This window comes from Pleurodeles waltl, chromosome 8, assembly GCF_031143425.1.
Source record: "Pleurodeles waltl isolate 20211129_DDA chromosome 8, aPleWal1.hap1.20221129, whole genome shotgun sequence".
In the NCBI taxonomy this organism is placed as follows: Eukaryota; Metazoa; Chordata; class Amphibia; order Caudata; family Salamandridae; genus Pleurodeles; species Pleurodeles waltl.
In genome coordinates, this window is record NC_090447.1 from 12,569,298 (window position 1) to 12,713,476 (window position 144,179).

The 144,179-nt window shown below is 44.7% G+C and overlaps 1 protein-coding gene across 1 annotated transcript; it reads right to left on the minus strand.

The window, feature by feature from the left end:
* Window positions 1-11,836: 11,836 nt before the first annotated feature.
* LOC138249015 (extracellular calcium-sensing receptor-like) lies at window positions 11,837-99,410 on the minus strand. Its single transcript, XM_069203072.1, has 6 exons — window positions 99,295-99,410; window positions 65,586-65,877; window positions 45,290-46,132; window positions 43,633-43,851; window positions 27,081-27,201; window positions 11,837-12,780 (listed from the first exon to the last, which is right to left on the minus strand). The coding sequence occupies exons 1-6, from the start codon at window positions 99,408-99,410 to the stop codon at window positions 11,837-11,839; spliced, it is 2,535 nt and encodes an 844-aa protein (XP_069059173.1).
* Between the last annotated feature and the right edge of the window lie 44,769 nt (window positions 99,411-144,179).

Here is a 144,179-nt window from a genome sequence, read left to right on the forward strand (position 1 = left end):
GAGGGTTGTGTAACCCCTTCCCTCCGGATCTGTCTCCAGTCCTGAGCTTGTCACTTGCAAACCACTGATTTCATTTCCCAAAGGGAGCAATGGACACACACTCTGAACAGTTCCAGACACTCTAATGTGTTTAAGCCCTCAGACCATGATCTCCAGGTCAGAGGCTGCATGCTCTGCATATATTTCCTGCCAAGCTTGAGGAGGTCTTAGCACAGCAGTGCAATGTTTGTTCAACCACTCCAAACTTAGGCCCGTATTTATACTCCGTTTGCGCCGAATTAGCGTCGTTTTTTTCGACGCAAATTCGGCGCAAAACTAACGCCATATTTATACTTTGGTGTTAGACACGTCTAGCGCCAAAGTATCGGCAAAGAGCGTCATTTTTTAGCGTGAACGCCTTCCTTGCGTTAATGAGATGCAAGGAAGGCGTTCCCGTCTAAAAAAATGACGGCGACGCAAATGCGTCGTATTTATACTCCCGGGCAAAAATCACGCCCGGGAGGCGGCGGGTCAAAAAAACCCGCATTTGCGCCTGAATTTAACGCCTGGGTCAGGGTAGGCGTTAAGGGACCTGTGGGCTCAGAATGAGCCCACAGGTGCCCTCCCCTGCCCCCAGGGACCCCCCCTGCCACCCCTGCCCACCCCAGGAGGACACCCAAGGATGGAGGGACCCATCCCAGTGAAGTACAGGTAAGTTCAGGTAAGTATAATTTTTGTTTTTTTTTCTATTTTTTTTGTGGCATAGGGGGGCCTTATTTGTGCCCCCCTACATGCCACTATGCCCAATGACCATGCCCAGGGGACAGAAGTCCCCTGGGCATGGCCATTGGGCAAGGGGGCATGACTCCTGTCTTTACTAAGACAGGAGTCATGAAATGGCGCCTGGGCGTCGAAAAAATGGCGCAAATCGGGTTAAGACGATTTTTTAGCGTCAACCTGACTTGCGCCATGTTAAGACGCCCTAACGTCATTTTTTCCCCACGCCGGCGCTGCCTGGTCTACGTGGTTTTTTTCCACGCACACCAGGCAGCGCCGGTCTGATTGCGCCGTCTAACGCCATTCCATAAATACGGCGCCCGCATGGCGCTTCAGAATGGCGTTAGACGCGCCAAATTTTTTGACGCTAAACTGCGTTAGCGCAGTTTAGCGTCAAAAAGTATAAATATGGGCCTTAATATCCAAGATAAATCAGATCTTACATCTTGTGTGGAATATGACTTCTCTGGTGGATGTTAATGCAACTTATTCATTTGTTAGATAATTTGACTGGGTTTAATATTCAGCACTCATGCACATGAGTGGAGACAGGGCAAGCATTGCTGACTCCTGGTGTGACAGTCCAATGCTACAGGTGATGTTTTTTGTATTGAAGGTAGCAGACAATGTAGACTTTCTGCATAGGTGGTAGGTGCTGCGTGTCTCTTGTTCATGCTCATGGCAGTAAGAGCTTGACCTTTGAGTGGGAACCAACTGTTTGTTTGTGGCCAGGAAGCTAGTGCCCCAGTCTACCACTGATGACGAAAAGAGGCACCTTGGCAAGTGGAGCTTTTCTGGAGATCCTAAACATCTGGGTTTTTGGACTTACGGGCAAATTTATACTCAGTTTGCGACGAATGTGTGTCAAAATTTTTGACGCACAATCAGAGCAAACCCTGCCCCATATTTATACTTTGACGTCCGACCCCGCGGGCGTCAAAGTTCCACCATGTGCGCCATTTTTTGGAAGGGGGAACCAGCCTTGCGTTAATTATAGGCAAGGTAGGCGTTCCCTTCTAAAAAATGACTTTAAGGCCTGTGCGCCTTATTTATACTCTGACGTCATTTTGACGCACAGGAGGGGGCAGGCCTTAAAAAACGGCGCACAGCCTGATGGGCGCCGTTTTTTAACGCCTGGGTCAGGGCAGGCGTTAAGGGACCTGTGGGCTCAGAAGGAGCCCAGAGGTGCCCTCCCATGCCCCCAGGGACACCCCCTGCCACCATTGCTCACGCCAGGAGGACACCCAAGGATTGAGGGACCCATCCCAGGGAAGTTGAGGTAAGTTGGGGTAAGTATTTTTTTTCGGGGTTTTTTGTGGCATAGGGGGGCCTGATTTGGGCCTCCCTACATGCCACTATGCCCAGTGACCATGCCCAGGGGACATAAGTCCCCTGGGCATGGCCATTGGGCAAAGGGGCATGACTCCTGTCTTTGCTAAGACAGGAGTCATGTCAATGGAGGTTGGGCGTCAAAAAAAATGACGCAAATCGGGTTGAGGCCAGAATTTTGGCTCAGACCTGACTTACCCCATTTTTTGGCGCACAACCCCCATTTTCCCATACGCCGGCGCTGCCTGGTGTGAGTCATTTTTTTGACGCACACCAGTCCACAGCGCCAGCATGGCGCTTTGGAATGGCATTAGCCGGCGGTAAAAGTTTTGACGCACAACTGCGTTGGCGCAGTTGTGCGTCAAAAAGTATAAATATGGGCCTTAGTCCTTTTTGCAGGGTTATCCCGAAACCTTTTGCCTTCTTCCTCCTATTTTTTCTGACCAGTTTTCATTGGATTTAGGAGTCTGGGTACTTTACCACTGTTAACTAGTGATAAAGTGCATCTTCTTTCTGTCTAAATTGTATTAGTGATTGATTTCTCCATGATTGGCATATTTGATTTACTAGTATGTATCTAGGAAAGTGCACTAGAGCCCAGGGCCTGTGAATCAAATGTTACTAGTGGGCCTACAGAACTGATTGTGCCACCCACGTGAGTAGCCCTGTAAATATGTCTTAGAACTGCCACTGTAGTGTCTGTGTTTGCAGTTTTAAACTGTCATTTTGTCCTGGCAAGTAAGTCACTCCTACGATAGGCCCAAAGCAGCTCCATGGGCAGGGTGCAGTGAATGTAAAAGGTGGGACATGTGCTGCAGTGTTTTACATTTCCTGATAGGGAAATACTGCTGAATCTGGTTTTCATTATTGCATTGCCGAGCTTTCCCATAGGGTAAGATGGGGATGGCCTTGAAATATATTTAAGTGTAATTTCCCATTGGGAGCAGATGCAGATTGGAGTTTGGAGTCTCCAAACTCACAATTTAAAAATACATCTTTTGATGAAGTTGGTTTTTGAATTGCAAGTTTGAAAATTACACTTTTAGAAAGTGGGGATGTTCTTGCTTAACCATTCTGTGCCTCTGCCTGTCTGCTGAATACGTGTTTGAGCCAGGATAACAGTTGGGATGTTTGTGTATTAACTCTAGACAGTAACATAAAGGGAGTTGAGGTGTGCCCTGCATATCCTGATGGGTTTTCTTGAGCTAGAGTGGTGGGAGGAGCTGACACTTACATCTGCATAGGGCTGCGCCCATCCTCACACAAAGCAGTCTTCAACTCCCCAGAATGTGTGTGGGGCCCGGGCAAGGAAGTGCAGGGTCTTATGTGCTACAAACATTTCTCTTGGAAGTTTGCCTACTTTGAAGACAAAAATGGGAAGAAGTACTGGACCTCTGAAACCACATAGTTAGAATCCTTCTGGACTGAGGACATTCTGCCAGGAAGAAGAGCTGGATGCTGCAGGAGGGACTGCCACTCAGTCTGTCGCTTTGCTGTGCTGGCCTGCTGCTTGCTGATTCTATCCTGGGAGTGAAAGGACTGGACTTTGCTTTCTACATCCTGCTTCCAAAGGTTTTCCAAGCGCTTGGACTGAGCTTGCCTCTTGTTAAGAAGTCTCAGGGATAGCAAAGTTGTCACCTGCCAGTGCCCACGCTCTCTTACTAAGAGTCCTGACTTGCCAACTGGTGCCAAATCCAGTTCCTGGGCCTTTGGAAGTGAGTTCTGGTGTAACCAAGAAAAAACAAGTACATCGACTCCAGAGCAACTTTAGAACTGTTGCCGCAGACCAACTCCGTGCAGTTGCCTGCACTGGCGACATGGCCTCCGCTGAGCACAATGACTGCGACTGGCACTCCAGGACCAACTCCACTGCATCACCTTGATGTCCATGGCACCCAACTCTGACCCCACTGCAGCACCTGTGGCACCATAGTTTGATTAAGATACTTCAAAGTAGACGCCTCGCATCTTAACCTGCTGTATTCATCGACTGTGCCTTGTCATTAGGAACCGATGGCAGGCTGCCAATGCCGCATCACCTCCACTGCACCCATAAGGAACCAACGACTCACCTCCCCTGCCTAGCAGTAAAGAACTGATGCCTCACCCCCATGGTGGCAGTATGGAACTGATGCTGAACTGGCCCCAGTGATGCTTCACCTCCCCAACTCTGTGCAACATCTTTGTTTCTTTCTCATTTGCAAAGGTACTGTACATGGAGGTCCGTGTGACTCCGTGTCCAGCCCACACTCTCTTGAGTATGGTATCGGACTGTTGAAAAGACTCCGTCAAGATGTTCTGATAGCCCCATTCGGAGCTATTGTGTTTCTAAGCACTATACTAAGCTCTAATCTTGAAAAATCTGTATCTTTGCTTGTGTATGTTGGATTTGTTGTTTTGGTCTTGTTTTACTCAGATAAATATTGGCTATTGTTCTAAACTAATGTGGAGTCCTATTGTGGTGTTTTCACTGTGTTACTGTGTGTGTGTCTTTGTGTACAAATACTTAATACATTGTGTCTAGGTTAAGCCTAGCTGCTTGAGCCAAGCTACTAAGGGGGTGAGCAGGGGTTACCTTAGCTGTGTTACTTCGTTACCCTGACTAGATTGAGGGTCCGCACTTGGAGAGGCTGCAATTCACTGTCGGTTAGAGACCCCGTTTCTAACAGTTGTGGTAAATTTGATTTTGTTCTGTAATTGGTTATTATCTTTTTGAGGAAGAGGGATGTAGATCAGTGGCGGCCCATCCTTTAGGGTGGAGGGGCCACACCCCCCCCCACCTTTTGCCCCTCATGAAGAGTGTCTGTCAGGCTGAACAAAGGCTAGCCTGACAGACACTCTTCATTTTCAGCTCAGACAGCCAGGAGTGATCCATGCGCGATTTGCGCAGACTCCTGGCTGCCTGAGCTGAACTTTGCTAGGCTGAGGAGGTCACAGCTCCTATGAGCGTGACCTCCTCGGCTCAGCAAAGGTGCCTCGAGGCCCTCCCCTGGGTGACGAGGATATCGTCACCCATTGACACTCGCCCTGGGCGCTTCAGGTTTAAGCCCTGAAGCGCCCAGGGCAAGTGTCAATCAGTGATACTTTGTCACAGAGTGGGGTGGGGTCAGCAGTCTCACTGACCCCATCCCACTCTGTGACGAGGCTGGGAGGACTGCTGCCTTCCCTCATTGGCTGACCTGAGGTCAGCCAATGAGGGAAGGCAGCAGTCCCCTGACCTGAGGTCAGCCAATGAGGGAAGGCATCAGTCCCACCCCTCCTGGGACCTGGAGGCTGAAGGTAAGTGTGGGTGTATGTGTGTGATGTTTTAAATTGAATGTTTGGTGCGCGTGCGATGTTCGAGTGTTATGAGTGTTGTTAATGGATGTGCGTGCATGTGTGTGTGAAAGAAGGAGTGTGTGCGATCTTTTAAAATGAATGTTTGGTGCATGCGTGCATGTTTGAATATTATGAATGTTGTTAATGGATGTGCGTGCGTGCGTGTGTGAAAGAATGAGTGTGTGTGATGTTTTAAAATGAATGTTTGGTGCGTGCGTGCATGTTTGAATGGTATGAGTGTTGTTCATGAATGTGTATGCGTGCGTGCGTGTCTGTGTGTGAAAGAATGAGTGTGTGTCTGTGTGCCCTGCCTAATCCACCTTCCTCCTAAAACTGCCGGCCGCCACTGGTGTAGATGCACGGTAAGTGGTGAGGTCACTGGAGTCTAGGTTGGATTTTCTCAGTAGATATTTGTCCAGTTTTCAGTGAACATGGGAAATGCTGCATGCTAAGAAGGGATGTTGTTTCAGAGCATTTTGAGTAAGGCATTTCTCTGCGATCAGCGGCGTAGTGCAAAGTGATGGGGTTCCACTACATAATATGAAGAGAAGCACTGGTGTCTACCATATATTCCAGATATTTATTTGACTTGGGCTTAATTTAGCCCCGCTGATGGGTTGGGGGCCTATGAAGGGTCCAGAGTTGCAAGTGCTGGTGAGGCCATAAAGTCCAAAGTCACCTTGATAAGCAGTGGTTTTGGTCTGAAGTAGATGATGCTCTTCGTGGGATGGGTGTGTATGCGAGCACATGAAGGAGCCCTTTCAGAGTGCCAAGAGGAGGGCTGCGAGGAATATTTTGTTGATGTAGAAGTGATAAATTGTTCTACTCTAGTCTGTTTACGTAGCTGTTGACGTTAAAATATCAAGTTTATGGCTGCTTTCATAGAAATGAAGAGGACTGTTCTTCTGTTGGGTGCATCCTCAATTATTTACCACACTTTGTGGCTGAAGTGATTAAGGAAACATACAAAAGGTGATGGAAGGAACGCTCTCAGTAAGTCTAACCACTGACAACTGCTCGAGATAGCATTCCAAACCTTTGGTTTTTTGCCCGCCATACCACCTCAGTTTGGACCCTGTCATATGTAGATCACTTGTGACCCTGCTCCAAATACAAGCAGACCATCATGAACAGCTAGGCAAGGGTCTCCCTAAGCTGGACCACAGTTTGGCTAGGTCCAAACTGTATGGCATGTTGAGGATAACAGCACGAGTTGGAATGCAAGCCTGAGTGATTGCCACTGGGTAAACAAGTTGCAAACACTCCTCTCATCACTTTGTCTGTGTTTGAAGTCATAAAGCTCCTGCATGCAGAGTGTAGAACACTCAGATTTGCTGAGTCATTGTTTATTGTATCTTGAACTGTTTTCTTTTTTAGAGAGGGCTCGCTTTCAGTGGCTAGGTAGGCCATGGCTGCCTGATGAAGAGTGCACCTAGCTAAAGTTGAATGATGGTACGGCCATACTTGTAGTGAAATGCACCTCAAAGTACACCGTGATGGGCAAGGGTTGTCCTGTCAGCCGAGTGTGTGAGGTGCTGGGTGATTTGTAGAAGGTAAGTGAGGTGGCCCAACCTGCTGAGCACATCTCTGTGGTTCTGGCTCTTATGACTTTCCATGCCCCAATGGGGCTGAACTGAAATTCCATTTGTATTTCTTTACCACTATGCTCCACAGTGCTGGGTAAGTACCACTTAAGGGTTCTGTGAAAAGTCAAGGTTTAGTAGTAAGCAGATTTATTGGAGTAGCATGAGGTCAGGTGGAGGGTCAGATGTCACATGGCCATTCTAGTGCTGATTTCAGTTGTGCTGATGAATGTGCAAGATGCCTGAGATGGCCCATTTCAACAACCATGGGAGGATGATGGCAAGCATGCATTGGGTCATGGAGTCCCATAACAAGTTTGCTGCTTGCTAACCCAATACTACTAGTATGTGGTGGGGGCTAGTAGTGGCCATTTTTAAAGGCCCTTGTTGGCATAAATCTTGGGCCTGGTCTTGGCCAGAGTAGAAAGTCGCTGATCGATCAAGGGGCAGGGGCATACTACCAGCCTTGTAGTGTTCCTTTGTGGTGTGGGAAACAACTGGTTCTCTTCAATGTTCCCCAGTGGTAGGAAGGCTGTTTCTAGGCAGGGCCAAAGAAGCGTGTCCTATACATGGCGAAGCACATCACCGGATTACCACACACGTCATCCATGGTGCTGTTGTAGTGCATGCAGAAGAAGAGGTGCCAACAGACATCCTTTACTATGCATCTAAGTACATTTTTAACTATTGAATCACAGTAGTACAAGGTGAAATGAAACGAATAATATAAACATGCACAGCAGCTAATCAGTTCAGTCCATTTCAGTGCTATATTTGTACAACAATATTAAGCAACAATAGCTCCTCTTGGTTTGTTTATATACAAACTGAACATGGACTCTTTGAGGAGGAAATATCAAAATATGCCAAGTACTGACCCTTAAACATTAACAAACTTTCAAACAGTATTTACAGTAACTATAAGACAAGGTACTCAATGAGAATATAAAACACAAAAGTATTATTATAACTTTAAACATAAACAATTGGAAGGTGATGCAAACAAAGGTGATATGGCACGTTGCTCAAGTAGTAAAACATGGTAAAAAAGTGCCAAATTATAAACACACATAAAACTAAATAACTCAGAGGCTACACAGTGTTTATGAGAGAGACGCATTGTATAATTTGTCACTAAAGACTGAAGGAATAGTCCCATCAAAAGAGCCAAAGGCAGCTGTCCATAGAGCATAGGGTGTCAACAATTCAACCCCCAAAGGAGAGGTAAATACAGAGAGCCTTCATCAGGACAGAGTCAAAAGACATTTAATTTGCAGCAGCCTTAAGAGAAGGAAGAAATTATTCTTGTTCAATAAATGAAGATACCGATTTCAAAGCAATCAAGGCAGGGCACCCCCCCATCATGAGAGAAAGCAACCCAAAACAGTCAATTTCAACAAAAAGGTAGTACAGCCAATTTCAGTAGGAAGCTAGCACACATCATTGTCCTGTAGAGAAAGTCCACATCTTGGTAATGCAAAAAAGGGGGTCATTTTCCATGTTAGTAGCTCTTGAGTCAGTTGAAGTACCACAGAGAGAAACATCACTTTTTTATCCCTACACACATGCAGAGCCACAATGCTGCTAGGTGTACTTACATGGAAGAGATGATACTCTATGTTTAGAAAGAAACATATGCAGCCAGGCAAGGAGGGGTGATCTCAGTATGGACATTTCTAGAAATGCTATATTTGTTCCTCTGGTGTTTGACCTCTCTACCAGAGGTTAAAAGCAGAATTTGTCTGTGCGTCTGTCTGCCTGTCCATCCACCTACCTATCCATCTATCTTATTTCAACAACAGCTAAATAACATTTAGATCAGAAATGTGCTGGATAGCTTCTGGCACAGGCACAGAAAGATTAGATTTATTTTGCATACATGGCAACGGCGGACTGCTCATGATAAATTCCACCCTTATGTGTGCGTGATGGACAAGGGCACCATGCAGTTCTTGCTAAGGATGGATTGCTGTTCTAAACAGAGTGCTCCATGCAGGTCTGCAGAAGAGCAGCTGTTTGTAAACATCCTATCACTTGTAATAGGTGGTCTTGCAGCTCAGTTTTAAACTCCATGAGTCAGTCTGCGGTCCAATAACAGATGGCAAGAAGTTTCAAAGGCCCACAGGGTGGAAGGCATAAAAAGTGTAAAAGGCACAAATTGGCTTAGGCGTAGTCAGAAGTTTGAGATTAGAAAATCCAAAGGTTACATTACAGTGAGTATTGTAATAGTGTCAGCAGCATAGCTAGGCAACAGTTCGTGAATTGCTTTGTGTAGTAGTGTTTGTATTTTAAATACTGCTTTCTACTTGGTGGTGTGCCTAAGAACGTTGAAAAGGGATAGAAGCATAGTTAGGGAGACCATCAGGAAGACTATTAGAGGGAATTAATAAGTGACGTTTCTCTGTTAAAATAAATGAGGGAGTGTATTGTAATTATATTAATTATTGGAATTGTGGTTCTGTTACTGTGTTGGTAATGAATGCCAAATGTAGTAGTTGGTAAGGCAAATTGCATTGAGGACACTGTGACCACAACCAAGTGTCCATAACCTTGAGGACAGTACTTGGTGGTCAGGACTCACTTCTACAGCAGCCAGCAGAGGGGAGCAGGCTAGGTCTAGTTTGGGAAAGGCTTCAGAAGCTTGTTGAAGCCCTGCAGCTCAGTTAGGAGGTAAGCCAACTGACCCTTGGAGTCACTTCTGGGGTTCTGTGTTCAAGGCAAGTAGATCCAGTTTTCCTTGTGGTACTTCAAACTGCAGGACAGTCCTTCTTCTGATTCTTCTCAGGTCTAGGAGTGCTCTCTCAAGGATACACAGGATGCCAGATTTATGCCCAGACTGAGTCTGTACCCCTAACCAATGGGACAAAAGATACTAGGGGTGTCTCTACCCAATTGTGCAGCAGTTTCTTTGTCTTTTATTGTAATCCATCCCACAATATCCCTCACTTCATAAATCGAACATGGCAAAATCTTTCTTCCCATTATCAGAACTCCTTGTGCCCACATAGATGTGTGGCTTTGGAAATGGCAACCCTTTACCTGTGGTTACTGCAAACAAGTTCTGGGGCAGCTCCCTCTTCCTCTGGGTATTAGTGCAATTCTGACTGACAGGATAATAGAGGGGGAAGGCACAGGTATGAGCTATATCAGCCTGTGATAGGGAAGGGCCCATTGAAGCTTATCAAATCACTGGGCAGGGCCCCCAAGCCATCCTGTCAAGGTAAGGACAACACTTCCCCATACCTAATGCCCTTTGTTGCTGTCATGGGAGCAGTTCATACCTTACCACAGGTGAGCCATTATCTGTCAGGTGACAGTGGTAACACTTACAGGAAGGCCTTTTAAGGTTTTAGGCAGCAAAGTGGCAGCTTTTTAAAAGCCCATTAGTTAGACAACATCCAAATTTACTATTCAATTGAATTTTGTTTAACTATAAAAACAAGATTAACTTAAATATTGTTTTAGCGGCCACCAACCTCAATCTATCATTACAGGGTGTAATAAAGTGAATAAATGTTTTTCTATGGAAGCAACAGCTGTCCTGCAGTGAAAATAGCTCTTAGGAATTTTCACCCGAAGGACACTGCATTTTTGATATGCTCTACTTTCAAATACGATTGCCCCTACCTACCTTATGAGCAATAAGGCCCACTTTAAGGGTGACTTAATAAAATTTCAAATGAACGTTTAGGACTGTCAAAAGGTTTTACTTTGACAGGTTGAACTGGCAGTTTTAAAGTGCACTGACAGGCTACAATTGTAGGCCTGGGGTCGGGTTTGCTGTGTCATTGCAGTGAGGGGCACAACTGGGTTCTGCTGCCGAAAGATGACATTTAAATTACAGGCTCTGGGTGCCATATAGTAGGGACCTATGGGTATGATAAAGGTGCAAATCAGGTGGATACTAATTTCACCATGTTTAAAGGGGGAACACAGGCACTTACCAAATATTAGCAGAGATAATGTTTACAGGATTTTAAGGCCAATAGAAAAGTTGAGCAAAAAATCTCTGGTAATGCTATGCAAAAGATGTTAATTTTCAAAAGTTTGGGGGAATTGAGATGGAGTCAGCCAGCTGAGGTAGAACAAATGGAGCTACTGTTTTAGAAGACTACAGCATCTGTGACCGTAGACATAACCAGTGAGTTGAGGCTGTGAGACAGTCAGAGATGTATTCATGCATGTTAGGTTTGAACTATCAAAACAGAGCAACCTCTACTAACACCAGAATAAACATGATGTGAGAAAGAAAAAGACTAGAAGATGCCCAGGCACTGACCCTTGTGTGACACTCAAAGGGAGAAGAGTGGATATAGACTTCTATTGGGTCCGAGTAGCTGCAACGGAGTGTTTGTGAGTGATCAAAACTCATCCAGGTGTGCTCTACCTACTGAAAAGGAGTGGCTCAAGAAATAATGGGTGTTCCACGCATGCACTAAGCAGACGGTGTGAAATGAGTGAAGGGAGGATAGACGTGTGAGGCGGTTGACAGCATGAAAACAGAATCTTTAAAGCTAGAGGAAGGTATTTACTATTGCTAGTTCTAACAGACTCCTGCAACCTCATTATTTATATGAGATTTATTATGTGGCATCCACCTTTTAGTCAGTTACCTTTCATACATCTCATACATACATCTTATAACTGATATGCAAACAAGGAAATGTATCTTTCTATCTATGGAAGTCTATATTCTGCATTGTTCAATCTAAATGCCCAACTGCAATAAATACTGATATGTCCACAGATCACAAACATGATTTTAAAAAGAATTTGTTAGATTTCTGCTCTTCATGCTACTTCTTCGTAAAACTAAACCTCAAAGACTACAGCAGGATCCGTTGTGGATTTCACCTTGTTTGTTTGCTACTCAAAGTTGACTGTTTGCTACTATAACTTGTTTTACCAACGAGATGTTCTCTGGTATTCACCTCTGGCCTTAGCAGCATAATATAACACTTGGGTATGAATATACAGCCGAGCAGTCCTGCGCTGGAGCACAGGATGGCAAACACCTCCACGGCCACCATGTACTTCCCGCGTGTGCTCAGGTACGCTGGGATGAAGGAGATCCACACACTGACAAACACCAGCATACTGAAGGTGATCAGCTTGGCCTCGTTGAAGCTTCCAGGCAGATTCCTTGAGAGAAAGGCCACTATAAAGCTGACTGTGGCCAGGAGGCCCATGTATCCCAGCATGAAGTAGAAGAAGATGGTGTTCCCTTCATTGCACTCAAAAATGATCTTCTCAGTGTATGAAGAAAAATTAAGTTCTGGAAAAGGTGGGGATGTCAACATCCAAGCAGCGCAAATAAGAACTTGAACTATAGAACCTGAGAAGATTATATAACTTGGTGTCTTTGATCCCAGCCATTTCCTTGCAGAGCTGTTTGGATTTGTTGCCCTGAACGCAATGACAACAACTATTGTTTTTGCTAAAACAGCAGAGACACTAAGGGTAAAAATGACCCCAAATACAGTTTGCTGTAACATGCAGGTGAGTTTTTTAGGACTGCCGATGAATATGAAGGAGCAGAGGAAGCAGAGGAGCAGTGCAACGAGGAGCAGGTAACTGAGACCACGGTTGTTGGCTTTGACAATGGGAGTGCCTCGGTACTTGATGAAGACACAAAGGACAGCAGCAGTGATGAAGGTTAACAAACTAGCGGTGACAGCAAGTGTTAGACCCAGCGGCTCTTCATATGAGAGGAACTCAACTTTTTTTTCAATGCATTGATCATGTTTCTCATTTGACCACTGGTCAGCAGGACATTTTATACATTCATCTGCGCCTTAATGAGAAAAAAAAGAAAGTTATCTCAACAGATGTACAATCTTTCATACATAGAATTAACTCATTCAGTGGAACTGCAAAAATGCTCTTGGTAGAAAACATCAACTATTCTTATTTATAAAGAATTATTATTATTATGCTTTTCTTTTCTCCAATGATTTAGGAGTATTTTCTTTATAGTGCAAGTGTCTATCAATTACTATACAGCCCGTAAGGTCTCCTTCATTTAACAGGGAGAATTCCTGGGTATATGCTCTTTTGCCTAACACGCAAAACATTGAGGGCCTGAGGAAGAGTAATTGCTATTTTATTTCTCCTCCCTGTTTCTCGTTCTTTTCTATTATTAGTTTTGTATAATTATCTCTATAGATCCATTTTTCTTTCTAGGAATTACTGCCTCAAGATTCCCCTTTCAGTCTTGAGCCCTGTGGAAGGAACAACCTTAATGATTGCTCCAGGTAGTCACCTTATGATGTTGACAAATCCACTTGTCTATGATTAGATGTAATGATCTTAGAAGTTGTTCTAAATACATCACATTCACTATTTCCTCCACAGCGGAGTTTTCTGGATTTAACTACTCATCAACAAAGTCTCAAAGTCTGTAAAACAGGACCTGGGCAGCTTCTTTCATTAACCTTTTAAATCTAAATTGAATTCTATAATCATGTGCTGTTTATTTGTTCCCAGAGCAATTACAATGATTTCATCTCTCAAGGGGCCAAGCAGCACTTTGAATAATTCTTTGAAGATTTGTGAAGAGGTCATTTGGGTCTTCACTAGGATTCAATCACTCATTCATCGGACTTGTAAAGTGCAGCACTGTCATCCAGACACTGAGGGGGCGGAGTCTCCATCGAAAAAGCCACTTTTTGAGTCTCCTCATGAAGTCCGCCAGGGAGGGAGCTATTCAGAGGTGGAGGGGCGTGATGCAATTTACATTTAACCATCATTTGACCATCGACCCCCATGTCGTGTGAGAGACTCCATTTTGTGCCCTGTTGTATTTTCCATATACAACTTGTTTTTCTCTTTACTTACAAAGAATAAGACAGTGCTTGAACATATGTGGGGTGCAGACTTGATAAGAGTTCACAAGGCTGAGATTGTTTTCACCAGAGGAATGTATGAATCTGTCTCTGAACAAAGATTGGAAGCCCGGTCAGCTTCTATGGGTGTTTTTTACACAGATGAAATACAGCCAGCGTTTATTTTCATAAGAGAGAGCAGAGGGTTGCTAGAAGCTTCTTCTTGAGGTGCTTTGAGGTACAAATGAGGGGAAGGCTTGGTACCAGTTGTAAACTCTTCTGTCCATCAACCACTTGTAAACTCCCCTGTCCATCAACCACTTGCAAAGTCCTCTGTCCATCAGCCACATGCTGAATTAAGACTTTCAATGGTGGATCTAAACTCGGTAATCACCTTAAAATGGTTAGTTTTTATTATCTTCTGTTTTCCCGTTTTTTATTTAATTTCTTCAAGCATGCAAAGCTAGATTACCTTTTGATTTTTCATCATACTGATCTGGTTCCACTGCAGGAGTTCTTCACCTACCAGGAGGTTGTCCATGGAAGAGAACAAAGGTGAGCAGAAATGGAAAATTATAAAATCAAAAAAGGGAAGAAATACAAAAGAAATCTCTATTTTTGTTTTCAAAAAACACCTTGTTGTAATTTACTTTTTTCTTTCTTTTTCAACAAACCTTTCCTCTTATCTTCTTCTTATCCTACTCCAGTTTGTTATTTAATGCTTTTTACTTTTTAATGAGGCCTTAGTTATGTTGCTTTTTCAAAACAACCAATGTGAATTTCTTATCAAACATACTTTCATGGGTGTATTTATTGATCACTCTTTAGATATGCCATCATTTATAAACCACCCTGACAACCCTGTACCATTCCTGAAGGCTTGTTTGGCCCACGGCTCATCTGGCTGCCTTTCTTGCTGGAGGAAAATGTTGCCATCAGTTGTCTTCTTCTGGATCCTCCTCAATGTCTGAGTCCTTCAGTGTTACTCCCTTTCTTGTTGCAGAATTCGGTCTTCCTTTGACTTTTTTTAGGACTGAGGTCATGACTCATTGCTCTGTTGCACCAGTCCTGCTGAGCCATACAGGAGGCGTCCAGTTCTTCAATAGCTCTTCCATCCTCTCCGGGTTCTCTGGTTTTCCTGGTTGGGACTGGGACTCTTGGTCTTTGGCTTCATTGGCTTTTCAACGTGATGTCCTTCATAGCCAAAGAAAATTCTGTTTTTACCTTTTTCCTTTTCAAAACCTTATTAAATTCTACCCCATTCATATTCTACCCCACTCTGTTTTCCTTTTTAGGTTCTACCCTTGTCATCTGATCTCACAGTTGTGGTACCGCCCGCATCACCTGTGTGAGATAATCATCTCAGATGTCTCTCCTCATCACAGAAACCCCAAATTATGGACAAATGAACACAACAGCTGGCAGTGCATTTTTTTCTCAAACTTATAATATGGACTCCTAAGCTCTTTCTCATTGGAAGAAACCCGTAAATATTCAAATTTGTGCACCAGAAAAATCTAAATTTCCTTGAAAATGTCTCAAAATTACAAATTTGAATTGCTGGCATTTTACATCTTTTTTTTAGGGGAGGGGAAGCATAAAACATACGGGACATTGGTTCACACAAAAAACAACTCTTGTTCACATTGAAAATAACTCACAAAGACCCATTCTCTACTCAAGCTAGTCTCCTGCTGGCACAAGACTTTTTATTGAAAGGCATGCACTTGGGTAAACAAAGTTACATGAGATACAAACAGTTCACAATACACCCCAAAAGAATGATGTCAATGCACAAAATTACCATCAAGCCCTGACTTTGGGGAAAGGGTTGATCCACTTTGGGTGTAAGCAAGTTCAACTATAATAAATAGAGGTTTGCAACCTCAAGCCACATCATGAACATTTTGTGCACCTACACCATGATGTACAATGAAGATATGCATCAATTTTTTCTACAATCACACTGTTTATAGTGAAGGTACAGCATAGGTACTAACACAGTAATATGAAGGCCTGATTTACTAAACTTTAGCGTGGGGCATTCTCCATGGTAAGTGATACAAATAAAAAGTCTAATTAACTTTCATGTGTAAAAGTTTTTTTGTGTTGAAAGTTGACATCACAAGACAAAAAGACAAAATGCCAATGACTTATGTAATGCCACACCTCTGATAATCTATATCACTAGAGAAACAGCAAAAACAACTCTAGGATTCCATGCTGAGCCAAATCTGCCTGGCTTTAGCATGGCAGGCATTTGTGTGCAATCCTCACACCGAAAGAAACCAGGTGCAAACAGTGGGAAAGTGGGGTATGGCATGAAAGTTTCAGAATTTCGTGAAAAAACTATGTTGGTTGAGTAGACGGAGAGTGTGTTCATTACCAAGCCCACGATGCTCAAGGGGTCCAGGGGCCCAGGGGATGATGTGTTAAAAGTTTGAACTTTTATATCCAGCCTGAAGGCTGAAGCCACCCACATTCCTTGGGGCCATCCCTGCTGATTATATTTATTGAGTGGCCTTCTGGCATCACTACTGCTACAGTAAGATACAAGATCTCACTTGAAATTAGATGACGTATATCCAAGCAATACTCTGTCGTATATCTATTATTTAGTAAGGTGGAATCATTTACACAATCTTTTTTCACTCAACTCATGCAAATAGGTCTCATTTGAGAGAATGTAGGTGTTGTATACGTATTTAATGTGTGGCCTTTTGTGCCACTCACACTTGTATCTTCACCATATGTATGCAGCATGCCATCTGGCCCTCACTCACCTCATCGTCATGCATCTCTGCACCCTGACACTGGGGCTGTGCATCAGGTTATAAATAAAAGTGGTCTGAATGCACAGGCTCAGACCACGGTGGCACACCACTCTCACCTCTATGCCATCCTTGGTTGTGCCAAATGCTTGGAGCATACTGGAGATGAGCACAGCCAGACTGATCTCCGTTCTGGCACTGTTAGTCACAAGAGGTACACCAATGCTGCTTGCCTCCTCCTGTGCGGGCAGTACAGGATATGCAGGAGTCCCCCCGAAGTCCACATTACTGCTGCTGGGGTAGGTCCTCATCTGCAGGCCTTCAGAGAGAGATATATGAATTGCTCCAATCCTGACAGAGTTTACCTCGAATCATATGAGGCAACAAGGCAATACGCTGCAGTTTCCTGCTTGCACCAACAGGATACAGCAATGCCTGATATGTGCATAAGAGGCAGTACTTAAATGTACACAGTGTCTGCTGCAAGAACACAATGAATACGCATGATAGCATTAGCCATAGATTGGCCAAGTCTAGCCACAGTGTTTTAGGAGTTAGGGATGCATAAAATAGGTGACACTATCTGAAGACTTGAGTAAATCATATCATCACCAATATGAGTTTGGGAGATAATGACCATAGCAGGGCAGCTAATAACCTTGCCCTGACACCCTCAAACAGCTGCAGAGCAAACAACTTTGCAGGGGTTTGAGGGGATGGAAGTTGATCTAAGATATTCAAAAGACAGTCCCTGATCAGCTGCTGGCGACACACTGTGTCAAATGCAAGTGATGATCAAGCACTCTATTCCAATTGACCTCAGGAGGGCACCTTTTTGATGATGAAGTCGAAGAGGAGCTTGTTTCCCCCTTTCAGCAATGAAGCCGATACGAGAAGTTACCAATCAAATGTGCAGGTCAGACACAGGCGCTGACTATGATAGCTCTCATCAACACAGGATTGTTGCTCAATATTATGAGTCTGAGTCAATATGGTAAACTTAAAGCTTGACCCAAACAAATGTCCACCATGACGAGATCTGTAGGTACAAGGGTCGTTCACCCCCTCCCTTGTCAGGAATATTTACCACACACATCAAACATGGCAGCATCGACAAACCAAAAAGAACAGATGATGGACGGAATGCAGAGCAAGTCAAACATTCACCCCCAGTCAAAAAGATCTGGGTTTAATACATTGTTTTTTTGCTCACCACGCCACCCCAGGTTGGACCCAGCCATATGCAAATCAGTCTTGACCCTGTTCCTCAAGGGAACAGTCAAGCCCGAACTGCCAAGCCAGGTCCTCCCTGGACCGGAAACAATCATCCTAGGACCGGTTTCAGGGTATCACCCTTCATCAGCCAGGCTAGCTTGATTCCAGTGGCACAGTGAGCACGGGACCCACGTCTGGGCATACCATTCCCACTTGGGGTGACAAATGCAAAAAGAACAGATGATGGACGTAATGCAGAGCAAATCAAACATTCACCCCCAGTCACAAAGATCTGGGTTTATTCCATCGTTTTTTTGCTCACCACGCCACCCCAGGTTAGACCCAGCCGTATGCAAATCAGTCTTGACCCTGTTCCTCATGGGAACAGTCCAGCCGGAACCACCAAGCCAGGTCCTCCCTGAATCGGAAACAAGCATCCTAGGACTGGTTTCAGGGTATCACCCTTCATCAGCTAGGGTAGCTTGAATCCAGTGGTGCAGTGAGCACGGGACCCACGTCTGGGCATACCCTTCCCACTTGGGGTGACAAATGCAAAAAGAACAGATGATGGACGGAATGCAGAGCAAATCAAACATTCACCCCCAGTGATGAAGGGTGATACCGTGAAAACGGTCCCAGGATGCCTGTTTCTGGTCCAGTGAAGACCTCAAGAGCACTCCACAAAATGCATCTGAAGTTGGGAGATTTATAGGAGTGGCAAACTACTGCAGCAGACTTACCCCAAACCAGGAAACAATATCTGAGTTCCTAAGAGCAGTGAGCAAAGTGAAAATCCTTTAGTTGTAGGAAGAGTGGCAGTAAAATGCATTTGAACTCATAAAGGATTTTTTTTTAATTACTATGAAGGTTTTCAACCCTAATCGAAATACTAAAAACATCATATTTGACAGCCCACTCCTCATGTAGGAAAAAGCATGAGTGTATGGAGTCCCATTGCATTTTCAACAGAGCATAGCCCTGTCAGAGGCAATAAAGAAGTACATTGAAAAGGAGCCACCCTTTCTAAACAGACAGTACATCAATGAAGTCGCAGATCACAAATACTTGATATTCCTCTTCATAGGACCTGCTGCACTAAGAAATGAGTACTCCAGCTGGAAAAATGCGAAGTCTCCCTGATATACAAACCAGGGGCCCTATTATACACCAGGTGCACTTTCCCTGTGTCTGCCACTGCAAACCTTCAAACAGGTGCGCCCGGCACAAACAGGGAAAGTCCCCCCTACAACTTCTGTAATACGGCCCCAGGATGTAACAATCCTGTAGATTATTTGTCAAAGCACCCCACTCAGAACAAACTGCCCTGCCCCTTCACAAGTGATGATAAATAACAGTAAAATACAATGATTACCTTGTGCAGACAGCCTACTCCAAGGTATGTCTCCAGAAAGGAATATAAGCAGCCACAACAAATCCATGGAAGCCATTCCTTGCAGATACGCAGAACAGAGAAAATGCTATTCAGAACCCACTTCAAGAACTATGGAAGATACTAAAGATGATTTGCATCACTAAAGTCATCATTTTTTATGAAGATGCAAGATCGTCCTCCCCTACCACAGAAGACACCGGATTTGAACATTTGCCACAATAAAGCATTAGGGAACACATAAGATGAAGGTTAAGATCAAGGAGAAGATATGTTTCCCTGACATGGATGTCTTGGTAGAGCAGGCTGCGACTGATTGCAGACAGTGCTAAGCCATGGGAGGGGCAGAGTGCCCCCCCCTTATGCTCACTGAAGGAAAGAGCACCAAACCCAGGAAGGAAGTAATTATGGACGTTCTCCTGTTGCCAGATGGGAAATACTGCCTCATCCTCATTGATGCACGTACTATATTTTCTGTCATAGAAAGAGTGCTGTCATCAGCTGTTGAACATCTACATCCAAAGAAGTGAAGATCAAAAAAGGGCCAAAGGATAGAATGTCAAGAATATTTAGACTCTGTTGAAGCTCGGCACCAGATAACCACTTATCATCAGCTGCATGCTAACAAGGATTTCAATAGGTTTATGAGAACACTAAACAGAACACAATACTACAAACCAAAGGGAAAGATCATCAGTTTGAAGATTAGGCCCACTTGGGATTGAGTTACATATGCTAGTACCTCTTGCACCTTAACTCAAATTCTATATTCATCTCTTGCTCTCTGGCTTACAAAACAAAAACCCTAATGAAACAAACTGAGCTGGTGAACAAAAAAAAGAACATGGTCTAGTATCTGTCACAGTTCACAAGGTTGATGTTAAATGATGAGATACTGCATGTGATATTTGTTTGCAGACAACTTGTCATACAAAGAGACCTGTTGTGTAGTTGTTTCAAGAGACCCCAATACTTAGGCCATCATTTCAACATTGGCAGTATTGACCGCCTACCGCCACTTTGACGGCTGCCAACATACCGCTGCCATGGCTACCAGCCGTCTACCGGTATCATGAACGCCGACGCTAATTCCGCCAGAATGCTGGCAGAACAACGCCGACGGTCATGGCGGCTGACGACGGTAAGGAGATGCTGCTGTCAGCAGCCTCCGCCATGGCAGCAAAACACCGCCGACCGTATCATTAGCAATGATACGGCCTGGTGGTGTTTTGCTGGCGCACGCTGCTGCTGGCAGCAGCGCCGCAGACCCTCTCCAGCCGGAGGACCCTCTGTAAGCAGGTAAGTCGGGTTCTCCTACCGGAGAGGGGAGTAGGGGGAGCAGTGTGTATGGGTGGGGGGGTGTATTTGGGGGGTGTTGTGTGTATGTATTGGTATGCGTGCATGAGGGTGTGAGTTGCATAGGATGCATGCATGGATGAGTGATTGTGAGCGTTGTGTGTTGTGAATGCATGTGTATGACAAGGTATTTTGGTGTGTGTTGCGATGTGTGGGTATGTATGTGTGCATGCATGGGTGGTAGTGGGTATGCGTGTGTGCATGTGTGTATATGGGTGCGCGTGTGTTTATGTGAGGGGGCAAGAGAGGGAGGTGGGGCGGGGAGGGACTCTGAAGAGGTAGGCGGGGGAGACCCCTATCAGTGCCACGGAAGGGATTCCCTGGCACTGATTGGGCCTACAGCCATGGTTTTCGTGGCGGTAGGTTTGGCACGCAAACCATGCCGGTAGACCGGGTCGGAATCCCGAGGGTGGGATTGTGGCGGCTGCCGGGCTTGAGACCGAAGTCTCCAGCCCAACAGATGTTACCCCCCTGGCGGTCGGTGTGTTAAAGTGGCATATTTGGATGGTGGTAATGGCCGTGGTCCAAATGGCATTTTTTTTACCGTCGGCCTATTAGCGGTCTTACTGCCGCTTTAACACCGACCTCCAGGGGTGTAATGAGGGCCTTAGTTTCTAAACTCTAAAGAGTGACATGATTACCTTATATCTCTCACCAGTATGGATCAGGCCAATATTTAAATTAAAGCAAATTGTAACAACTTGAGATGCTGCAACTTTGTGAACCCTTGTCAAGTAATTGGATCTGCCTCGAAAGGTACATCTAGTAGCCAGTAAAATAAGTAACTATGCATCACAAGGCTAATGCAATATTACTGAATTATTCCACTTATGCTGGTGTAATTAAAATTAGGCCCATGCCTAGTAGCCACTTGAAGTATTGTAACCTTGTGAAAGTCATGTTAGGCTATTCCATTGGTCTTCAGAGGGCCAGCTAGTAAGAATTTGAGAACACTGCAACCTTGTGTATGACTTGTCAACAGCTGGCTCTGACTGCAGCATTGTGGACTACTTTTGAAGCTTCTCAATTGAGGGGGCCCTTTAGTAATGTCTTGTGGGAATTCAGCCTTGTTAAAGACTTCAGGTTGCTGCTTTTGATTCAGGAAGAACAACAAGCAATTTCTATAAATATGCAGCAATGCAAGAACCCAGACCTATTGGCTTTTCCAAAGCGTGTTTCAGAGTCTGGCCTACCTTGAGTATCTCATGCAATCCACCTTAATATTTCTCTCTTTAATGATGTCTCACCACCTAGCAAAGTGAACCTGGTTCCTCACCTGGAAAGGAGACGAGGAAACATTATACTCCCCCTCTACTACCTTAGATAACTGATCCATTTTCTTTTTAATTTCTAGTGAAATCACTTATGCTGGTTCTGCGCCTGCAGATAGAGGAGACAGGAGTCACTGCCTATTCCACCTTGGATGCCTGCTTGACAGCTCTCTCTCCTTCAGTGATTATATAATATTTACAGGGGGCCAAAGGGGGGATTTAAATGATTCTCACCTTCCTTGTCTCTTATTGCCTGGAGTTCCCCTGATTTCCCAGGATTTCATTAATGTTGCTATAGTTGTATAACCTAGTAATCTCTCCCAATATTACCTCCTTTCAAACCATAGCTCTGTCCTTCTGTCCTCAGGTCCTCGGACCATGAAAAATAAATGTTTCTTCCTCGGACCATGAAAAATAAATGTTTCTTCTATCTCTGGTAATGTTTCTCACATTCCCCTTTTTCTCTCTGAGTTTTTGTCAATAGAGCACCACCACCGTCCAGCCTCTCAACACTCTCCCTGACTGGCTGCCTTTCGTCCAACTGTAGTCAATATCCTACCTATGGGAGTCAACCATGAGTGCTCCATCTCCCATGAGAAGTGCCATTTGACTCTGACAGTTTCTTTCTACTGTGCTGATGTGTTTATTGTGTCTGCCTCTAATTCCCCAGCTTGTTGTTATTTGACTATCCTTGTCTCTGATATTATTTTACCCTGGCTTGGGATAACACCCTGGGTGAGTCTGCATGCGTTAGCAAAGCCCTGGGAAAATCATGCATTATAGTCCCTAAAGTACTAATGTTTGTGGGGATGCTGTGACACTAAGGCGAGGATTTACTAACTTGTCATGCAACGCAATGCAGTAAGGCACTTTGCTGTACTGCTTTGTTTGTAAGGTAGAACTAAGATATGTTGCACTTCTGCTCCCTCTTTGCTCTGGTGCATTTTAGGTTGCCTACCGCCACAGCAAGCAGCTTTGTGCCATAGTGCAAGGGAAGCGTGTTGCAGGCAGGGTAGTTTTAGAGACAAAACAATCTTGCTGCTCCCCTTCCCAGCCAAAGTCATTGAGAAGGTCATCAATGGCCAACTCACCAAAATCATCAAAACTAACCACAACCATGGACCCCTCACAATCAGGCTTCAGAAGCAACTGCAGCACCGAGACTGCACTTCTTGCTGCAACAGGTGACATCTGCACTCTCCTCAACCAAGGCAAACCCACAGCCTTATTCCTCCTGGACCTTTTTGCCTCCTTCAACACTGTCTCCCACCACACCCTGTGCACAATACTCCACGACTTCAGCATCAATGACAAAGCATTAGAGTGGATTCTCTCCTTTACCACCGGCTGAACCCAGAGAGTCAAGCTCCCACCATTCTCCTCAGAACCTATAGAAATCACCTGAGGAGATTCTTAGGGCTTCTCTCCTAGCCCCGCCATCTTCAACATTTACATGGCCCTGCTTGCAGACATAGGCCCTCATTCTGACCTTGGCGGGCGGCGGAGGCCGCCCGCCAAAGTCCCGCCGTCAGGTTACCGTTCCGCGGTCGAAAGACCGCGGCGGTAATTCTGACTTTCCCGCTGGGCTGGCGGGCGGTCGCCTTCAGACCGCCAGCCAGCCCAGCGGGAAAGAGGCTTCCACGATGAAGCCGGCTCGGAATCGAGCCGGCGGAGTGGAAGCTGTGCGACGGGTGCAGTTGCACCCGTCGCGTATTTCACTGTCTGCGCAGCAGACAGTGAAATACATGTAGGGGCCCTCTTACGGGGGCCCCTGCAATGCCCATGCCAGTGGCATGGGCACTGCAGGGGCCCCCAGGGGCCCCGCGACCCCCCTACCGCCATCCGGATCTCGGCGGTCCGACCGCCGGGATCTGGATGGCGGTAGGGGGGGTCGGAATCCCCACGGCGGTGCAGCAAGCTGCGCCGCCGCGGAGGATTCAATGGGGCCGCGGTACACTGGCGGGACCCCGCCAGTGGTGCCGGTCCGACCGCGGCTTTACCGCCGCTGTCGGAATCCCCATTGGAGCACCGCCGGCCTGTCGGCGGTGCTCTCGCGGTCCTCCGCCCTGGCGGTCAAAGACCGCCAGGGTCAGAATGACCACCATAGTCAGAAGCCACGGACTCCACATCGTACTTCTCCTATGCTGATGGCACCCAGCTGATTCGCTCCCTCACCAACTAACCTCCAGCCACTAAGAGTAACTTTCACAACAGGATGAAGGCAGTCGTCCGCAGGATGAAGGACAGCTGCCTCAAACTCAAGTCTGAAAAAACTGAAGTCCTCATCCTGGGCCTCACCCATCCACCTGTGATGACTCCTATTGGCCCGCATTGCTTGGAACCCCCCATTCCCATGGACAACGCACCTTAAATCAACATCATCCTCAATGACTCACTCTTGATGAAAAATCAAATTAATGCAGTCGCATCTTCCTGCTTCCACATGCTTCATCTGCTTCAGAAAATGTTCAAGTGGATTCTCACCGAGTCCAGGAGAATGGTCACCAGGTGCTCGTCAGCAGCATGCTCGACTGCTGCAATGCAGTCTATGCCAGAACCACCCAAAAACTCCAAAAGAAATTACAGAGAATCCAGAACTCCTAGGCAGACTTATCCTGAACATACCCCCTCGCAGCTACATCTCCGGGACCTTCATTGTCTCCTGATCAACTAAAGAATTACCTTCAAGCTCCGCATGAATGCCTACAAGTCCCTCCACAACATCGGACCTGCATACCTCAACCACCGCCTTTCCTACTATACACCCACCAGACATCTCTGCTCTGCCGACCTTGCCCTGCCACTATTTCAAATATCTGCAAAAACTCAACCTGAGGAGGATCTTTCTACCTCGCTTCGTAGACCTGGAACTCTCTACCGCTACATCTTAGGCAATCACCCTCACTGCCTCATTTCAGGAAGGACCTCAACACCTGATTCTTCGACTGAACAACCCCCCTCCAGTGCCTCGAGACCCTAACGGGGGTCAAGAACCATTGTTAGATTGATTGATTGATAGAGGCATATTCCTCTTTCTATATGTGCTGCAGAATGGAAAGAGAAAATAACAAGCAGAAAGTAAGATATTTCTCTTTGTCACAACTCTTTTAGGAAGGCACACCATTCTACAGTAGAGCAAACCCATGTTTACTGTCTTTAGTAAATCTGGGTTTGCATCAAAATGCATAAGTGGATGCATTTGAATGCCATGCTTAATCATGTAACACCTATTTGACACAGGGTAACGCAAGGCACGTCAATGCTTTATATATGTGACACAGTGAAAGATTTTTGGCCAAAGATCCTCTGCACTTTTTTTTTACTTTGTTATGTCTTTGATGTATGATGGAGACATCAATGACCCTGTCAAATACGGCATTTCACAAGTCATGCTTCTACCCTCCTTCAATGGAGTAGACTATGTTCTCCTTCAACAAACACCCACAGAAGGTAAATCCATGGATGGAAATCTCCATCCACATAGATGTATTCTTACACCTAGGCATCTCTAACTAAAATGTAATTCCGTATTCAGGAGATGCACACCTAGTAGTAGGAATATCTGTCCATCCACTCCCCTATGTAGGGAGGTGGGGACAGATGCAATTCAAAGTACAAGTATAAAGTTACCACTAGTAACTGTACAGACATTTCTATGTAGAACTACACATCTAAAAGAAATGGGAAATATACATCATATGGTAAAAAAATAAAAACTTGAAAAACATCACTACTTGAAACATATAAATAGAGGTCAAACCCTATGCTCTGATGTCTTGCCTCTTAACTGTGAGAGGTTGTGAATCCAGTCACCTTCTACAATTGTGTTGTATGTTTGTCTTAACATTACATGTGAAATGCATAATTTATTATAGTTTGTGAGTAATTTTCATTTGTGTAATTATTTATATGTGTACGACTGTTAAGGTTACACTTTTCTAATGTGATTTGCATAGGTGATTTGCTTTGGTTTGTATACTCAAGGTAACATATCATGCAGAGACCATACTCATGGTAGGGGCAAGGAAATGTGATCATATAACCCTTTTGCTGACTACACTAAAGTAGCTACAGTTTGAAGAAAGAAAAATATTCAAGCAAACATGTAGCACCTACAAAGTTATTTATAAAGGCACCCAAACTATTTTGGTGGCCAACACACTCTCAGACACTCACATATACTACAACTGGAGACCCAAACTTATACCTTCATCTGAGAGTTTGACCCAAAACAGGAGAGAAAAATGTATACAAGGGGGAAAAAGTGGAGGAGAAAGACCGAAAAAGAGTGACAAAGGGCTCCACATTTTAATTGTGATCAAACCCCACTGTCTGACCGCCGGAACTGCAGTTTGTTGCAGAGCGCCAGTCTGGCGGTGCCGGCGGTCTGAATCCTCTAGGGCAGCTCTGCAATCAGCGCTGCCCTGGGGATTACGACCCCCATGTCACTGTGACCATGCAAAGGCTGGCAGAGATGAGGTGCTGGGGGCGTGGGCAGTGCAGGGTCCCCTGAAAAGTGCACTGCAACATTGCTGCCGGCTCGATTACAAGCCTGTGTCACTGTTGCAGTGAGTTTCCTGCTGTTCCAGCAGGGCTAAACGATATTTCACCTGCTGGCCCAATGGGGAACTCTTGATATGGCCAGCGGGAGGACAAAGGGACTGGCTGTCTTCCATCCAAAAGAGTTTGGCCTCTGTCACCCGCCAAACTCTTAATGAGGCCAGAGTGTCTAGTGGTAGATTTAGGAGGTATACAGTAGACTGATGTCTGGAGTGAGATTCTGAGAGTTTGGGCCCTGATATTTAATACTACTTTCAACAAAGGAAACACTATAAAGCAACCATTGTCTGGAATGTCACTTAAGATCTGGCACTCATTTTTGCCCTTCTTCAGACCTTTGACTTTCTAAAAGCCCTTCAAAAAGTAGTGAAGTCCTTTCTATTCCAATATTACTCTCCTATTTAACTGGACCTCACTTCCTATCATTTCCTATTGTATCATCAGTAATTGAATTTCTGTTCTATTTTAAATGTGCCAATTTGTTCTCTCCACTGGTTTATATGCATTTTTCCTTACAAGAAACGTCTAGTGAGGTCAGTTCACAACATACTGTATGAAACTGCTAAATAAATGAAAGAAACAGTTTTAGTGCCACACATTTAAACAAGAGGGTATTATTACTTAGAGCCCATGTTTCTGTCTTTGTTATGGCATACTACTTATACTTGAAGATTGTTTTCAAAAGTGCTGTGTCTCAGAAGTCTCACCAGGGTCAGTGACCTCTCCTTCAGAGCAGAGAAGGCACTCGAAGCAGCACACAGGCTTCCCTTCCTTCACTGCCTTTCTGTACCCAGGAAGACACTTCTCACTGCACACAGAATGTGGAACCTGCACAAGTAACACAAAGAAAATGCTGTTGTAGAGGACTACCATTAAGTTGTGAGAGCTAAAGGTGACACAGAGAGAGCATTAACAGGAAACCTTAGACCTTAGGCCTAGGGGACTCAAGGAGAACTGGGCATTTCTTGTGACATATATTTTGTGTCTCTGGAACCACAGGAAGTTGGATTTTGCTGAGGTCCATTGAACTGCTGAACATCCACATTTAAGGGTAACCGTTCCAAACAAAGTTTACTCTTGGACATGGGTCTCTATGTAAGAGGCCCACAATGGCACACCACACACATACACTTACCTGCAGCTTACCTGGGAAGGTCTTCCCCCTCCAGTGGTATCTCTGTGGTGTGGGTGGTGGTGATGCTGGGGGTAGGGGTGGGCATCTTTGTGCCCATTTCATGGTATTTCTCCATGGAAATGGGCCTACCCGCACATTAATGTCGGGTCTGATTAGGCATTAAATAATGGTGCTAAGGTGGCTTAGCGCCATTATTTAGGGTTGCCTCCTACTTGCACGTCGTTTGAGCATTGGGAGTTAAGTATGGTGCTGGGGCGCTAGCGTCTTTTTTGGGAAGGGAACGCCTACCTTGCAAATCATTGACATAGAGTGGATTGAGTCAAGGTATAAATATGGAGTTAAGTTAGCGTCCCTTTAGCGTCAAAATTAATGACGTTAAGGCGATGCTAACCTTTCACAAATATGGGCCTAAATGCTACTAGTGGGCCTGCAGCAGTGATTTTGCCACACACTTAATACTTAATTAGCACTTAAAACATGTCTCATGCCTGCCATTGGAGAGCCGTGTGTGCAGATTTAAACTGCCATTGAGACCTGACAGGGTAAACCTTTTGACAAGCCCAAACCTTCTTTTTTAGTACATATGAGTCACTTATTGGGTAGGCCCTTGACAGACTAAAGATCAGGGACAATGTATGTAAAAAGTAGGACATGTACTTTCAAATTTTGCATGGACTAGTAGTCCTCATATTGTTTTTCACTACTGCAAGGCCTCTCAACGATAGGATAACATTGGAGTCACCCAATTACATTATGTAAGTGCAACTTTCAAAATGAAGCAATGACCAGACCATGTTTGGTATCTCTGGAATCACAATTTAAATTTCTAACTCATAATGAAGTTGGGTTTTAAATTGCAATACTGTAAATGCCACTTTTAGAAAGCTTGAAACACAACCAAAAAAATGCCAATGCTGACACTATTTAATCAAAAACAACATTTCAAATGGGATCACACAACATAATTATCCTGATCACCATTTTAATTTAATATCTCAAGAAAAAATCACACTATTGAACTGTTCTGCAAGAGGCTATCAGTGTCGGGGGAACACCAGCTTTACAGCGCAAATGGTTATCTTGGAAATCATTCACATGACTGATTGTGCCTTTCATTAGACTATGGTTCTAAGCATTGTCTTACTGTAACCATGGATTATCTACGAAGTGACTTTAACTAGATCTCAAGAGCTCTAGGTACCTGGAACAAATCAAGAATGATTAATGCAATGTTTTCATTTTAGCTATTTATGAAATGTCACATAATGTCTAGAAATGCAAGAACTTTCTAGAATACTGTTTTAGAACAAACACTGCTTTTTTAACATGAGGACAAAACAATCTGAAACATTCCCTGGAAAGCAATTGGAATTGCACTAGGGAATTAGGAGCCAGATGTAGCAATTTCCGAATCGCAAAATCGTATGCAGAACGGTGTCTCAGACACCGTCTGCGAATCGCAATGGGGTCGGAAAGACCCACCTCATTAATATTAATGAGGTGGGTCACATTTTTCGACCCCCATTGCAATTCCCTGCACTCACAGGGATGGTGGCCTGCTGGAGACAGCAGACCTCCATGTCTGTGACTGCTTTTTAAATAAAGCATTTTTTTTTTTGGATTGCAGCCCGTTTTTCTTAAAGGAAAACGAGTTGCAATGCAAAAAAATAACGAAACCATTTGTTTTTTTAGAGTAGGCAGTGGTCCATTGGACCACTGCCTGCTCTGAAAAAACATTTATGGCAACATTCACAAAGGGGAAGGGGTCCCATGGGGACCCCTTCCCTTTTGCGAATGGGTTACCACCAGTGTGACACTGGTGGTAACTGCAAATTGCTTTGTGATCGCGTTTGCGGTCACAAAACAATTTAGCATTGCGGTGCGAGTCGCAAACAGGAAGGGGACACCCCTTCCTATTTGCGAGTTCCATTCCCATTTTGCGAGTCGGTACTGACTCGCAAAATGGGAATGAGCATCGCAATGCGCGTTTTGTATGGCACAAACTGCGATTTTCGCAGTTTGCGCCATGCAAAACGCTATCTACATCTGGCACTTAATGTGCACATAGACCGTCACATTCTGAATTTATCATCTTTACAGGAAACCCATAGGCTCAGGATAAATGTGTGTACTTCAACAAACATTACACATCAAAGTATTTACTTGTCATGAAATGATCGCACACACTGTTGCTGATTTAAACACCAAGTTTTACATGCAGGAGATCAATCAATCAATCAATCAAAAAAATGTGTAGAGCACGCTACTCACTCGTGAGGGTCTCAAGGCGCTGGGGGGGGGATTAAGGGGGAGAGGTAGGGTCACTGATCGAACAACCATGTCTTGAGGTTCTTTCTTAAGAGCAGGGGGTCTTTGGTTTTGCGAAGGTTGGTGGGGAGGGAGTTCCAGGTTTTGGGGGCGAGGTAGGAGAAGGACCTGCCTCCTGTGGTGGTGCATTGGATGCGGGGGACTGTGGCTAGCGTGAGGTCAGCTGATCGGAGGTTGCGTGTGAGAGTGTGGAAGTTCACTCTTTTGTTGAGGTAGGTTGGACCGGTGTTGTGAGGGATATGTGTGCATGGATGAGGATCTTGAATGTGATTCTCTTGTCTATGGGGAGCCAGTGAAGGGATTTGAGGCGTGGTGAGATTTGTTTGTGGCGGGGGAGGCCAAGGACGAGGCGTGCAGCTGTGTTCTGGATTCTCTGGAGTTTGCGTTTGAGTTTGAGTGTTTTGCCGGCGTAGAGGGCGTTACCGTAGTCCAGTCTGCTGATGATGAGTGCATGGGTGACTGTCTTCCTGGTCCCTAAGGGAATCCATTTGAAGGATTTTTTTTAGAGTGCGGAGTGTGTGCAAGCAGGAGGAGGTTAGAGCATTGATTTGCTGTGTCATGGAGATGGAGGGGTCCAGGATGATGCCGAGGTTGCGTGCATGGTTTGCAGGGGTGGGTGCGGGGCCTAGGGCGGTGGGCCACCAGGAGTCGTCCCATGTGGTTTTGTTGGGGCCGAAGATGATGATCTCGGTTTTGTTGGAGTTGAGCTTGAGGTGGTTAGTGGTCATCCAGTTGGTGGTGTCGAGGAGAGCAGCGTGTAGGTTGGTTTTGGTGGTGGTGGGGTTGCGGGTGAGGGAGAGGATGAGTTGGGTGTCATCTGCATAGGAGAGGATAGTTATTCTGTGTGCTCGGAGGGTGTTGGCTAAGGGGATCATGTAGATGTTGAAGAGTGTGGGGCTGAGGGAGGACCCTTGGGAGACTCCGCAGGTGATGTTGGTAGTGTTGGAGTGGAAGGGTGGAAGGCGGACTCTCTTTGTCGACTTTGGTCCTGATGACGTCAGTGCATGCAATGAGGTTTCCGTGCTGTGGTTCTTGCGGAACCCGGATTGTGAGGGGTTGTAGGAGGCTGGACTGGCTTGTAGTGAGTACCAAGGGGTACTTGCACCTTGCACCAGGCCCAGTTATCCCTTATTAGTGTATAGGGTGTCTAGCAGCTTGGGCTGATAGATAATGGTAGCTTAGCAGAGCAGCCTAGGCTGAACTAGGAGACGAGTGAAGCTCCTACAGTACCACTAGTGTCACTTGCACAATATCATAAGAAAACACAATACACAGATATACTAAAAATAAAGGTACTTTATTTTTATGACAATATGCCAAAGTATCTCAGTGAGTACCCTCAGTATGAGGATAGCAATTATACACAAGTTATATGTACACAATACCAAAAATATGCAGTATAGTCTTAGAAAACAGTGCAAACAATGTACAGTTACAATAGGATGCAATGGGGACACATAGGGATAGGGGCAACACAAACCATATACTCCAAAAGTGGAATGTGAACCACGAATGGACCCCAAACCTATGTGACCTTGTAGAGGGTCGCTGGGACTATTAGAAAATAGTGAGAGTTAGAAAATTAGCCCTCCCCAAGACCCTGAAAAGTGAGTGCAAAGTGCACTGAAGTTCCCCAAAAGACAAAGAAGTCGTGATAGAGGAATAATGCAGGAAAGACACAAACCAACAATGCAACAACTGTGGATTTCCAATCTAGGGTACCTGTGGAACAAGGGGACCAAGTCCAAAAGTCACAAGCAAGTCGGAGATGGGCATATGCCCAGGAAATGCCAGCTGTGGGTGCAAAGAAGCTTCTACTCGACAGAAGAAGCTGCGGTTTCTGAAGGAACGAAAAGGGCTAGAGACTTCCCCTTTGGTAGACGGATCCCTCTTGCCGTGGAAAGTCGTGCAGAAGTGTTTTCCCGCCAAAAAAACGCCAACAAGCCTTGCTAGCTGCACATCGTGCGGTTAGCGTTTTTGGAAGCTGCTGTGGCCCAGGAGGAACCAGGAGGTCGCAAATTGGACCAGGAGAGAGAGGGGACATCGAGCAAGACAAGGAGCCCTAATGCAGGTTAGAGTGCCGTGGACCCAGGCTTGGCTGTGCACGAAGGATTTCCGCCGGAAGTGCACAGGGGCCGGAGTAGTTGCAAAAGTCGCGGTTCCCAGCAATGCAGTCTAGCGAGGTGAGGCAAGGACTTACCTCCACCAAACTTGGACTGAAGAGTCACTGGACTGTGGGAGTCACTTGGACAGAGTTGCTGGATTCGAGGGACCTCGCTCGTTGTGCTGAGAGGAGACCCAAGGGACCGGTAATGCAGCTTTTTGGTGCCTGCGGTTGCAGGGGGAAGATTCTGTCGACCCACGGGAGATTTCTTCAGAGCTTCTGGTGCAGAGAGGAGGCAGACTACCCCCACAGCATGCACAAGCAGGAAAACAGTCGAGAAGGCGGCAGGATCAGCGTTACAGAGTTGCAGTAGTCGTCGTTGCTACTATGTTGCAGTTTTGCAGGCTTCCAGCGCGGTCAGCAGTCGATTCCTTGGCAGAAGGTGAAGAGAGAGATGCAGAGGAACTCTGATGACCTCTTGCATTCGTCATCTAAAGTTTCCCCAGAGACAGAGACCCTAAATAGCCAGAAAAGAGGGTTTGGCTACCTAGGAGAGAGGATAGGCTACTAACACCTGAAGGAGCCTATCAGAAGGAGTCTCTGACGTCACCTGGTGGCACTGGCCACTCAGAGCAGTCCAGTGTGCTGGCAGCACCTCTGTTTCCAAGATGGCAGAGGTCTGGAGCACACTGGAGGAGCTCTGGACACCTCCCAGGGGAGGTGCAGGTCAGGGGAGTGGTCACTCCCCTTTCCTTTGTCCAGTTTCGCGCCAGAGCAGGGGCTAAGGGGTCCCTGAACCGGTGTAGACTGGCTTATGCAGAATTGGGCACATCTGTGCCCAAGAAAGCATTTCCAGAGGCTGGGGGAGGCTACTCCTCCCCTGCCTTCACACCATTTTCCAAAGGGAGAGGGTGTAACACCCTCTCTCAGAGGAAGTCCTTTGTTCTGCCATCCTGGGACAAGCCTGGCTTGACCCCAGGGGGGCAGAAACCTGTCTGAGGGGTTGGCAGCAGCAGCAGCTGCAGTGAAACCCCAGGAAGGGCAGTTTGGCAGTACCAGGGTCTGTGCTACAGACCACTGGGATCATGGAATTGTCCCAATAATGCCAGGATGGCATAGAGGGGGCAATTCCATGATCTTAGGCATGTTACATGGCCATATTCGGAGTTACCATTGTGAAGCTACATATAGGTAGTGACCTATATGTAGTGCACGCGTGTAATGGTGTCCCCGCACTCACAAAGTTCAGGGAATTGGCCCTGAAAAATGTGGGGGCACCTTGGCTAGTGCCAGGGTGCCCTCACACTAAGTAACTTTGCACCTAACCTTTACCAGGTAAAGGTTAGACATATAGGTGACTTATAAGTTACTTAAGTGCAGTGTAAAATGGCTGTGAAATAACGTGGACGTTATTTCACTCAGGCTGCAGTGGCAGGCCTGTGTAAGAATTGTCAGAGATCCCTATGGGTGGCAAAAGAAATGCTGCAGCCCATAGGGATCTCCTGGAACCCCAATACCCTGGGTACCTCAGTACCATATACTAGGAAATTATAAGGGTGTTCCAGTAAACCAATGTAAATTGGTAAAATTGGTCACTAGCCTGTTAGTGACAATTTGAAAGAAATGAGAGAGCATAACCACTGAGGTTCTGATTAGCAGAGCCTCAGTGAGACAGTTAGTCACTACACAGGTAACACATTCAGGCACACTTATGAGCACTGGGGCCCTGGAGAACAGGGTCCCAGTGACACATACAACTAAAACAACATATATACAGTGAAAAATGGGGGTAACATGCCAGGCAAGATGGTACTTTCCTACAGGGGTCAAGAGTGTTGTTTGCTTCGAGGAAGTGGGATAGGCGGGCATTGATTAATTTCTCGACAACCTTGGTGGGGAAAGGGAGGAGGATCTCCGGGTCGGCTTGTTTTTTGTTTAGGAGAGCAGTGATTTCCGCGTGCTTCCAGGGGTCTCGGTCGGTGGCGAAGTCGAAAAAGGAGTTGATTATGTTGTAGAGTATGGGGGCGATGGTTGGGCTGGCTTTGTTGTAGATGCGATGTGGGCAGGAGTCCGAGGGGGATCCGGAGTGGATGGAGTTCATGGTTTTTTCGGTTTCTTCGTGTGCAGTGTGGGTCCAGGTGGAGAGTGTGGTGGGGGGGTCAAGAGTGGGGGTTGGGTTGGGTGAGTGAGGGGTGTGTGTGGTGGGTGTGTGTGGTATGAAGATGTTGTGGATGTCCAGTATTTTGTGGAGGAAGTGGTTGGAAAGGGCGTCACATGGGGGCTGTGTGTGTGCGGGGTCTATGTTGCTGGCTTTGGGTTTGGCAAGTTCATTAATGATGTTGCAGAGTTCTTTGCTGTTTTGAGAGTTGTTGTCAAGGCGTGTCTTGTAGTGATCTCTTTTGGCGGTGCGTATGAGTTGGTGATGGGTGCGAATGGTGGTTTTGAGAGTGGAGAAGTTGGTTGTGGAAGGTTCTAGTCGCCATATTTTCTCAGCTTGGCAGCATTTGCGCTTGGAGTCTTGGAGTTCAGGGGTGATCCATGGGGCGTTCTTGATGTTGCGGGTGGCGGTGTGTTTTCTGAGGGGGCTAGTGTGTCTGCGCAGGTGGTGATCCATTTGGAGAGGTTGTGTGCTCCTGTGTTGGGGTCGTTGGTGTGGGGGGGTTGTGGGCCAGTCGGGAGTTTACTTGTTCAGTGGGGATCTTGTCCCACATGTGGTAGGGTGTGGTGTGTTGATGGTAGTGTGTGGGGGGTTTGGTGAAGGAGAAGTGGACGCAGTGGTGATCAGTCCAGAGGAGTTCGGTGGTGTGGGTTTAGGCTATGTGTTGGCTTGCGGTGAAAATTGCGTCGAGCATGTGTCCTGCTGAGTGGGTGGGTGAGGTGACCAGTTGTTTGAGTCCGAGATTGGTGAGGTTGTCTATGAGGGAGGTAGAGTTGTGGTCTTGTAGGTTTTCTAAGTGAAAGTTGAAATCACGAGGAGAATGTAGTCTGTGGAGGTGAGGGAGTGCAAGCTGATGGTGTCGGTGATGGTATCGCAGAAGGCGGGGCGTGGTCCTGGTGGTCTGTAGATTAATGTACCTCTGAGGGTGGAGTTGTTGTTGATGTGGATCAGGAAATGAATCACACACACTGCCGATTCTAACAAGAATATGTAAATGCCATGAAATGATTGCGCAAGCCTTTGCCGATCTGCACACCAAGTTTTGCTTGCGGGAAATGAATTGCGCACACTGCTGATTCTAACAAGAATATGTAAATGCCATGAAATTATCGCGCAAGCCTTTGCCGATCTGAACACCAAGTTTTGCTTGCAGGAAATGAATCACGCACATTGACGATTCTAACAAGAATATGTAAATGCCATGAAATGATCACCAAGATAATGGGGGCAGGCCTGGAACGTCAAGGTAGGCCTCAGGAACAGGAGCTTAGGAAATTGCTGCTGCTTTGCACCGGGACCTCTGAATAGTGAGCACGTGGAGCTGGGCTGGCTACAGAGTCTGGCCTAGCCCACAAACCACACCCAGTCATGCTGCAGAGAAAGCTTCTAGAAGGTCCTAGAAAGGGACCACACCCTAACACACTCAGTCAGTCTGCAGCAATACCTTACAAATGAACAGTTATTGCAAACACCATAAATAGTGTTTTTTCAAGCTTATGGTCTGCAATGCGAAATGTTAGTAAACTGCATATAAACACAATGCATGAATTATGCTCTTGCATAAATGCTGGGTTTTTGCATTTTTTGCCACCCGTGGAGTGCTCACTGTCCTAATGTTGGCAACCTTCTAGACAGCCACTCCCACCCCTGCCATGTACAGTTGTATTCTCAATAATTTTACTGAAAATGTTACATTGATATTCTCAATAAGGTTATCAAAGATGTCATAAGTGATATAATATGTAGGGTAATTAGCAGTGGATGGTGCGGGCGCAAGTTATAGGGCCCTCGCCATGCACTATAGGCACAAGCTTTAGGGCCAGATGTAGCAAAGGATTTTACCCATTCTATGTCTATGGGAAAATGACTTTGTACATATGGCCCTTAGTTACTTGAGGTAACCATAACTATAACTGTTGAATTTCTATGGTTTTGTGTGAGTAAATTCAGATCATAACTATAACATCCTGTAACGTTTGGTTTCCTTGAGTAAATTTCTAAGTCTTTCAAAATATCTATATCCTAAATATAACATCCCTGTAACCTTTGTGTTTTTTCTGTCATTCTATATGGTGCTTTTAACGTAAAGTAATTTTAATGACTATATATCAATCCAGCCATCATCACACATGGCCTTCGGCTGTGCATTGCAGGGGATGGCAGCAGGTCCTAGCCTGCAGCCAGGGCTTGAGCCAACCCATGATAATTACCTAACCCCGTGCCATGAATAACTTTTGGCTGTGCGTGGAGGGAGCTGGCCACAGGGCCTAGCCTGCAGCTAACCCACTATAACTACCCAACCAAGTGCTGTGCACGGCCTTAGGCTTTGTGTGACAGTGGTTGGTTGCAGGGCTTGTCCTGTGGCTAATCTCTGCAACCAACCCCCTATAATCACCTAATCCCATGCCATGCATGGTCTTTGTCTATGAACAGCGAGATTTTTGGCAGGGCCTTTACTGCAGCTAGACCATGACGCTAACCCCCTATAACCGCCCTGTCCCACATGCATAAGTCTCTGAGTGTTACTGTGAGTGTGTGCATGACCCTGCATGGGTCTCTGAGTGGGTATGTGAGTCGGTTCACGTGTCTCTGAGTGGATGTGTGACTGGATGCATGACTCTTTGAGTTGGTCTGTTAGTGGATGCATGACTGTCTTAGTGTGTCTCTGAGTTGGTACGTAATTGAGTGTGGCTATGATTGCATGCATGTGTGTCCAAGTGGGTCTATGAATAGGTGTGTGAGGGTCTGAGTGTGTCTCCGAGTGTGTGCATGACTACCTCAGTGGGTTTGTCAGTGGGTGCATGGGTCTCTGAGTGGGTCTGTGAATGGGTTCATGAGTCTCTGAGTGGATGTGTGAGTGGATGTGTGAGTGGATGCCTGACTGTCTGAGTGAGTCTCTGAGTTGGTACGTGATTGTCTGAGTGTGTCTATGATTGCATGCATGTGTGTCTGAGTGGGTCTGTGAATGGGAGTGTGAGGGTCTGAGTGGGTCTGTGAGTGGGTGTGTCACTAAGTGGATATGTGAGTGGGTGCATCAGTTTCTGAACGGGTCTGTCATTGAGTGCAGTCTCTTAGTGGGTCAGTGAGTGGGTGCATGAGCCTGAGTGGGTCTGTGAGTGAGTGCATGAGTGTCTAAGTGGGTCTGGGAGTGGGTGCACCAGTTTCTGAGTGAGTATCTGAGTACGTCTGTGAGTGGTTGTGAGTGTCTGTGTGGGTGTGCCAGTAGCTGTGTATGTAACTTGGCATTAACTAACCTCACCTGCCCTTTTATGTAACAAGAGTCCCCAACTTTGCACAAAATATCTACATAAGTGGAGTTCTTTCTGTCTTCGTGGGTACATTTCCAGTATGTATTCTATACTACAGGTGTGTAATGGAGCACAAGGAAATGTACTTCTTTGTTTTGTGGAGATTTCCTCGTATTCCTCATCATCAACATCGAGCTACCAAAATAAGTGGGAAATACACTGGCAGATGCATTGGGTGAGCTGTCCATCATCCTGTCAAAAGGACAGTAAGACACATGCATGCTACTAAGGTAGAAGTGCGGAGCCAAGCGGGAGCTGCTTCAAAGTAATTTACAGATTTGCATGGTCATAGTAATTTAAAGGGATGGCCATGAACTCTGTTCCCATCACGAGAGGACGAGAAAGAACCCACTCATCACAGTCAAATACAGGTTCTGCTCTAATACATTAGCAATGCATTCATCTTCACAAAGGATTTCAGATTGTTTTTCAATATGGAATCACTGAGTAAAAACAATTAGAGAAGGGGGCTGAGCGGGCCCCCTGCCCAGGCAGATCTTGGCCCAGGGACCACATCCCCTAGGGTCTGGCCGTCATCAAGTAGGGGAGGGAGCCCCCCTCCCTGGTCCGATTTGGGCACCAGGACCCCAGCCCTGGGCCCATCCTTCATTTAATAGGGAAGGGAGGGCACACAGCACCCCTCACTGGGCCAGTTTTGGCACCAGGGACCATATTCCCTGGGGCCCAGGCATGGCTCCTTGGTTTCTCCTAGGGCACCCATTGTGGAATGGAACTGCAGGGGGGTCATTAAGGCCCCCACAGTCCCAGCTGGCTCCCTGCCTCCTGCAGGTTCCGGCTCTTGCACCCAGGGGGCTGGTAAATAAGTTCCCTCTGTGAAAGAGCAATTGTTTGATCTCTTCACCTGCCTGCATCTTTGTGGGCAGGGAAAGAGATGACACCTCTGCTTCCACCAGGTGAGAACACTTTAACAGCTCTTGCCCACTGGAAGCTGTCAAAGCTCATGCCAAGACAGAGCAAACAGCAATGTCCCAGCCGTGGTCTCTCTGGGACATAGCAGGAGATGGCCCTGGGGGTGCAGGCCATTATTGACTTCATGATGAGAGCCATGCCGCTCCCCACAACATTTCTATTTAGCCCCATGCAGGTGGTGGTCCCTGGAGCTGAGGGTCAGTGATAGGTCCCCTATCTTCTTTATTCCAGCCCTGGGGAGGTGGTGGTACTCAGGGATGTGGGGTACTCCCTGTTGTGGTCAGCGACATGTACCCACCTTACTTTGAATGAATCCCCCCAGGGAGGTGGTGGTCCCAGGGGTTGTGGGAGGGGCCAGCAGGCCCAACTGCATATGTAAATTAAGTACCCCGGGGTGGTGGCCCCTGGAGCTGCGGGGGGGTCACAAGGGACTTCCTGCATTAATTTACTATAAATTGCCCCGGGGAAGTGGAGTCCCTGGGACTGCAGGGGCCATGTGGGCCCCCTTGCATTTATTCGAGATTTGTCCCAGGGAGATGGCAGTTCCTGGGGCTACAATCAGACCTGCAGGTAGCCCGTGCGCCCTTCCCCTTTTTTTAGCCCCCCCATTGGTCCCAGGACCTGGACCACGCAGGTCAAAAAGGAGACTGCACTTTATAAAAAAAAAATCTGAAAAATGTGTTGAAACAGCCACAGATTTTTCAGAGATTTGTTTTTAAAAAAACATGCCCTTAAGACATGGCAAGGCCCCTTGGGATCCCCAGCAGCAAGGCTAGGGACTCAGGGTGTCCGTACCCTGGCCCTTTTCTTTTTTTATCTTTTTTGTGGGATTTGGCTGATGCAGAGTGACAAAATGGCTGCCAACACTTCCTTGCTGAAGTCTTGGTAGCCAATCCGATATTATGCAGGGCATAGTTGGATCTACGGAGGATCTGTGTCCCTAGAAAGCTATATTTTTTAAACTCTAATATCTCAAAAACTACTGAATGGACTTACACTAAATCACAAAAAGCACTTTCTGTAACAAGAGCTAGCTTTCTGCCAAATTTGGTGTGATTCCGTCCAGCGATTCAGGCTGGAGTTGTATTTAAAATCCCTGTGGGAAAATGCATGGGGAAAACACAGTTTGGGACAACTCCCTGTTTTTCAGTTCCTGCTTGACAGATCACCCCGAAACTTTCAAGACAGCAGTTGAACCGACTAAAGTATACGTTTGGAAAATTTCATGCAGGTTCATCAAGTGGCAAACAAAAAATGTTCTTCCTGTGGAGACAACCTCTAGTAGGCAACACAGATACAGAAAGGTTGATGTGGGAAGTTACCGCTGGGACCTAGTTTCCATAGGAAAAGCGTTTGACGAATCTTCCAAAATTTTTTAAGATTAGAAGGACAGACAATTCAGCTGCTGCGTTGAGACTTTTTCGGTGATTCATCAAGCTGGGGCAGAGAAAAAGTTCCAAAACGCCTTTTCACCCATGCAAGTTACCTTAGGGATTTTAGACATGACTATAGCAACCGCCAAATTTGGCAGAAGTGTAATTATTGGTCTAGAATGTACCCCTTTTGTGATTTGGTGTAAATCTGTTCTTTAGTTTTTGAGATATTGAGTGAAAGCCAAATTTCAATGTCTAGGGATGCAGAGTCTCCTCAGCTCCCAGATATCTCATGCTGAGATGTAATTGGCTGCCAATACTTCAATCAGGAAGTGTTGACAGCCATTTTGGGACTTGGACTCAGCTGGGTCCCAAAACAAAGCATAAAAAAGAAAGGAGCGCAGAGTAGGAATACCCTGAACCCCCAAGCTCTGGTACTGGGGTTCCACAAAGACTTCACCAAGGCAAAAAAAAAAATTGTAAACATTTTTGGGGAAATTTGAAGTCGATGTGCAAATCTGGTGAAATGAAAAAAAGAAAACAAAGGCAGTCTCCCGCATTTGTTCACACTTTAACTTCCGGGTGCACCAGGTCCTAGGGGCATGCAGCGTTTAAAAAAAAGGAAGGGAGGGCATGGGGCCCCCTCCTAATGCTCTTATGAGCCCTGGGGACCACCACCTCCCTGGGGCTTTTTTAAAATATTAGAAGGTGGCCGCAACGCCCCCCTCCATTGGGCTCTTTTGAGCCTTGGGGGCCACCACCTACCTGGGACTCAATTACTAAAATGGAAGGGGTTGTCAGGAAAACTATTGCCAGCGTTGTTATGTTGTTCCCTCAGCAAAAACAATTCCCCTTTTTCTTGTACCCACATTGGTTGCAGCGGCCTTCTCACTCCAGGTGGCTCTTGCAGAGGCTGTTCTTAGAACTAGCTTCTTCAGGTTTAAATGCCACTCAAGATGGTGGCCGCAAATCCTTGTGAGGTCAGCTCACTAGTGTTTCTATCTTAGTCTCATGCTGAAGCTTCCCACCAGCTGTTTCTCTCTGGGAGCCCTGCACTTCAACTGTCATCCTGAGAAGAATGAGCAGTGTTCCTGAGGTGATTTGTTTCATAGAGAATTATTCCTATTTTGAGTAATTAGTTATTTTCCTTGTTACGGTGTGCACACCAGCTACTTTTTCCCTTTTGAAGAAGCTGAATTCTTTCCTTCTTCCAACAAGTGGCTATCGGCTTTCTGAGGAGAATTAGTTTTCGCTTAACAGAACTCCAAGCAACTGCAGTAAGGAATCCTTTTGTATGATTTTCAGACTTGCCAATATATATATATACATATATATTCAAAAACTCTTTGCTTTGCAGACGTGTCACTCTTAGAGACAAACCTCAGTGCTCAGACTAATTCCTAGAGACTGTGACTGAGAAAAGTGAACCTTGAGAAGGAGTTTTCGTTTCCTGTAAAAGACATTAGTAGTTTGTATATTTGTGAACTTTTGAATTATTCTCCAGAGAACCTTGGAAACCTCTGACTCCTGGAGAAAAGAAGATATTAGGTCAACATTGTTCTCTTAAAAAGAGGCTAGTCTCTCAAAAGATCAAGGTTAGGAAAACAATAGAATTGGGTGTATGTAAACGGCTGAACAGTTGAATGCGCAGTAGGAATGTACTTTTCTAGGGGCATTCAGGTCTCTCTTTTTATCCTCCATCTTATCAACCGACTGCAGGTCCTTCCTTTAAAGTAATCCCAATAAGAAGAAAGGGGCAGGTTTTCAGAGACGCACACTGAATATCCTATTTTTAAGTAGGAAACACAGGCTGGAAACGGATCTGGAGGAGGTCTCTCTTTTTCTATTCCATTCCCCTTTCCCCCTCGCGGATACAGGGTTCATATAATCAGTCTGAGCGCAGATCTGTTGGAGGGAGTTGGGTAAAAGGCATCTGCTCCTGTGGAAGTTTGATTTAATTGATAATCTTCTGACAGAGATCACGTGAACCCCTCTCCTGTGGCTCTTTCAAGCTTCAGGGACCACACCTCCACTGGGCTAAATTTAAATGTGTGCAGGTGGGCCATGTAGATCCCTAGGCTACGGAGATCACCAACTCCCTCAGCTTTTCATATAATTAAAATTGGGTGGGGGGCTGAACAGCTACCCCCTCAAGCTATACACGGCCCCAGGAACGACCACCTCCCTGGGGCTGGTCTGTGCAAATTAAAGGAGGGGGGCCATGCTGCCTCCCTGATGGTTTCATTATTGGCCCTAGGGATCACCGCCATCCAGGGCCAGCTCCAGTTATCTCCTGCAGTGCATATCCTTGGGAGATAGCAATTTGCTTTCACTTGGCAGGAACTGTGAAGATTCCCACCAAGGAAGAGCATACAATAACACTGCTTCAGCCAAGTGGGAGCTAGAAAACTGCTTCCGCTCACTGGGAATGGAGTTTTCATACGTTTCCCTGCTGACTAGCATGAAGGCTGGGAAACAGATGAAAGGATTAAGCTGGCACACAGGGAGCTGAATTTCTTGCAGCACTCTGCGAAGAAGAGCTATGCCAGCTCCCACAGAAAGCTGGTACCACAGGGGCATTCAGGCCTCTCTTTAACCTCCATCAAAGCATACTCGGTGCCCTGGGTGGGGTCAGGGCACTCAGGTACAAGAGGCGGGGCCCAAGGGCATGGGTCCCCTGGGGCTAAAATCAGCCCAAGGATGGGGCCTGTGTGGCCCCACCCCTTTTAATCTTTGGCAGGGCACTGTGGAATAGGGTCCAGGGGCCAAAATCCACAGGGGTGGCACATGTCCCCAGACTAATAGTTAGCTGGGCCTCAGAGTATGTTGTCCCCAGACCACAATTGGCCCTGGGAATGGGGCCAAGTGGCCCCCTCTTCCTTAGAATAATTGGGCATGCCCCAAGGTAAGAGATCCCTGGGATAAAATTGGCCCAGGGAGGGGGATTCATGTGCCCCCCTCCCTCTTTTAATAATTGAATGGGCCCTAGAGGATGAATCAGACAGGGATGTTGGCCCTTTAAGTTGTTGGCCTTAGGGCTTGCCTGCACCTCATGGCGGCCAACTCCCACTACATACAGCCAAGGCTGTCCATGGCACAGTGTTCGGTACTTGTAGGGGAAGCCCCTATAATCATCCAACCCATGCAGGATTTGTGGCCTGGGTTGGGAGCAAGGCCTGCCCCCCCTATAAGCACCCATCCCTGTGCCATGCCAGGCTAAAGACCATGCATGGCGGTGGTTGGATTATTGTAAAGTAATTAAATGTTACTTAACATTTTAAATAGATATTCACTTAAAAAACTGAGGTTACAGGGATGTTATAGTTAGAAAATAGAATACAAAATTAGAAAATAAGTATAAAAAAACAAAGGTTACAAGGATGTTATAGTTAGGGTCATATTTTACTCACACAAAACCATGGAAATTTAGCAGTTATGTTTACAGCAAGTAACTGTAACTCATGCCCTAAAGTAACTAAAACTTGCACCCTCACCATGCACTGTTAATTACCCCACATATTACATCACTCATAAAATCTTCTATGATATCATTGATAATATCACAGCAATATTATGGTGAGAAAACTGTACATGGCAGGGGTGTGAGTTATAGTTAGCTTAGGGCATGCGTTATAGTTGCTTCAGATAACCATAACTATAACTTCTATATATTATTTTTATATTCATATAAACTCTCTAGATAGGTCAGGCAGGGCAGTTACCACTTTTCGCAGATGTCCCACATTCTCGAAAAAATTCCTTTAGTCTTCCTGTTACTGAAAAGGAACAAGAGCATTGCTTTCTGACATCATAGTTTGATAGCACTTCTACAAGTAGTCCATACTGCACATCTGAGTTGTGAATATTTTATAAGTAAAGATATATACACTAGACTCCAATTTAGTAACATACTCCCTACTCACCTGAGAATTATCAGCCCATAAAATGAGGTCTGTGTTGATATTGACCGCTTCGCCTTCTTGGGAGTCAAAGCTGCCCACATTTATGAGCCGAATATCATCATTGTTGAATATCTGAACATTAAAGATGTCGTAAGAAAGCAGGGCATCTCCATTGCTATCGAAGTATAACTCATCACCATTTGGCATTGAGACATTGACAGCTCTCACATAGTGGAGTACCTATGTGACAGACACAGAATTTGTCTTGTTAAAGGTGGTGGTAATATTTGAAAAGCGATGACAATTAACAATTCTTTAGGAGTTTATTTTTTGTATGCTTTTTCTTGCCTGTAAAAGAGGGTTATCCATTGTGCTCCCATAATCACAACCAGACAGATGTAGGTCATTACATCTGTTCTTACTAATTTCTTTGGCATTACTGCAACTGTTTCACCTTAACATACTGATAGGTTGAGAACAGAAATTTAATGTATCAGTGTTGGCCACTTTAAGACCATTACCCAAATTTATCTTCATGGAAGCTGTAGGAAATAATAACAAACTGCCCCAATTACCATAAACACCACTCCACATTGCCTCAAAATAAACAGAGAATCAAAGAAAGAAACACACGAAAGTTTATACTGGAGTCACACAAAACAGTAGCCCATAGCAGATACACACAGGTTTCATTTTTGATACAACTGTAATTTTGGAACCATTTACTTTTTTAGAAGCTGTAGCTTTTCATTCAGGTTCTCCGTCAGCACATTATTGTGATGGTTTACAGATTGTGGCAGAAAATCCACTATTTTCTGTTTTTATCCCAAATGATTTATTATGAAGATAATTCGGATCTGTTTTAACTACAGTTTCTTTTGCTGTTTTGGAAATATGTTCCTCCAGGGAGTAGCTGGAATAAGAAACTGACAAGGGTTATGTTAATAGCTAGGGAAACTACCCCTGCCTTTGCAGGTTGTGACAGTTCAATAGCATAGACATGTCTATCAACTCCCAGATCTTCTCCCATCTTTTTCTCTCTTACTGGCCACTTGGCCCCGGTAAACTCCTACAGAGTAGCCTTGACTCTAAAAATCCCACAGTTAATTCATTCATTCACCTATTTTCTCATATGGTACATACTTCTTGATCACTTACTACACTACAGAATGCACCTTCCATCACTGATGATCCATTCCTATTCTGTTATATGGTGTCTAATGCAGTTTTATATCTTGTTAAAACATGTGCTTTCATTGCATTGTTGTCAACCTTTCAGTCCAATCTGTGCAATAGTTTTATACTGCATCTCTTTGGAGGTGTGCTGACTTCTAAACACCATTCTACATCCCACATGCTCCCCACATTATAGAACTTTTAAGTCTGAATGTTAAAATATGAAGCTTTGGAGCTCCATCTGTATGTAAAGAGACCTCAAATAACAAACTTAGGGATGACCATGAATAGATACAGAGGCTCCGGCACTCTGTTACAGATTTCAGTGGGGTGCTTCTTGTTGATAAGACGCATATTCCCAAACTTGTACAAAGGCTATAATTCTTGTTTAATGTTGTGATAAAAGTTTCATTTTTTCATTTTGCAGACCATATCTCCTGTGCTACATTAACTGTTGAGCAGTGTTATTGTGATATCTTGTAAGAGGGATTACAGTTTTTACCTGCCATGGTTGAATGTTATTGGCATCAGCGCAGGCTCCATCAACGAATGGCCCTCGTCCTGGTATACAAGACATCAAAGAAGTCAAAGCATCAGCTATGGCATAGACTGCAAGATATGTGTGGTACGTGTAGCTCAGGTCAAAGAGCTCAAACACAAAGATATCATGTTTGTCAAAGGTTTGATTCTCTGAGCAAGATGTGGAGATGATTTCTGTGGCTACACCATTCTTTGATTCGGTCTTCATGGATTGTGGCCACTTGCAGTTAAACACTTTCTCCCAGAGTAGTTTAATAAATATATCATTGGGATCTTTTAAGGGATTAAGGTGAGCAATGAATTCTTCAAAACCTAGAATCTTGGCATAATGGGGGGCTAGCCCTAGCGATCCGTTAAATAATCTCCAAGTCTGCTTAGGGAAGAGTCCAAGAGTCATTGTGAATGATGCTGTGAAGACAAACACCTTATCCGTCACGTTCTGTGCAGCAAAGAACCCTATGAGATTCTTGAAATGCACTTCACAGCTATGAACCACAATTACTTTCACAGCATGCCTCTGAGCCATGTTAATGATCTGGAGTAGCTTATCTCTGCCATAGCTCAGGTGGACTTTTTCAGTAAAAGCCACACATCCTCCATTTTCTTCAATCACCCTTTTCAAGTCTTGTCCGCCCTGCCATCCAACGTCATCATCAGAGATAATCATTCCAAGCCATGTCCATCCAAAGTGTCCTGTTAACCGTGCCAGGGCAATGTTGTGCAAGGTGATGCTCGGTAATGTTCGGAGGAAAGATGGGAACTGAAGCTTGTCACTTAGAGCAGGGAGCACTGATCCATAGCTGATCTGTTTTAGAAGGACTCAAAGAGGAGTTAGCTTGCATATCACATTTTATGTGTGACTATAGTATAAGGCAATACATGAAGTTAAATGGCTATTCATGATTTTGAGTCACTGCAATACCAAAATATTGTACTTACTCCATGCTAATGAATACTATCAGGGTATATCTTTGCCAGAATCTGAAACAAACATGGTCACAAATTTAACACACACATTAATATGTCTTTCTTGTATAGTCCTGGCATTGCAAAATTGTTAGATTTCCTCACGTCCAGTAGTTGGGTCAATAACACTGACTGTCACTTTACCCTTTGGTCTGGCCTTTGAGGCAGCAGTGTCTACCCATTGGTTTGTTGGTTCATTTGTCATTCACCCTTTGCTTCCACACACTACAGCAAAGAGCATACAGCCGTGGGTCGGCCCACTTCGGCCAATGGATCCTCTCTCTGTGAGTAACAGCATTTTGCTTGTGCAGAATGTGAACTTTCACCATAAAAGTAGTCTACTTTAGTGCTAACGCTGGCTGAACAGTACACACTTTTGTTTATTTAGTCTGGTGGCCAAAAAAAGCCTTTCTCTGGCCACAGAATTGTCTTTGTTCTGATGTAGCAGTCAGACCACAGAAACATCTGTGATATCTTTCAAATGCTCTGGGTTTGTGTCTTCAGGGACCTTCACAGGGCTCGAAGATAAGTCAGGCAAGAAAGTCGAGCTGCAATGAATGGAGAGGTGATGTGAGCCACTCTTTCTATTTTCTCATTCACACACACCATGCACATATATATGCTTACTCTCTTTCTCTTCATCTTCATCTTTCTCTTCATCTCCCTCATTTTCTCCTTTCACACAATTCATAATTTGTCTCTCCTCATTCTCTCTGTCCCCCTGGCACTCTTTCTTGGGCTTTGGCTGTTTCTCCACCTCCACTTACCTCTCTCACTTACCTCTCTCACACACACCTTCAAGCTAGGTATATTTTTTAAATTGTTCTTCATTAACCTTTCCTCAATTCTCAGCCATGACCGATATATCAAAAGCCAACCTATATAAATAACACATGTATATCCTCTCAGAACAGTCAGTTGTTTACCTGGTAATGTATCCAATTTATAAATAACAATAGCAGATGTGATGTTGTGCTGAACCAATGGAACCTCTAACTATGAAAATCCCTTGTCCCCTCCCCTATACCCCATCCCATATCAGCATGCATCACTTGACCAATTCTATATGTGAATAAGCCTCTGCAAGCGCTATAACTTTAACAACAAGATTAGTAATTCAGTCAAATATCAGTTTCTTTCTTGGTAGCTGTTCTTCTACCTTATCCTCCAGCGCTAATGAAAGTATGTCCCAAGAGTCTGCAGGTGGTCCTTGAATATTACTCCTATGTAGGACCATCAACGTGGCCAACTAAGTATGTGACCATTTCAAAATATCTTGCAATTATTTCTGGACATCCGTGGCCTTTTTTGTCCCTCGCCTATTGTTAGTGCCAATTCATCAAATTTACCTACTACCATGTCAGTTCAGACCTTCTCATTCAATACTATAGACGCAGCAGTGGCTCTTATGGAATCTCTAAATCAGAAGCCTTTTTTATACCATTGAAAGCTTTGTCTATCATGTCTGAATATGCCACACTCCCACTCCATATAGTAAAAATGTGCCTGCACCTGTAGGCACCGGGGCACGTGTCCTCTGTTCCGGGTGCATCTTTGCAATCCTGTAAAGCGATAAATACATTAGGTGTTGTTAGAGTGTTTTTATTAATTTTAATGCCCAGTACAGATAAGCTTAAGTTAGCATGAATAGGCCGATGGCAGCTTCCACTGACATCTATTCCTGTTTGCAGAAAGTAAAGTGCACTCTTAGTTTATGTGAGCTAGCCTTCTCCACGTTTATGTGTTTTGTCTGTTTGCTTTTCTATTTTAGAAAATAAGCAAAATTGAAGACTATTCCATGGTCTTCACACTAATAAATTGCACTGATTTGTGTTCCTCTGAAGGAAGACATGTCCAGGATATTCCTCTCTTTGTAACCTTCACGATCCTTTTCCATGAGCTTTTCCTAGAGAGCATTCATTAGGCAAACTGTCTATTGTATTTCTTCATTATACAAATGATGTGTAGTTTCCACCTTTCTTATGCTAACCTCATGCATTAATGTGGTGAAGAAGTAGATGTTTTTATATGTGTCTTATTTAATATATCCTATGTATTAGAATGTGCATTGACTTACTAGGAAGGTACAGTGATAAATTTGTAGTTCAACCCTATTATGCCAAAACTGAAGTGTGGATTTGCTGCATAAAGCCCTATTAAAGATAATATGTTAGGGATATGTGCTAGACTTTATTTGCCTTTGCCTTCTAACAAAGCAGACTCCATTTCAGTCTGTTCATTTGCTTTATAATTGATTCCGGCTATCGGCTTGCTTCAGAGATGTACTTTATCTCATTATTTTCACAGATCATTACTTTTACTATTTCATTTGAGCTGATTCAATATTGATTAACTAACCACGCTCTGCCTTCTGTAATGATCTCAATTTAGAGTAAAACCACAAGGTTTCATTTTGAATTCTGTCTTGTGTAAATTTGTTTTATTGGCTTGAACTTGAACTCAGGTTTATGAAGGCTTAGATAGTCCCACCTAATGCATTTCAATCCTGATAATTATTCTAATTAAAGCGTCAACATTGTATACAATTTATCTGAATGAATTTAAAAAAGGCATTCCTTGTTAGTATCTTTGTATATCCTAATATCTTTTTCCAGTTTTCATCAGTAACTTCCCCTCCCGTAGACCTTTCCCAGGCATGTTTTGCCTGCGTATTGTCTGTTTGGAATGCAGGGGACAGTATGGTGCGTAGAATGATCCCTGCATAAGTGCAGTTACTTAATGTGAGGACACTTGAGAGTGTATTCAGCTTCACAGGTACATTAATCTCATTAGGCCAGGTTGACTTAGCTGCTTTAAGTAATACATAAAGCACCATTATTTATCCTGCACTCAAGTCAAAGTAGTCTCTAATCACCTGAAATGTTCTATAAGTCTCTGCATAAAATAGCTTGCCCATGACGAGAAACTCAGCATCCAACCAGGTCTTCCAATCAAAGCATCAGACAAGGGCTCTGAAGTTTGGTAGGCTTCATAGAGAAATCACAGGAGCATATATAGTTTTACCTTCAGTTCTGAGTGTATATCTTTGCCAATAATGCTTAGCAAGCATAAGTCACCTTGGGTGAGCTTTCCTGAGTGCCTTAGGCTTCCAGTCCAACTCATTGGCCAAATGAGTTGAGCCACCAAGAAATATAATCCTGAATTCAGCATCCTCATCCCACATTTACGGAACAGTAGGGGGTTCAATCCACCCATATCATGTCCCTTTTTCATGCAAATGATAATGGCTAGAATGGGCATCCCTTGAGTGTTCCTCCTTGCTTGGTTTCCTCTGGAGAATACATCCCAAGTCCTGCCTCTCGCGATAGGGTTTTCATAAAGTAGTCTGACTCATCTTAAATTCCTCCCATTAATCCCCACCATAGATAAAACCTCAGACAGAAGTGGCATAATAAAGTGTCAAAGTCCTTTTCAATATTTAAAGAGATCACCATTGATATTGTCTGTAACCTTGATGTTGTGTCTAAAGCATTAAAGAGTTGGTTCAATGTTATATTCATGTATCTACCTGGCATGAACCTGTTCTCATCTGAGCGACCCAGGTCATGAGCTAAAGGCGCCAATCTATGGGCCAGTATCTTGTACTCAGGAGGAACTATTATCTGTACTGCCTCGCACTTAATTGGTCCCGACCTCGTTTAGGCAGCACTGATATTGTTGCAACCCTGGTAGTTTCCAGAATAACCCAACCTTCTACCAACTCAGCATGCATCATTAGCAATTAAGGAGCAGATTTAGGCCCAGATTTAAGAGGGCCTAGCGCTATTCCCACGCCAATTTAGTGTCTTGAAAGGCCAAAAACATGTGTCATATTTACAAAGTCGTGCAATTCTTGCATTGCACCACTTTGTAACCCCTTGCCCCATATTATGCCTGTGCCAGGCATAATGTATGCAAGGGGGCATTCTGGCGCTGGGGGGGGGGCAAAAAATGGCAAAAGAAATCTAAAAGATTTCTTTGCGTCATTGTTTCTGAGATTTGTAAGGCCTGCTGAGAGCAGGCGTTAAAAGGAGGCTCCCATTGGTTTCAAAGTGCCTCTGGGTGCTTTGCAGGATTAACATCAACATTTTTGACGTTAGTCCTGCAAAGTGCTGAATTAGCATAAAAAAGTATGCCTCTAATTCTCTAAATACTGCCATGGTGAGCTGTATTTTAAATAGGGCGCACATACAGTGGCATTAGGGGGTGCTAAGAGGCGCAAGAAAAGTTGTGCTGCATAAAGTGCAGCGACATTTTTCAGAAATCTGCCCCCTAGTCTTCTAAATTGTGTTAAACTCCATTGGCAAACCATCTGTGCCAGGTGTTTTCCCTTTAGCCATTAGTTTGATGGTCCTGTTAATTTATTGTATGGTTATTAGTAGCCCTGGGTGAAATTTAAATTACACTGGAGTAATTGTAATAATTGTGAGTTTCTCTTTTGCCACAAAATTACCAAAAACTATGGGATTACGCCCATTTGCATAATTGTGAGCAATCTGACACGAAAATACTATTGCAAGAGCACAGGAAAAACAAACTTAGCAAGAAGCTGCGGGCTGTTGTTCATGTTCTGTTGCATTTAGAGCTAAATGCTGGGTTACACTACTGGTGTCATTGGGGCCAATTCACAAAGGTAAACTTAGACGTTTGGTCTAAGGAAAACTATGCAAGATTACACACAATGTGCTCGATTCACAGAGGTAAAGTTCAAATCAATCAAATCAAATAAAAAAACATTTATAAAGCGCGCTACTCATCCGTGAGGGTCTCAAGGCGCTAGGGGGAGGGGGTTACTGCTGCTCGAAGAGCCAGGTCTTGAGCTGCCTCCGGAATGCGAGGTGGTCCTGGGTGGTCCTGAGGTTGGTGGGGAGGGAATTACATGTCTTGGCCACCAGGTAGGAGAAGGATTTCCCACCTGCCGTGGTGCAGCTGATGCGAGGGACGGCGGCGAGTGCGAGGTTGGCGGAGCGAAGTTGACGGGTGGGCGTGTAAAAACTGAGGCGACAGTTGAGGTATTCGGGTCCCTTGTTGTGGAGGGCTTTGTGTGCGTGGGTGAAGAGCCGGATGGTGATCCTTTTGTTGACGGGAAGCCAGTGCAGGTGTCTCAGGTGGGTGGAAATGTGGCTGTTGCGGGGTATGTCGAGGACGAGGCGGGCGGAGGCGTTTTGTATTCGCTGCAGACGTTTCTGGAGTTTAGCGGTGGTTCCTGCGTATAGGGTGTTTCGTAGTCCAGGCGGCTCGTGACGAGGGCGTGGCTTACAGTCTTTCTGGTGTCGGCGGGGATCCAGCGGAAGATCTTTCGGAGCATGTGGAGGATGAGGAAGCAGGAAGATGATACGGCGTTGACTTGTTTGGTCATGGTGAGAAGCTGGTCCAGGATGAATCCGAGGTTGCGTGCGTGGTCTGAGGGGGTTGGTGCGGTGCCTAGGGCCGTGGGCCACCAAGAATCATCCCAGGCGGACGGGGTGTTTCCGAGGATGAGGACTTCCGTTTTTTCTGAGTTCAGTTTCAGACTGCTGAGTTTCATCCATTCTGCGACATCTTTCATTCCATCTTGTAGGTTGGTCTTGGCGCCAGTGGGGTCCTTGGTGAGGGAAAGTATCAGCTGAGTGTCGTCGGCGTAGGCGGTGATGTTGATGTTGTGTTTGCGTACGATGTCAGCGAGGGGGCTCATATAGACATTGAAGAGAGTCGGGCTGAGCGAGGAGCCTTGTGGGACGCCGCAGATGATCTCGGTGGGGTCTGAGCGGAACGGAGGGGGTAGACTCTTTGGGAGCGGTTAGAGAGGTAAGAGGTGATCCAGTCCAGGGTCAGTCCTTGGATACCGGTGGAGCGCATGCGGGATGTTAGTGTTCGGTGGCAGACGATGTCGAAGGCAGCCGAGAGGTCGAGGAGGATGAGGGCGACTGTTTCTCCGTTGTCCATCAGAGTTCTGATGTCGTCTTTGACTGAGACTTAGACGTTTGGTCTAAACTTAGACCAAACGTCTAACATTACGACTTTGGGAACTCACAAAAAGCATTTACGTATAGTATCTTTAGGTCCAGATTTCTGCCCCAACTGCAGACGTAAAGATACTACTCGTAAATGTCCTATGTGAATTTCCAAAGTTGTAAGTTTACCTATGTGAATCGGGCCCATTGTGTGTAATCTTGCATAGTTTTTCTGAAATTTCACATAATTACGCTACAGCAAATTATGTGAGTTACTTCCACCCAGAGTTAGTGGCTCATCCAATGCTGTTGATTTCTTAGCATTTAGGGTGGTTAGTGTTATGTTTTACGGGTAGGTTCTTACTCCCTGTCGTTTCTGCTCTATTTGCACAGAGTGCAATTACTCATAATATACCACAAATGTTTAATTTATCTTCTGCTGCATTAGCTCTAGGATTCCCTATCTGATCAGACATCACATATTCGTTGGTAATCCACATTACTGCATACCAGCCATGACAGTATATGTCAAGCCTTTTGTCAGACTAAGGGTTCCTTATAATGGACCCCACTCACTCTATCCACAGGACCAGTATGCTCTTTCATAACTTGTAGTTTGACCTTATAGCTAGTGGGTTATAGTGCCAGATGATTCTCAAGGTCTCTAAGTTTGGCTTGATTAACTTGGTGTGATATCTTTAAACAAACCCCCCCTATAGCTGGCTTGAATGCATCCCATTGTGTGGCCACATCATTCGCTCCTTAAGATTCCCCACCTAAAAAGGAAGACTGGCTATAATAGAGCCTCCTTATTTAGCTGCCAAGTGGGTATTTTTGGTCTTAACCTCACCTAGCCTTTTTATCAATAGAAGTGGGTTACTTCATGTTATGTTATGTTCTTTTATGTTGTATAGGGCATGACTCATCCTACAGGATATCCTGGCTCTGAAGCAAGAGCTGTGTGGGGAGAGCAATGGCCATTTCTTGTGGGATTCAACAACTAATGAGGTGGCTTAGATGTGTGGGAGCACGCTGTTCCAGGCTTTAGGTGTGAGGTATGAGAGGCATGACCACTGGATCTGGTTCTGCATATGTGGAGGTTGTGTGCAATTAGGAGTCTGGCTGAGTGAAGGTTCTGGTAGGTTTGTGGAAATTTAATTAATCGTTGAGTTACTTGGCAGCAATGTAATGTAAGGGCTATATGTGTGTGTGAGGAGTTAGAAGAGTGCTTGTTTGTGGATTGGTAGCCAGAGAAGCTTCTTTAGGTGCAGGGTGATATGAGTGAGGGGTGGGAGGTTGAATATGAGCCTGGCCTTTCAGTTTTGTGTGGTCTAGAGTCTTCTGGTCAGTTCAGCGTTGATTTGGGCATATATTGCGTTGCCATAGTCTAGCTTGCTGTAGATAGAGGCTTGGATGACGGTTATGCAAGGGTTGATGTGGAGCCATTTGAAGATCTTCTTTAGCATCATGAGCATGTAGAAGCAGGTGAGGGGAGCTGCGTTCACTTGGTCCCTAATGGTGAAGTGGTTGTTGTTTACTATTATGAGGTTCTTTGCATGGGTTGCCGGGAGGGGTGAAGGCCAGAGTTCAGCAGGCCACCAGGTGGAGTCTCAGAGGGAAGTGCTATTGCTGAAGATTACTACTCCTGTCTTCTCTGCATTGAGCTTGATGTAGCTGTTTTGCATCTTTCTGGTGACTTAGGTCATGCAGCCAGAGAAACTGGCATTGGAGTTTGGCATTTTGTCAGAGAAGGAGAGTATGAGTTGGGTATCATCAGTGTAGGCCATGGCATTGATTCAGTGGAGGGGATGATGCTGCTAGTGGCACCATGAAGGGTTTTAACAGGAATATAGTAGTGCAGGGATCCTTGTGGAAATCTACAGAAGAGGTTGAGGCATCTGAGGTGAAGGGGGCCAGACTGGCTAGCTTGATGTGGTCTGTCAGGAAGTGGCAAATCCAGGGAAGGTCTGGACCTTGGGTGCTGGTTTCATGCATGCACAGACATGACATCCATTCCACCCTGCTGTTTCCAAATAGACTGACAGTGATGGTCAAGGGGTAAGACTCAGACTTTTCACTTTTGCGAAGAGGCATGCTACAGAATGCAAGACTGTTTACAGATAGACTCGTACATAGGAGTGCACCAACAGCTACTGGCCAGACAATGTAGACAGAGAGGTTGCGGAGGGACAATCTGCTAAGGAATAAGCTGCTGATGAAATAGCCCTACACGTGGAGGGTGCCATGTTCCATGGAAATCAGCAGACATTGGCTATGGAGTCACTACATGGTGAGTCATGTGAGAATGTTGCTAGAAATAATGCAGCAATTTTGGATGCTTTGGTTTGGGGCCTGTGGCAGGCTCAAGTGACTGTTGACCTTATGCCTTATAAAGGTCTGCTTAGACGCAGCTTGGATGTCATGGATAGAAAGGAGGGGCAAATGGCCCAGGTGGCTATAACTACTTATATATGTTTTAAAGTGTATGATAGTAGGTTGTAGGCACATAAGGATTTGGGTAAACAGCAATCCTTCCTTTGTGAAGCATGTTGTCTTGCAATATTCACCTCCTGAGCTTGGTATTACGAGTATATTAGCAACAATCAATATGTTTTTGTAAAGCACGGCTACTTACCCATGAGGGTCTCAAATCACTGGGGGGGAGGGGGCTATCTATGGGAATGGGAATATCTATGAGGTCAAAAGAGATAGAGTCAACATGGCCCCTTGTCGCTGTCATCGAAATAGCTGCAGTTTCCCAACTAATTTTCGCCGCAGTTACTATGGTCCTATCAATTCATCTGAGCTCTGCTACTTTCTATTGTTTCTCATTCAAGAGAATCAGGATTCAATAATGAAAAACACGATCCATCAGACATGCTGTTGCTCCTCAATCCAGCAGGACCAATAGCTTTAATCGACCAACTGACATTGTCAATCCAATAGAAGGATGAAAATGAGTCTTGTCTCTGGGAAATACTTTGCATTCAAAATAGCTCAACCTGTGTTTGCTATAAATAGTTGAGCTTTCAGGTTTTCTGTGTATTGTCTTGTTACCTTTTCTGACTTTCCACAATATAAAAAGACCCTTCAGTTAACCTTCACAGCTCTATTATTCGGGTAAAGAGCACCTAATGTTGCCAATTTTCTTTGGTTCTAGTCTCTGATGTCATCATTACCCCATTGGCTGTGATTCTCATTCCAGTTCATAACCGTTGAGGTGCTCCACCCTTCTGCCTTTACTTAAGAAAAAGAAATACATGCAACAGTTTTTGTACTATTTGCTTGGTAATGCTAGCAGCAGCGGACAGCTATTTTATTTCTACTTACAAGATTGCCATCACGTTCCATCATGATGCAATGTGACAGCCATCTTGAAATGGTACTTGTTGGAGGCTGGCCTGGTGTGTGGTGGGTACCTATGGTACTTACACTTTATACCAGGTCCAGGTGTCCCTTACAGGTGGAGTGTAGGCAGTGTCTAGAAGCCAGGCTCTCTAGGGGTGGCTGTGGATGAGCAGCCACAGCTTATCTAGGAGACATGCAAAGCTCATGCAATACCACTGTAGTCACACACAGTACTTACACACATGAAAAAAACTCAGTGTTAAAAAAATAAAGGTACTTTAATTTGGTGACACAAATACCAAAAAGTCCATAAAGGCTATACTCCCTTAGGAGGTAAGTAATACACAAATTATATACACTAGTATGCAGAAATAGGCATAAAACAGTTAGAAAACAGTGCAATTAGTTAAAATCACATAGAAAGAGATAGCTTTAGAGGGAGCGCAAACCATATACTAACAAAATGGAATATGAAAGTTGGTCCCCCACCTAGGTAAGTGGAATGTGTAGTGGGAAGCTGTGGGTACTAGGAAAGCCCAAGGGTAAGTACCACAATCCACCCCAGCGACCAGGAAAGCAGGAGTAAATTACTGGAAATTACCCAGAACACCCCCTTGGAAGGAAAGAAGAATAATGCAAAACCTAAAAGAGACTGCAAGACACCAACAGTGGATTCCTGGACAAGAGGACCTGTGGAAGAAGGCGACCAAGTCCAAGAAGCACAGCAGAGTTCAGGAAGGGCAGGAGCCCCTACCCACCAGACTGAAGGTGCAAGAGGTGAGTCGACGGTGAAGAAGGAGAGTTAGCACTGCACCCAAAAAGATGAAGTCGAGTTCCTGGAGGATGCATGTGATGTTCTATGCCATAAGGAGGATTGCAGTCGGGTTTGTGTCTTTGGATTCCGCCATCAAGCCTTGGCACACACAAAGCTCGCGGATAGCAGAAAATGGTGCCGCTGGGGACCAGAAAGGGCTAGGTGGACTCTACCCAGGAGAGGGAGCCAGAGGGGGCTCTCAGCAACACAGGGAGTCCATAGAAGACCAGGCAGCACCCACAGGAGTCCCACAGGACGGGGCCACAAAAGTCACAGAAGAGGCCCATGTAGCACTACAAAAAAGGATCCCATGCCTCCAGAGAACCACTCAGGGTGTTGTGCGTTGCAGGATGGAGTGCTGGGGGCTGGAGCTTGAAGACGCTTGAAGGTCTTGAGGAAAGGATGCCAGCAAGCCTTGGCAGCTCCACAGGACGCAGTGCACGGGGGTACTGTCATGCGTGGGTAGGCAAGGGCTTACCTCCACTTGGACATCTGGAAGAGAGGACTGTCGGGACCACTTCAGTCCACCTCCTGTGATGCAGGATCCACGCAGCTCAGCAGGAGCAGGGATCCACGCAGCTCAGCAGGAGCAGGGATCCACGCAGCTCAGCAGGAGCGGGGATCCACGCAGCCGGTCGTCGTTGTATTTGGTGCCTCCAGATGCAGGGAAGTGACTCCTTCACCCCAAAGGAGATTCTGTCTTTCTTCTGATGCAGGCTGAAGACGGGCTATCCTCAGTGGGGGCACAACCGGGTAAATGTTTCAGTTGCTGGAAGGAGTCAGAGATACAATGTTGCAGGAGGCGTCTTGCTTCTTTGTTGCAGGTGGTAGGGTCCTGAAGAGTCCAGATGTAGTTTCTTTGGTCAGAAGTCAAAGTGGAGGGTTCAGAGGATTCCTGCTGGAGTCTTGCAATACGAATCTGAGAAACCACCCAAGAGAGAGGCCCTAAATAGCCCTAAAAGGGGGATTGGTCACCTAGCTGGGTAAACATCTATCAGGAGGGGGCTCTGAGGTCACCTGCTGGCACTGGCCACTCAGATGCTCCCAGAGTTCCCTGCCAACTTTGAATCCAAGATGGCAAAACCCAGGGACCCTCCAGAGGAGCTCTGAGTACCACCTCTGGGGTGGTGATGGACAGGGGAGTGCTCACTCCCCTTTGCTTTGTCCAGTTTCATGCCAGGGCAGGGACTTGGGGTCCCTGAACTGGCGTAGACTGGTTTATGCAAGGAGGGCACCAAATGTGCCCTTCAATGCATTGCCAGTGGCTTGGGGAGGCTACCCTTCCCAAGCCTGTAACACCTATTTCCAAAGGGAGAGGGTGTAACACCCCTCTCCCAAAGGAAATCCTTTGGTCTGCCTTCCTGGGCTTGAGCTTCGCAAGCCACAGGAGGGCAGAAACCTGTCTTGGATGTGGCAGCAGCTTGGGCAGCCTGGAAACCTTCAGAAGGATGTAAAGGCAACACTGGGGGTCCTTTAAGGAGCCCCCAGAGTTCATGGAATCGTACAACCAATGCTTGCAAAAGCATTGGGGTATGATTCCAACATGTTTGATACCAAACATGCCTATGTTCGGAGTTACCATTATGGAGCTGGACATAGGTATTGATCTATGTCCATTCGAAGCATAAAATGGTATCCTGCACTCATAAAATCTGGGAGTTCATGGGGGCACCTCTGCTAGTGAAGAAGTGCTCCCTCTCACAGGTACTTTGCACCCTGCCTTCTGGGCTGGAAGGCCTGCCATACGGGTGACTTATAAGTGACCTGGCGCAGTGTAAAGTGGCAGTGAAACGGTGCTAGCACCTTTTCACACAGGTTGCAATAGCAGTCCTGCAGAACCCTTTGCATGGGCTCCTTATGGGTGGCAAAAGAAATGCTGCAGCCCATAGGGATCCCCTGGACCCCCAATGCCAGGGGTACGTAGGTACCACATACTAGGGACTTATAATCAGGCACTAGTGTACCAATTGTGTGTGGAATACCACTTTTTGGGAGAGAGAGCATAATTACTGGGGTCCTGGTTAGCAGGATCTCAGTGAACACAGTCAAACGCACTGACAACAGGCAGAAAAAGGGGGTAACTATGCCAAGAAAGAGGATACTTTCCTATGGTATAACATTATTTTCTATACTTATTGTTAATTGTTAGATGTTTCCACAATGACAGTTACATTGTGTTTGATATGTGCAAACTGCATGCAGTTGGCCAATTGATTTGAAGTACTTACTCTAAAGTAGTGGACTATATTAACTTGTGGATTAAGGTAGTGTTGATTATGAAGTACATAGTAGAATCTAGGTCCTGGGTGATAGTCATCTTTTGGATGATGGAATGGTAGTAAAATGTGCTGCAGGAAGTTCATGGATGATTTAGTTAAGTTGTTAGTTATGCATGGTTAAGGAATGGAACATTATGTTGGTTCTTAGGGGATGCTGTCTGTTTCACATAATAACCATTCAAGAGAACAGAAATTCATTGGCATGTATGTCTGGAATCATGATTTGAATTGAGCTGTACTGATAATTTGTAAAGTACATTGGCTACCTCGAAAGAGTTGTGGCAGTGCTCTGCAGGAGGAAACTAATATAATCATGGTTTATAAACATGCTAAAAGTACTGGACTAAAATATAAATATATTATTACACCTGTGGCATGCCAGTATGCTAACCTGAATTACAGGGCAGTGGCTGAGATATAATGAACAATATTATGCAGAATTTTTGAGTTGCTATACTAATGTGTCCAACTGTGACCCACAGTTCTGTCAGTGTGTACATACCCTGGGAATACTTGCTGTGGCTATCCCCATCAAATGGTGTATCAAAGAAGATGCATGACTTTTAATTTACATACTATGTGTAATGACATTGGTGTTTTTACATTGTGTGGCTAAGGATGTGCAGCACTATGCTTGGGTTCCTCAGACCATGTAGATCTGGCTGTGTCTTTCAGTGGTCTGGGCTAGTACATGTGTAGTAACATTACGTTGCCAGGTTTGGTTCAATTTTGCAGGGTGGTTTCACAAGACTGGCACACTATAAGTGCTGGGCAAGTAGTGGGTGCTACTGTGCTGCATTTCATCATATACATAGAACTTCCAAGGGCCTTGTGTTGGACCCACACTGTTCTTTTCAAGTGCAATTCATTGTGTCATATGGTTTACTGTGTGAATGGCTTTATCCAATACAATAACATTTTCCAATGTTTAATGTTCTGTTTTTTAAGCACATTACTGGGTATACTTCTATTGGACTTTACCTTCCCTACTGACTTCCCTCAATAACACTAGCAGAGTTGTAGATACAAGGGTGTATGGCTGGGTTTAAGAACAGTTAGGAGATCATTTTATTTGTAATCTCATTTTTCATCCTACTTGCAATACATTCTGACCAATTGTACTTGTAAAATTAAAATGTAGGCAGTATTGTTTCTTTTTTATACACCATAAATGGCAGCTTGTTGGAACATCCTTTAAAAAGCAACCCTTTGCATTTACCGAACTGGTACATTTCGCTCCAGTAACATTTGTTGGTGCCACAATGGAAGGAAGTTAGCACAATGTTTACTATATGGTATCATTACCACCGCAAAAGTGCTGCTTGCATTATAGGTGTTTAACAACATGTTTTCGTATGTACATGGGCCATTCAACCAATCTTGGTGCAGGAAGTTAGGTGCCAAAGGAATAAAAAGGAAGTGATGCACTGGTCACAGTGCATATTTAGGTATCAATAGGCCATTCTCAGAAAGGCATGGTGCAGTCCCTCAATCCACACCCTCATGTTCATAGAAGAAATTGGTTTTATCTACATAGCGTTGTCACAAAATCACACAATGGCTCTTATTCCATCACCTCCGCACCTTCGTGACTCTAAAAGTCAGTTAGCATGAAGCCCAGGACAGTGCAACACCATGTTGATATTTTTTTCCATTCAAAGACATGCTTGTGGAAATGATGATAAAGATAATTGGTTGTTTATCAAAGATACTAGGCAAATGCATGTATATTTGTATGTGGGATTAATATTGCCTGAAGCTACTGATAGGTAGCAGAGTTCTGTATGTGGTCAAAGGTAAAGACACAGTCATTATGTGGTAGAAGATATTGTTAGTTTGTGAACTGTTAGTACATCTTGATGTATTGTTATTAGAGAACTGAGAAATCGCCTCTTTAGCAAATTTGAGCAGGATTGGGGTGGTTGTCCTGGATATTGGGACATTCCTCCATAGTCTAAGTCCAAAAATGGAGAAGGAGTCTTGGTTTGTTTTGTTCTTATTTGCACTCTGTCATCTCCAGTCAGATGATGTCCTGGTTTTAGGTATACTCAGAGCCACCGGGGAGGGTGAGTTTGTCAATCTGGTAGGCAGACATGAATTTGCCGATGATGTATCTGGCTTTGAAGGTGGTACGGGCCAGCAAAGCAGCCAGTGGAGTAAAATCAAGGTGGGAGTGATGTGGTCATATTGATTGAGGTCCTTACAAAGGGCCTGATTTAGAGTTTGGTTTGCTCTGCCACAGTGGTGACGGATATCCCGTCCATCAGAATATAAATTCCATAGGATATAATAGGATTCTTATTTTGGTGGATGGGATATCCCTCACCACATTGATGGACTAACACCTCCACCAAACTCTGAATCAGTCCCTAAGTTTTGATTAAGCATCTACAGTTCGGAAGGCCATGACAGCAGAGCATTGCCACCATCTCAACATTTACAAGGATCGCTTGTGTCAGGAGTTAAAGAAAGACTCTGGGGAGTTGAAAAGTCACTCAACCTAAGGAAAGAAATACCAGAAGCAGCACGAAGGGCTCAATTTTTTTATGTTTTCAGGAAATTAACTCTTTTGCAACAGCAAAGTAGTTCCATCCTCGCCAACATAGTGGTCGTCTGCCAGATTTATATGTGGGCAGACCTTACGTTTGGCGACTACTGTGTCTCCAACATGGTGACACTTCTCCAAAGGGCCCACGGAGTAGACGCTGTTGAGGCTGACTTGTCATTCAACAAGATGGGCGGAATGACAGGTCAGTTTTCACTGCCCGTCACTGCAAGGAAAACCCCGGAAGGAAGGGGCAGCAAAAACGTATAAATGCTTCCCTATTCATGGGAGGGGACTTCTATGGCAAAGAGAGCATGTATCATATATTCATTCTTTCAAAAAGAAAATCATTTTCTGGATTATTTTTCTCGAAAATAAAGACAGAAAACTGTTTGGTACAGTGCTCTGTCCTGCTTACCAAACACGAAAATGTATTGACAGAAGCCGCTGTGACGGCGGCTCCTGGCAATGCCTCGTAAATGACCTCTAGCAAGGCAGTCATTTATAAATCTGGTGGGTGGTCCTGTCACCTGGGCAACAGAGTCATTTTCTCCACCACCCTGGCAGAACAATGAGCCATCCTCCCAAATGAAAATCAGATTCTTAGTGAGCAAACAATGACTAATCATACATACCAAGGTACACCAGTAGGGCGCGCACACACACACACACACACACACACACGCTCACACACACACCCACATACACACACACTGGGCAGGAAATATTAGAAAACTAGGAAGTTGCTGAAGCAGGAGTCTTAACTAGAAATTATTAATGAGTGGTTTTGTATTTTGAATAATGAATTATGTAGAAAATGAATAACGTAGAGAAAATAATGCACACGTTTGAGAATGTCACATCGGGGAATGGCCATCAATGTTCACGAAATGTACTAATTAATGATTAGTACTTATGAAATGTTGAACATTTATTAGATTAATGTAGTATTGTGTCATAATTAGTATACTAAAGTATGATCTAGCTTTAAAAATTGTAGGCTTTAACTTAGCGAGTGTTTTGACCTAGTTTTGTCAGGCCTCATGCAGAAGCTGTATTTCTTAGCGTTTAACAAAATTGTGACTGAGTGAATTAAACTGTGAAATGTTCATTGTCTTCTTAAAAGTGCTTAAGTGAAGCTTTCTATGGTAACCAACCATAGAAGACAGGAGATGTGTGTAATGTGTGTGAGATGTACTTTCCCTGGACGCGAACAATGAAGACACTGACTGGAGATGAAGATGCAACAAATTTGTTACCTGACGAGCCAGATGATGAGGCCATCGTAAAGTGGACCAATCAACTTCGCGTGAAGAGCGAAATATTATAATTAATAGATTTGGTATAGAAATATTATTGAAAAGTGTATAAACGTACGATTAATTGACCAATATGGAATTAGAGGATAATTTAGGTGACTTTGCTATACCAACACGACAGAGGAGAATTATTCAGAATTTTAGGTAGATCTTAGCCTGTTATGAGATGCGATATTGAGAGAAGAAGAGACTTGAGATTCTGTCATTGGGCTCATACTCTCTGACTGAGAGCCTGATCGATTGATGACCTGAGGACGAAGACTGATTCTGTTTGCTGACCCATACTGAGGATAGGTAGATATGACAATGTGACTGAACTGCATATTTCTACCTTTTTTTTCTAGGTGCCAACTGCGCTGTCTTGTTAGTTCCTTAGATAGATGTTTCCTAAATTGGTGTTGTAAATTGTTTTCCATGAAGTCCAACATGCTGATGCTAATCTGGGTTAGTTGAGGCTATTCACATGACGACAAATGATTGCCGAACTATCTTGCTGAAATTTTATGTATCATATATCTCTATTGCAGTTGACTTTGCTTTTGATTTGTACCGTTGCTTTGATTAGATTGCATTTCTTCTGTCGTTTGTGTCAACGAGTACTGTTCTTATATGTGTTTCATTTGATTTTGAGATTAATCTACATGACTTTGGCATTGTTAAGGTAAGGGAAATAACAGTACTAAACTTTTATTAAAGGTGTGGTTAGTCAGGGCTGAAAAGTCATGGTGTGTGACATTTACTAACTCCAAATGATTATTGATTTTGACTAATGATTATTGATTATTGCGTATCAAATATTGATTAATATTTATGTATTGGAGCTATGGCAAGAACATCCTAAACGAGTCAAAAGGTTCATCAACTCATTTGCGTCCCCATGTAAGTTTACTTATTAAGGTCTGATGCGCTAACAAAATGAAGATTAGGGAAGCTTTTGCTGCTGGACTAGTCTTAATATCTCTGGATCATAGGAGCAAAAGTCCTCTCGCAAACAGTTAAGATTTTTTTGTCAAAGGAGGTAGTATCTGATACAAGAGCATCTGACATAATATTCAGTGGTCAGAGCTCACTACTCAGCTGTGCAGGTCGCCAGGCGCTGGGGGGGTGGAGGCGGTGGAGCGTGCTGCTGCTGGAACAACCAGGTCTTGAGAAGTCTCCTGAAGGTAGGGAGGTCCTTGGTCTGACGCAGGTGAGTAGGAAGAGTGTTGCACATCTTGGCGGCGAGGTGCAAGAATGATCTGCTGTCGGTTGCAGTTCTGCGGATGTGTGGGACGGTTGCGAGGGTGAGGTCATTGTAACGGAGCTGTCGCGTCGGGGTGTAGAGGGGATGTCTGTTGAGGTATTCTGGTCTGGTGTTGTGCAGTGCTTTGTGAGTGTGGATGAGGAGTTTGAAGGTGATTCTCTTGTTGACGGGAGCCAGTGTAGGTCTCTCAGGTGGCCAGTGATGTGGCAGTGACAGGGAATGTCCAGGATGAGGCTTGCGGAGGCATTATGGATGCGTTGCAGACTTTTCTGGAGTTTGGCCGTGGTTTCTGCGTAGAGGGCATTGCCGTAGTCCAGTTTGCTGCTTACGAGGTCTTGGGCCACTGTTCTTCTTGTTTCCGTTGGGATCCATTTGTAGACCTTTAAGAGCATGCAGAGGATGTTGAAGCAGGAGGTGGAGATGGCGTTGACTTGCTGAGTCATTGATAGTGAGGAGTCCAGGATGAATCCTAGGTTGCGTGCGTGGTTGGTGGGAGTTGGAGCGGATCGGAGACTGGCAGGCCACCAGGAGTCATCCCATGCGGAGGGGTGGAGCCAAAAATTAGGGCCTCCGTCTTGTCAGAATTGAGTTTGAGGCAGCTGTTCTTCATCCATTCGGCGATGGCCTTCATTCCTTCGTGGAGGTTGGTCTTGGCGGAGTCCTTGGTGAGGGAGAGGATCAGGTGGGTGTCGTCAGCGTATGAGATGATGTTGAGGTTGTGCGATTGGGCGATGTTAGCAACAACGACTATTGGGCTTCCATTTGGGCTTTTACCATTTCGATCTTAGATGCACCCATTTTGGGGTTGTTGCACTTTTACTGTTATGAAAAGAGAAAGTGTACTTTCTCCAGTCCCAGGAAACCAAAAGAACTCTCGAGTTCTGACAGAATGCATATGCTCAGGCTTATTCATGAGGTAAGCCAACCTTTCCCAGATAACTCTACCGTCACACTGAACAAGACTTATTACAACCACTCTACTCACAAAATACCTTTTGTGTCCAGTCACTGAGGCAATTCATGTACACAAGAGATAAAACTGAGTATTCAATCTGCCACATATTTTACAAAAGTGTGCAAAAGCGTCTTGCTTGTCCTAAAATCAGAACAAAAATAAATTGACAAACAAAAAATCAACTAAAATATTTTTTTCAAAGAAAAAAACCTCATACATGTGCCTATTTGTGAATGTACTTTCTAGAAAAATAATTGATACATCAATGATATATTTGTCCCCTACTGTACTGAAAAACACAAGTAAACCAGCTTTTCTGTGAGAATTGTCCAATAAAAATGTTTGCAAAGAGATTTTGGCAAGATTGGAAACAATGTTATTTCACAAATATCCGGGGAGAGGGCAAAAGTGAGATTCTGTCTCCTCTGAATGTTATGACATTTTTAAGATATCAAAGCTTTCAAACTTTAGAAAACGTTTGAGGATTCCTGGCCAAAAATGTGGGAAAAATGTCAGTTTCAGGGACTCTTGTTAGACAAAAATCAGCCAGATCAATTTGGGCTGCAAGACCTTGCCTGGAGGAAAAAATTACAATTTCATCCCCACTGTTGTTATATGTCTACAAAACAATATCTAATCTTCTGATGCATTCAGTGTTACTAATAAATAGGATGCGCAAACTAGTCTAAGGATATAAATTGCAATAAAGACAATATAAATCCTTGACAAGTACGTTTGCTCAAACCTAAATGTATAGCATTCTTCAAATAATGTATCTATTCAATTTTTAGTTCAATACACATGCTTGTGAGCCCTCAACATAGTATGTGTAAAGCATTGCTTGTAGTTCACTTACTTGAGGGAACCGGTAGAGGCCTAAAATCCTGGCCAGCGGGACAGATGTGGACGAAAGAATTTCCCCAACGAGACCTGCAGGCATTGGGCCAGAATTACATGTGTACCCAGGGACAGAGGACTGTGTTCCTGAGAGCAGTTCCAAGAGTGCTCCAATGGCCTTGATCTGGGAAGTGCAGGAATCATAGATCTCAAAGCCCAGGGTAATGTTTGGCAATAGATCAGGATTCTGATTTATTTCCTCTACGGCAAAAACCATGGCCAGCACATCCCGGTAATACCTGACATGGAACCTACAGGTTAATGGAAATGGATGATGATGTACATATGATGTATGGCTTGATAATTCTCAACTGTTAGGACAAATTAAGCACAACACATTAAACAATGACATTATGAGAAATACCCAATATATGTTACTAGTGAATTACAATGACTTATGCCAGGTTTTGTTATAAATAGATGGGACAAATATACTGTTTCTGCAAACCAGCAGATGCACCAATGTGTTAACAATATTTCTATGTGCGTTACCTGACAAAACATTGACGTTTTCACCAGCCTTTGCTTCCTCTTTTTTAAACATATCTTCTTTCTTCATTTCTATGTGACAATGGGGGTTATTACAACCCTGGCGGACGGTGTTAAAGCGGCGGTAAGACCGCCAACAGGCTGGCGGTCTTTTTGTTAGTATTATGACCATGGCGGTTACCGCCATGGTCATCCGCCGCTTCTCCGTTCCGCCCGCCAGGGCGGAGACGACCGCTGGGCTGGAGACCTGGGTCTCCAGCCCGGTGGCCGTCACAATACCGCCGCCGGTATTTTGACCCGGCTTACCGCCGTGGATTTCCAGCGGTAGGAACCGCCATGAAATCCATGGCGGTAAGCACTATCAGTGCCAGGGAATTCCTTCCCTGGCACTGATAGGTGTCTCCGCCACCCCACACCCCCACCCCAACTCCCTCCCCTACACCCCCCACCACCCCTGCCACCCCCCAAAGGTGGCAGGGCCCCCCTCCCCACCCCGACCCCCAACATCACATAACTCACACACACATGACACGCACGCAGGCACCACCAACACACACACGCACACACACCGACATACATGGCTACATCCACACACTCAGTCAGACACGCACACCCATATACAGACATACACGCACACATTCATACAGACATACACGCACTCATTTCCCAAAACACGCAACACACCCGCAAGCATACACGCACTCACACACCCCCTCTACATACACACACGCACACCCCCATGCACCCACACAACACCCCCCACCCCCCCCCAACGGACGATCGACTTACCTGTTCCGTCGATCCTCCGGGAGGGGACGGGAGGCATGGGGGCTGCTCCGGCCACACCACACCGCCAACAGAACACCGCCGCGCGATCACAGGACGTGATTCGCTCGCCGGTGTTCTGTTGGCGTGGCGGTGGAGCAACCTCCACTTCCCCGCCGCCCACCAGTATGGCTGTTGGCGGCTCTTCGTCCTAAAAAGGACAGAGAGCAGCCAACAGTCATAATAAGCTGAGCGGCAAACCACCACTACTGGCGTTCTTCCGCACGGCAGTCCCTCGGCGGTCTTGTTAAAAGACCGCCGAGGTTGTAATGACCCCCAATATCTCTTACTGTGATTGACTCCCACCCACACTGTAAGCGTGACTCTAGATCTATTTAATGAAAAAGTAGACAGAATCAAGATCATTCATCCATTCGAGGTTGTTGGACCAGATAATATACTCATCCCTTTCCAACTCCCTTAAAGTCTGCACTACTCACTCCTGAATATCCTCCAATTTGGGGAAAGGATATGAGGCATGTGGTCACTCTCAAGCTTGCTCAAAAGTAGCACAGGTGCTACAAAATGCTCCTCACAACGTGATTTCAATGATCATGTAATCAAATTCAATGAAAGTCTTGAAGGCGTTGACCCAAAAATCACTCAAATGACAGAAAATCAGAAATTCGTAACATTAGTTTTCATAGGAACTAAAGAAAGGTAAGAGAACATTTAAATCTTACAGTTGAATTTGATGACAAAGCTGCTGTCTTTAAAACTGACTCACCTTTGAGTGGACAGGAACAAATATAAAAACTGGTTTTAAAATGAAACCTATCCCCATAGAAAAAAAGGTCTACAAGCTAAAACCGTAGGGAAAAAAAAAACTAGTTTTTTCAAGTTTTAAAACAAGTCACTTTTGCCAAAACATTATGCCTGTTCAACAATTCTAAATGAATATCTGAGTAATCTGTTCTTTATAGAGAAAGTAACGCAGAGAGACTGTTGAGTTGAGAAAGAGAAAGGAAAACAAATCACCTGCTTCCTGTAGGAGAGCAAAAAGACTAAATTGTACCTCTCTACCTTTGTGAATTCACAATGACCCAATTAAAGGCTAAAATCACTTGGTCTAGCTTTGGACCTATTTTGTCAGTAGACCTGGCCTAAATAATTGTTAAAATAAAACATTCCTCCCACTTTTCCGAACCTTTTCATATGGCTCAAGCAGATTTCCACCCACATCACTCCATAGTGAGATAACCTAATCATGACCTTTTTACTGCAAATAATGTTCGCTGACTACCCAAAGATAGGTCATAGCTCTCCTGTGATAAAAATCCAGAGGTGACCCACCTGTTATGACTAAGTTCTAGCCAGTATCTAACCATTCATCCTAGCCAAAGTGCTAAAGGTTGTTTTGAGTCACATCTCAAACAGTTTATAAAACAAAACAAAAAATTTGATGACATGGGCATTCTGACCGCGGCGGTTCGGCCGCAGTCAGATGCGGAAAACCAGCGGTCTCCCGCCGCCCATGTGAATCCTCCAAGGCGGCGGAGCGCGCTCCGCCGCCATGGGGATTCTGACACCCCATACCGCCATCCTGTTCCTGGCGGGTCTCCCGCCAGGAACAGGATGGCGGTATGGTGTGCCGCGGGGCCCCTGGGGGCCCCTGCAGTGCCCATGCCAATGGCATGGGCACTGCAGGGGCCCCCGTTAGAGGGCCCCACTTTGTATTTCAGTGTCTGCTTTGCAGACACTGAAATACGCGACGGGTGCAACAGCACCCGTCGCACCTTCCCACTCCGCCGGCTCCATTCAGAGCCGGCGTCCTCGTGGGAAGGTTGATTTCCACTGGGCTGGCGGGCGGCCTTTTGGCAGTCGCCCGCCAGCCCAGTGGAAATCCCAGAATCACCGCAGCGGTCTGACGACCGCGGTGCGGTGTTCTGGCGGGGGTACTTTGGCGGGCGGCCTCCGCCGCCCGCCAAGGTCAGAATCACCCCCATAATGTCAAACTGTTGGCTAGGATGCAGCATAAAGACAGCAGTTTTATAAGTAGTTGATGATTTCCATACACTATAGTAAGGTGACTCATGCTTCCGTATTCTCACACACAAATCAGTCACCATTGATACAGTGAATCACAGATGCCTCTTTAAGATTCTCAGAGAGAAAATGGGCCTAAATGCTCAGTCCTAAGAGGCTTCATCTTAAATCTGAACAATTGCAAACTGTGTAAAAAATGAGCTTCATTTCCAATCCTGTGTTAAATCCTGATGCAGTTATCCAGGGAACTATTCTCTAGCCTACCAAGTTTAACCTCAATATGGAGCAGCTAGCCCCCATCAATAGCATCTACAACTTTTCAGATGGCTTCCATCTTTATCTCAACATATCCTTTTTTTAAAAGACAGGGCCATTGTTTTTGATGAGATTCAAACCTGGATGCTTTATCGCCATCTGAAACTGAAGCCCCTGAAAACATAGTTTGTCCTGCTCTCCCAACCAATTCAAACCTGGCTGACCTCACTGTCAATTCTGAACAGAGCATGTTAGAAGTGGAAGCTGCTAATTCACTAAGCTATCACTCAGGAAAGACCTCAGTATTCAAGTGAACAAAGGGACACAATTTCAACCTAACCTCCTACTTGGAACTAAATATTTTGACACTGACTCAGATTTTAAGCTAATAATACAATTGCGTCCGCTAACAAGACTTAATAAAAGAAAGACCCTGGCAATGGGAATTCCAAATTTAAATCTAGCTACTCAAAGTAGCCATCTATGCGACTGCTTGAGTAACTATCCCTGCCAGAAGGCCACATCTCACCAAACATTATCTAACTGCAATGGTGAGCCTTTGAAGCAAGAAGCATCATTAAGCTTGTATACATCACATATAAAACACTATTACTGTAAACACCTGACTAACCAAGAACTAACCATTTTAGGAGGACATCACCTCCTGGGAAGCAGAGACTATATGCATCTTGACACACTAGGATTTAAGAAAATAAACATCCTGAGCCAGTCCTTCTGCACCTTTAGACTTTGAAACTCCTTTTCATCAGCTATCAGGACAAACCTGTCCTATGACACATTTCCAAATGTTCCTGATTGTAGTATGTTTAATGTTTTTAAATGCATCCATTAAAATTAAGAGTGTCTAATTTTCTACTCAACATATTTATTTTTTAGCTTCCTATAGATACACCATTCTATAACCATGCAGTACTCTTCCATTGTGTGCATGCACCCAGTCGTTCTTGTCTGCATCACAAGTTAGAAACTATGGTCATCATTTACAAGACACCTGCACTGTCAAAGCATCACTTTTTGTGATACCATGGTGGCATACTATACTCATGTCTATGAGGCCACGCAAAGCCACCCAGAGAAAGAGGAAAATGCCTCCATTGATTGTTTTTTGTGACGGAAGGTGTCTCTTTCTACATAACAATTATACCAATAGCTCAGACACCTTTGCATCCCAGTGCAAAGGTGCCTGCATTTGCGCTAGACACCAATATGTGCGCCCTCGCAGGCAGAAGGTACAGCAAAGCGCTGTATATAATTAATAGAGCACAGTCCTGCCCTTTCCGTTTGACTCAGGACAGCGCAGCAATAAGTCTTGTGGCGCTGCCTTGTACCAAGAGGTTGTAAATAAGGCCCAGTTTTCTTATGTAAAACCTTCTGTAACTCTTTGGGTCATGTCCGTATGATATAAAGCCCACAAAATAAATACGATATATGAGCTATTATAAATCCTAACTACAGAAGATGAGAGAGAAAAACCTGCATGGGTGATAGGACAGGCAAAGACTTCAACCAGATTTGAAGAACCTAACTATTTTCACAGCTGGAGTTCTTCTGTTCCTGTTCCTAGAAGCAGGTACGTCATTTCTAAAACCAGGCCTACCGTGTTGTCCCGAGACAGCCTTTCAATATGTGAAGACAAAGATTGGTGTGTTTAAATTTATTAGAATATTGAAATAACACAAACAATATGCACTGAAGAAAAAAACACAGCTGATACATCAAACCATAACCAAGACCTCAGAAACAGAAAATCCACAAGTAGAAGATTTACCAACCCTTGAGACATTGTTGGCAGTAAAGGGTGAAGAGGGCGTAAACATTGAGAATGAATTTGCAATGAATGCCAAATACAAAGGTGATATAAAGACAAAATCAAAGCTAATTCCATAAATGTAGAGGGACAATGTAGACATATTGCTTGATTCGGTTCAAAGGAACTTGAAGAGATTAAGGTGTGAAAAAATTAATAAAAATAAGGGTACCTTGAAGATTGAACAAATTATAACCCTAAAACTCTTGAACAGTTTACATGGTATAACTGTTAAGTAAATACTTATGGAGCATGGCATATGTGATCCCAATCCTTCCCTATCAATCACTAGATCCTAAAATGGAGACGTTCCTTCATCTCCACTCTCCAACCCTGGCACTGTTAAAATATTCACACCTTCAATGCTATCCATTACTAAATTATTTTCCCATTTTGCACAACTTACTGGCTACTTGAAATCAAGACTTTGATATAACTTAACAAGGCCCCGTCAGTTAACAACATTTTTTACATGCAGTCCTTTCTACTGGGCATGCCATATCATTGGAAATGTAACCTGTATTTCCACATCTAAAACTAACCCCTCTGAAGTGTCCGAACTTTCACATGCTTAACCTTCTGAGATCCTATAGACTCAGCTTTGATATCCCTTTTTTCTATTAACTTTACTTACCACATATGGAATCAAACCTCTCGATTCTCCCTCTGCTCAGTTGAAATAAACTTATGTATTTCCAGTATCACATTCCATTTCTTTCCATATTACTCTCTTAATCCTCTACAAGCTTTGTCAAATTCCATCCCAATTTTACCATTGCCTTCTTGTAACAGTTCATTGAAAGCAATATGACTATTCTTAAACACTCAGCCCTAAACCGTTTAGCAAAATGGATAACTTCCTAACATCTGAATATTTTTGTCCACCACTAACTAAGACATACATCTTCAAAATATGTTCCCTACGTTCCCAAAGAATCGATTTACCCTGCATTTTAAGTAATTCCACAGCTCAGTGTGTTGCACCGTAGTGTGCTGTACTACTCAACAAAAACCTTCACACAATTTCCATAGATATGTTCTTGTGCTTGTCTTGTTTAACTGCAAATTCTCAAGTGATCATAATGATTTCTCAATTACTTAAACTGTAATTGCTTCATTCAGATGTGCGATTTGAGATTAGGCTGATCAAAGATGCTGTCTATGCATGTGTGGTGGTATCACGTTCAATGTGTAACATCCATCATGAGTGAAATGTGTAGAAATAAGCACACTGCACATGCTTTTGACGTGTGATGACCACTACATCAATGCTTTCCAGTAGGGATAGCGGGTCAGTTACGAGGATATTAAGCTAAGCTGCTGGTTCCATGTCCTGTGCTTTTGCAACTCTATCTTCAGTTGGGCATCTAAAAATAAGTGTCCAAATAAATCCCAAGCATACATCCAGATCAGTGAATCACCACAGTTTAGTTACATGATTAGTCAAATTAGTTATTTAGGTTACTCACAGTGTGAAGTCAAAGTGACTATGGTAACAGTAATAGTGATGTAGCCATGCCTAGCAACCAAGCCAGTAAAATGCAATGGACACAAAGGGGCCTATTCATAGACTGTATTTAGTAGAACGTTTAGTACTGCTACATGTAGAAAATGCTATTTACTAACCTGCATGTGGAGGTCTATGCCTCTGTCTCTTCTACCTTTGCCTTGCAGAGATTTCTAACTTTGACTGTGGAAACCTCCACACATATATGTTTATTTTTTAATAGTAAATGTGGGCGGGATTGGGAAGTACCAAGAAAATAAGGACTACTTACTAAATGGGAGGGCTTTAGAGTGGATTAAGTAGGGTTTGAGATAGTGTAAGGTAGGGGTTTAGGCAGGGACATACACTCACACACAGAAGATAAAAGCCCATCCCTTCTTACAAACTGCACTTCTACAGTTACTACAGTCAAAAATGACCCAAATCAGTCAAAATTGCACTCCAGGTTAGCCTTCGAGTAAGTCCAGCCCCATCCATGAGCAGTCACAGTTACTGCAGAAACCTCCTATGAAAGAAAATAGAGGCAGCAACTTAAAATTAAACACCTTAGGAAATAAATAATTGTATTTTGATTTCTTAAACATGTATATACAACTAACTTAATGATGAAAAATAACATACAAAAAATTACCATCATTAAATATTTTATTACCTTTTCTAAATTAATACATTAACATATTTTTAGAAAGAAAATGAGTTAAAACTAATTCTATACAAATCTTTTAGTAACTTTACAAATATAAACATATTAACTTAGATGGGAATTTTGTGTAATGCATATTTTACAAAATAATTGTAATTGAATTAGATATTTTTAAATTAAATAAACATTTACTTCAAAATTAACTTTGGTTTACATTTACCATAAATATATACACGTATTTAAATTAATATCTAACAATAGATTATATTTACAAATTCTTATAATTGTATACAATTTTGTACATTTCCCTATAGTTTACCATAGGCAGATCTCTGCCCGAATTGCAAAGATTGGTGTCTTTGTGTGAGAAGTTGATATTAGCAAATTTACGCTTAATTTGGCTCCCCTCCCTGATCTCAGGGGGTGGATAGATGTAAGTCTCTAACTTGTAGTAAATTTACACTTGTAAATGGTGACTAGTTAAAAATAGTAAATGTACTTCAACATGTAAGAGTCAATTTACATGTGAATGTTTACCCACTTATAAATGTACCTTTGTGAATACCCAGCAAAACCTATAGCAGGAGCATGTGAATGCAAAGGATGATGGCACTATCTCTAGAGCTATCTATGTCTCCTAATACTTTGAAGATACTGCAGAGCCTGGTATATAGGTTCTCCATATTCCTGGCAGGTAGATAGAAAAAGGAACTAGACTAAGGAGATTTTTTATAACATCATCAATGCACAAGTATGAGTTAACCATAGTGTAATCTCTAAATTACAAATCTTATACACAACTAGACACTGCAAGGCATAAGTTAAGTTTCTCTTTGGGTGACGACTGCATGAGTGCTACAAACTGAGATGCATTCTGTATAGAATGAGACATTGGTCATAAGATGGTTGCACTTTTTGGTGTCTTTTAAAGTTTTTGATACTTTACAGGGCCAATCCTGTTATTTACATTATGTTGGTTTTTAAGAAGATTGAGGTTTCTGGCTCTTTTAAAGGGTTTGATTTATGTTCATGCAGCAATATATGTACTTCCCTAGTGAACAAAGGTACCAGTGCTGAGGATTCTGAACATTGAGAGTAATGATCAGGGGTAGAAGTCAAACTTTAATGCAGATCCTGAGAAATGATGGCCAATGAGAGATAAATAAATAATACAAGATCTTGCCTGTGGGGAGCTGATTTCCATGTAGAGTGGGTTTGCTGGTATTAAAGCGCCAGGAGATGGCTTTCCGAGGAGAACTTGCAGTACTTCTAATATGACAAAACAGAGGAAATGTTTGCCACGAAGCAGACAGCTTCCAGCGTGTGGGTGTTCAGGACCACCTCCCAGGAGATGGGGCTGAACGAGAGTCATGTTAATACGCCTCCATGTATCCTCCCATAACTGTTTCTGTTGGACATCATCCTTTCAGTCTAACAGGTACTGAAGCCTTCCTGTGATCTTCTTGGAGTCCACTATAGCTCATACTCTACATCTGCCATATTCCTGTACAGTTATAGCGGGTAATGTCCTAGAGTAGCTAATTCTTGTCTTGAGAAGCAACATGCTAAACTTGTTTATAATCTTCGATTATCCTGGCCATTTTTAAGGCATGAAATTAACAAATTTAATGTTTGCTTATTTTTGCAAAATTCCATGATATTTTGTAGGTGAACATTTTGCATAATTTTTGCCCTTAAGAGACTGGTTTGTAAAGGGAACGTTTTTCAAGACATTTTATTTTTGAATCACTGTCCTCCAGGTACGTTGTGTGACCTTTGAGTAGGAGGTATGTCAATTGTGCATATTCATAATCCAACAAGTGGACTTAATGTTCATATAATTATACATAGTTTTCTGACTGTTTCACCAAAAAATATATTTAATTCATGCCTAAAAGTACATATGTATGTGGTATTTCTATAGTACAAACCTAACCAAAAGGTAGGTGAGAGCTGTTCATGGTCAAAGTAAAGAAAAGTCAGGCAAAGCGGATGCTCATCATTTGCTTAATACGATGAAAACCCCAGTGAAGACTGTGGTGAACTGACGCATGCAAAGAGTTCAGACCATGGAGCAGATATCTACTTGGCATAGGCTTGGCTGCGGCTGCTTGAGAGACTGACTGACTATCTCAGCCCAACCGTTTTAGCCTTTCCATCTGTCTATGGATAGCACCTGAAAGGCGATTCAAAGGATCATGTCTGCTAAAGCTGAGACATCTATAGTTGTCATGCGGCCAAAAACGGAGACATTTTAGTTGGGCCATGACTGATATAAAGTTAAAGGAACTTAATTAAATTCTTCCTTGGCATAGGATTTTTAATTTTTTTTATAAGCAATATTTCTACAGTGGCGACCTAATCTCAATGGCAGCGAGCACCTTACACGCAACTAAGGATAATTAATATTTAACTTACACTGTTAGGACAGTATTTAAAAATTATGGCTTCAGACAGACCACTCCAGGTCTGAAGGAATGGTTTTCGAGACCACATGTCAATGCTGCTCATACTTACTACTGTGCTACCAGCATGATTCATTTTTACAAACTGGGAATGCACCAAAATCTATGGATGGGTGCGTGGGAACACCAATTCTCCACCCATGGAGCACAGTCCTATCGCAAGGTAATGGAAGGCAGCAAGACATGAAGGAATGGCTTCCTGCTTCCTCTTTTTCTTTAAGTGTTTTATAGTGGTCATTATTATGATGAACTCCATTGTTCATGTGCCCTTCTCTCAGGAGACAGGATGACCTGTTAGAATTGGCTTTCTACAGGCAAAGACAGGGAACAGAAAGAATTATCGCTGCTCCAGTCAAGTTAATATGAATTCAGAACCAGGCACACAACAGCTGTCTCACTGGTTGATGCATTGAGCTGATAGGAGAGAGCAGTACAGGGGACATGCAGCAAATGAATAAAGAGACACAATACTTTCTGACCACTAATAATCTTATATAGCACACTTTAAGCTAGAGTTTACATCAACACCAGGAGATCACTAACATTGTTCAACATTTACAGAAGCATGGGGACTCCCAGCGCCTCTGTAGAGTTGTATCCAGCAGACACAATATACACAGGGAAAGGGGAGGGAGGTCTTCAGAGAGATTGATGTATCTGAGTGAAAAGTTTAATCAGAGATGCACATCTGCTGAACTTTGTGCCCGGAACATCATCATATGCTATAATCTTGAAAGCACATGAAAATTGTTAGTAAGGATTAGACACCTTGATATGGGAATACACATATTTCTGTGGCATTCAACTTGACATTGCCTTTGTAATGAGCTAGCTCTTTTCTGACCTAACTGAGCAAATAAATATAGAAATATTGCTGAACACACAACTTACTCTTTGGTGATTACTGCTAACACCTCTGTCAGCACAGAGTTTAGCATAGAACCCAATACTCTCAGATAGTCTAGAATCTGTGTTAACTGTTGCAGTATCTAGGGGTTCATTAGTGATTCTTGCACTTGAATTGTGTCTAGAGCTGGGCTCATCCTCATTACATTTGTGATATCACCTGGGAACTAGTGTAGTGAAAAGCTACTGGCTTGCCTCCCACTGTCAATGTACTGCTTCATAATGTGTTACTGGTGGGACATCTTGGAACCCGAAGGGTGGGGGTGAAGCTGCACTTTTCCATAATCAATGGTAATAGCTGCACTGGGTGGCTCTGAGGGTAGAGGTTGTTCAGCCATTGTGAGTTACTGTGAATTGGGTATGGAAAGATTACCTAGAGCAGTGTGAATAGAACACAGGAAGTCATGCTCCCGGAGACCCTGGGGTACTTTGGGCATTGTACAGAGGGACAGGCTGATGAGGAAAGTGTGTGTGTGGATGTTCAGAGAAGGGGATGGGATCAAGAGCTCCTGAGCTGCACTTGTTACATCACTCCTATAACTACCCCTTACAGGCATTGTGAATAATTTCCCATTGATGATGCCCTGATTTTTTTAGTAAACTTCGGAGCATCACATTTTGTGAAGCTCCTGAGGTTTTTTCAAGTTAATTTACATCAGGATCTCTCCGTTTTAGCCCTAACTCTGTCATTAAGGGTTCTTTACAATCTTTCTGTCAAAATGATGTTCTTTGTTTAGTTCCATTATTTGTTTTCTCTTTTTAGTTCCTGAACAACCCAATGAACAAAAGTAATTTTAATGTAAATGATATGAATGAACTACCTAAATCCTTCTTTTGTGGGTTTAATTTTCTATGAAAATTTGTTATTAGCGTATCTGATGTTCCCCTTCACAGCTAGCAATACCTCTACATGTCTGTCCCAGTCTCATTAACACAGACTGCTAGCGACATAAATGACAAACAGTTTTCAAAATGAGAATGCTCACACTGGTGAATCTGGAAGCTGCTCACCTCCTATAAATATACGGTACCAAGCCGGCTAACACATTGAAAGGGTTTCTCACCCTTTCACCCTTCTGAGATGCTCAGCCTGTCATTCTGCTGCGAGGAGAAGCAGGGACAAATATGGCAAGGAATCACAGGAGGGAGAGTGTGTTGTGTTTTGATGCTTGACTGTGGGCAGGGCTGGGATGGTCCGTTCTAGAGTTCAGGCTGTGTTTGTGCTAGGCTACAATCTCATAGGCAGAACACATTATGGATAGCTCTACCCCTGTGTCCTCAAGCTCTCTGTTCACAAACCTCTTACACTAAGGGATTGTAAGCGTCTGATCATGATACTCTACACAGATGTTACCAGGGACTGCTCTATGTCCCAAAAGTAAGCAGCCACCAACCCTTAGTCATGTCTGACCCTGGTCTTAAGGACTATTGTCACCCTGGTTAAAGCTGGCTCCTGTATAGTTGGGACCCTATTGGTATAGCAGAATTTAGATCCCTTCTAGGGGGCTGTGCACACAGCAGGCAGAGCATCTGTTGAAGCATCTGTTGGGGGATCAATAACATGACTATTCAGTGCCTGAAGATATTCAGTCTTTGTCACAATGATGAAATGATGAGCAGGACAAGACATGGCTGACTGATGCCCAACCAATCTGATTTCTCATTTAATTCTTTGTTGCCACTGTTGAGGCTAAAACTTCACAAGTGTTCTCACTACAGCTCCTTATTATAAATATCAAACACTCTACACTTAGGTTTTACTTCCTAGATAACCCTGAACAAAAAGCAAAAGATGGGAAAGTTTACAGAGAAGTTACCTCCTCTCATAGGTTAATCAGAACTACACTGCATCTTCACCACTGGCAAGTTCTTTTGTGAGAAGATAGGTTGTAGAATATTATGAAAGCATATCAGGTCATACAAATCAATTATAGTGTTGAATGTGGTATATGGCTTTGTTAAATGCTCCATACATACACACACATACATACACACACACACAAAGCCACAACAATGAGATTAAGACACAGCTAGAGAGATATGCCAGCAGTATATATTTTAATGAGTACAGATACATGTGATGCATTGTCCCTATAGTTTTGAATTTCAAATTAAAGAAATGTGCACATAAAGTCTATATAAATATATATATATATAAATATATATATATATATATATATATATATATATATATATAGTTGTTACATATTAGTTGTTACATATGTAGTTGTTGAATAAATGCTGATTAGATATATTATTTCAGTTTTGCCGGTATTTGAGATATTGCTCCTTGAATAAGCTTGATGGTGACAAATAAAAAAGTGTGGAAGTCTGGATGAAAACTAATCATAACAGTGATCAGTGGAGCCACTTCTAAATATACTGAATTATTAAATCTTACCTCTCACAGAAAAACAACTACTACACTTGTACAAATAGGGTTATTTCTTCTTTGTTTCAGTATCAGTGGTGGCACGCAAATACACAGTGTAATTAACTTTCTTACTCCTCATATATCAGCTGTGACAATTCTATACATGCTGTTATACACTGTTCTTACACTCACAGTACCACAGCTGAGCGATTTCACTCTGTACTGTAATAAACCTGCGTTACCCCTCACAGGATATCAACAATTGCACCTTTATAGATACTGTAATAAGAGTTTCTACCAATCACAGGTATCTGCTATGACATGTCTACACATACTGCAATAGACTGTCCTTACTCTTCCCAGGACATCAGCGGTGATACTTTTGATCACAGTTTAGTAAGATGTCCTTTTCTCTAAAGGAATGTCAGTCAGTGATCACACTTTCATATATGCGGTTATAGCTGATTTTACTCCTTAGAGGACAGACTTTTATTCACAATGTAATAAACTATCATTTTGGACTGTGACACTTGTGTAATAAACTATTCTTCCTTCCACAGGACATTATCTATAAGACTTCTGTACGTATTGTAATAATCTGTCTTTCTCCCTCATATATCAGCTGTAACAATCCTATGCATACTGTAATGAATTGTTCCTATTCCATGCAGGATACATCAGCTGTGACTCTGCTATGCATACAGTAATAAACTATTCCTATTCCTTACGGATATCCACTTTGACACTTCTGTATGTATTAAAAACTATTTCTACCCCTTACAGGAAATCACCTGTGACACTTCAAGCATACTGTAGTAAACTGAATTTATTGTCACAAGATTCCAAATGTGACTTTTCTATACATACTGTAATAAGCTGTTACTATTGATGCAGGACATCTGCTCTGACACTTCCATACACACTGTAATAAACTGTTCTTGTCACAGGACATATGCTGTTACACTTCTATATATACACTGTAGTATACTACCCTCATGGGCGACCATTAGTGCCTAGGCTCCAGGTGCAAACATGAGCAGTTTCATAGCCTTTTTGGCCATGTGCCCCATCCTCAACTTGCACTCTTGCTACATGGTCTAAGTTCTGGACTTTTTTACTCTAACATCTAGGGATCTTCTGCAGACCAGTGACCAGTCCACCACTGTTTTAAGTCATAGCTGTCTACTATGGTTTATGTTAGCTGGTCGTCACCTCTAAAGTCTGTGAGTCTGCTCTGCACTCCCCACTCTCACCAATTCACCACCATCAACCACAAGATGCAACAGCAAAACCGTCAACCTCCTAAATATCAGAGTGCCTCAGGTGCTGATGCTCATTGTGGGCAGGGATGTCTCTTCTGCGAGGAGCATGGGTCCCCCTTGCTTTTATGTGGCATGAGTAGAATGCTCATATAATAAATGTTAATATTGCATGCTCCTGCTGCCTCCTTGGAAAGAAAAGGTGTATGAATGGACAGTCTGGCAGCCAAGCCCAGCAATGCTACTGCAAGAGTTGAGTCATGGTGTCTGTTGTCACTACAAAGGATTCTTGATGATGTGTCCCTTCTGCACTTTCTGCTCAGTGTGAAAGACTCTTGCTGTGCTCCATAGCCTGTTTTAGGCATGTCATTAGGCAAGACCGTAGCAATTTATTAAAATTATATGAATAATATATCTATAAATAGGGCCGGTCAGACAACCCTCTCCTTCTTCAGCAATGTTATTGTGACATTCACACTTTTCTCACACCCACTAAAGAATGCAGCATGGAGCAGTGGTTTAGTCCACCTCAGCTGCTGGGTAGCCGAGCAGATCCACCTAGTAGCAGGCACTACTGTGGCAAAGTGTCAAAAATATTTTACTTGTAGCAAGTGTTTTTTTTGTTCTCTTTTTTGATATATAGTTCCTCAAACAATACATTTTTGTAAAAAAACAAAACAAAACAAGCATTGTGCGTGTTTGCTATTACTATGTAAAGAGAAGTGCTTCAGAGCTTTCAGAAGCTACAGTTATGCTCCTGTTCTATGGAAGGAGTATTTGCAGGTTCTTCTGTTCTTGCTGCATCTGTTCATTGAGAAGGGCGTGGCTACTGGTGCTGGTGGTGACTGTGGTGGTACAATCAGAGACAGGAGAGACCCTCTTCACAGCGCTACTCCAGTCAATCTGAGAGGTTACTGGTTTGAGTGCATATTTCAGTAGCCCTATATAATTAACTATGGAACAAACTATGAAGCAGTGCACTTGAATTGCATGTCCTTGCAAGCATCTACACTGCCAAGGAGATATCAAACTGCTGATCGTGAATAGAATTTTCCAGTGCTGCTGTGTCCACAGCTGTCCCAGTACAGAAAGGAAAATAACAAAGCTCTCAAAGATGATCTCCACAATCTTTTACATGGATTTTCATGAGGTGTGCTATCTTTTATACACAGATGTGTACTCCAAACACCACTTGGCTCAGTTGATCTTAGTTCTCAGTGTCTCTCCAGAGCTAATCTCCACTGTCAGCAATGCAGCCATTTCCACAGCAGTTGAATGCTTCCTACAAGTAGGATTCAGCTTTTCCAGCCAGGTTGAGACCAAAGCTCCTTACCCTGCTCCTTAGTCAAAAGACAGCTGACCTAATGAGTATAGGAGAAAGGCTTCTTCTCTGCAGGATGCAGTCCACATACTCTTTCTCCATTAGGGAGCTCCTTCTGTTCTCCTAGTAGTCTAGACCTGTCCTATCATGGGTCTTACATAGACCCCCACCCCATTCTGGTAGGAAGCCAGTAATCACAGAAATTGGTTGTGTGGATTTTAAAAAGTTATCTCTGGAGCTGGTTTCAAGGGGTTCCAGCATTTTTCTCTATTCCTCCCAGAACGTTCAAGTGACACTCTTTGCCCTCCCTAGTGCCAGCAGGAGAGAGTGGCAGGGCTGGGAGCTCCTTATCAGGGAGACACAAAATAAAGACACAAAGAGGAAGAAATGTCTTCACTCAGCTACCCTTATGCTTGTTAAAGGTAACTCTCCTGGGGAAGAATGAAGCACAAAGGGGAGAGTCATGGCCTCTACACTTCAAAGGGGCAAATTTCTCTCTCCATCTGTTCCAGACTTCACTAACATGTAGTTTGTGAGCTACTGGTAGCTCTCCAGCTACTTTGGAGTAGCTCTCCTGTATACAGCCCAGTCTGATACATTTGAAGCTTTTGCTTGGTTGAATTAATATAAAGAAACCAGAATCAGAAAGTGTGTATTTGAGATGAATATATGTGTATTTCTAGAACTCAAAAGCTGATAGTTGGAGACAAATGGTTCAGTTGCTTATATATATAAATATATAAAGCTGATATTTGAGTGATAAATCATGTGGTGATCTGGAGACTTATTACTAATTGCATTACTTTGACGATCTAGCATTGCACCTGTGGCTGTTATACATAGCCCATATAAATGTATTCCAAATTGACGAAGCCTCTTTTTACATGACTGCTGGCAACCTTCCTGAGTCACAGAGGTGCTCACTGTTAGTAATCTTGCAGAGGGTGGCCACTAAGGTAATCCAGTCTGATGTGGGCTGTGCTGCGCAACTCATAATAGCAGATCACAATGATTTTCAGTGAACAATAGTGGCTCTTCGTACAGAAAAGGTTGGAGGCGCCTGTTCTATTCAAAGAAGCCTGGTTCAGTTCAAAGTACTCAGGAATGTTCATACATCACTGCCTGGCAGGCTGCTTCCATCCGCAATCTGGTTTACAGTCTACACAGGGTGGATTTCAAAGTGGCTTACTGTCGCCATACAGTAAAGCATTGCAGAAACACTCCATAATCACATAATCCATGGCAAACACACAACACGAAAAGTGCACATTCATACTCACAGATGGGCCCTGCTACCTACCCAAAGTCCTGTAACCTGGATGTCCACATGCATCTAGTCTTTAATGAAAATTGGGCCGATTAGGCTGCAACCTATTATCTGATAAAACAAAGCTTACACTGTCTAACACTTCATTCGGGAGGCTTGCCACACAACAGTGGTCAACAGAACAGAGGACAGAAAAGAAATACTGGGCATTTGCACATATTGGAAATTGTTCTATTAACAAAAGCATCCTCCAAGACGCATCCCTATTGTCTGCCCAGTCCCTGAACATAAGTTCAACAGCGTTACCACCCCAAAGAAGAAAATACACTTGCAGAAGAGCTCTTCAAATCTTTGTACAAACTACCTTATTAAACATACTATAGCAAACATTATTTCTCAAAGCATGGGTGCCAGCATTTGCGGTTCTCTAAAATTTAAGAATTCTGTAAGAGATGCCATTTTCATAAACCTCTGAATGGAACCTCACAGTCTGATATACTGGTGTTTCTAATAGAGCAAGGTGGCTCCTGGGGACAGTAGAGGGAGGGACGAGGAGGGAGAGGAGAGAAGACAAAGGGAGAGTACAGATGGGACGGCATTGTTCACAGTGGACAGATTGAGAGTAATAGTGAGAGTTTGGTGGTAGAGAGACATCAAGGGAGATCAGAAATACTGGGGAGAGAGCAGATAGACAGGTGGAATAGGAGAGGTTGGTGAGGAGAGTCAGATCACTAGAAGGGAGACGTAAGTGAGAAGCTGAAAAAAGTGCTCACAGGCCAGGGTGGTAGGAGTGAGACTAGACTTAGAGGGAGATTGAGCAACTGCTGGGAGCAATGAGACTGACAGAGAAGAAAGAGAGACTGGGGAGAGTGATGACAGATGGGGAGAGTAGACACTCTAGGAAAGAGCAGAGCGGCTTTGGGAATAGGCTGAAGGGACAGAACACAGACTTGGGTTGGCAGGGGATTGAGTAGACAGATTGGATGGCAGTAAAAGGAGTAAAGGAGTGTGGAGAGAGCAAAGAGACTGGTGAGAAATCCAGTGATTCCGGGGAGTGAGTGTATAGATAGGAGGAGAGTGCAGACACCAGGAGAATGAGAAGACCCACAATGTAATGGTCACAGTGAACAAGATACCTAGGTCAAAACCCATCAGTAATATGTTCCTGCATATCTAGTAAATAACTCTGTAACTCTTTCTGTCATGAGTGAATCTATTTGACCCTAGGGAGAGTAGAAAGGTATTTTTTTGTGGATTGATTTTGTGGTGGTATCATCATTACCAGCATAGCATCTAAATGGAGAAGAGTACTCTCCAAATGATCACATTTGATTACTTTTGTAGATAGATAGATAGCTAGATAGATAGATGGATACATAGATAGATAGATAGATAGATAGATAGATAGATAGATAGATAGATAGATAGATAGATAGATAGATAGATAGATAGATAGATAATTTTTACATAGTTACTTGTTCTTTAACAACTTTCAAAATGTAGATAAATATTATCCAGACACATACAAAAGACTCTATATACTAAAATCTTTAAACCAATGCACAAACTCTCTCAAGAACTCAAAAATTCCCCCTTATCCCTGAACACATGTATAATTATTTGCCATGGTATTTAGAGCAATTGTGTTGATCAACAAACATTCTCACCTGTTATCTAGTTATCCCTGTGTATTACCACAGTAGAGCAAACTTTGCATGAAAAAAAAACACTTTTAACCACCTCCCCAACTGATTATTGCAGTTACTTAGGCAAACAACTGTCATAGTAATCACAAGGCCTCTTCAATGTGAATTTACATTCCTGCAAAAATATAACCCCTGCATCCTGTTTAATACAAATGCACATGAAGAAATACCATGGTGTAAACCATATAAGAGGATGCACAGAATGTAATAGGCTACATATTATCATTGTTGAGAGAGGTGAGGGGCATCGTGACCCACAAATATATCGCCAGTAGGTAGTTATAGTTAATGCATAGTTTCCATAGAAAAAACATTTTTTGTTTTGCCAATAAAAACTTTGGCGTCATTTAAACAAATCTTTACAACATTTTCAAAGTTAGTAGGCCAATCATTTCTGCTGCTGTCTTTTAGGTTTCTTAGTGATTCAACTAGCCGGGGGCCCAGAAAAAGGGTGAGTCCCAAATCACGTTTTCTCCATGGATGTTGAACACGGCTACAAGTGAATCGCTGGACAGAGTACACCAGATGTAGCTGAGAGCTAGCTCTTTTTCCAGAAAGTGTGCTTTTTTGGTGTAAATCTAGTCAGTAGTTTTTGAGATATAAAAGGAAAAATAAATTTGTTTATCTAGGCATGCAGATCCTCTGTAGAGTCATCCGCTGGGGATCTGTGGAAAACGCAGGATCTAATTGGACGGCCACAACCTGAGAGACAGGTTGCAACTGCCATTTTGTTTATCGGCTTGGTGCGGGGGGAATAAAACTGTAAAAACGTGAGATAAGGGGTGAGGATAGATGTATCCTGATCCCAAAAGATAAAATAGAGGGGTCCCTCATGGGCAAAATTGTCTTTTTTTACCAATCTGCAGATCCACCACAGGGTTCACCATGACCCTCAGTGCAAATCTGTGATTTACACTTACTGATGGCCTCCCTCTGTCCCTGTTTGAAAATGTAGTGGGACACAGGTAGTTGGGTGATCTGGAGTGGGTTGAACTCATGATGGCTGATGTCTCCTGAGATGTTAGTGGCTTCCAGTCATAGGTTGCATCTGTTGGAGTTAGAAGGTGGTTGAGGCTGGAGGTTTGAGAGCAAAGGTATTGTAGATACCTATTTTGTTCTTGTGGTAGTGGTCTGCAAGTGAGTCGCAGAGGGCCTGGGAGGGTTGGATTGTATTCTTCATGCCTGCAGCGCAGGAGAACTCTCTCATGATGCTGAAGAGCTCCTTGAAGCAGTTGGTGCTCTTCTCGATGCAGTTGATCAGGGAGCCCTTTTTTGCTTCCCTGAGGTGGTGATGATATTTGCTGAGGGCAGCTTTGAAGGTGGCATGGTACAATCTTCTTTCTAGTCACTTGCATTCTCTCTTCAGTGGGTGGAGTTGGGGTGTGAACCAGCCAGCAGGCTTGCTTGATCTTCTGGTGTTAGAATTTCTTGTAGGGGGTTGCAGGTGAAGCAGCATCACTAACAGACGAAGGGCCCTACCGTGGTCTGGGGAGAAATGCTGTAGCAGTTGTTGTCTCAATTCCTAGGGGCAAGGTCCTGCAGTTTGGAGGCTGAGTATCTGTGGGTGGTAGGAGAGTTCTTGGTGCTTGACAAGGTACAGACATGGACAGGTACAGGTGGGCTTGTCTTTTGGGCGCTCGCACATCAGACTCCATTAAGTAGGTTCTGGGGAGGGAGTGGCACTGGTTGGCGATGGGTGGGCTGGGAGCAGAGCGGGGAAAAAATGGCGGGAAACAGTGGGTGAGAACAAGCAAACTAAGTGGCTAAAGAAAACTAAAAACTAAACAAAACACCAGAATAAGGCTGGAAGCGACCAAGATACAAAAAGGCTACCATGTCAGCTTTGCAAAGAAGACTGAATATAAGTAAAATAAGTACAGACGCTAGCGCTCACTGAAGAGTACTGAGGGGCTCTACCAGAGCTTCAGGGCTCTGGAGGGAGGCAGCCAGAAGGCATGGGAGAGACCTGCTCGATGGGGTCTTGCTGCGGCCTCCATTAAATAGGTCCTGGGAGGGAGGGGCACTGGGTGGTGGTGGGCGGGCTGGAAGCAGAGTGATAAAAAGAGCAGGAAACAGCAGAGGCAATACAGGGGTTAACAAGAATAGAAATGGCTAAACAAAAAACATTTAAAAAAATATAGCGGAAATCGACATAAATATCAAAAGGCTACCAAGTAGGCTCACCAAAAAAGGCTGAATATAAGTAGAATGAGTGCAGAATATGACAACCTTCTCCGCCTAAGTTTTCATGGCAATACCACCGCCATAAAAATGCTGGTGGAAAACTGTCCATGCAGGGGGAGTGCAGGGCCCCCCTAGTCAGCACCATTGCAATGTTCACTGTTTGCTTTGCAGACAACGAACATTGTGAGGGTGCTGGGGCACACTGTGCTCTACAGCACTGGTGCCGGCTCAATTACAAGCCAGAGAAAATGCTGTAGGCTGTTAGTGTGCACAGAGTACAGAGATTCCCGAGAGGCTTAACAGAGGCTAAAGTAGATAATACTAATTCTCTTTTTAATGGTAGTGTGCAATTAGGCTTATTAGAGGGTAGTGCAAAGCTTTTGTTCTACACCTGTCTGGTAGGCTCTCATTATTCTAATGAGGCTTCTGGATTTGGGCAGCAGAATCACCTGCATTGTGGGGGACTGAATCTATCCCACTACAGGTGACACTTGTCGGCCTAATCCAGGTATTTTTCCGGCTAACTAGCAGTGCCTCATCTCTACCCAAGAGCAGGGATGAATGGGCAGCGAGTGCATGACACAATTGACTCCTCAGGGAAATCGTGGTCACTCAGATCGCATCCGCTTCTCTCATTTACATTAGTCTTGCATATACAAGGACGATCAGAGGCAGTATATGTAGGCAGTATATGTTTCAATAAGGTTTTAATGAAGCAACTGCATCTTAGATGATAAAGCATGTACTGCTATAACTAGGATGATAAAGCATGACAGGATTAAAATTGTGACAAGGAGAGTGAAGCATAAAAATAACGCTACCATATTGTCACTCAAATTGTTAAAATAATTTCTACCTAGGTTATGTTAGAGCATGTTAAGCTCTATTGCTGCCCTTCAGGGTCCCCTGGGAGGACATCATCCCTCATACCTGAGCAAGTGGTGTCGTAGTTTGGACTCTCGCTCTGAGCAAGACTGCTGGTCTCAGGATGACAGTACTTTCGTATGTAGGTGACCTAGGGCCAGATGTAGCAAAGAAACATTTTGCGAGTTGTAAATAGCGAGTCATAGCGACTCGCTATTTGCAACTCGCAAAATGTTATGCAGAACGGTGTCTCAGAATGCCGAGTGCGACTCGCTATGGGGTCGCAATGACCCACCTCATGAATATTCATGAGGTGGGTCGCAAATTGCGGCCCCATACCGACTATGGGCACTCGCAAACATGGAGGCCTGCTGTCGTCAGCAGACCTCCATGTTCGTGACTGCTTTTAATAAAGCAGTTTTTTTTTTTTTCAGTGTAGCCCGTTTTCCTTAAAGGAAAACGAGCTGCACTTAAAAAAAAAACCGAAACCTTTAGTTTCGGTATTTTTTCAGGGCAGGGAGTGGTCCCATGGACCACTCCCTGCCCTGAAAAAATGTTTTTGGGTCCAGTCACAAACTGGAAGGGGTCCCATGGGGACCCCTTCCAATTTGCGAGTGGGTTACCATCCACTTCAAGTGGATGGTAACTGCAACACCATTTGCGACCGCATATGCGGTCGCAAATGGTATTGCATACCACTAGGAATCGCAAATAGGAAGGGAACACCCCTTCCTATTTGCGATTCTGAAATGCATTTTGCGAGTCGGTCCGACTCGCAGAATGCATTTCTGCATAGGAAAATGCGATTTGCAACTCGCAAACGGCAGGTTTTGCCGTTTGCGATTTGCAAATCCTTTCCTACATCTGGCCCCATGGCTCTTCCTACAACTACTGTAGTTGTAACTTTTGTCCAAACCTCATCGGCTTACTAGCAGTACCTCACCAGAAACACAATAGTAAAAGGTGATTTGTAGCAGTTGCTTACGCATGGACTCAAATGAGATCTCTCAGGGTTGTCGTGGTTAAACAGGAATTACCCTTTTCTCACAGATTTAGTATGTCTCATACAAACAAAGGCAAAAACACAGATGCAGTGAAGTTAAAACAGTTTTTATTCAACATAACTGCAATTTGCGATAAGTTGCATGAACTGCAATAATTAGGATAATGAATATACCAAGCAGTAATATTGTAAAGAGGAGAGTCATTGTTATAAAGACCCCCACCATTATGTAATGTATGAAAAAAAATATATGTATATGTATAAAAATGGAATAAGCCCTAATACCCTGATTATAGTAAGTCTAACCTCCTATCTAGAAAAGGAGAGCTGGGTTCGTTAAACCTAATCTGCCAAAGCCGTGTCCATGAGAGGAGCCCCCAACCCTCGTTACCTTGGAATGAGGTCTCTATCTCAGTCTCCGCAGGGACACGAAGACTGGGTCAGCGTCAAGATGACTGCAGCATCGGTATCGGCGATGGTGGCGATGCCCTCTGGTCGGAATCCCTCTGATTATCTGTCTAAAACTGTGTTGTATTTATACAGATCTACAAGGTCCCTTGACTTAGTGTTATTCATAACAATAGATAACAGGCATGCTTGGGACGGCAATTAATATCAACAATTCCTTCGAAAGTATAGAGAGGGAAAATCCCTAAGTGTGAATGCCTACTGTATGTTTGTCTTTCACGCTTGATTTTGACGCCTTAGCGCAGTGACACTGATAATAGAACTTATAACAAGTGGCCTAGCTATAAACAAGGCCGCCATCTTAACAGAAATAAATAATTAAATGGAGCAAGCTAAGTAGGTTTAAAGTCACTGGGTGACGGGGGCACGAGTTTACAAGCCTATGTCTAAGCTAACTCCCGTTACCCTGGTAAAATAAACTAGGATTCACTACACCCTCCCCGTTGCCGTAACAGGTATGATGAAGGTAAAGAAACCCAATCGCTAAAAAGCTGCTACCGAACTAAACAATCCAAAAATTCTAAAAAATCTAAAATTCGTTAAAAAACAGCCAGAGATGTTAATATTAATCATGACAAGTGTAGCAAACTTTTAATATAATTGGCAGTTTTTTAGAACCGAGAACTGGCAATCCAATTTCATCAAATTATGTGCTATATGCAGGATCTTGAAGAATGTCATCGAAGTCACCATTCAATGATCTAAAAAATGATTCAACATCGTCCGAAGTGAAATCGAGAGCTGGACGGACAAACGGATCCATAGAGCAGAAGTGAGCCATATTCATTGCTGTATCGACACTCGCTACAACGACCTCATCAATGTTAGATTGTATAACAGAAGGCTCATAGGTAGCCTCGCGGAGCAACCTCAGTCTCAAGGGGCATGACCGTGTATGAACCCTCATCGGGGACATCAGCAGTGCGTGGTCCACAGAAGATGTCGGTGCAACAGCAAGACAGACCATAGGAAGATGTTCAAAGATGCACCAGATGCAGCGGAACACCGGTCGTACACACCATAGTAGAGGTCGAAATGACAATGACCAATCAAATTCCAGTTCCACCAGCAAAGGTGTACCGAAGATCCGAACCATGCGTTCACGGCACAGTGGTGTTGACGGGAGTGGCTCCATTGCTCTGTACTGCTGGAAAAAAACAACCACCGCGAATCAGAAAAAATAGCAGTAGTAGTCCGCCAATTAAAGCCAAAATAATTGGAAAGCCACCAAACACACTGGAGAAGATAGAATGGATGGCTGATGGGATGACTCCGAAGACAGTCTTGAAGATGGACACAAAACCAGACCCGACAGCCTTAAAGAAATGAACAATCCCAGTACTGCTTGAAGCATTGAATATTCTGGACACCAACTCTCCAAAGTGTTTGGGGAAATCGGTATTTAAAAGGGATTGTATCTCGGCTGATGATCTCGCTATCTGGAGAGCATACGTCTCTTTAGCGGATGTCAAGGCGACCTGTTTTTGAAACAATAGCGCCTTCAGTCTGCTCAACTTGTCATAATTCACATTAGTAGTATCAATGTTGGGCCACATTTCAGATACTTGTATCTCTCGTGTGGGGGGAAACAGAACATGGCCACAACACGTAACGACCTTCGTGACTGAGATCGCGTAGGCAATTCCAGGTCGCAAGCCGCAACAGCTGTCATCGCTCAGTAGAACATAACTTCCATTAGAAAGTACATGAAACACTGAACGAATCAACGGGACGGGAGTACCCTTCAGAAAACATGCCAAATTTGCGACCCCCGCATTGCAAAGACCGTGAAGAGACACCTGCTTGCATATCATGGAATGACGAACAGTAGTCTCACATTCACTTCCACTAAGAAAGACCTCTTGTTCACCATTTAGACAGCGATACTCAAAGGGCAACTCCCACACTTCCTTAATAAAGCTATCTCCTAGCCGCTCATATCGTCCCACTGCAAGATGTTTCAGGCAGTTCGAGAAATGAAAGGTCGAAAACGGTAAAGTTATTATGCCGTGTAAGAGCCAAATAGTCGAAGGACTTTCTGCTACAGTGAAGGGCAACTTATCTAATTTTTCTACTTGAAGCAAGGTGAAACGCGCCTCCCTTTTAGCCATTGTCTCTTGTTCCCTGGAAAAATTAAAAGCAGCAAATAATTCACTCCCATTAATGTATTTCCATGGAATGTGTCCGCTTCTCAGTGTCTGTAATGTCCAACCCAGCTGCATGATGGAACGTAGCTGTATTTGTCCATGATATAATCGGGACAAATCAGTCTGAGTGATATCAATAGCAGAAGACACTATATTCGACAGTGAATAAATCCTATTGGATAGCGTGTTCATGCCATTATCGACAACAGCCAGTGTTTTTTCTAAATTCTCCCTCTCAAGTTGCCTTAAACGTGCAGCAGCTTCAATTTGAGAAAGTTTCCAAATTTCATTATACATAGCATATAAAAATTGCTTTGAGCGCTGTCTTCTAGGACCTAACATGAAATCCTGTAAATCTATATTGTCAGAAAGAGTGTTCAGGTGTTGTTTAACCGCTGTTAAAGTGTTCGTCTGTACCCATTGCTGGCACAGTTTACCCACACTGTATGTTGTAATCACACCAGTATGTTGACCTGATAGAAAACGAGGGTCTGGTCTATTAATGGTAAAACCCCCGGAATTGTTCAAAAACCGCCTTTGACACTCATCAGTGTCGGTGGGCCACACTAACCATCCCCCGGAACGGGAAAGTGAAGAATTATAAGCACCAGCCTGAACCAGTGCATCCAGCCTTTCCTCTGAAATATTAAGAAAGCGTTGCCAATCTCTAAACTTTGTTGGTGTAGGGATATTAGGTGTGTTGAGATCTTTAATTTTTGCTAACCCCAGACATGATGTCTGCTCTATAGTATCATTCAAAGAAATCATTTGTACAGGAATCAAGCAAGCTCGAAACAAAGCCTCCCTACCCTGTATTTGCCAATCTCGTGTACCCAACACGCTTTTCAAATCTATAGTGTTTTTCCAATATTCATAACCTTCAATCGATAGTCGGGAAACAAAAGGATCAGAATAAATCAATTTTGTATCTGTCAGTAATAATTTACCAATTCGAGTTTCAGGTAATCTAAAATAATATGATTCAGCTTTCTTTGTATCATGCCCAGAAAAGTACGTGAATTTGTCACTGTAATACTTCGGACTCGCCACCTGTGGTGTTGAACAGTGTTCCCACTGTGTGTAATTAAACAGAAGCCTATATCTAGTTGCACGATGCAGGTAGTGATGTCCCCAATTGTGATAGCAGAACATTTCCCCATAATTCATCGTAGAATCATATACATCATCACTTCCAAAAGCGGAATAGTCCTTCATTTCAGTTAGCATTGAATTAACCGTTTGGACATCCCACTCATCAGAGACAACATTAGGTGTAATAACATCAGACATTGAAATTTTGAACACGTATGGTACTTGAATTATCTCTGTAGGCCCGTATATATCAAACTGAACTTTGTCCCATACAATCCCATCAGGAATTGGAATAGCTGTAATATTGACAGGGGACAAATCACGTCGGACTTTGTGTGATGAATGATGTGGTGTTAGAATTACATCAACGGGCTCAACAGAGGAGCGATCAGCGATATAGTGACCATTAATTAGTAAAAAGAAAACAGTCACAAAACCAATCCATAAAAACAATGCAATAAATGTCAAACAGAACCAGAGATAGTTCCATGGATATTTAAAATAGTTCTTTTTAAGCCAATGATAGAATTTGCTACAATTAAATAATTTGTCAGTCTCTGTTGAGGATGAATCTGAAGAAAAATCATCAATGTCTACAAAATAGCCAGAAGAAGTTTCCGCAAACACAGGACACATCGAACTCCCATCCACTGCTTGTGGAGGCTCTTGATAGTCAACGTTATTAGTTGTGGAAGTATTAGTGTAAAATACCGCCAAATCTTGAAGCGGGTTGTTCACCGAAGTTGTTACTGGAACCAACAAAAGTTCATTTTCTGCCCTCCCCATGGTCGAGGAAGTGTCCGGAACAGCAGTTGACATAGTTGCATAGTCAGTAGCAGTGATATTCATCCTACTATGTAGATGGATGTCCTGTTGGGTAGTGAGAGGGGATCGGGAACTACCCAAGGAACCTCATGGTCTACTGTGAAGAATTCACCGCATGGTGTAATTTGATGTCATCAATTGAGATTAATCTGTTTGATTTTGAACCAGACAATGGTGGAAGGATGACAGTTCTGGTGCCTTTTATCCCCAAGACCTGTACGGGTGCTCTGTATGATGGACCAAATTCTTTTTTCACAGCGATCTTCTCACGAACCAGATCCCCAACTTTAGGAATCCAGCCAGTCGAAGTTTTCGCCAAATCCCTTATTCCCAAGGTGGCAGCACTCGCAGATGATTTATCATCACAGAATTGTTGAAGCTCCTGTAAAACAGCGAGACGTTCTTTTATGTCAAATGGTGTATCTGCCGCCACCACACCAGGGGCATCAAGATGGGGAACATACATAGGTGTCCCAAAGAGAACCTCATATGGAGACTTACCCCCCAAGGACCGTCTTGGCAGATTATTCAGTGCTCTCTGGACCCCATATAGGTGATGCAACCAACTGCGGCCTGAACCTAATACCCGAGCTGTTAAGGATTGCTTTAGATCACGATTCCGCCTCTCCACGACCGAATTTCCCTCGGGATGGTATGGTGAGGAGTAATGGAGTTCAACACCCATCGTCCTCATGGTGTCCCTGAATGCCTTAGAGGCAAATGCAGGGCCCTGGTCCGAATGGAATGCTGCAACCGCATATGTACCGATAAAGATCAGCAAATCTTTTATAACAGTCCGAGCGTCAGCCGACCGTTGTGGCCATACACACAGGAATCTAGAACAGGAATCTACAGCCACTAAAATATATTTATATCCACCATCAGGTTGTAAGGGACCACAATGGTCCAAGTACACACAATGGAGTGGCTTGTCTGACACTAAGAGAGAGGTCTGCCTAGGCCGTCTGATATTAGAACCTTTAGGGCCTTATTTATACTTTTTGGTGCAAAACTGCACTAAGGCAGTTTTGCCCCAAAAAGTTTTGCACCGGCTTGCACCATTTTTTAGCACCAGCTGGGCACCATATTTATGGAATGGTGCAAGCCGGTGCAAAGGGTAGGCTAGCTTGAAAAAAATGACGTTAGGCAGTTTTGAGTCAAAATAAATGATTCTGACCAGATTAGCATCATTTTTTGACGCTAAGGGGCATATTTATACTCTGTTTGCACTGAATTAGCGTCATTTAAAAAAAATTCTAATTCAGTGCAAAACTAACTCCATATTTATACTTTGGTGCTAGACCCGTCTAGCACCATATTTATGGAGTTAAAGTCATTTTTTGGAAGTGGAAACCTACCTTGCCTTAATGAGATGCAAGGTAGGCGTTCCCGTGCAAAAAAATGACTCTATGGCCTTAACACCATATTTATACTCCCATGTAAAAATGGTGCAAGGGAGGGAGGAGGGGTCAAAAAATGGGGCAAAGCTTGCTTTGCCCCATTTTTTAAGACCTGGGTCTGGGCAGGCCTTAGGGGACCTGTGGCCATATTTCATGGTAGAACACCATGGAATGAGCCCTGAGGTGCCCTCCCTAGGCCCTAGGGGCACCCCCACCCACACTAGAGGGACTGCGAGGATGGGGGACCCCATCCCAGGTAAGTACAGGTAAGTGCATTTTATTTTTTAAAGTGCCATAGGGGGCCCTGAAATGGGCCCCTATACATGGCACAGGGTGCAATGGCCATGCCCAGGGGACCCCGGTCCTCTGTGCTGGCCACTAGGGTGGTGGGCATGACTCCTGCCTTTTCTAAGGCAGGAGTCATGTGGCATGGTAGGTTTAGCACCATAAAATTATGCTAATCTGGTTAGAGTCATTTTTTTTACTCTAACCTGCCTAAAGCCATTTTCTGGTGCTAAACCCTCTTCTTCTATACTGCCAGCTCCACCCGACTAAAGTCATTTTTTTAAAACTCTAGCCTTCCCTTTGCACCGGCTTGCACCATTCCATAAATAAGGTGCCCGGGTGGTGCACAGAAATGGTGCAAGCCGATGCTAAACTTTTTGGTGCAAAACTGAGTTAGTGCAGTTTTGCAGCAAAAAGTATAAATAAGGGCCAATATTTTGTAAGTTTGCGCCACGTTTGCGTCATAAAATGACGTTAATGCGGTGCAAAAAAAGTTTAAATCAGGGCCTTGGTGCTAGATGGGTCTAGCACCAAAGTATAAATATGGAGTTAGTTTTGCACCGAATTAGAGTAAAAAAAAATGACACTAATTTGGTGCAACAGAGTATAAATATGCCGCAGAGTATAAATATGCCCCTAAATATGGCGTTAAGGCCATAGAATCATTTTTTGCACGGGAACGCCTACCTTGCATCTCATTAAGGCAAAGTTGGTCTCCACTTTCAAAAAATGACTTTAACTCCATAAATTTGGTGCTAGAGGGGTCTAGCACCAAAGTATAAATATGGAGTTAGTTTTGCACCGAATTAGAGTAAAAAAAAATGACACTAATTTGGTGCAAACAGAGTATAAATATGCCCCTTAATCTGCTGACAAATGTCACAGCAAAGGACATACTGTTTAGTCCGTCTGCATAGACCAGGCCACCAATATCGCTGTTGTAAAATGGTGATAGTGGCCTGTATGCCAGCATGTGCAGAAGCTACCCCCTCATGTGCTGCTGTAATTAGTCCTAATCTTTGATCTTCATTTGGGATCACTCGATCACCAACATCAGGTATCGTTGCAAAAGCAACATTCTGTGCACTGATATGATAGGTATAATTCATAGGGTATCCTTTCGGAAGAGTTTTTCCCGCAGCCGAGGCTTTAACTGCAACCAGTATTTCATTATCCAATCTCGTCTTTGAACGAGTCACCGCAGCCACAGAAGCCGTAGCTACTGATGCTTTGGCTGCTTCATCAGCCAACTTATTACCTGCAACATGTATTCCTACACGTTGGTGTCCCAATGTATGAATTACATGGACACATGGCAGCTTATCTTTAAGATCAGCCACCCTTCCCCACAATATTCTGTGTTTAATGGTGTTCCCTTTAGAATCTCTAAACCCGTTCAGTTTCCAATGATTGAGGTATTCATTGTATGACTGGACGCAGTAATATGAATTACAGACGATCAAAGTCTGTGTTCCTGGCTCTGAATGTTCGAGCGCTAGAAGAAGAGCCTTAAGCTCGGCCAACTGGGCTGTGCAGTCCCCTAAGGTCTGTGTGTAGGTATTATGGGGATGGAAAACTCTGTCTTTCATAACCCCACACACGGCTGCGCAAGCTGCCGAGTATTGATGTTTAGTACCTACCGCCGGTTGTGCTGAGCCGTCAGTATATATGATGGAATCATAACTGTCTATCGGCAATATGTGCATGGGAGTGGGGTACTCCTGCTCATACTGGAGAAATTCTTGCGTCTGAAGTCTGGGGTCAAACACATAGTCAACATCAGTGGCGGTCAGAGACGTTGCCCATTGAATCCAGCGTGGATGTAATGCTTTAGCGTTTGGAACGCTCGCTTTAGTGACAGCCTCTAAGGCCGGCACCGGGGAGACAACAATAATGCGCTTCCCCTGGGCAAGTGTCCTCTCTTTTATGACGGCCATCTGAACTGCTGTCAGAATTTTTTCAGTAGGAGCAAAACGTTTTTCAGCATTGGAGTACAAATGTGATTTGTATGCTATTGGCACAGTGTCACCCTCATTAAAGGTGACATAGGTAAATCCAAGGGCACCAGCTATTATTCTGATGACCAAATTTGTTTTATTGTCTTGTGTGTATAAGTCTAGCTTCCAGTAAGTCTTGTTGTAAATCCCTAAGGATGTGTGTGTGTTCAATTGTCCATCGTCTGCTAGAAAAATTGGGCTGAATTAAGTCATAAAGTGGTTTTATGCGTTCGGCATAATCCGGAATGTATGTTCTGCCAAAATTAAAGAAACCCAGTAATGACTGTAATTTCTTTAGTGTATTTGGAGGCTGTAGTTGAGCACACTTTTCTAGGAAATGTGGGGCCAGGCTCTTTCCCTCTTTTGACAGCTCATATCCTAGGAACAATACACTAAGAAATGCTATCTTACTTTTCTTAAAATTAAATTTATAACCAAAGGCTGCAAATCCCAATATTATCCGATCGACCCTCGCAAGATGAACGTCGAGGGTGTCGTCTGTGAGATAGATGTCATCCACATAGGATAATGCATCGGAATCAAGCTCGTGCAATATTGAAGTTACACGTGCCGAAAAAAGTCCTGGACTGTTTTTATAGCCTTGTGGTAAACGACAAAAGCATTTTTGAGAGCCAAAAGAGGATGCACTTAGGTCCCTACTTTCATGTGCTAAATTCTGGCAGAAAAACCCATTAGATATATCCAATGTAGTTTTATATTTTTTACGCACTATATTATTGACCAGCGCTGTGCTGTGTGAATTTTGTATAGCATATGTGCGTGTATGACTATTCAAGTGTCTATAATCAACTACTATTCTATATGAATGATCAGATTTGGCAACGGGAAATAGCGGATTATTCATTGCCGATGTACAGGGTTCAATTACCCCCTGATACTCTAGTTGTGAAAGTATCTCCGTCAATGGAGTTTTCGCCTCATGTTTAACAGGGTATTGTGGCTGTGGGTGCGGCGTAGACCGAACGGGAATAACATGACAAGGAGAATCCTTGTCCCAACCTACATGATTACGGTATAATGCAGGTGCCTGCGCTAAAGCCCATTCAATAGCATATGCTTGTTTATCTGCGTCTGGAACAAGATTGGAGAAAGAAGGCAAAATGACATCTTCCCCATGCGGGAGCTTGCGGACATGTTCAGGCGGCCAATCTTTCTCGGCCAACAAGATATCACTAGCTAGTTCATCCCAGAATATTACACTAATAATACGTTCCACGTCTCCCTCAATCTGAATCGTTAAATCATAAACCCGATCAGGTGGGAGTACGCGGCCATCCGCCGTTTCAACTGCGATGTAATCGCTAGTTGCTGTCACAACCAGATGGTCTTTCAGACTCTGGCGACATATCGTGACCTCTGCTGCGCTGTCCAAAAGAGTCACTGCCCACCTCTTGTTCCTCAACAGTGTTCTCAATACTATTGGCATTTTTAATGGTCAGTGCCGCCACTTTCTTCTTTTTAAATTGTGGCTTTTGCTGAGCAGTCTTTTCTTCTTTTTTAATGGTAGACTGCGGCGAGTGTTTCTTTTCTTTCACGTATTCCGGACGTCGATCTTGACGGCTCCCTCTCTCGCTACGTCTATCCGGTGCGTCCTGAAAGGAACGAGAAGGACGTGAATCAGTATATCTGTCTGGAGTTCTAATGTTATCCCTATTCCTGAGATTATATCTCTTTTCGGAGTATTCTGGATGTGGAGAATCTGCTCTTTTATTTCTCCTATCTTTGAAATCTTTTTGTTTGTCCCAGTGCTTTTTAGAGCCCTCTTGTGCTTGCTTTGTACCTTCCTTATGGGTGGTACTTGGTACGTCCAATTTTTTAGGTTTGGCTCCTAGCCCATCCCGTCCTATACAGTACTGGTGTAGGTATCTGATATTATTTTTGGTAGCTGTCTCTCTTGGTCCCCATTTGGAGTTTCTCGGAGACGCTGGCGTATTGCCAGTGCCACCGCTTCCCCTTTAATATTACTTAGTATTATTGAGGAAACGGCGTCAAAATTACGCATTAATTTCATTCCCAGATCTAGGGCCGGTGCAGCCCCATGTTCATTTTGTATATGTTTTAACACTTCCGGTAAATTGGCAAGTGTAGGGGTACCATGTGTGGTAGTATATACGGCAGCGAAGACTGTACCCCAAGTGGCACATTCATCCACCGAGGGAACCATCCCGAATGGCAAGCACATAGTGAGCAGCCTATGTTTTTCCTGTGGCCCCGTATGGGGGAACACAGCTTCCAGCTGCTTCGTTTTTTGAGCAATCCAGAACGGTATTTTTTCTCGTTCTGTGGGCACTTTACCCATAATAGTATGTACTGTTTGTGGATTAATGCCAGTAGCCAATTGATATCCACCAGCAATTGGTGGCGCTGGACGCGCTGGTGTCGTGTTCAATGTTCGCATTACGAACTGAACCAATCGTCTATATAATGCCACTAATTCATTATATAGTACTCTTAAATCTGCGATCGGCATATTCATTATGCCTGGGTGAGGTGTATATGTGGCAAACATGGGCCATGTAGGCCCTTCATTACTTAAAGGTCCCAGCCTCACCCGTCGTTGTACATGTGGTAGGGCGCCTTCAAACCAGTTCTGATGCTCTTGATACGTGAGCGGTATTTCATGATACTGGTATGCTTCGTATCGTACTGGAGCGTCCGCAATCTCATAGGTGTGAAATGTGTGCGTCCGTTGGTCAGCCTCAGGAAAGGCAACCCAACAGTAAAATGTTTCTGTTTGGTACGCTTCAGCTGCTTCTATAATTAAAGTAACCTCCCCGCCCTCTTCTCTAAGGCCATGTGATAATAAATGTTGTGTAAGTGCATGTCTAGCATTTGCAGGAATATCAATGGCATTAGCCATAGTTTGTTTAGAGAAACGGAACACCAAAACAGGGGAAGTTTTTCCTTTTGTAAGTCCGAGCTTGAACAACCTACAGCCTAATTAGGAGTTACCTGTTCGGCTGAGGAGGATTTTTCCCAAAGACCACGGACGTCTCCGTATAATGGTACTGAGGGTACCTGTTGTTTGTGAGACTGTGATAGTCAGGGTACCCGTAAATTAGTGCCTAAACACCATCGTTGGTGGCGCCATGTCGTAGTTTGGACTCTCGCTCTGAGCAAGACTGCTGGTCTCAGGATGACAGTACTTTCGTATGTAGGTGACTAAGGGGGTCATTCTGAGACTGGCGGGTGGCGGAGGCCGCCCGCCAGCCTTCCGCCGACAAAATACCGCTCCGCGGTCGCAAGACCGCTGAGGGTATTTTGAGATTTGCCCTGGGCTGGCAGGTGGCCGCCAAAAGACCGCCCGCCAGCCCAGGGCAAATCTACCTTCCCACGAGGACGCCGGCTCAGAATTGAGCCGGCGTAGTGGGAAGGTGAGACGGGTGCAGTTGCCCCCGTCGCGTATTTCAGTGTCTGCATATCAGACACTGAAATACTTTGTGGGGCACTCTTACGGGGGCCCCTGCAGTGCCCATGCCATTGGCATGGGCACTGCAGGGGCCCCCAGGGGCCCTGCGGCACCCCCTACCGCCATCCTGTTCCTGGCGGGAGACCCGCCAGGAACAGGATGGCGGTAGGGGGTGTCAGAATCCCCATGGCGGCGGAGCGCGCTCCGCCGCCATGGAGGATTCTGTAGGGCAGCGGTAAACCGGCCGGAGACCGCCGGTTTACCCTTTCTGGCCGCGGCTGAACCGCCGCGGTCAGAATGCCCTTAGGAGCACCGCCAGCCTGTTGGCGGTGCTCCCGTGGTCGGTGACCCTGGCGGTCACCGACCGCCAGGGTCAGAATTACCCTCTAAGGCCCTCATTCTGACCTTGGCGGGCGGCGGAGACCGCCCGCCAAAGTCCCGCCGTCAGGTTACCGTTCCGCGGTCGAAAGACCGCGGCGGTAATTCTGACTTTCCCGCTGGGCTGGCGGGCGGTCGCCTTCAGACCGCCAGCCAGCCCAGCGGGAAAGAGGCTTCCACGATGAAGCCGGCTCGGAATCGAGCCGGCGGAGTGGAAGCTGTGCGACGGGTGCAGTTGCACCCGTCGCGTATTTCACTGTCTGCGCAGCAGACAGTGAAATACATGTAGGGGCCCTCTTACGGGGGCCCCTGCAATGCCCATGCCAGTGGCATGGGCACTGCAGGGGCCCCCAGGGGCCCCGCGACCCCCCCTACCGCCATCCGGATCTCGGCGGTCCGACCGCCGGGATCTGGATGGCGGTAGGGGGGGTCGGAATCCCCGCGGCGGTGCAGCAAGCTGCGCCGCCGCGGAGGATTCAATGGGGCCGCGGTACACTGGCGGGACCCCGCCAGTGGTGCCGGTCCGACCGCGGCTTTACCGCCGCGGTCGGAATCCCCATTGGAGCACCGCCGGCCTGTCGGCGGTGCTCCCGCGGTCCTCCGCCCTGGCGGTCAAAGACCGCCAGGGTCAGAATGACCACCTTAGTCTCTTCCTACAACTAGTTGTAACTGTTGTCCAAACCTCATCGGCTTACTAGCAGTACCTCACCAGAAACACAATAGTAAAAGGTGATTTGTAGCAGTCGCTTACGCATGGACTCAAATAAGATCTCTCAGGGTTGTCGTGGTTAAACAGGAATTACCCGTTTCTCACAGATTTAGTATGTCTCATACAAACAAAGGCAAAAACACAGATGCAGTGAAGTTAAAACAGTTTTTATTCAACATAACTGCAATTTGCGATAAGTTGCATGAACTGCAATGATTAGGATAATGAATATACCAAGCAGTAATATTGTAAAGAGGAGAGTCATTGTTATAAAGACCCCCACCATTATGCAATGTATGAAAAAAAATATATGTATATGTATAAAAATGGAATAAGCCCTAATACCCTGATTATAGTAAGTCTAACCTCCTATCTAGAAAAGGAGAGCTGGGTTCGTTAAACCTAATCTGCCAAAGCCGTGTCCATGAGAGGAGCCCCCAACCCTCGTTACCTTGGAATGAGGTCTCTATCTCAGTCTCCGCAGGGACACGAAGACTGGGTCAGCGTCAAGATGACTGCAGCATCGGCGATGGTGGCGATGCCCTCTGGTCGGAATCCCTCTGATTATCTGTCTAAAAGTGTGTTGTATTTATACAGATCTACAAGGTCCCTTGACTTAGTGTTATTCATAACAATAGATAACAGGCATGCTTGGGACGGCAATTAATATCAACAATTCCTTCGAAAGTATAGAGAGGGAAAATCCCTAAGTGTGAATGCCTACTGTATGTTTGTCTTTCACGCTTGATTTTGACGCCTTGGCGCAGTGACACTGACAATAGAACTTATAACAAGTGGCCTAGCTATAAACAAGGCCGCCATCTTAACAGAAATAAATAATTAAATGGAGCAAGCTAAGTAGGTTAAAAGTCACTGGGTGACGGGGGCACGAGTTTACAAGCCTATGTCTAAGCTAACTCCCGTTACCCTGGTAAAATAAACTAGGATTCACTACAGTGGCCTGTAGTCTACATAAGCAGCTGTTGCGAAGCATTTATCAATTAGCATACAGTCATGGGCATCTGGCTGGAATCTCCCTCTAACGTGTATGGGACAGACAAGTGTTTTTATAATAAAACAGCTGATGTTCTGAGAAAATGTCCCTACGTAAGGATGAGTATGTTTCTATGAACACTAGAGACAAAGCGTTTTCCACGTTTACCGGCAACCTATCTTACTGCAGCCTTGAGAAAAGCACAGAGCGAAAGAAATGTCTTATTTGAGAACACAGTGCTGACCTAGGCAAAAGCAGCTAGATAGAGAGAAATAAAACAAGACCGTAAATGTGGCAATTGTTAAAATAATAAAAAAAGCTGAATAAAATATATCTAGGTTAAAGTGCACAGCGGCAGGCCTAGTTCGCTAAATTAACATGTATGAAGCTATAACTAAAATGGATACACAACACACCCACAGGCAATAGAAGAGGCACACACTCAATGACTTAACTTCAGACCAATAGGTTTTCATAAAGAAAAAAATATTTTGTTAATTTATTACTAGAACCACAAGACTCAGTTCAGAAATAAATACTATTGCAGGTAAGTACTCAAATTAGACATCATTGTAACTTTGTTTCACTTTAGCAACGCAAACAGTTTTTAAGAAAACAAAAAATATCTCTTTTAAAAATGAGCACTGTGCAATTTCAGAACAGTTCCTGAGAGAAGAAAGGGAAGTACAGTTTTTAGAGATAAGTACTCGATTTACAGTTCCAGTCTCCGGGGCTTAGGAAGTTCACCGCTGGGGGTTCAAGTTAACCCCAAACACCCAACACCAGCAACACGGGGTCGGCCAGGTGCAGAGGTCAAAGCTGAAGAAAATTTAACATGGGATCCTATGGAGAATGGGGGGACTTGGAATCAGATTTGCAGGCATGTATGTACCCGCAACCTTGGAGGGCAGACCTGGGGTGTTTAGAGGAGCACTGGGGGGGCACAAGTAGGCACCAAACACACAGCCTCAGCAGCACTGGGGTGGCCAGGCGCAGTGTGCAAACAAGGCGTCAGGTTTTCAATGCTTCTCTATAAGGGGTCCCCATGGGTCACTCAGATGATGCAGGAGAGGTCCCGGAGGTCGTCTCTTGCAAACAACAGGCTGGACAGGGGGAGGGCTGCCTGCTGATCGCAGCTGCACCAGAGGTCGGGTTCTTGGAGGCCTGGGTGCAGTGTGTCTCCAGGTATCGGATATCTTCGTCTGGAGCTTTTGAAGTTAGGGGGGGCCTTGGGATTCCCTCTGCAGGCGTCGTTGTGGAGGGGTGGAGAGGTCAACCTAGGGTGGTCACTTGCTCAGAATCACCTGGGGATCCTTTCTAGCTGGTTGGGCCACTGAACACAGGCTATGGGTGTTGGGTGCAGAGTGGTCAGGACTCCTGCATTTGGTGGAGTCTGGAGTCCTTGGTTGTTGTTTCATCTCAGAAAGGGCCGCTGTCCACAGAAGTTCTTGGTCCTTTTGGGTGCAGGGCAGTCCTCTGGAGCTCGGCAGATGTCGTTGGTGCTGCTGGATGCGTTGCTGTTCTTTTGAAGTTTTTTTGAAGCAGGAGACAGGCCGGTAGGACTGGGACCAAGTCAGTTGTTGTCTTACTTCTTTTCTGCTGGGGGTTTCAGCTATGCAGTCCTTCTTCTTCTTGTCAGGTCACCAGGAATCTGGTGAACTGGGTTCAGGGAGGCTCTTAACTCCATGATTTGGGGTGTTATAGAGGTCAGACGGCAGTAGCCAATGGTTGCTGTCCCTGAGGGTGTCTACACCCTTCTTGTGTCCACTCCCTTTGGGGAGAGGGACATGAGCCTAACCCTATTGGTCCCTGTCCTCCAAACCGGGATGGAGGATTCTGCAGGGAGGGGGTCACCTCAACTCTTGACACCTTAGGGGTGGCCCTAGCTGGGGTGGTCACTCCTCCCTGCTTTTCCTAATTTTCTCACCTGACTTGCCCCTAAAAGTGGAGATTTCTCCGGGGCGGGAAACTCTACTAGCTGGAGTGCCCTAGGGCACTGTAACACGAGGCTTGAGCCTTTGAGGCTCACCTCCAGGTGTTACAGCTCCAGCAGAGAGGAGGTGTGAAGCATGTCTTCCCAGGACAGGCTTTGTTTTTGAACACTGAGAGCACAAAGGCTCTGACCCCATGTGGTCAGAAACTTGTCTGAAAGTGGCAGGCTGGCGCAGACCAGTCAGTCCTGCACTAGCAGTTGGGCTAGCATACAGGGGGCATCTCTAAGATTCCCTCTGGGTGCATTTCTTAATAAACCCCACACTGCCATCAGTGTGGATTTATTATGCTAAAAAGTTTGAGACCAAACTTCCCAGTATTCGGTGATGCTATCTTGGAGCTGTGGAGTTCGTAAGAACAGACTCCCAGACAATATACTCAATATGGCTACACTGCACTTACAATGTAATAACGTACTTAGACACTGTAGGGGAATATTGCTCATTCAGCAATGCGCTCACCTGTGGTATAGTGTACCCTGCCTTAGGGCTGTAAGGCCTGTTAGAGGGATGACTTAACTATGTCAAGGCAGTGTTTTGTGGGCATGGCACCCTGAGAGGGGTGCCATGTCGACTTTGCCTTTTTTCTCTCTACCATCACACAGAAGCTGCAAAGGCATCATACATGATGCAGTCCTTGGGGACCTTCCCTGGCCACATGACCCTAGGTATGGGTACCATGGGTACCTTTTACAAGGGACTTAACTGTGTGCCATGGCTGTGCCAATTGTGAAAACCAAGGTACAGGTTTGGGGAAAGAACTCTGGTGTTGGGGTCTGGTTAGCAGGATCCAAGCACACTTTCAATCAAGGTTGGCATCAATATCAAGCAAAACGTGTGGGGGGTAACCATGCCAACAGTGGCACTTTCCTATAGTATAGTGCAATTACATACCTGTAAAATCGCTTTGCTCTTTGCTCTTCCCACTGTGGTTTCACTCATACTCCTGTACTTGGAAAATTACAGACTTCCTTTCATCATTCATTTTTGATATGGCACATCTAAATGGTCACTATTTTCAACCCTTCTAATGTTTCCTGTAAAGAGGCCCAATTTGGTAGGTTTTCTGCGGATCCACTGCAGGGCTCAGTGCAGCCCCCATTTGGTCTGTGGTGGATCCACAAATTCACATGAAAGCCCCTAAAAAAATTGAACAATCTGCTGTCACTGCTTTCTATTTCATTTTCTAAATTATTGTCAATTATAAAGCATTCATGCTGTATTGAGTAAACCAATCTGCTTTTCAGTTTCACACTGCATTCTCTTTTGTTCCCTTTCCCCAATGCACTCTTTTAGCTTCATTTCCATAGTAACCTTGTTTCCAATAGTCTCTGTCTACCAATAGGTCGAAATTCATAAAACGTTCTCTCAACAGCATAGTAGCTTCACATTAACTCTAGCAGGTGTGTTTGACTGTTTGCAAAACATAAACTTTATTTATTTTTATAAATCCAATCACAGAGTTAGTTACCTTTTCCTTAAAGTCACTATCTCATTTTAGTTCTCGGCACATCTCCGCCATCCAAATATGTTATATTATATATTACTTGTTGTCGTTCATTGTAACTGACTTTCATCTTCGAATCTGCCTCATTCTGCTGTAGCCTTTTCCTGTGTGCTACTCCTGCTTCCAATATGGGCAGAGTTTGAATTGTAGGCCATAGTTGTTTGTTTTGGGCCATAAAGGGTGCTAAAAAGAGTGGCATTAACTGGGACTTAGGTTTACCTAATGTAGACATTACTTGATTTGGCCAGAAATGGTTATACTGGCATCAGTTGCTGCTTTTGATTGAAAGCATTGCTGTTGGCCAACATCCAGACCTCAAGATTGTGCACTGTAGTTGCAATGACCTAGGCACAATTACTGGGATAGACTGGGAATCCCAATGAAGGATACTTGCTAAATAATATCACTTTCCAAGTATGTACTACATACCATACTTTCACATCACAAAGGCTCTTTTCAGAGCCAACCCTTTTCCCAAACGCTGTTTCTTTTTCTTTTCAAATCCTTTTCTTAATTTCTCTCTCAGATCTGTTACTGATCCCCAGCCAAATAACTTATCTGATGGTTATATTATGGGTAGATCCACTACGGATCTGTGAATCCATTCCCCACAAAAACACATATTCAATACTAAACAACAACACTTGTAATACAAACATATCCTACTGCAATTTATATAACCATCACTGCATGTGTGCAAGTTTTTTTGTATCTATGTAAGTGACTGTGGGGGCGTGTGAGTAGCTGTCTAATGTCTGCTTAGGTGTGTGAGTAGTTTTCTAGAACCGTGTGTGGCTGTGCAAGTGGCTGTGTAGGTGTGTAAGTAGGTGTGTGAGTGGTTGTGTGGATGTGTAATTGGTTTTGTGAGTTTGTGTGTGGCTGTGTGGGTCTATAAATTACAGGCAGACAAGGATTCATTTGGCCTCTGTCTAAGCTAGGTGAGCTATGCTACCATGATATCAGACTAATCCCTATCTTACGGGCATATGACTTGTCGATTTTTTTTAAATCCATTTACTATGAATTACCCGATTATCTAGTGTAGCCTCAAGGATAAGAAAACAAACTGAAAAGGGTCTAAATTGGACCCCTTTGTACATGATGGTGCTCTCAAATGGGGAAAGGCTCCTGTCTGTTTGGGTAGAAGAGGCTTAAATTGGGACACATGGGAAAGGCCTAGTGTAGATATACTTGGGCAGTTACTCGTATTTGGAACAAATAATTATTTTGCAACTCTCCGAGAGGAATGTGGCGTTGATGAAACCATGGGCCAGATGTATCATCTAACCCTTTTGCGATTCGGCAATAGCGATTTTTAAATTTTAAGAAATTTCTGATTCGCAAAATGGTATGTATCATATTTGAGATTTCTAAAATATCGCACATGCTATTACCGAATCGCAAATTGCGATACAGACCCCATTCGCACCTATGGGCCTGTATGCCCATATTTGCAAACTTTTTACATTTCCCAAATTGTGAATTCCTAACTGCAATTCACAATTTAGGAAATGCAAAACACCAGGGTTCTGGAGCCTAAGGCCCCCTCTGCTGCACCCCCAAAAAATATTTTAGGACATGTAAGGCGCACGCATGCCAAAGGGGCACGTGTGTGTTTCATGTCAATTTTAAAAATGCATTTCTAATGCATTTTTAAAATTTGCATATGGTTACCACCAAGTTTTAATTGGTGGTAATTGCGATTCCTTAATGCCGAATTCGCATTAAGGAAAAGCTTCATACGTGTGCATAAGAAATCGCAAATAAGCATTCCTTAATTGCGATTTCCTATTTAGAGAATTGCAATTTGCGATTCTTTAAACGGGCTCACAATTTTAAGGAATCGCTATTTTAGCGATCCCTTAAAATTGCATTGCTAATGCCTTTTATACACAGTGCTTGATACATCTGGCCCCATTTCTGGAAATGCAATCAAATTTGACCCTGTCTCAGGGGGGTGCTGTCTAATAATGCCACTGATCTACTAGGGAGTGGTGTTGAGACTACATAGCTAGCAACTTGTCGAGACACTTAGAGAACTCACTATGCTAGATAGGTCAGGTTACAGTATAACACAATTATATTAAGAAATATTGGTAAGGACCTTTAAAATTCCATAAATCAGCTTTAAGAGAGGTAGCTCTAAAATGTAGTTAATTTAAAATACTTAAACACTAGCACAAGACACCATCTCTTCTTAAAAAGCAGCTATTCATAGATATTCCTTATACTGGCAATGTTCTCAGACCAAATCACACTGAGAGAGAATATATGGGAGTAGGGGGGCAAATGAAGAACACAACCGTACTCAGCTCCCAAAATCAATACAAAATCACAACTGGGAGTACGGGGTTCTTGTAACGGGGGCAGATCAATAGTACATCAGTTATAACACTAGACCCCTCGTGATCCTTAACTAGAGGCGAGATATGGGTGGACCGTGATGTGGGGTCTGGGAGGGGAATTTCCTTTACGGACTAGGTGGTCTCACACACTATATAGTGTCATGCTTCATCATTTGACCACCAAGCCCCACCCAGGTAGGACAATGCCACCTGGGCGGACTCAACCTCACTGTTAAAGGAACAGGAGGGAGTGCGTAAATTAATTCTGGTTCTGGAAAAAGGGATCCAGCTAGACTAAGAAATAAAAACACCTAAACAGATACCCATGTGAGTTTTTAATAGAAGGTTCTGTTTGATGTGATTAAAAAGAAGACTGGGACACCAATGTGAGAGCAATGACTCACTGGGTCGCCTATCTAAAAGGAAGAAGCCAACATGTTTCTGCCCTAAAAAATGAGCTCTGGAAAGTCTCGGGGCATTCATCAGGGCGAAGGATCCCTGCTACTCATGCTCAGTGAGCGCTGAATAAACAATTAACAATGGTGTAGGAATAATAAGTCGATAAAGCCTGGGTTGTGCGGGGGGGCCTACCTTGCCAAGGAAATACCTGGGGAGGACCTAAAGGAAATAAAATAAAACAGACCGGTAATGAGGGTGACATGGTGACACAGCAATACACCTCAATCCACAACACACGTGAAAGAATTCATGCAGGACGCAGAAGTTCTGGGTACATAAGGCATAAATCACATAAATAATGGTTTGGCACGCAATTACGTGGAGGACAATAAGAAAGGGGAGAAGTTCTTACCCTATCACAAGAGGCTACTGGCCTCTGGTGTCCAGGAGAGGGAGCGTCCCCTCATAGGCAGACTCTAAGGTTCATGGAGAGGAAGACAAGGGAAGAAGCCACATGAGAGGGAAACAAGGGCAAGAAAGGATGGTGGCCTCTAAGGATGCGAGGGCAAGGCCCTGAAAGGGGGACACCTATTAGGGTCCAGAAACCAAGAGTAGAAAGGCAAAAGGTCCCTTACCCCGAGAAACGGCGGGTAGAGGCGGAGACAAGTAAACCCAATGTTCTCAGACTACAGTGATATTCTTCTTGTACTCGGGTCCTGTCCCAGGATGCACACATGGTGGACTGAGATTTGGAGAATGCTATGTTAAAATTGTGATCTTATTGTCATCCCTTTACCTGGATATTAATGCTACATTATACATCAAGCCTTCAGGGATGTCCTATCACCTGAAGAGATGGCAAGCAACCTTCCCAAGCTATGGCATCATAAGGATTTTTGGAGCCCCAGGCAAGACATATTTTGGGGGCCAGTTTAAGAAATAAATTGAAATTTTATTGCCTGCTAATTCAAGAAAGAATTCAGCCAAAGAGCATTGAATTATATAATAAACTTTTAAAGGCTTACACAAAAACAGCTGAAATATGCTCTTTAAAATGACATTGGGAAGCTATAGTCTCAGATAGGTGAATGCAGAAAGGTAGAGAGGTTCAAATAGAGAAATAGAATAGACAGAAGTAAAATAGAGTGAAAGTTTAGTTTCCCAGGGACCCCTTAGAAGGTGGGAGCTGCAGGCAATTGCCCATTTTGCCCATGCCTTAGAACATCTCAGCCTACGAAGACACTGGTATTTCACAACAAAAGGTTAACTAAAAATGTGAACGGCCTCCTATAAAATTATAATTTATAAAAGAAAGAGACAACTAGAAGTGTTCCTACATAATATGTTGCCCTTCCTACATGATGGTGATCAACTGACAGAACAACTCATCTTTCGTCCTCCTTCTCCCACCTCCTTCCTTTGAGTACCAGCCAAAACACGTACCCTGTAGCGTAGACTTTCTATAAAACCACAATCCATCAACAATATAGGTGTGGAGTGGACCCTAATCAGGGAACATTACTCCTTGGATCCTTTCCTAGTACTGGGAGGACAATTATAGAATTAATCTTCAGAGTTTGGATTCATCTGAAAGATCCTTGAGGGGATGTCTACAAAGGATTGTCTGGAGGTGAGTAATGAAGAAAAAAAGGGATAGCAAATAGAGTTTGGACCGATAACTCAAAGGGGCAAATACATTAATATGGAAACTTCAATAGACATGATCATAAGTAACTTCATGTAGAGAAATTTTACTATTTTGCAATTATAGTTATCGCAACATATTTTCAGACTTATTGAGGAATAATAGATATTATACTGAAATGTGTCAAGAGATTCTGTTGGGAATATGACATAAACACCTAGGCCCGTATTTATACTTTTTGACGCTAAACTGCGCTAACGCAGTGTAGCGGAAAAAAAATTAGCGCCGGCTAACGCCATTCTGAAGCGCCATGCGGGCGCCGTATTTATTGAATGGCGTTAGCCGGCGCAAGCAGACCGGCGCTGCCTGGTGTGCGCGAAAAAAAAACACGTACACCAGGCAGCGCCGGCGTAGGTGAAAATGGCGTTAGGGCGTCTTAAAATGGGGCAAGTCAGGTTGAGGCAAAAAAATCGCCTCATCCCGATTTGCGCCATTTTTTTACGACGCCCTGGTGCCATTAACATGACTCCTGTCTTAGTAAAGACAGGAGTCATGCCCCCTTGCCCAATGGCCATGCCCAGGGGACTTCTGTCCCCTGGGCATGGTCATTGGGCATAGTGGCATGTAGGGGGGCACTAATCAGGCCCCCCCATGCCAAAAAAAAATAAAAAAAAATGTACTTCCCTGAACTTACCTGAATGTCCCTGGGGTGGGTCCCTCCATCCTTGGGTGTCCTCCTGGGGTGGGCAAGGGTGGCAGGGGGGTCCCTGGGGGCAGGGGAGGGCACCTCTGGGCTCATTTTGAGCCCACAGGTCCCTTAACGCCTGCCCTGACCCAGGCGTTAAAAAGAGGCGCAAATGCGGGTTTTTTTGACCCGCCCACTCCCGGGCGTCATTTTTGCCCGGGAGTATAAATACGACGCATATGCGTCGGAGTCATTTTTTAAGACGGGAACGCCTACCTTGCATCTCATTAACGCAAGGAAGGGGTTCACGCCAAAAAATTACGCTATCTCCTAAAACTTTGGCGCTAGACGCGTTTAACGCCAAAGTATAAATATGGCGTTAGTTTTGCGTTGAATTTGCGTCGAAAAAAACGACGCAAATTGGGCGCAAACGAAGTATAAATATGCCCCCTAGTGCTACTCAAAATCTTTGAGGATGATAATACGAATGTTTATTAGGAATATCTTCTTTCTTCCTCCATTTCAAGTTTATAAACAAGACATTGTTATAATTTTGGTACTTGAGAATTGTAATGTTCTGACGTCATTTTTGCTCTACCAAAATGTTCATAAAGAAGGGCCATATGTGCAAAAAAAATTAAAGTCCATAATCATTTGCCAACTGATAACCGGTCATTAAAACAACAATTTGCTATGTAAGAAATACAATTGCAGATGTACATTTTGCATTGTGAATAACTTACAAGTTGTTATCTTACTGACTCTAAATAGCGAAATACTATTAGGAAATTGCAAATAGTGATCGCTATTCCTATGTTCATCGCAATTGCAAATAGCGATTAGTCGCAAAATCACCATTTTGCACATGAAGTTATAGTTAATTAAAATAACTCTAACTTTAAGTGCTGAATTTGTATGGTTTTGTACAAGTAAATTCAGAACCTAACTATAACGCCCCTGTAACGTTTGCTTTTTTCAGTGAATTTCTACGTTTTTTTAACAAAAAGCTATTTTAATTAATGTGGGCCTCAGTACGAGGTACGAGTCTAGCGGTCACTAGTCTGCCAGACTCGCGGTGGTAGTCTGACTGCCACATTACGAACCTCGTGGCTGGGCCTCCGGGGAACCTCCAGCTCCGTCTGGAGGTTGGTGGTGGTCCTAATCCGTCATGGCAGTGGTGCAAGCAGCGCTGCCCTGGGAATTACGAACTTGCTCTCTTCCAGCCTTTTCATGGTTGTAGCACCCTCTTCAAAAGAGTGACAGAGAACAGGTGCAGGGGGCCCCAAGAGTCCCCAGCACTGCCAATGCACTTGGCATGGGCAGTGCAAGGGCCTCCTTGGCTAGCACCATCATTATTTTCACTGTCTGCTTCGCAGACAGCGAGCATTGCGAGGGTGCTGGTGTACCCTGCAGGCTACAGCATTGCCTCATGCTCAATTACGACAATGCTGTAACCTGTTTCCCACTAGTGTTCTACCCACTGACCTAGCGGGAAATTCTTAATAACACAGACGAGGCAGCGGCCATCCTGTCGGGAGTTTGGTGGACGGGCTTTCCCATACCCCAAACTTGAAATAGCGCCCTCTATGTTAATCTAACCACGGCCACACACTGCAGCAGCCTTACACTTATAACCACCTAAACACGTGTTGCTCATGGCCTTTGGCCGTACACAGCGATGGTCGGCCACAGGGTCTGTCTCTGTCAGTAGATCTGTGAGTAGGTGTTTGAGTCTGTGAGTGGGTCTGAAAGTTGGTATTTGAGTGTATGAGTAGGCATGAGTGTCTGAATGGGTGTGTGGATGGGTGAATGAGTCTCTGATGACACATATGAGTGATAGAATTAAAATAGGGAATGAGTCTGTGAATATTTTTTTTAACTTTTTTTGCATATCCTTGAATATTCTCGAATATCATCAAATATTCGAGGATATTTGAGAATATTCAAGGATGTTTGAGAATGTTTGTGAATGTTTGTGAATATCTGGAATATTCATGAATATCGCATACGGTGAAGAAAAATCATTTTAAACCTATAATTTTACTGTCATGATCAGGATATTACCACCCTTAGCCCTTATGTCACTTTTAATTTTATTTTTCAGCCCCAGGGACTGTGTCCTGTTACTCAAAATGACAGCTGCAACTTTCTGATCAGATTGCAGGCAGCCAATGACAGCATTCCTGCTGTCACGTGCATTTGCGGATTCACAGCGATAATTGTGAAAATGTCATGATGGATTCACATCCCTAGATATACAAGTTTATTTCCCTTTTAATATTTCAAAAACTACTGAACAGATTTACACCACATATGCAAAAGCATTATCTGTGTTCTGAAAGCTAGCTTTCTACCAAATTTGGTGTAATTCCATCCAGTGGTTTAGGCTGTGGTCATGTTTAAAGGTCCTATGGGAATTAACATAGGAAATACATGTATTTTTACCCACCTTTTTTTCCGCCCCCAACTTGACGGATCACCCCGAAACTTTCCATGCACCACATGAATCACTGACACACTTGCCTTGGAACATTTCCTGAAGATTTGTCAAATGGTGCCAAAGAGATAGGCAGGTGCTATATATATATATATATATATATATATATATATATATATATATATATCATTTAGTTAGAAATGGAGTCTGTAGTTGCCAGGCAGTTTACATCCTATCCAAGAAGGGACCCACACTCTAGTCAGGTTACACAGCTCAGATAACCCCTGCTCACCACCTTGGTAGCTTGGCACAAGCAGTCATGCCTGTCTCAGATGCAATGTGTAAATTATTTGTACAAACACACACAGTAAAAAACACCACAAAAGGACACCACACTAGTTTAGAAAAATAGCCAATACTTATCTAAATTGAATAAGACCACAACAACAAAAATCAACAGTACAAAAGCAAAAATATGAAATTTTAAAATAAAAAGAGTCTTAAGCCATAGAATCAATGGATGCATTGTTTTAGCACAAAGTACCTAGTATGCATCAAAAATAAAGGTGTACGGGTGAGTGTGCATCGGAAATACAAGTGATGCATCAATTTCTTACTTGTATGTGAGGCTGTGCACCAATTCTTTCTCCACCGGTTAAGCAGTGCGTCGGTTTCCAGATGCGCAGCCTCAGGTCCGTGTGGCAATGTTGAAGATTTTGATGCCCAGGGAAGATGCGTAGAAAATCCAGACATACAGCAGCATTGAATCCATGCTGAGCTGGCGATGCGTCGATTTCACTGGTTCTGTTTTGATTTTTCAGACTTCAGAACAGGGGGCAAGGTAAGTCCAAACCCTTGGAGAATCTTCACAAGCAGGATACAGAGCAAAGTCCAGTATTTCTACTTTAAGGCAGAAGCAGCAACTGCAGGCCAACCCAGCAAAACATATAGAGCAAAGGGGCAGACCTCCTCCCTCCAGCTCTTCTCCTTAGCAGTGGTTCCTCTTGATCCAGAAGTATTCTCAATATCTGGGGTTTTGGGTCCACTACTGATACTAATTTTTGCCTTTCTAATAGGCAAACTTCAAAGGAAAGTCTCTGTTGTTCACAAGATCCTGCCTTGTCCAGGGCTAGTCCAAAACACACACCAGGTGGTCGGAGACTGCATTGTGTGAGAGCAGGCACAGTCCTTTCAGATACAGGTGACAGTTCCTGCCTCCCACTTAGCTCAGGAAGACACATCAGGATATACAAGGCACAACTCAGCTCCCTTTGTGTCACTGTCTAGTAGGAATTCACAAACAGCCCAACTGTCATTCTGACTCAGATGTGGATTCCATTGGCAGACAAACGCACAGATGTGTTAAGCAAGAAAATGCCTTCTTTCTAAAAGTGTCATTTTCAAACTGTCAAACTAACAAATAACTTAACCAAAATATCTATTTTTAATTCTGAGTTCAGAGACCCCTATCTGCTCCCTATGGGAACTGCACTTAAAAGGTATTTAAAGACAGCCCCCAGGTTAAACAATGGGTGGGATAGGCCTTGCAATACTGATAAACAAACTTGGCAGTATTTCACTATCAGGACATGTAAAACACACCAGCACCTTTTAAATACACTGCACCCTGCCCACAGGGCTACATAGGGCTGACTTAAGGATAACGTACATCTAGTAAAATGGAAGGTTCGGGTCTGGTAAGTGGGTACACTTGCCAGGTCGGCTTGGCAGTGCAAGACTGCACGCAATGACACTGCAGTGGCAGGTCTGAGATGTTTACAGGGCTACTCGTGTGGGTGGCACAATCAGTGCTGCAGGCCCACTAGTAGCATTTGATTTACAGGCACTGGGCGCCTCTAGTGCACTTTACTAGGGACGTGCGAGTAAATCAAATATGCCAATCAGGGATAACCAATCATAATCACAATTTATACAGGGAGCACTTGCACTTTAGCACTGGCCAGCAGTAGTAATGAGTCCAGAGTACCAAAAACCAGCAAAAACAAAGTCCAGCACACAGTATAAAATACAGACAGTAGAGTCAAAAAGACAGAGGAAACCACACCAAGACAGCCAGGTCAAACATATACATATGTGTCTGTGTGTGTGTTTGTGTGTGTGGGGGGGTGTATATAGATTTTCTTTGACACAATTACAGGCTAATTAGCACTGGAGCACTGTTGTCCTGGAGTTTAGGAGCTTATAATCTATTTTACACCTCAGTTGAATTTGTCAGAAAATCCATTCAAACCTACGTTTAGGTGTTATATAGTAGTTTGCATCTGTTAGCCTCTGGTAGCTAACAAGGTTTCATTGCAGCACCTTGTGATGTTTCACAAGGTGCCCTTTCTCATTTTTGTCTGTGCATTTATAGATGCAGTGTTAATGTGCACTAAGGCCTGTATACATATATATGTATCCAGAAATTCACAGGAGTTGTACACAACCAAAATAGAATTCTATAGAATGGCCAACCTGCTGCATGTCATAGACTGCTTAGATAGTACAGGTGCCTTTATATGCCCACCATCTGACTTTGAGTATTTATTCAGGCACTGAAAAAATACTTTGAACATTCTAGTGGTGTTTAATGCTAAAAACCTCATAAAATATATGGTATCTCTATTTGCAGGGAGCATTCATGACTCTTTTATATTCCATCATAGTATAATTTACCAAAGGCTACAAAGATAAGATTTTGATGGTAGTAAATATACATTGAGTTACATAACATACAGCTTAAATTAGATTTTACGTATATTATGTATGTTTGTAAATGATAGTGGGTATGTCTTACAGCCATGGCTACTACCTCCTGTGATTGCTGTTACAATGAGGCACACCATAGAACTAGAGGTCTCAAAGAAAACTCATTAGCTGTTCTGCAGAATAGTTTTACAAATAATTGAATATGTGTCAAATGAGGATAGAGCTTCAATCCAACCACCTTCCACAGAAGAATAAACCTGCACTATAGAAGAGAAAATTGTATATTTCAAAATATGATTCTCTTTCCAGATGGTTTCTGGAGAAACAATATAAGAAGAAAGTGGAGTGCTAGGTCAGGGTGTTGGTGCTTGCCCTTTCTACGTTTTGTGTGTGTTGCTAGCTGATGTTTTAGCTACAACAATTTCAGCAGCACCACTGTGAATCCTGGTTCTCTGCTGGTTTAAATGTCTGTTGCTGACCTGATTTGGTCCTCACTTTCCCCCACTCCAACATGTGTGCCATTTGCAATGCTAGATGCTTGCATTGTCTCCACTGCATTTCGAACCTGTATTAGGCTCCTTGCCACATCCGTGCTGTAGTGTCTCATTTCCACCTGTAAACTAAGGGGCATATTTATACTCCGTTTGCGCCGAATTTGCGTCGTTTTTTTCGACGCAAATTCGACGCAAAACTAACTCCATATTTATACTTTGGCGTTAGACGCGTCTAGCGCCAAAGTTCATGGAGTTTGGGTCATTTTTTTGCGTGAACACCTTCCTTGCGTTAATGATATGCAAGGTAGGCGTTCCCGTCTAAAAAAATGACTCCGATGCATATGCGTCGTATTTATACTCCCGGGCAAAAATGACGCCCGGGAGTGGGCGGGTAAAAAAAAAAACGCTTTAGCGCCGGTTTTTAACGCCTGGGTCAGGGCAGGCGTTAAGGGACCTGTGGGCTCAGAATGAGCCCAGAGGTGCCCTCCCATGCCCCCAGGGACACCCCCTGCCACCCTTGCCCACCCCAGGAGGACACCCAAGGATGGAGGGACCCACCCCAGGGAAATTAAGGTAAGTTCAGGTAAGTAAATTATTTTTTTTTTTTTTGGGGGGGCCTTATTTGTGCCCCCCTACATGCCACTATGCCCAATGACCATGCCCAGGGGACATAAGTCCCCTGGGCATGGCCATTGGGCAAGGGGGCATGACTCCTGTCTTTGCTAAGACAGGAGTCATTTCAATGGGGGTTGTGCGTCGTAAAAAAAGGGTGCAAATCAGGTTGAGGCGATAATTTTGCCTCAGCCTGTCTTGCCCCATTTTTGGACGCCCAAACGCCATTCTCCCCTACGCCGGCGCTGCCTGGTGTACGTCGTTTTTTTTCATGCACACCAGGCAGCGCCGGCGGCTAACGCCGGCTAACGTAATTGAATAAATACGGCGCCCGCATGGTGCTTCAGAATGGCGTTAGCCGGCGCTAATTTTTTTTACGCAAAACTGCGTTAGCGCAGTTTTGCGTCAAAAAGTATAAATACGGGCCTAACAGTGTGATGAGATAAGGTGGTTGTAGCTTGTGTTAAGTGATTGACGGCACGAGTTAGCCCATTAATGCATTAATAATGTGTGGCCTCCCCACGCCTTTGCTGGATGCTTTCATGATCAGTTCCAGACATAAGGACTTCATGGTATCTGTATGATTAGAGAAACTGTCATTCATTGCCATCTGACTGAAAGCGAGTTAGTATGTTTTATCTAGGCTTACCTGTTTGGATTAATCATTTGATCTGCTTCTGTTGCAGGTGCTGAACCTTGAACATGGAGGTTTCTGAACCCCCAAAGAATTGTTAATCATGACATTTGGAACAGAGGACTATGGTTTAGTGTTTTAAGCATGACAAATTCTAAATTGGTAACTTCCTGCAGTTGTCGTGACCCCACTGCACTTTTCTGTGCAACAGTTGGTGTGATGGGGTCTCGGGTTGGCAGTCAATTTGCACTCTGTCCAAGGAGGTACCCTCACTCTAGTCAGGGTAAAGGAGCACCTGGTTAACCCCCGCTCACCCCCTTGGTAGCTTGGCATGAGCAGAAAGGCTTAACTCCAGAAGCAATGTGTAGAGTATTTGCATCAACACACATAGTAATACAGTGAAAACACTACAAAATGGACACCACACCAGTTTAGAAAAATGCATAATATTTATCTAAATCAAATAAGACCAAAACAACACAAATCCAATATACACAAATCAAGATATGTATGTTCAAAATAATAAGAGTCTTACTCTATAGGAAATAATGGAAACGTTGATTTTACACAAAGTACCTGGTTTTTGTTAAAAAATTAAGCTGCACAAGCGAGCGTGCATCGGAAAACTCAGTGATGCATCAATTCTTTACTCGCAAGTGCGGCCGTACCTCGTTTCTTCTCCGGTCGGGTAGGTGATGCGTTGTTTTTCCCCCTCGCATGAGAGCAATGCGTCCATTTACAAATGGGCACCTCAAGTCTGGGCAGGCTTTACGTCAATGTTGCGTTCGAAAATCCGGTCGCACAGTATCTGGAAACTGTGCTGCGTGGGGGATTGCTTCGTTATCAGCAGCTGCAAGCGGGTGTTGTGCTTCATTTCTCCAGCCGCGATGCATCGATCTTCCAGCCGCAATGCAGATGGGGCATCGATTTTAGCCGTGAGGCTGGCGGCAAGTCGTATCAGATGTGTTGCGGATGGTGCATCAAAAATGTCCCCGCATGCTGATCTGTGCGTGGATTTTGGTCTTTTCCACCAGCTTCACCTTTCAAGGGCCCAGCGACTGGATTGGGTACCATTTGGCAGCGTAGGAGTCTCACCAGAGAGTCCAGATGCTGGCAGAGGAAGTCTTTGATGGCCTGACACTTCAACAATAGGAGGCAAGCTCAACTCAAGCCCCTGTAGATTCTTCTCAAGCAGAAATGCACAACAAAGTCCAGTCTTTGTTACCTTTCACAGGCAGAAGCAGCAACTGCAGAATAGCCCAACAAAGCACAGTCACAGGCAGGGGCAGCACTTCTCCTCAGCTCTTCAGCTCTTGTTCTTGGCAGATGTTCCTCTTGAATATAGAAGTGATCTAATTTTCAAGTGCTTTGGGTCCAATACCTATACCCCTTTCTCCCTTTGAAGAAGACAAACTTCAAAGGCAAGTCTCTGTCGTTGAAGGAAAGTACCATCTTTTTGGCATGTTGCCCCCAATTTTTACCAGTCTGTCAGTGTGTTTGACTGTGTCACTGGGATCCTGCTGGCTAGGACCCCAGTGCTTATGGTGTTTGACCTGCTTTTTGTCATTGAGTTTTACTGTGTCACTTGGATCCTGGTAACCAGGACCCCAGTGCATATGCTCTCACACCCTCCACATGTGTCACTACATACTGGTAGTCCAGTATTTCATCCCAAATGGGCACACTGGACCCCCCTTATAAGTCCCCAGCATATGGTACGTACGTACTCAGGGCATTGGGGTTACAGGGGTTCGCTATGGGCTGCAGCATTTCTTTTGCCACCCATCGGGAGCCCAGTCAAAGGGTTCTACCGGACTGCCATTGCAGCCTGTGTGAAATGGTGCATGCACCATTTCACTGCCATTTACACTGCACTAGGTCACTTATAAGTCGCCTGTATGTTTGGCCTTCCTGCCCTGAAGGCTGGGTGCGGAGTAACTCTGTGTGAGGGTACACCTTCATCAGCAGTGGTGCCCCCACATCGTCCAGGACCAATATCCCAGACTTTGTGAGTGCGAGGGTGCCATTATTTATGTGTACTAGACATAGATCACTACCTGTGTCTAGCTACATAATGGTAACTCGAATATGGCCATGTGAGGTGTTTAACAACTTGGAATTATACCCCATTGCATTGGTAGTATAATTACATGAACTTTTGGGGCTCCACAGTGGACCCCCAGGATTGCCAAACCAGTCTTCTGAGTTTTTCCATCAGCCCCAGCTGTTGCCACCTCACAGACAGGTGTCTGCCCTCCTGCTGCTTGTACAGCTCGATCTGAGGAAGGCAGAAACAAAGGGTTTCCTTTATGAGAGGGGTGTTACACCCTCTCCCTTTGGAAATAGGTGAAAGGCATGGAAGGGGTAGCCTTCCAGAGCCTCTGAACATGCTTTGAAGAGTACAAATGGTGCCCTCATTGCATAATCCAGTCTACACCGGTTCAAGGACCCCCTGTCCCTGCTCTGGTGCGAAACTGGACAAAAGGAAAGGGGAGGGACCACTCCCCTGTCCATCACCACCCTAGGGGTGGTGCTCAGAGCTCCTCCAGAGGGTCCCTGGTTTCTGCCATCTTGATTTCAGGATGGTCAGGGAACTCTGGAAGCACCTAAGTTGCCAGTGCCAGCAGGTGACATCAGAGCCCTCTGCTGATAGGTGCTTACCTGGTTAGGTGAACAATCCCCCTTTCAGGGCTATTTAGGGTCTCTCCCAATGGTGGTTCTTCATATTCAGATTACTAGACTCCAGCAGGAATCCTCTGCATCCTTTACCTTCTCACTGAAGAAAGTGCATCTGAACCTCTAGCAACTCTACAAAACTGCAACAAAGAAGCCAGGACAACTTCTGAAACATTGTAACTTCACATCCTGCCAGCAACTGCAACTGTTCCCCAGTCGTGCATCCTCAGACAGCTTTAAGTCTTCACCCTGAACCAGTAGAGCAAAGGAATCTCATAGAAGGGGAAGTATCACTTCCCTGCTCCAGCAGGTACCCCCAACAGCAACAACCAGTGGCTTGGGTCCCCTCTCCTGGCAAAGTGTGTGGATCCAGCAACATGGGTGGTGGACTGAGGAGATCCTGATGGTCCTGACATCCAGCTGTCCAACTTTGGTGGAGGTAAGGGCTTGCCTCCCCACGCAAGACAGTACCCCCGTGCACTGCGTGATTTGCAGTTACCAAGGCTTGTGTGGCACCTTCCACAAAGTTCTATGTGCATAGCACAGCTCCGGCCCCCAGCACTCCCTCCTGCAATGCACAGCTTCCTGCAATGTTCTCCGGTGGTGTGGGACCCTTTGTTGTTGTGCTGTGTGGGCACATCTTTGTTCTCCTCTTGGGGGCATTCTTAGTCACGCTGCCCGGTCTTCTCTGGACTGCTCAGGGACCCCTCTGACTTCCCCTCCTAGGTAGAGTTGACCTGGTCCTTCCTGGTCCTGGGCAGTGCCATTTTCCCCCAACCTTGAGCTTTGAATTTGGCAAGGCTTGTTGGCACAACCCAGCGACACAAACCAGACTGCAATCATCCATCAGGCGTGGGACATCATCTGCACCAACCAGGAACCCGAATCCATCTTCTTGGGTGCAGTACTGACTGTTGTTCTTCACCAGTGGTTCCACTTTTGCACCTTCATACGAGTTAGGTGGGGTTCCTGTTCTTCCTGGACTCTTCTGTGCTTCTTGGACTTGCTCCCCTTCTTCCACAGGTCTTTAGGTCAAGGAATCCACCCCTAATGTGTGTGCTGTAGATAAGATGCGGTGCATCATGGCAGTAGTTGAGGAACTAGCATCAACATTTTTGATACTAGTTCAGAGCTTTGCAGGATTAGCGTCAGAAATGTTGACACTAATCCTGCAAAGCCCATTGAGCCCCACTGTAAATAATGGTGTGCCTCCTTTTAACGTCTGCTCCTTGCAGGCGTTAAACGTGGTTAAAAAAATAACGCGAAGAATTCTCTTCAATTTCTGTGCACCATTATTTTTTACCCCCCCTAATGGGGGAACGCCTCCTTTGTATACTTTATGCCTGGATCAGGCAGAATGTAACACAAAGGGTTACAAAGTGGTGCAATGCATGCATAACACCACTTTGTAAATTTGGGCCAGCAATTTTGGCCTTGTTGGGCCACATTAATGTAAAAATGTGCAAGGAGGAGTTAGGGGCTCTTAAATCTGCCCCTTAAGGTTTTTCTTCCTGCTGCCATCATTCTTCTCACGCTCCTTAAGTGACACATTGATTGCCTAAACAGCTGGATGGCTAACTCACACTGGGGTACAAAGTGGATTCTCCTAGGAAACTAGCTGCTGCGACAGTTCCCCCCAGCCTTAAACCGAGGCCTTCTTCCTAGGTTTGATGTCATCATTGTGTGCCCAAAACTCTGGTTGCTATTTGCAAATGCATTAGCTACTGTCGTAGTTTGACTCTTGCTCTAGGCAAGACTGCTGGCTTAAGGATGACAGAACTTTTGTTTGTAGGCCACTATGCCAGTCCTATAACAAGTCACAACTGTTGTCCCAACCCACCCGGCTCACAAGCAGTACTTCACCAAAAGCTCAAACAGTAAAAGGTGATTTGTGGCAGCCTTTACGCATGGACTCATGAGTGCGACATTTCAGGGAGGTCACGGTTAAATTGAGATCACCCCTTTCTTACATAAACAACATGTCTCAATCAAACACAGGCAATGAAAGAGATGCAGTGAAGTTTTCAAAAGGTTTTTTTAACTAGACTGTAATCTACTGTAAGCTGCATGGGCTGCAATGATGAGGATAATGAATAATGCAAGGAACAGAATGGTAGAAACAAGAGTCATGAATACAAAGACCTCCACCATCTTGCAATAACATGAAATGTAGCATAGATGTAAAATGGACCCTATTACCCCAGCATGATGAAACCTATCGCTGATATAAAGAGAGCTAGGTGTGTTAAACCTGATCTGCCAGGACCATGTCCTTGATAGGAGCTCCCCAACCCTCGTTACTTTGGAATGAGGTCTCTAGATCAGACTCCGTGGTGACACGAAGACCGTGTCATCATCAAGGCGACATGTAGCATAGACAGCGTCAATGGCATCTGGCAGGAATCCTTCTGATTATCTTGTCTGTGTGAGGTATATTTATACACATCTGGTAGAACCCCTGATGCAGGTATGTTCTCAAACAATAGATAAGAAGGCATGCTTGGGGTGGCAATTATATAAATAATTTCCTGAAATGTATGTCACTGGCACATTAAAGTGGGAAAGTACATAAAATGACAACCTACGTATCTCATTTATCTTTGATGATGAAAGTAACGCATTTACCGAATGGCATTGATAACATAAAACTAAAACATCTTCCTAACTATAAACATGGCCGCCATCTTGGAAGAAATAATTTAATAGATGTGCTAACATAGAGCAAGCTAACTAGGTTAAAAGTCACTAGATGACGAGGGAACAGGCCTGCAAGCCAGAAGGCTAAGCTAACCAGTGATTCCCATAAAAAAAAAATAGGACCCACTACACTATTTAGAAAATCGCTAAATGTGATTTCTTAAATGCCAAACTGACTACATACTGAATCACTATTTATTTAGTGACCCATTTTGTATATACTGATTAAAGATTACCACACAGTGATTACCAGGATTCACTGTTAGGCAATCGCTATTTGGTATTTGTATTCATATGACTCAAAAAGAAGAAAAGTAAAGCCTATGTGTTTTTGAACATACATGTGTCCAAAGTCTAAACAAGATCCCAGAACAACATTTCCATAAAACCCTGCCTGGGCTCTCCTCCTATTACCCAAAGGAGGGGACCAGAGTCCTAGTTTATTGGCATAAAGTGGTAGAAGCAAGATGTCATACTTCAAACAAACTGGGCAAGACATGGGATTAAAGATTTTACAGAATCTCAGGTGATTCTTTGGGAGTCAATATGGTACTCATGTAAAATGGATGCCAGTGGTTTGACAGGGCAGTAAACAGGACCTAAGAATTATCTGGCTGCATGAGGGACATGTAAAGCCATTAAAGTGACTATGACGCAGTTCAGGTTCCTTGATCTAGTCTAGACAGAGTCTGAATGGAGCACTGATATATTTATTAAATGCTTAAGATTAAAGAAAGAGTTTTCTAAGAAACCCATCTTCCTGTACGACCCTAAACTCAAACACCATCCTATGTGTTTTGTCAACTTCTTTGTAAATCATCTTCATAATTCAGCTCAACATGATGACACAGGTCAATGCAGTATTCTCCTCTTGCTTCCATACCCTATGAAGGCCACAAACAATCTTCAAGTGGCACTCATCACAAGCCAACTCAACTACAGAAGTGTATTGCACCCGGAATCTCCAAACATCTCCAGAACAGACTTTTGACAGTCAAGATCCAACTGCAAGTCTCATACTCAGCCTCTTTCACTGCAACCACATCCGGAAACTCCACTGGCCCCCCCATCCACAAACACAGCCAATTTGAACTCCTTCATACATACAAAGCACTATACAACCCATTCACTTTACCACACATACAATTTCACAACCCATTGAGACAGCTAAGCTCAACCTCACATTTGCTCTTACCCTCCTCCCACGTTTACAAATCTGGAACAGGAGGATGCTCAATCTCTTCAATAGAACATAAAACATGAAAGGAACACATCAGAGCCTCCTTCTCGTTGCTTGAGTTTTGCAAGAAGCTGAAGACCTGGCTATTCAAATGATGCAGCTGGGAAACATGCCTGCACCCCTGCTCAAGTGCCCGGATACCTTTGTGGGTGATTAGTGCACTATACAAATCACCATAACAGAAGATTTTCTCACATTTTTCTAAAGGTTTCCTTAGAGTAAAAGATCCCTAAAGGTGTATGAACTGGCTTGGCTTGCTGTTCTCTCTGTGATTGTTTAGTTGATCTAAAAGGTTGTAAATGATCACATGATATCAGGTGTGACTGTGCTGTATGGATATCGGGTGGGACACTTCCACACATATGATAATGAACTCTTTGTACCTCTCACAGGATTTCAGCTGTGTCTAATACATGAGCTATTCTTAGAAAATATCATTCAAGACCGCTGTATACAGACTGTAATAGATATTCCCACCCTCACAGGATATGATCTGTGACATTTCTACATAGTACAATAGACTGTTCTTCAGCCTCACAGGATATGCGCTATGATACCCCTATAAAGAGTACAATAGAATGTGCTTATCTCTCACAGGTAACACACTCTGATACATGTATACAAACTGCAACAGAAAGTCCTTACCCTTCACAGGATATCAGCTGCGGCTCTTCTCTAAATGTGGCTTCGGTGGATGAATATTCAGAGTGAACAATAAACACTCCTCCTAAAATCATATCTCCTTCTTTGGAATAAGCATTCTGCTTCCAGGCCTGGAGCCTGCAGGCTGGTTGCAAAGCCTTGTTTCTGACAAAGGCAAGAAGAAGGAACATTGAACGCAAGCACAGACCCATTGATGTGATGACAGATTTTGTCCCTGCAATATTCACAAAGGAGAAGCAGATCAGAAGACCAATTCTCTTGAGTAGAAATTGTTAGGAGTGGGGATTGACATGGAACTCTTTTACAGATTTCTTAAGCAGACACTGCTGAAATAAAAACTAAACTAAAGTTGTGGCAGACCTCAGTATCACAGTGACAGTTGCACATGCATTAAACTATTTGTGCTGCCTTTCCTGTTAACCAACACTTAGCAATGACTCTGAAAGTTAGGATTCAGACTTTTTATAGAAAGTGAACAGAAGGATCTGATCCCCATTCCCACAGGGAAATGCTGAAATCTATAATTTCCGCCTTATTATTTGGAAAGTCTCTAACCTGACAATTTTCAATCACAGGGGAATGCCAGTATTTTTAAAAATACACAGCTGCCTTTAATTATAATGATAAAACGGCCTTACTGGGAGCTGCCGTATATTGTTCCCTGGGCATGCTTGACAATTTTCTACTTAGATAAACACCTGTTGTGCAAGTTCTAAAATATGAGGAAAAGAAAACATTTGATTATAAGCATTTGCCTCCACAATGATCATAGTTACAGTGTTGCAAGAAAGGGAATCTGCACAACAGCACCATAGCAGTGCAGCTGTTGGTAGACATAATATGATGAACCTAAATAAAAACTTTATGAGGCACTGCGAGGAGAGGGAATTTACCTCTGACCAAATTTTGGGAGCCAGGAGTGTTTCGATTGGACAGTTGTTGTGTGCTTCCACAAAAAAAGTGCTTGCCATCCAGATAGCTGTGATAACTTTGTTTATTTAGCCAGCTGTCTGCTCCAACAGCATTATGGTGAACATTACAACCTCGGCGGTCTTTTTACAAGACCGCCGAGGGACCGCTGTGCGGAAGACCGCCAGTAGTGGCGGTTTGTCGCTCAGCGTATTATGACCGTTGGCTGCTCTCCGTCCTTTTTCGGACGGAGAGCTGCCAACAGCCATACTGGTGGGTGGTGGGGAAGTGGACATTGCTCCACCGCCACGCCAACAGACCGCCGCCCAGCGAATCACGTCCTGTGATTCGGCGCGGCGGTGTTCTGTTGACGGTGTGGTGTCAGCGGAGCAGCCCTCATGGCTCCCGTCCCTTCCCGGAGGCTCGACGGAACAGGTAAGTCGATCGTCCGTTAGGGGAGGGGGGTGGGGGGGCGTTGTGTGTTGTGTGGGTGCATGGGGGTGTGCGTCTGTGTATGTAGAGGGGGTGTGTGAGTGCATGTATGCTTGCGGGGGTGTTGCGTGTTGTGGGAAAGAGTGCGTTTATGTCTGTATGTATGTCTGTATGGATGTGTGCGTGTATGTCTGTATATGGGTGTGCATGTCTGACTGAGTGTGTGGATGTAGGCATGTATGTTGGTGTGTGTGTGTGTGTGTGTTGGTGGTGCCTGTGTGTGTGTTGTGTGTGTGTGAGTTCTGTGATGTTGGGGGTCCGGGTGGGGAGGGGGGCCCTGCCACCTTTGGGGGGTGGCAGGGGTGGTGGGGGGTGTAGGGGAGGGAGTCGGTGGGGGTGGGGGAGACCCCTATCAGTGCCAGGGAAGGAATTCCCTGGCACTGATAGTGCTTACCGCCATGGATTTCATGGCAGTTCCTACCGCTGGAAATCCACGGCGTAAGCCGGGTCAAAATACCGGCGACGGTATTGTGACGGCCGCCGGGCTGGAGACCCAGGTCTCCAGCCTGGCGGTCGTCTCCGCCCTGGCTGTCGGAACGGAGAAGCAGCGGATGACCATGGCGGTAACCGCCATGGTCATAATACTAAAAAAAAGACCGCCAGCCTGTTGGTGGTCTTACCGCAGATTCTCCGCCTTCCGCCAGGGTCATAATGACCCCCTATGTCTGAGTTAGAACTTTCAAGGGCATGCACATAACATAGTGACATGGCATGCAAATAAAGTGTCTGGATAATTAGACAATAAACTGTTTGCTCTTGTCTGGTGGAAGCACAAATTGGATGAAAATCCTTAGATTTAGACTACAGATTGCAGTTTTGTGTTTGAGAGATCATGGCTCCATAAATGTACATGGATTTTAGGTCTTGCTTTACAGAACAACTGCCGCCTGACCTTATGTGATTAACAAAATATAACTTTCATAGTCCTAATGATAGTAGGATCATAAGTTGTTTTCCCTGAGTGCAGGATTTAATTGGAACAAATGTGTGTTCTGCCACTAAAAAGTCTGCTCGCATTTCACTTTTTGATTGTGGAAATGTTTGTACTTGATGCAGTTGGAGTGAGCTAGTTATGGTAGAAAGCCAATGATCATGGCTACAGGCCTAATCTGTTTATTATTAGAAATATTATGATGAAGGCAGAAGTCCCGGCATACGTACTGTGAAAATAATATTTTAAAGTCAATAGGCATTTAAGTGTGGATTATTATTACCCTACTCTAAAGCCCACAGATATGCATTTTATTACATGACATTTCCCAGGTTATCGTAGTAGGCAATGGTTTAGGTATTTCTCACCCAATGTGACAAACGGTGGATATAGACGTTTTGTTCTGTGAGGATCCTTTGTAGGCCATTTTAGGAGAGACGGGTCCAGGTTTATCATTCTGTCCCAGAGGAAGCCACCTTGCGGTGCTGCATGAAAGGGAAAGGGCAGGAATGTGCCATATTCAAAATTATACAGCGCATTCCAGTCCTTTCCTTATGCTGGCGCACTTTTGGCTGCCCAGTGCCAGCATAGGCACCCTTGTGTCATGGTGCAAATTTGCCTGTGTTGCAGGAAGGATTGTTTTTGTGCATGATGAGACACCTTTCTGCACAACAACAATCTCAAGAGGCGTTTTCCTCTTTCTATATGTGCTGCATCGTGTGTGAGGAAAAGACAGGGTGAAATAAAGATATTTCTCCTCCTGATGCCTACCTGGGAAGGTGCAGCATTTAGATGCATTCCCAGATCTACTGCTAATGGTAAATCTGGGAGTGTGCCAAAATCCATGAGTAGATGGGTGGGGCACCCACGCTCCACCTATGACACATCTCCTTGGGACAGAGTAACATAAGACAGAGATTCGCGCTATCATGGGTTACTCCAGAGTTATTAAGCCACGCAGGGCCACAAAAGGTATCCTTGCATGGCTTGATAAATCTGACTTTAATGTTGCATTGCCCTTGCGCCCCCTTGTGTTGTGCATCGGAGAAGCAACACTGTGATAAATCTGGCTCTTAGGGGCATGTTTAAGAGCCCCTAGTGCCACTGGAGCGTCACTTTTTGTGATGCTCCAGTGGCGCTATGCCCTGCACAGTATTTACAAGGTGGCATTAAGCCACTTTTTGTGGCTTAATTCCACCTTACAAATACCACCACTTCACACGCAGCACTTTGCGTTGAAGGGGCATGCAATGGGTGTTACTGTGGGCGTGCCAAAATGGCATTTTGCAGCACACATAGAAAGAGCAAATCACCATTTAAGATTGTTTTTGTGCAGGAAGGTTTCTTCTGAACAAACACAATCTACCCCTCAACGCAGCCATCTTTGCACTATGGTGCAAGGGTTGCTGCATTGGCTCATGGCTGCAAATTTAGCACTACGCAGGGGAAACCAGAGGGGTGCACCATATTCAAATAAATACAGCGCATCCCTGCCTTGTGAAAATGATGGTGCGGAATGATGCCGCCGTGAACCGTCATTTTCCTTTAAATTTGGCTCTTAGTGTTTTACTAAGCCAACTGTAATTTTGTATGCCTTTCTAACTTAATGGCTGTCTGATAATTGCTTTGTGCAGAATACTTAAATTCAAAACCATAGGTCTAACATGGTTATGGTGACAAGAAATAGGCAGGTTTGGTGGACAGGAAACATTATGTATAAAGTTCCACTTTTTATGGCTGTATGCCTGATGGTTCATTTGTAGAAAGCTTACACTCAGAATAAGGGGCTTGAATTCGTTTTGCTGAGAAGAAAATGAATGGTAAGGGCTGCATGCCTGATTGTTTATTTGGGAAGTTATGAAAAGTCAGTAGGCCTGACATATTGATTGGAGCAGCACTTGATGTGTGAATAGCTGCATTAATCTGCCTGCAATTCATTAATAAATTGTAGTAAGCGGCTGCATATTCCTTTTAATGGGAGCCACCTATATGCTTAGATAAATTATGATAAATGTCTTCATCATGAAAGAAATGTATAATTTTCTTAAATTGCATTTGATATAATCATTGAAGCTAACTACATTCATTTAGAACCTGTTTGAATCTAATGTTTTAAAAGGGTTTTGTTTTGCTCTTATTTTCAGGTGTCTTGTTGTACACCTAATTAGTTCAGATGGCTTCATTGTGCTTTGTGTTAAATTAGCAGAATACTCAACGTTTTACTTACGTTTCGGCCTGATATAGAGACTCAGACTGTGGGAGATCATTCTGTACCAGGCAGACCGGACTGATGTTGCATCAAAGGTCATCTGGATGATTGCTTCTTCGATGGAAGCTGGGAAATTAGGCAGTCTACTTGCTCCCCAAGAACACTGTTTCCTGCTTGGTTTGTTTAGTGGAAGATGAAATGGAGACGTCTTCTAGAAACGTCTTTCATGCTTCAATCGAGTATTATTTAAAACAGTACATCAGACCTATCCTGACATTGCTGGGAGAAGACCTGTTCTTGCCTCTGCTGATTTCCCCTGTTCAGAGTGTTAAGCGTCATGCTTGAATACTCAGGCCCATATTTATACTTTTTGACGCTAAACTGCGCTAACGCAGTTTAGCGTCAAAAAATTTAGCGCCGTCTAACGCCATTCCGAAGCGCCATGCGGGCGCCGTATTTATGGAATGGCGTTAGCCGGCGCAAGCAGACCGGCGCTGCCTGGTGTGCGTGGAAAAAAACCACGTAGACCAGGCAGCGCCGGCGTAGGGGGAAAATGGCGCTAGGGCGTCTTAAAATGGCGCAAGTCGGGTTGACGCTAAAAAATCGTCTTAACCCGATTTGCGCCATTTTTTCGACGCCCAGACGCCATTTACATGACTCCTGTCTTAGTAAAGACAGGAGTCATGCCCCCTTGCCCAATGGCCATGCCCAGGGGACTTATGTCCCCTGGGCATGGTCATTGGGCATAGTGGCATGTAGGGGGGCACAAATAAGGCCCCCCTATGCCACCCAAAAAAAATTTAAAAATATAAAAAATTATACTTACGTGAACTTACCTGAATGTCCCTGGGGTGGGTCCCTCCATCCTTGGGTGTCCTCCTGGGGTGGGCAGGGGTGGCAGGGGGGGTCCCTGGGGGCAGGGGAGGGCACCTGTGGGCTCATTTTGAGCCCACAGGCCCCTTAACGCCTACCCTGACCCAGGTGTTAAAAAGTGGCGCAAATGCGGGGTTTTTTGACCCGCCACCTCCCGGGCGTGATTTTTGCCCGGGAGTATAAATACGACGCATTTGCGTCGCCGTCATTTTTTTAGACGGGAACGCCTTCCTTGCATCTTATTAACGCAAGGAAGGCGTTCACGCTAAAAAATGACGCTCTTTGCCCATACTTTGGCGCTAGACGCGTCTAACGCCAAAGTATAAATATGGCGTTAGTTTTGCGCCGAATTTGCGTCGAAAAAAACGACGCAAATTCGGCGCAAACAGAGTATAAATACGGGCCTCAGACTCTTTCCATTGAACCTCAGATATGATTCATTTGATGCTGACCTCTTCTTCATAGAATTTACCCCTTAAACGTTCAATATTTTATTTAGAAAAGAGAGTTTCCTTTATGGAACATTTTTGGGTCATATTTTGCTCCCAATATGTTATCCTATTTTGCATATTCTTTCTGATAATATGCAAATTTAGACTTTATGAACATTTAAATATATAAGTTTTGCTTACTGTTTAACTTGTAACCTGAACTAAATTTGTTAATAAAACCCTTCTTTGGGCATCATACTCTTTGTTGCTCTTTTGGAGCCATATAGGTTTCTGATGTTAACTCCTTTCTCACACTTCAGGTTGACAATCAGAGGTTCATGAGATCAGTGGGGGATTTTATTTGATGACTTACCCAAGAAATTCAGATTTAAGAAACCCTACTCTATCATTATTGTGAACAGCCTATTTTTTAGTCAATAGACATTTAAATGTGGATTGGTATGACTCTAAATTAAAATTTACAAATAGATTTTTGTGTTACATTGAATTGCAAGGATTATTGTAGAAGGCAATGGGCTGGGTGTAGGTTACCATCTCTACCAAACTATTAGACCTGTCAGCCTTACTGTGGCCTTTACCCACACATTTTGCATTCATGCTCCCATTTTTGCTGATTTCTTTTTTGTTGCCCAACAACACAATCTCAACATTCTCACCTACGCCGACGACACCCAGCTCATCCTCTCGCTCACCAATGACCCGCGCACAGCCAAGACCAACCTCCATGAGGGAATGGAATCCATCACCGAATGGATGAAAAGCAGCCATCTGAAATTCAATTCGGACAAGACGGAGGTCCTCATCCTAGGACCCACCCCCTCCGCCTGGGACGACTCCTGGTGGCCTACCGCACTAGGAACCCCACCAACACCAACCAACCATGCACGCAACCTGGGCTTCGTCCTCGACTCCTCCCTCACCAAGTCTAAACAGGTCAACGCAGGCTCCTCCTCCTGCTACAACATACTCTGCATGCTCCGTAGGATCTGCAAGTGGATCCCGACAGAAACAAGAAGAACGGTGACACAGGCCCTCGTTAGCAGCAGGCTAGACTATGGCAACGCACTCTGAACAGGCATCCCAGCAAAAGACCTACTACGCCTCCAAGGCATCCAAAACGCCTCCGCCCGGCTGATCCTCGACGTACCCCGCCGCAGCCACATCTCCCACCACCTGAGAAACCTTCACTGGCTCCCCAGAGGATCAATTTCATTCTTCTTACCCACGCTCACAAAGCACTCCACGACACTGGACCAACCTACCTGAACGACAGACTCAGCTTCTACACTCCCACCCGCCAGCTCCGCTCCGCAAACCTCGCCCTCGCCATCGGTCCCCGCATCCAACGAAAGACCTCCGGCAGCAGATCCTTCTCATACCTCGCCGCCAAAACCTGGAACACGCTCCCTCAAACGTACGACAGTCCCAGGACCTGCTCACCTTCAGGAAACTCCTCAAAACCTGGCTCTTTGATCAGTAGCATCTGCACCCCCCCAGCGCCTTGAGACTCTCACGGGTACGTAGTGCGCTTTATAAATTCAATGATTGATTGATTGATTGTTGTCCTTAGGACTCTGTACACTTTACTAATGCAGACTTGTGTTGACGTGCTAGTCCTCTCTCCTTTAAACATGGTGAAATTGGCTTAAACCCAATTAGTGGCTGTAGTTTAGTTGTAAGTCTTAGTAAAATGGTACCACAGGTACCCAGGGCCTGTAAATTAACTAGTGGGCTACTAGTGAGCCTTCAACAGTCCTTGTGCCACCCACTTAAGTAGCCCTTTAAATATGTCTCAGGCCTGCGTGTGTGTGCAGTTTTAAATGACCATTTCAACCTAACAAAATTAACCCTTTGCCAAGCCTAAACCTTCCTTTTTAATATATATAAGTCACCCCTTAGGTAGGCCCTACACAGGCCAGAAAGCAGGGTGCAGTGCATTTAAAAAGTTGGACATGTACTTGTAAGATTTGCATGTCTTGGTAGTAAAAACACCTACATTTGTGTTTTCAATGCTGCATGGCCTACAACATTGTGTTGCCTTATTGTGTTTAATAAGTGCAGGTAGGAATGTTCAGTTTGGGTGTGTAAAGAATTGTAATGTTCAACCCTCTTTAATGGTAAAGTCATATTTTAGGTCACAATTCTGAAAAAATGCCAATTTTAAAAGGTTGTCATTTTCTTGTTCCAACCATTTGGTGCCTGTAACCTGTTCCTGGGTCACAAGATTATGTGTAGTTTGTCGTGGGCCTTTGTGTATTCCTCTCAGACAGCATCACAATAGAGGGTCTGGGTGTTGGCAGGATGAGCCATCTCTGAATTGGTAGGGGGCAGAGCTGCCACCTACCACACTTGCAGTTCAAGGGGACTAGCTTAGCTCACACACAAAAGCCTTCACACTAGCCTTTTGTTCCCCCAGACAGACTGGGGCCAAGGCAGGAAAGCAAGCAATTCCAGGCACCTCTGGGAGGGGAAACTCTAGACACATTTCCTACTTTAAAGCTGGCACCAGTTATATGTAGTGGGCCCTCAGACCAAACTCTTCAGATCACTCCTGGACCCATGGAAAACTCAGAAGAAGGACTGCTGTGCTGCAAGAAGGACTGCTCTGTTACTCTGCTGCTCTGCTGTCCACTTGCTCTGCTGCCGGAGCGAGGAGGACTGGACCTGCACCTTGAACCTAGGACCACCAAAGGGACTCCAAGGGCAGGTTGACTGGCCTTCTGATGGAGCCTCAGGGACAATAAAGGCTCCAACCATCCTGTACCTGCACCTTCACCTGGACTCTGCCTACTGTGAGTCATACTCCCCTCAAGTGGTCACCTTCCAGTCCTGGACCCATGAAAGTGGGACTAAAGGTGCTCTGCCAGCCCAGCTGTGGACTTCACCAAAACAAATGGAGCACAATGCAAATCTGATGCAGCCTCGCAGCTGCTCATCAGAACGTACACAGAGTGACACAGCCTTGACTCAAGCCCACATCACAGCACTACCAGACCCTCATTTGAAATAATGCCGCCTTGACACAAGCCTCTATTACAGCCCTAGATGCTGTAACATGATGCTTTCTCAATGTGGGCCTCACAACTCTCCATGGCACTGCATGCTGTGCAGCGTAATGCTCTGCATCCCAGACTTAAGGTACAATCATCCACGCTTCTAACTTGGTGCTTGTAACTTGCCTGTGCTCCATTGTGGTCGGCCCAAACCTGTGATTTTGCACCGGTCCGGCACAACAAAATAGTTGGTGATTTGTGCTTTTGAGCCCTAATTGTACCTAAACCTTTAAAATTGGATATCACTGGTTCTGCTAATTGGCTTTTGTCATTTTGGTGTGAAATAATTTATTAAAAATTATTCTATTTTTCTAGATTGGTGTGGAGGTTTCCTTATGTTGTGTTTTCACTTCATCTCTGTTTGTGTGTTGCGTAAATTCTTTTGCATATTGTCTCTAAGTTAAGACTACTTTTGTTGCAAGCTACCACAGGCTTAAGCACATGTTAATTGAGGGGCATATTTATACTCCGTTTGCGCCGAATTCGCAATGTTTTTTTAGACGCAAATTCGACGCAAAACTAACTCCATATTTATACTTTGGCGTTAGACGCGTCTAGCGCCAAAGTTCATGGAGTTAGCGTAATTTTTTAGCATGAACACCTTCCTTGCGTTAATGAGATGCAAGGTAGGCGTTCCTGTCTAAAAAAATGACTCTGATGCATATGCGTCGGATTTATACTCCTGGGCAAAAATGACGCCCGGGAGTGGGCGGGTCAAAAAAACCCGCATTTGCGCCTCTTTTTAACGCCTGGGTCAGGGCAGGCGTTAAGGGACCTATGGGCTCAGAATGAGCCCAGAGGTGCCCTCCCCTGCCCCCAGGGACACCCCCTGCCACCCTTGCCCACCCCAGGAGGACACCCAAGGATGGAGGGACCCACCCCAGGGACATTAAGGTAAGTTCAGGTAAGTATTTTTTTTTTTTTTTTTTTGTGGCATAGGGGGGCCTGATTTGTGCCCCCCTACATGCCACTATGCCCAATGACCATGCCCAGGGGACAGAAGTCCCCTGGGCATGGCCATTGGGCAAGGGGGCATGACTCCTGTCTTTGCTAAGACAGGAGTCATGTTAATGGCGCCTGGGCGCCCCAAAAAAATGGCGCAAATCGGGTTGAGGCGATTTTTTTGCCTCAGCCTGACTTGCCCCATTTTTGGACGCCCAAACGCCATTTTCCCCTACGCCGGCGCTGCCTGGTGTACATAGTTTTTTTTTACGTACACCAGGCAGCGCCGGTCGCCTAACGCCGGCTAACGCCATTCAATAAATACGGCGCCCACATGGCGCTTCAGAATGACGTTAGCCGGCGCTAATTTTTTTGACGCAAAACTGCGTTAGCGCAGTTTTGCGTCAGAAAGTATAAATACGGGCCTTAGTGACTTTAGCTGATCATCTTCACAGGGATTGTGGCTGTTGTCTAAGAAGAACTCACACCTTCCTCAACCAAAAATCCAATTGTTCACACAAACCAAGAGTATAGAAGATTTTCACTGTGCGAATCCATGTCAAACCCTATTAGGAGAGACTCTAACTTGCTTTGTAACTGTCATTTTGTAAACATGTGCAATTCTGTGACTGTATGCCTGATGATTTGTGGAAAGTTGTATGCTCAGTGCAGTAGCCCACAGTTTCTTATGGTGGCAAGCCAAGCTTCAGCTTGATAGGTGTACAAGGAAATGTAATGACCAATGCCATAGGGATGACCTGTTTAACATTAAAAGATTTTATAAAAGCCTGGATTATTTATTGTGAAATACACATGACCTGGTCAGTGAACTGCTCTTCCCCCGTGTAGCTCCACCAGTAAGTGTAGCCTGTGTCTGATTGAAATTCAAATCTATCCCGGTCAAAAGTTCGAAGCCCTCCTCTACCTGCAGGCTCCTGCCTGCGCCTCATCCCTGGTGTGTAGTGGGAGAGCTTTGCTCTTCCGCTACGCTGCCTCTTTCTCTCTGTCTTCCCCCTTTGTGCTTTTTTGCTTCTCTGTCTTCTCCCTTGCACTTTCTGTGCTTTTCTCTATCTGATTTCTCCTTTTTCTGTGCTTTTTACCCTCTTTTTCCAGTTTTTCTTTTCTGATCTATTTTACCCTTCTCACTTCCCTCTCCCTTCCACTGCTGCCCCGTGGCCTCATCCCCCTTTTTCGCGCTGTTTTCCTCCTTCTGCCTCCCAGCTGTCCTCTCCTCCCTCCTTACCCTACATAATGGCTCCAGCTGTACAGGCACACCACTGGTCCAGAGGCGAGCCCGTCTGTGCCCGTCCGCGACCCGACCAGCGCCAGGACCCCTGGACCTGCCACCTCTACACGCCAGCAGCACTACACGCACTCAACCCAGGATGCAACAACAATTGCCAGCCCATCATCAACGGCCAGCACCCACGGACCCTTCAGCTGCCTCCGCTGCCATCAATCCACCACCAACAAGACCTTCGATCCGGCACAACCCACCCGCAACAACACTCCCACATCGGAGATCCTGAAATGCATCCTCTTCAACAACATCCGCTCTCTCCAAAAACACGCCACCGAAGTCTAACACCTCTTTGACAGCACCACCTAGGACGTCGTGTTCCTCACCAAAACCTTGACCAACACCACCGCTGGCCCGGACATTGCCAATGCCATTCGCCAGGGTTACAAGATCACCCGGAAAGACCGCCACAGCTGCCCCAGGGGGGTGGGATTGCCATCGTCCACAAGTCTAGCATCCAACTGAGTACACACTCAAAAGACCCCCACTTCAAACTTCAGTCAAGTCCAGCGTCCACGCTCAGGGGAACCCTCATCTACCGCCCACCTGGGCCCCTCACACCTTTTTCCAACTCCATCACAGACAGTATCACCGCACAAGCCATCAAAGCATCCAACTATACCCTGCTGGGAAACCTTAACTTCCACCTCGACAACCTACAAGACCCCAACACCGCATCCCTCCTACACAGCCTCCACAGCATAGGGCTCTGACAGATCATAACGGAACCAATGCATTCAGCAGGACACACCCTCAGCCTGATCTTCACAACAAGAACCTTCGCCACCTTCAGTCACACCTCCGAACTTCCATGGACAGACCATCGCTACATCCATTTCACCTTCAACACACCCACCATCATCAGATCCCAGCACCAGCCATTCCTTTCAAGCTGGGCAAGAATCATTGACAACCAGCTCACCACAACTCTCGCCAACTCCGCCCCCCATCGCACACAACGATGACCTGAACATCGCAGCACGCACCTAACACAAATGCATTGCCGACTGCGCCAACACCTTAGCCCACCTTAAAAAGAACAGCAGCACCCACACCAAGAAAGAAAGCTGGTTCACTGCAGAACTCAGAAAATCCAGACGCACAAGTTGATGCCTCGAAAAACCTGGAGAAACGCTACCACTGCACACCACCATTTCATCAAAAACACCAGAAAGGAAGCAATACAAGAAAGAATCTCCGCACACGCACACAACAGCAAGGAACTTTTCAGCATCATCAAGGAGTTTGCCCAACCCAACAGCGAAGCAACAGACATCACACCCTCACAAGATCTCTGCAGCAACCTCAACACATACTTCCACAACAAAATCAAGACCATCTACGACAACTTCAGTGAGGACAACCTACGTGCAGAACCCCCTCCACCGGACCCGACACCAGAAAACCAACGATCAACAACTGGACCCCCCTCACCACCGAAGATACACTGAAGACAGGGATGACCACACACTCCAGAGCCCCCACGGACCCATGCCCCACCACATCTTCAACAGAGCCGCTGAAGCCATCACCCCCAAGCTCTGCCTCACCATCAACCACTCCCTAGCAGACACCTCCTTCCCCGATGACTGGAAACACGCTGAGATCAACCTTCTTCTTAATAAACCCTTGGCGGACCCCACCGACCTCAAAAACTCCAGGCCCATCTCCCTGCTCCATTTTCCAGCAAAAGTCATCGAGAAAGCCATCAACAGCCAACTCACCACTTTCATCGAAGACCACAGCATCCTAGATGACTCCCAATAGGGCTTCAGAAAAAAACACAGCACTGAAACAGCCCTTCTAGCCGCAACAGATGACATATGATCCCTGCTGGAAAAGGGAGAGACTGAGGCCCTCATCCTGCTCGACCTCTCGGCGGCCTTCAACACAGTCTCCCACCAAACCCTGATACGCAGTCTTCACAAGGCCAGCATCAGAGACAAGGCTCTCGACTGGGTTCAATCTTTCCTCTCCCGAAAAACTCAACAAGTAAGACTTCCCCCTTCCTCTCGGACCCCACACCCACTACCTGAAGAGTGCCACAGGGATCCTCCCTCAGCCCCACGTGGTTTAACATCTACATGGCCCCACTAGCCGCCATTGTCAGAAATTACAGACTCAACATCGTCTCCTTCGCTGATGACACCCAACTCATCCTCTCCCTATCCAATGAACTCAACAGAGCCAGACACAACTTCCATGAATGCATGGCCACAACTCAATGCAGACAAAACTCAAGTACTCATCATGGGCCCTCAAGCCAATGTGTGGAATGACTCCTGGTGGTTTTCCAACCTCGGAAGCCCACCCACCCCCACAAACCAAGCCCGCAACCTCAGACTCATCCTGGACTCCAAATTCAACATGGACTGCCAAGTCAACTCAGTCACTTCCACCTGCTTCCGCACCCTCCGCCTCCTGCGTACGACATTCATATGGATCCCCCTCGAACACCGAAAGTTCGTCACACATGCCCTTGTCACAGCAGACTGGACTACGCCAACCTGCTCTATGCCAGAATCAACAAAAAACTCACTTGCAAACTACAGAACTTACAGAACGCCGCCGTCAAACTGGCCCTCAACCTATCCCAACACTGTCACATCTCCAAACACCTGTGCAAACTATACTGGCTCCCCATAGAGAAAAGAATCACCTTTAAGATCCTCATCCATCGAATAAAGCCCTCTACAACACCGGACCAGCCTACCTGAACAGGTTACTTAACTTCCATGTACCCCACAGGACCCTACATCCAGCCCAGCTCTCTCTTGTTGAAGTACTCCGCATCAGAAAAACAAGTAGCTCTTTCTCCTACCTTGCCACCACAGCCTGGAACGCCCTACCGCTCCACCTCAGACAGACTGCACCGCTCCTCAACTTCACAAAAAAGCTGAAGACATGGCTGTTTGAAGAAGATATTTGAAGAACCACTGCACTGACGGATGCTCCACACACCCCTACACCTCAGCGCCTTGAGACACTCACGGGTGAGTAGCTGCACTTAACAAATGCTGATTGATTGATTGATTGATTGATATGGTAAACCAATAGGCCTCTAACAGTGAGTTGATATAACATTTCCAAGTTACAGGCCGTTGAAAGGAAATTGGTGACATATAATCTCACAGACTACCATAGTAGGCATGGGCTTCGGTGTTAATCACCCTCTCTGACAAAGCCTTGGAGTAGAATATCTGTGTGATGGTTCTTGTTAGGCCTTATCGAGAGGGGTTGTAAGTTATTTTGCCAAGTGTATATCTGTACATTTTGTAATTTCAGGAAAGCATGCTTGATGGCTGCCAGCTAAATTGCACTTCACTAAACCCGGGTTGTATACAGTGTCAAGTCATTGGTAAAGTCTAGAGGCCTTATCGGTTAATTGGGAAAAGTTATGTCATATTCATTATGTGTGACCTTTTTATACTGAAATGTTATGAGAGGCCTTGCTTACTGTTGTTGTGAAAAATATGTGTTAAAGGAAATATTCTTTAAAGAGTGATTTTTTTTTACAGTGAGATGAAGTTTGTAGGCAGCCATTTTGGTACATAGAATCTTGCAGATTACTGTGGTCGGCAATTGTTTTGGTGTTGGTGACCCGCCGGAACAAACCATGGGAAAAGAGGATTCAGTAGGGATTCTAAATTGTTTTGCCAACTGTATTCTGTACATATTTGTAATTTATTTATGCCTATCTGATGGTTGACTTGTGGGAAGGCTTATGAACCAAAACAGTAGGTCTGAGTTAGCTAGGAGGGAATTTTGACATTTTGAGACATTGATTCTGAAAAGCATATGATGAAGACAATAGGCATGTAAGGGTGGTTATTTACATGTTTTAAAGCCTACAGAGAGATATTTTGTTACATGAAATGTCATAGATTACTATTATAAAGCGAGAAAAGGCCTCTGCAGAGCCTCCATTTTAGATGGCAAGTTTTAACTTAGCCTTTCTTTCAGACAGTACGTTATATATGTTTTTCACTCATGCAATGGTGTACTGAGAAATCGCTGTAAATGCAATGTAATACTAGTAAGGGTAGCTGCCTTATGTTCTGAACAATGCGTCCAAGGCTACGCACAAAACGTAATGCCCTGGTATTATGACTGTCCACGGAGACAGTTCCTTATCTAGAGGACATGTAATCGCACCGGTTGTGCAACTTTGACACAGTGCGAAACTGCCTTTGTGTAAAATTCGTTAGAGAAGCAGTTCTCCTAGGGTTATCCTGGAATGCAGTGTACTGTGGCCGAGATGCAGCCTAGTGGACTTTGGCCTCTACCCTCAAAGAGATGATGGCGTTTACTATACCAGACCAGCTTCTTGACTTCCTGCTACACCTGGTATGGGGTGTTAGGCTGCCCGTATTGATCTTGCAGAGGGTGCTCCCACTATTCTCTTGATAGTGTAGGTAGTAACGGATAGGAGTGTTACAAACATAATACCATTATCATGGTTCTACTGTTTATCTTTTTCATCATTTTCGTAATGCTGTTTAACATGCATTGTCACAGCAGTTTTTACACAAGAACATAATTGTTGCAATAAACAATTGAAACTACATTTCCACTTCTTTCTTGTGTCTTATTTTGGGTACTCAATGTGACAACAAAAGGGCAAATTTGTTTCCATGAGCTCCTTGGGAATATGAGCAGTCATGTTCGAGGTTGCAAACACCATTTGGTACCGTGGTATGTTTAGGGGTTTGGATCGGGCACAGTGAGCTAGCTAAGAACCGTTTTAACATTTCTCGATGGTCTGGGCCGACTGAGTCCCTATAACCTGACTTGTCAGTTGACAAAATACACAGTCCTGCTTAATTCGTATGAACCATAAAACATGGCAAAGGCAATTTCCTTTATCAGGAACTTATTTATGGGTCTCCTGTGTAATTGTCACGGGTACACAAGGTCTCCCTTTTCATCCTTTATACAAAGACATCCGCACTTTGGTGCCAAAGATTCATCGTCCTCAGCTGAATAGGAAACCCGTATTTTAGTCTGAAGGTTGTTCAAGCTTGAAACTTTAAAAGGATCACCCGCTATATCATCCCCCTTTGAATCCCGTTCTTTGAAATGGCGAATGTATTTAACATTCTGTTAATTGTAGACAAACTGTAACAGCATATTTTGTGAAACAGGGTCTCCCTCTCATGTGTCGAAATATTACCTTCATTGTAGAGGCCCACAAAGCATACACATGCATTTTTTTTTATTTATAGGTCAACTTCCCTGCACTAGATGCAAATACACAAACATTTCATACATACACTGATGTGGCACCACCTAATCAATACAGACCTTTTCAACAATCAGAAATACTGTTAACATATCAGGTACCCTTCCACATGCACTGCAAAATACCAGACTGGGTCCCCTCATTAACGATGAGGGGACCTAGCCTGTCCTAGCAAGCTACACACCATATCCATATTTGGACCATTAAATGCTGGTGAACTCCGTACCCTAGCTACAGGTCTAGTTAGACTATATACATGCTAAACACAGTTTGTTATGCGAACAGTAACAACTGTCCCAGTGAGGCCTGTTCAAGCTGGGCAGCCACAGTTAACTCTGGCCACAATTAGTCCTGCCACTATTAACGCAATTATGGATTAGGTTCCCACCAGATGGGAGGAGATTCTGGCCCTCATTACAACCCTGGAATAACGACCACAGCGGAAACCGCCAACATAGACAGCGACTTTAACACTCCGACCGCCACGGCGGTACAAACAAACAGCATGGCGGTCACCGCCAACAATCAGGCGGAAGACAATGTACCACCCACACTATTATGACAGGCCAATCCACCACCTTTTTCCGGGGCAGATTCAACGTGAACAAAAACACGGCGGGAACAGGACTTGGAAGGGAAAACACTCACCTCTACACACCCCATGAGGAACCAGAACGCCATGGAGCCTGATTTTAAGTCCAGGTATTGCACCTATATAGTCCGTGGACCACTGGACCCAAAATGCATGGGCGAGGCCAACACTCGATACTCGATGGAAACGGAGAGATCACTGCAGGGGCATCAGATCGAAATAAAACAGGCACCTCAGGGGGAAGGGAAGGGGGGGCACCTCAGCCGGATGAGTGCACAACCCCAGCTCCACGAGGGGGCTCCATGCCCATTGATGTGTCCTGGGGAGTGCAAAGCCACAGTCTCTCAAGTCTCTCCAGTGGGTGGTTTCCCCACTGCTTTATCCTGAGTGCAAAACCACAGTCTCTCAAGTCTTTCCAGTGGGTGGTTTGCCCACTGCTTAATCCTTGGGAGTGCAAAGCTATAGTCTCTCAAGTCTTTCCAGTGGGTGGTTTGCCCACTGCCTTATCCTGGGGAGTGCAAAGCCACAGTCTCTCAAGTCTTTCTAGTGGGTGGTTTGCCCACTGCTTTATCCTGGGGAGTGCAAAGCCACAGTCTCTCAAGTCTTTCCAGTGGGTGGTTTGCCCACTGCTTTATCCTGGGGAGTGCAAAGCCACGGTTTCTCAAGTGGATGCCTTTCTCCACTGGTTCTGGAGGGGGCTTTGTGCCCAGAGTGCTTCATCCTGCCACGGACTGAGGTAGTGGATGTGATACTCCACTGGTTCTGGAGGGGGCTTTGTGCCCAGAGTGCTTCATCCTGCCAAGGACTAAGGTAGTGGATGTGATACTCCACTGGTTCTGGAGGGGGCTTGGTGCCCAGAGTGCAGATGCCTTTCTCCACTGGTTCTGGAGGGGGCTTTGTGCCCAGAGTGCTTCATCCTGCCAAGGACTGAGGTAGTGGATGTGACACTCCACTGACGGTGGTGCAACATGCATTCTGCCCAGGCCCTTGGAACTGACCACCAGCCTCGTACGAATGACCACTGGGGATGGCTGTCATTTCTGTGGTGGTGCCACTGGCTCAGGATGTCGCGGGCCACTGGCGGTGCTGGCGGCGGTGTCAGTAGCGGCAGTGCTTGATGTGGTCATTGTGGCGGCGGTGCTGGTGGCTGGCTCACTGACTGCAGTGCAGGTAGGTGGCTGGCTCACTGACTGCGGTGCAGGTGGCTGGCTCACTGACCGCGGTGCTGGCGGCGGTGTCCATAACGGCGGTGCTGGTGGTGGGCTCACTGACCGCGGTGCTGGCGGCGGTGTCAGTAGCGGCGGTGCTGGTGGCGGGCTCACTGACTGCGGTGCTGCTGAAGGGCACAGTGTCTGCGGTGCTGGTAAAGGGCTCAGTATCTGGGGTGCTGGCGGCAGTGTCCGTGGCGGTGCCGGTGGCGGTCTTGTCCGCCGTGCAGGTTGGCGGCGATGTTAACTTGCCTTTCTTTTTCAGGCCCTTCCCCACCTTGGATGGTGGCACAGCTGTCTTGCCACTACCAACTATTTTCTTGGCTGAGCCCTTGGTGGCAGGTGTTTTGGCCTTCTCCCTCCGGGATGTGGGCAACTTCTTCTGTTTTGGAGGTGGGGGAATGTCCTTGGACTCGCTCCTTGGGACACTGGCAGCCCTGTTGCTTGGCGCACTCCAGAATACGGATATTTCTTGCACCACTGTGCCCAGTGATGTGGTGGCTGAGGTGCTGGGTTGGGACCTGGAAAGGCGGGCCCTAGGAGACGGACGGGGGGGGGGAGGTGTAGGGAAGAGGTCAACATTTGAGAGGAAAAGCTTTTTTGACACACTGGGACAGGTAGATGGAGGGGGTTTGGGAGTGGAGGAAGAGGTAGTGGTTGTAGGAGGTGTTCGTATGCTGACTTTGGGTGAAGGTGCATGGGCTGAAGGCTGTTGTGAGGTGGATGGCTGTTGGGTGGGTGTGTGACTGCGTTTGTGTACTTTGGGAGAAGGGCTCACAGACACACTGGGGGAGGACAGGGGATTTGTGAATGATAGTGGGGGTGGTGACTGCACATGAGCGGTGTGTGGTGATGGGTGTGTTGGTGATGGAGGTAGTGGCTGAAGATGTAGTGCATGCAGGTGTGAGTGGAGATGTGACAGGGAGGGAGGAGGGAGACATGGAGGAGGGGGACACAGTGGAGGCAGTAGATATTGGCATGTGTGCATGGGTATGATGCTTGTGTGAGT

Excerpts from the sequence above, each read along its gene's own strand:
- LOC138249015 (XM_069203072.1), bottom strand. The coding sequence starts at position 99,410 with ATGAGATTGCGGACGCTCCAGTACGATACGAAGCATACCAGTATCATG. Across the intron at positions 43,852-45,289 it reads ATAACATTCAACCATGGCAG|GTACTCCACTATGTGAGAGC; the intron begins GTAAAAACTGTA and ends TCTGTCACATAG. Across the intron at positions 12,781-27,080 it reads AGGAGAGGTCACTGACCCTG|GCGCAGATGAATGTATAAAA; the intron begins GTGAGACTTCTG and ends TTTCTCATTAAG.